The 137,446-nt window shown below is 63.2% G+C and overlaps 2 protein-coding genes across 6 annotated transcripts; one reads left to right on the top strand and one right to left on the bottom strand.

Moving 5' to 3' along the window:
• The first annotated feature begins 28,312 nt into the window (after positions 1-28,312).
• Positions 28,313-97,227, top strand: SLC12A7 (solute carrier family 12 member 7). Of its 5 annotated transcripts, XM_068535109.1 has the most exons (26): positions 53,560-53,732; positions 68,174-68,268; positions 68,547-68,669; positions 71,540-71,686; positions 72,946-73,000; positions 73,988-74,118; positions 74,351-74,592; positions 75,220-75,431; positions 75,954-76,121; positions 77,607-77,705; positions 78,278-78,335; positions 78,645-78,819; positions 79,465-79,583; positions 79,819-79,917; positions 80,234-80,353; positions 81,183-81,287; positions 81,736-81,904; positions 87,491-87,686; positions 87,917-88,086; positions 88,186-88,317; positions 88,950-89,057; positions 90,567-90,745; positions 91,332-91,346; positions 94,439-94,572; positions 95,743-95,835; positions 95,916-97,227. In XM_068535109.1, the coding sequence occupies exons 1-25, from the start codon at positions 53,609-53,611 to the stop codon at positions 95,832-95,834; spliced, it is 3,267 nt and encodes a 1,088-aa protein (XP_068391210.1). In that variant the 5' UTR covers positions 53,560-53,608; the 3' UTR covers position 95,835; positions 95,916-97,227. The 5 variants fall into 5 exon arrangements, with proteins under 5 accessions (XP_068391213.1, XP_068391212.1, XP_068391210.1 ...); XM_068535112.1 differs by lacking the exon at positions 53,560-53,732 and adding an exon at positions 28,313-28,334 and having other exon boundaries at positions 95,743-97,227; XM_068535111.1 differs by lacking the exon at positions 53,560-53,732 and adding an exon at positions 30,027-30,256 and having other exon boundaries at positions 95,743-97,227.
• A 3,559-nt stretch (positions 97,228-100,786) lies between these two features.
• On the bottom strand, positions 100,787-128,211 carry NKD2 (NKD inhibitor of WNT signaling pathway 2). The gene is made up of 10 exons (XM_068531771.1): positions 128,153-128,211; positions 128,003-128,038; positions 127,610-127,707; positions 106,355-106,415; positions 105,026-105,153; positions 104,589-104,684; positions 103,731-103,878; positions 103,013-103,097; positions 102,400-102,527; positions 100,787-102,227 (listed from the first exon to the last, which is right to left on the bottom strand). The coding sequence occupies exons 1-10, from the start codon at positions 128,175-128,177 to the stop codon at positions 101,662-101,664; spliced, it is 1,371 nt and encodes a 456-aa protein (XP_068387872.1). The 5' UTR covers positions 128,178-128,211; the 3' UTR covers positions 100,787-101,661.
• Positions 128,212-137,446: the final 9,235 nt, after the last annotated feature.

The raw sequence follows: 137,446 nt of genomic DNA, 5'->3' as shown, positions 1-137,446 counted from the left end.
GCGGCCCTCAGAGCTCAGCAGAGAGAAGTGGGAGGGGCAGGGAGGGTGCCGTGGTTGTCCAGGAGGCCTGGGGAGGGGGTGGTCCGCCTGGGAGCCCTGGGTCCACTGCACAGAGCCCTCTGACTTATTTTGTGTGGTTGGAAAAAGCAGACAAGGCATTAGCTACAGGGTCTAAAGAAGTTTTGTCAGGTCAGTAGTAATATGTGCACTTTTATATTTTTATAACTTGTGATTATAAAAGTAATACATTTTTGTAATGGAAATGTGCAATGTAATTTGGAAAATGCAGGACAAATACAAGACATGGGTAAAAGCATTCATGATTTCACCAGCCATAGATGGTTGTAAAAAGCTAATTTAGCATTTTTCTTCTGATATGTATGTGTGTATATATATACGTGCATACACACGTATGACACGTATATCCTAATATATATTCATAATCGGTATCATTTTGCATTTTCCAGTTAACATACTGTGTTTTCTCACACTATAAAACTCACACTGCCCACTAGCCCCCGTGTAGGGACATATTAGAATTTTTATTACCCATTTTTACCAGTAAAACAGGTTTACTCAGGGGCAGCAAAGAATTGCAGTCCTGGCCACGCAAGCGTGGGGAGCCGGGGCAAGTCCGGAGGACACAGGAGAGGACCTTCTTTTACAGGAAGCAGGGGAGTTGTGAGGGGCTTTTACACCCAGAGAGCCCATCGGAGGAAACAGGCTGTTCATTGGCTGAGCCGTTGCCAGGCGGGGTGAGGATCTTTCCTCCTCCTGCTGGTGACCGTGAAGTGGCACCATTTCCTGCGGGAATGCAAGGCAGTCACCTCCTGCTGGCCTCTGCACCCACTGGCTTCCCGTCTGCCTCCCTGCTGGCTCGGGCTCCCTCTGCCGGCTCCCCATCTGCGTGTCCCCCCAGCTGGGACAAGGACTTCACCGGCCTCTCCTAGGGGCTGCGTCACCTTCCACCTGCAGTGGAGGACGTCCGAGCCCTACCCTCTGCAGCCCAGAGAAATGGGCAGACGGTGGGCACAGGGGTGCCGGGGTCCCTGGCGAGAATGTGTATGGGGGTCCTCACGTCCAGCCACTTGACCCCCGGGCTTTGGGAGCAGAGGGGCGGCCTGGCCTGCCCTCCCCAGCGAGGCGTGAGCCCCCGCAGTCACGGCCCCCCTCCCCCGCTATCACTAGCTCCGGCTGCTCAGGTCAAGTTGTTTTCACGCCTGGACTCTTGATTAACCATCAACCTGAGGCAATGACTTCTCAGCGGCCTCCCAGGCCAGTACTTTTCCAAGAGGCCCTGCACCCCCACCCCCCGCCCCCCCCCCGCGCCCTGCCGCACCCAGTGTCCCTGGGGGAAAACCCTGGAGGGTGGGGCAGTCCAGGGACCCCGCCTCTGCACCTGTGGCCCCTGCGGGGGTCCCCACAGGACCCCCACATGGCACCCCAACTCCCCCAGTCCAGGTGCCTTCTCCCCAAACCTTCTGGTCCCTCAGCTCTCTTCCAGTGCCCTCCCCAGCTCACCTCAGACCAGTCCAGAGCCCTCAGGCCCCTGCATCTGCCCCTCCCCCCAAAAGTCAGCCCCCTGTCCTGCATCCCAGCTCCCCCGGATGCTCAGAGCCTTTCCTCGGGCCCCACCGGATGCGCTCAGCAGACCCAGCCCTGGGGCTGCCCACGCCACTCACCCCTCCTTACAGGGGCCCTGAGTCCCCTGGGAGTGGGGGGCAGGGCTCCTCACTTAGCACCTGGGGAGACCTGAGGCGCACAGAGATCGCACGGAGCAGGTCGGGGGGTCTGCTGTGGAGGGGCGCCCAGGGCCGCCCTGGAGGCCCCCACAGCGCCCTCTGGGCCGGAGCGCGGGTATTGGCGGCCTGGGCAGCCACACGTGAGCAAGAACCGTCATTCAGGGGGCATTTGGCTTGAGGAGCATTGCTGAGCTTCGACAGACAGGTGAGGCCCTGGTGCAGCTGCACCTCCAAACAGAGGTGCTCGGGAGGGAATGTAGTTTAGGGGGAACATTTTTATCACGAGAACAAAGTTCGAGGTTCACCCAAAAGAACAGTTTTGGAACCGTTTCTGCGTGATCCCACAGCTCTCTAGGCACCAGGGCCCGAGAGACAGTCTTCACTGGAAGCCACGTTGACCTTGGGCCAGAGTGGCTGGTTCGCGGGCTCTCCCGGTGTGGACTCTGCTGGGGTTCCCATGGCCTCTGTAACAGACGGCGCAGCCGCACAAAGGGATGGCATCCGTGGGGCTACACTCACCAGTGGGCCTTACGACGCCTCGCCAAGAGGTCACCGACAGCCTTCAACACGGTGGCACCGCCCGGGCCCACGGCCCCATCCCGAGCACATACTGCGTGCAGGCGCCACTCGGGACGGGCCACTGTGGGGCTGGGTGGCGTGGAGAGGAGCCGGGTGAGGACACCAGGGTCCCCACACTCAGAGATGACCAGGGGAGTCAGGGTCAGAGCTGGGCCGGAGAGGCGGGCTGGGGTCAGGCCCGCAGGGCAGGCTAACCACCCGAAGGCGAGAGTCATCAAGCCGGGCAGCTTGGGGGGCCCCTCGGAGCTCCTGGAGACGAGACGGTGCTGGCTGCAGGGGGGTGTGAGTGGAGAGGGCAGGGGGCCCCTGCCGGGGGGTGGCCTGGATGCGTACGCCTTGGGGACACTGGGAGGGACACAGGAGGGGGGCTGCGAAGATGCCACCCCCGAGTGCCAGCGCCTCCTGAGGTGGGGGAGGTGACCCACCGCCCCTCCACTGCCGCCCCTGGAGGACAGACCTGGGGGCTCCTGGGTGCGGACGGGCCGACCTCAGGGATGCCCATGGTTGGAAGCCAAGAGCGGCTCTGACGAGGTAACTGAAAAGAGTTAGACGGAGAAGGAGGCTCTGAGCAGATCCCAGCTCACACGGCGCGCAGTTTGCAAGAATTCGTGTACAGGAAAGTTAGTGCCTTCAGGAGAGCTGCCCGGGAAGGGAAGGAGGCGTGGAGATAAGCCCAGGCCTAGTCAGCTCGCCGGGGGCAGGGCTGGCGGGGGAGCGGCACACGGAGGTGGGCTCAGGGGCAGGCGGTCAGGCTGGACGCCAGGGTTGCGGACACCACTGAAAGCCTGAGGTGGGGGAAGGGAAGCAAACCAAGCTCTGGGGACCCTCCTGAGCGTCAGAGGGCCTCCCGGGCATGGGCCCCCCCAGAGCAGACTTGGGAAATTTGGAGGGGGTGCCGGGGAGAAGGTTCTAGAGCAGGAGGACCAGTGAGGGCTGGGCGAGGTTGAGGGTCGTGGTGAGCACAGCTGGCTGGTGGGCGCTGCGGCCGGAGAGCCCGGGGTGTCAGGAGCTGCCCTGCGCTCCCAGGGCTGCAGTGTTGGCCGGGCCGGGCTGGGGTCCGATGTGACACAGGCCCGGGTGTGGTCCTGGCTGGCAGCCGGGGTTCGGAGGGCAAGGTCACGGGGCGGGCAGTGCCTGAGTCAGCTCTGAACACGTGAGTGGCTGGCAAAAGTGTCAAGGAGCGAGGGAGCCTGACCAGAGTCTTCAGAGGAGGGACAGGTCGGAGGTCAGAGGTTGGAGGAGGGAGGAGGGACCGCACGGGCTGGGGTTTGGGAAAGGCAGGGTCAGCAGTGGCTAGGAAGCAGGGTCGACCCTCCGCCCTGAAGTCCACGGGGCCGGGAGAGGGACAGCCTCCCAGGAAAGCCCTTCCCCACCTGAGCGCTCACCTGAGCCAGGAGGGGCCCAGCTCACTCTGGGGTCCGGACGCCAGCCTCACGCTTCAGGTGGGGAAGCCAGACCCCTCCCCCCTGCCCCTCCCCGCCCTCCCCTCTGTGACTCAGTGGCAGGTGTGGCCTGCCCCCACCCCCCGGCCCTGGGACTCTGCCTGGGCAACAGCCACGCCCCGTCCCTTTGCTTCACCTTGACCCAGGGCGAGGCCCGGGCCCACCATGGACCCTCGGTCACCGTGGCTCAGACCCCGTCTCGCCGGCCGCGCCCTGCTCAGAGCGCTGGGCCTCTGCCGGCCCAAAGGGCCAGACTGGGCCGTCCAGGAGGGCCGTCCCGGGATCCGCCTGACCCCCGCCCAGCGCTCCTGTCTGAAGTGCTGACAGGACAAGCTGGTCCCCTTTGCAGGGATGGTCCCCCCCGCCCCAGCCCTCAGCATGCAAGGGAAGGTGTGCAGGGTCTTGCTGCCCCTCTCCTGCTGTCCAAGAACCCAGAGGGCCCGGAAACATGGGTCAGCGGACGCCTCTACTCTGTGGGGGTCTCCTCCCTGATGGAGGGCCCTCGGGCCCCCACCTGCCACAGTGGTCCTGCCAGGGGTACCGAGGCTCCTCCAGACCTCCCCTCTCGCCCCCTCAAGCTCCGGACTCTGTCTGGCGTCAGATCCCAGGACACGCTGACCCGTCGGAGACGCTGAGCCCTGAGCCGTGCTTTCCCAGGATGCGAGCGCGGCAGGCGCGAGGGTCCAGCTCCGACACGGCTGACGGTCTGCCCGCGGCCGGCCGGGCCCTGCGCTGAGACCCCTCGCCGGAGGGTGGAGACAATCCCCCTGGAGATGACGCCTGGCGGCCTTCTCGGTGTTTTGGACGTGGTGAGACGGCTCCGACAGAACTGCAGAAACGCAGCAACGCGGCTGCTCCTGGTACCTCCTGCCTAAGGTTAGGAAGCAGCCCCCGCCTCGGTGCCTGCCCCGCACCTTGGACCCAGCAGGTGCCTCGTCTGTAGCTGCAAGTCATCCTGCTTACCGAGGGGCTGCAGGGCTGCCTGCTCTCTGCACGGCCAGCCCACCCCGCCGGGGTGCTGACCACGGGGGGTCCTGCAGGGAGGGGAGAGCCTTCAGGACGCAGAGCACAGCCTTCCCACTTGCTGGCCGTTCACTTGCGTGGAAGGAGCAGTGGCCAGAGGGACCGTTTACACCAGTCCCTGGGCAACCGCTGCTGGTTTGGCTGACGGCCGACCTGGAAGGAAGGTGACCAGGAAATTGGCAGCCAGATGGCCTGGGAGGTGCTTTGCTGACGGACCCATCCAGACGCACAGGGGCCAGAGGATGTTTGCGCCCGTGCGTGCTCCCCAGGGGGACCCAGAGCCCAGCAGGAAGGTGGACGACACGCCGCTCTCCGTGGGTGGACAGCCTCTTACCAGCCCCTCTCCTTCCCGGAGGAGCTCAGGTCTGCGAAGCGGAGGCAGTGAGGAGGCCCGGCGCGTTGGAGGCTTGGCCTCCCCTCACCGAGGCCCCGCTGACTGCAGGGTGCCGTCCAGCACCGAGTACCCAGCAGGCCCCCTCTGTGGTCTGGAAGACGGTGGTAACGCGTCCTTGCGGGACAGGTGCGTCCACCAGCCTCCCCTGACCCAGAGGCTTTCTCACTCGCCCTCCCGTCTGCCTGAACGTTTATTCAGAGGATTCTCCTCACAGTGTTTCTGACCCCGAATCTTACTTCACAGCAAAGACTGAGGGATGGGCTCGTGCTCAGGGGGTCCCTGGGACACGTCCTGTCCCCCGGAAGCAGCTGACCCGAGGGAAAGCAGGACTGCACGCTGAAAGCCCAACGCTGGCGTGGGGCACGGCCTGGGGCTGGCGGGCTGCCCATCAGGGCTGACCTAGGGGACCTCCGTCTCCTGGGGCCATGGGGGGGGTTGGGGGGTGAGGGTCACGCCCTTGCTGCTGTCCTAGTGCCCCACTTGCAAAATGCTGGTCCCCACCCTGCAGTGGGAGGGAGCTCCCTGCAGGGACACCAGTGGGGCCGCTGCTCTGCCCGGGGCCTCTCTGGCTTCTGGGGCCTCCGAGCCACATGGCAGCTGGCTGGAGTGTGGCTCCTGGTCACCAAGGACCCCAGGGGTGGGGGAACCGTCTGCCTGCTCGGCCACTGTGACAAACACTGCAGGCTGGCGGCTGAAAGAGCAGACATCTAAAGCAGCAGACATCTATTCTCTCGGTCCTAGAGGCTAGAAGTCCGATCGCAAGGTGCCAGCCCCGCCGGCTCCTGGTGAGGCCTCTCCCTGGCTGCAGACGCCCTTGTCCCCTGTGTCCTCGCAGGGCAGAGACAGAGCTCCTGGACCTCCTCTTACAAGGACACTAGTACTGTGGGATCGGGGCCCCTCCCCATGACCGCATGGGGAGGCCCCATCTCCAAATACGGCCACACTGGAGGTCAGCCCCCAGTATACGAACTTAGGGAGGGACACAATTCAGTCCACGGCAAGGAGAGTGTCTGGAGGCGTTCTCCGAGGTGCCTCCTTGCTTCCCTGGGGAAGGTAGGGGAAAGTTTCAGCACCCGTGCAGGCGGGACTCCAAAGGGCTGAGCTGCTCAGGAATGAGAGACGTCACCGTCTGGGTCAGGACGGCACAGCTGAGCTGGGGTAGGCAGGGCCGGAAGGACCGGCGTGGAGGAAGGACGGAGCAAACCCCCACAGGCAGCCGGAGATCAGCTCCTCTGGCTCTGGCTCTCTTATTGTCCTGACCGCAGGGCTGTTTCTAATCCTTAAGCCAAGGTGGGTGCTGAGGCCGGGGTTGGGGGGGGAGGGGGGGCACGCGGAGGCGGGACTTTGGACATCCTCTCAGGAGGGGAGGGCGCCCCGTGTGCACAGTGAGGGGAGGCGGGGAATGGTGGTGGTGAAAGCATCAGCTTGGGGGGCTAAATTTGGGGAAAGAGAGTTTACAGAGGCCCAAGCGATGAGCAGGCAGGGTGGCCTGGCGGGGGGTGTCTGCGCGTTTCCCTCTTCTGAGCACTTTCCTGGGGGCTGGGGGTCTCGCTCCTAGAGAACTGCCACCGGGGCTGGGCCGCATCCACAGTGAGAGGCAGTCACTGAGCCTGGGACAGAGCGGGGCGGCTGCCTCCTCCCTGGCGGGGCCAAGTGGAGTGGGGTCCCTGGGGGAAAGGGTGGAGGGACACAGCAGAGCAGACCCTGCCCGTGGGGGGCTCCCCCAGTGCAGCCAGCTGTACCCAGAGGGAGGACCTGTGGCCCACGTGAGCAGGCCCGAGAATGGCAGGTCCTCTGCCACATGGAAGCCCCCCGCCCTCCCCCGCCGCAGGGGATGGGGTGGGCTGGCTTCCGCTCCCCTCAGGGTCACCAGCGCCCTCCTCGGTCAGCCGCCCTGGCTGGGGGCTCCTTTGGATCTGTGGCTGGAGGGGAAGAGGGTCCCCCGAAAGAGGGGGCAGTTCTCAGAGGAAGGGAGATGGTCCCAGGCCACCTGCGCTGGACCGCGAGCTCCCTCCATCGGGTGCTAAGGCAGCTGGTCCCCAGTTCCTTTCGGAGTGACATTCCCACAGTTCACTGTCAGCGTGAACATCGATGAAGCAGACAAAACTACACTTCTCTGCGCAGCCTGTCGGGCGCCAAGACCCCCTGCCCTTTAACAGCCCAGGAAGCACCAGGGTTTCGGTTAATTCCAAGCACCACCCCTGATGAATACAGCCTATTCAGGCTGCCCTGTGTCTTCACTGTGATGACCTTCCCCACCCAGGAGGGACCCAGCGATCGCCTTCCAAATCTGGATGCGGTGCTGGGATGAAGTGGGCAGCCGGGGGCAGGGGTGGGCAGAGCGTGGGCAAGAGCCCAACCTCCCTCAGTCCCAGTCGCCTCTCTCAGGTACATGGGAGTCTAGCTTAAGGCCCTGGGTGGGGGACAGGGCAGGGGGTGGGTGAGGGTCACTCCCAGACAAGTCCGTCCTGGCTGGACCAGGTCACACACTCAGGACGCGCCGCTGACAGTAATGTCTGGATCGGCCAGCAGGGGGCACAAACACTCAGAGAAACGGAGAGACACACACTGCATGCGCATGCAGAGGGACACAGGCACACACGTGCACACACAAACACACACACGCACACTAGCAGGGCCCCCGAGACTCCCCTGAAATTAAGGTTTGCAAATCAGCTGCTGAAAGCCCTACAGGTGGGAGGTGAAGGCATAATCCACGCGACCGTCCATCCCTAGCCCCCCGCTTCGTGGGACCCATGGGAGTGAAGCTATCTGGAAACGGGCGCTTACCAGGCTCCGTCTGCCCCGAGCTCACAGCCTCGAGAACAGCCACGTGGAGGCTGAGACAGTGGGCAGGAGGACCAGCCCTTCGAGGGTCACTTTGCTGCATGTTCCTTGGCCACCCTGGGACTTTCACACAACTTCTCAGTGCCGCTCCTCTGGGGAAAGAGAAAAGGCTTAGGCAGAAGTTCCAAAGTCTCATTCAAGTTGAAAACATGTTCATTCTTTAGCAAGTAGCACTGGAGATCATCCTGAAATGACATCCAGCTTCTGTCTGTCTGTCTGTCTGTCTCTCAGACCCACTGCCGGGAAGGAACTGGGGGCGCTCCAGGGGCAGGGCAGTTGCCCAGCAGAGGGAAGGGTCACAGCAGAGGGCCCTGGGAGGCAGGAGGAGGAAGGACACCCCCAAGGGCCTGAGTCAGGAGGCGGTGGGCTCTGCAGCTGCGGGGCGGGAATGGCCAGAAGACCGGTATATGGCGCCCGGCCTGGCCCAACCTCTCAGGCGGGATGGCTCAGACCCATGCGGGGTCAGCATGTGCCAGCCTGGGGGCAGTGGGCCGAGGCCCCTCCCAGGCAGGCTGAGCCCCTGACAGGTCCGCGCGCGCCCCGCACAGACAGACCCTGTGTCCCCAGGCCTGGAAGTAACGGCCTGACTTTGGATTTTAACAGTTGAGCTGAGTTGGCATTTGTGGCCGTCCCCTCCTGCAGGGCCTTGAGGCCGGTTGAGACCTGCTCCTGTCCTGGCTGCCCCTGAGGCCGGGGCGCGGCTGTGCCGGGCATCAGGGTCCACGGTCACACGGGGTCCTCCAGGCAGCCGTTTGGGCCGGTCCTCGGTCTGTGGCCCGTGGCCTCCCGCACATGCCTGCAGGCTCCTTCCCACGCTGGGCGCTCCCTGCTCTCAGGGGCGGGACATCGGGGCCTCTGCCACGCAGGCCCTGCGGGCCGTTTCTGCTCTGGGCTCACTCTGCCTGGAATTTGCCTGAGATCAGCGCCAGCGCCCATGCAGGCCCGTGAGAACCCCGGGAGCCGCCTCAGTCGGTGGCTGGGGAGGCCCTGCTGCCCCCGCCCTCATTCTGAGAGGCCCCAGCTCCTGGGTGGGGCTCCAGGGCAGATCCGCCAGTGCCTCCCTCTCCATGCCCCCCCACCCCAAAGCAAAGGCCCTCCCACTCTGTGTCTGGGCAGGGCCCAGGCTGGGGGGCAGTTGGAAGGGGCCGGTGGGCCCTGCAGTAGCACTCAGGACCAGGAGGCGGCGGTGGGTGGTGGTGAGCAGGAGGGGCCCTGGCCCCGGGGCGGGGGGAGGGGGGAATGGGGAAGCTGGGCAGGGGCTCTGGGCACAGGCGGGGGCGGGGCTGACAGTAGCGGGACACTCCCTTCACTCTGAGAAACTTGGGGTGCATGTAGCCATCTACTTTAATACATATGTGAGACACTGAAGATGCAGACAGTGGCCAGACCAGCCGTGAAAGCAGAGCTCGGCCCCGCGGCCTGCGGCGGCCACCCTGGAAGCCACCCACCACCTACGACGAGCCCAACATCCCTGATTCTACTGTCTCCAGCTCAGGACCAACCACAGGGGGCCAGGCGCTCCCCTCACCAACCTCATGGGACGCCCCCTTCCAGCCCCACCCCCCGGCCTACCTGGGGCCGCAGCCCCCGTCAGGGCACCTGCACCCCTTCTCTGCTGGGACGCTCTCCCCCACCGCCCGCCTGGGAGTGACGTGGCAGGGCCAACCCTCTGCCCCGCGAGCTCGGAGGGCAAGCCACCCACTGTCTGCTGGGTGGTCTTCACTTGAGTCCACGGTCGGCCTCGTGCCACTTGGAAGGTGACCCTGCTGACGGGGGCTCTGGGCTCACACAGGTTTTCTCGTCCCTGGGGAGGTCTGTTCCCTCCGCACAGAGGAATGGTCTCCAGGGAAAGGCCGGTGGAAGCTGATCCGCGGAGAGGGGCTTCCGGGGCCCCCCGTCCTCTGCAGACGCGGTCCTGCCAGGGGTCCAGCTGGGTGGACCTCAAGGAGCGGGCCTCCCTCCCAGCCCCGCAGGAGCCCCCCCTCACTCGGCTGGCTCTGCAGCCCTGGAACTGGGTGAGGGTTACCTGGCGCCAAAGCACTCCTCCCTTCGTGCTTTCAATGCCTTCTTCTCTAAGTCTCTGCCCACCCAGGCTGCTTCGAGGGCCGCGGGTGGGGCTCGGAGTCATGGTCGCCGGCTGGATGCACCTCCATCATGCATTTTTGCCACCCGGGTGACATCCTTGGCATCTGGCCTCAGCCTTCCGAGTTTGCACCTCTGCTCCTGTGCCCGTGGGCTGGCCTCCAGGTCCGTGACGGCCGCCAAGCTCACCAAGAGTCCCTCGGGGGTGGGGGACACAAGTGGCCGCCCTGGCCTCCCAGACCCTCAGGCAGGGCCATTTGGGGGACCACAGCGTCTCACCCACACGCGCGTGGGCTTCTGGTCGGTGCTGGCCTCCTCGCCCCCCCTCCTGCAACCCCAGTGCTCACGGGCCCCTCGACGTGACAGTCACAGCACAGAGCATCCCCCCCGCCCCGAAGAAGCTGAGCCCGTCTCCCGAGAGCGTCCGAAGCGTCTGCGAAGTCTGCTGCCCGCCTGACATTGGAGGGCAGGCGTCAGCTCCTGAGGGACAGACAGACCGTGGCCGCTGACAAGCTGGTGGGCGCGGGGAGCCAGGTGGACAGCCGCAGCATGCAGTGGACTGTGGGTGCATCGGCAACAAGCGTGGGTGACAGTGAGGCCAGGGGACCCCACCAGCCCTGGGTGTGCAGGGAGCAGGGGAGGTGGCCTCAGTGGGTGATGGACTGGGGCCAGACGCCAGCAGGGATAGGGGGACAGGAGTGCCGGGGCCCTGGCCATGGTGATGAGATGGCCGCCCATGCTGCAGGGACCCCCATGGAGCCCCCGGGGGACAGGACATGCTGGTGCCCGCTCAGCCTCGCCTACCTGCTCTATCAGCCTTGAGAACACAGGGCACGGGGGGCCCTGCCTTCCTTGAGTCTCTCCTGGTCAGCAAGCCCTTCCAAGCCCTCTGGCCCTGGCCTCCTGAGCATGCCCCCCGCCCCGACACCGCCCAGGGCAGCACCCCAGTGAGCTCCAGGGCTGAGTTCTAGCCCGGGGTCCGGCAGGCATCTCGCACCCAGCAGCTCAGCCCTGCACCTCCCCCGGCTTTCGAAGGCCCTGGCCCCCTCGGAGGCTTTCCAGAACAAAGCAGGAGCCAGCCCAGGCCACGCGCGAAGACGGCGCTCCTGCCTGCGGGGGCCTCGCCCGTCACACAGCCGTGAGGACCTCCGTCCTCCACCCATGGCGTTGGGCGGGGATGCCTGGCCGCCTGTCGGAGAGTGAGTCCTCCTGAGAACCAGGAACCACCGTCCGGCAAACCTGCGGCCCCATCTCGCAACGGTGACCCCTGCCCCACGAGACCAAGGGAACCACACCAGCCAGCTGGTCTGTGCCGGGTCGGCTGGCCAGGGCCCCGGCCAGGCCGCAGGGTGGGGTGCCAGGGCTCCGCCGGCTGGTGAAGCCACGTGGAAACTGGGGGTTACTTTCAGGCACCTCCTCTGCCCACACAGGCTCTGCTCTCCCGCTGACGCCCGCCGTTCTGTCCCCGAGGCTGTGACTTTCCCTTAAAGCTCCGTGCAGCTGACTCTGTCTTGGGCGTCTCCCCTCTCCGGAACCTTCCGGAGGGTCAGCTGGCTCTTCTCAAAGGCCCTTTAAAATTGAAACACACTCTACCTTCAACCATTTAGTCTCTGCTTTTGTCAACATCCCACACGGCTCAGAAAAGATTTCAAAGAAGAAAGAAGATTTCAAAGAACACTTCTTCTCAGGTGGCTTCCAAAGAGTTACCCACCAGGGCCCCCGAGTTCATAGAAACGTCCCAGGGGGCCAGCGGAAGTCTCCATCCACGGCCAAGTGGGAGCGTCTACAGCTGCCATGCCACGTCCACAGGGATGGCCTGGGACACTTGAAATGGCTGGTGGCTTTTATAGCCCTCTCTGTTCCCAGATGGATTCGAGGTGACAAACAGATACACACCAGATACAATTTAAAGATTGGGGCAGAACATGACAGAAGGCCAACTATTTTGAACACAGTATGATTTTAGTTCTTATTTCTGTTTCAAATGTGACCTAGTTCCCTTAAGTTTAAAAAATCAGCGAACGTAAAGCCACATTCACAAAAGTGTCATTTATCTACCAATGATGTCACCAGAAAATGCACCCACGGTGAGTTAATGAGCAGCAGGCCTCAGAGAGGCTCCGAAGTGGCCCGTCCCCCGTAGGGTGGTCTTTCAGGCGCGCCGCCTGGCCCCCTCCTGCCCAGCTGCGCCCCGCGGTTGCAGGCTCCGGCTGACCTCAGTGGTCACGGTGCCGGGACCCTTGATGGGATGACAGGCGTGGCTCTGTAACCTCACAACCACCCGGTGCTCTAGAATTTGGAGGAAGCTGGGCACCTGCTGCCTCTGGCCGGTGCGGATTTAGGCCCAGGAGGCCTGGCTCTGGAGCGCCTGCCGCAGGCGCTGTGTGCTGGAATGGCTGCTTGATGAGTGGACGGAGGGATGGGTGGGAGAAGCAGGCTGAGAGCACCGGCTGTGTTCTGTCTCAGACCTTCTCCAGGAGCAGGCTGGCCGTGGCGTGGGGACACTCTGAGGCTCAGACCGTCCATCTGCGGGCAGCGCCCAGGCCACCCAGCGTGGGAGGCGGAGCCACCGGCGTCTGAAGTCCCTTGAGGCTTGAGGATCACAGGCTCCAAAGCACCACGTGACCCCCAAGCTATGGGAGGCGCCCCGGGGAGGCTCAGGGCCAGGGTCACCCCGGGTCCCCCTCACTCCAGCGGGCTGAGACGCCCAGCCCAGGAAACCTGACCTCCCAAGGGACCGAGGGGCTGGAGGAGCCCAAGGGATCCAGTCACCATGCTGGGCCAGGCGGTGGGTCAGGTGGCCCAAGTTTCCGTGTCTGCACATCCAAAGTGGGGCAGGTCTTGTTGCAGGGAGGGGCCCACAGCCGAGGGCTGACCCGGAGACCTGGGAGCAACGTGGCCGCGGTGGACTGGGGTTTCCGGAGGGGGAGGCCAAACAGGCCCACCAGGGGGGTTCTGAGCACCCTGACCCTGGGGTCCCCCGAGACCGATCCTAGAGCCAGGACAGGCCCAGTTGAGGCTGACCGGACCCTGCGGCTGAATGAACCCAGGTAGGGACCAGGGCCATCTCCCATTGTACTGGTCGCAGAGTAGCAAGCAGGCGGACCCCACACCCAGGCATGGGGCCCCACATACCCCTACCCCACAGCTCACTGGCCAGACCCTCATCACCTAAACCAGCAAAAGCAAGGGGGTGGGGCTATAGAGATGGGCTCAGAGCCCCGGCACCTGCTGGAGTCCTTCCAGAGGGGCGGGTGCCTGGGCAAACCCGGGCTTCCCCAGCAGGGCAGAGTGATGGGAGGGGACGGCCGTGGAGACGGAGGGCAAGGAGGCCGCCCCACTGCCACAACCTGCCCCTCCTGTGTGGTCTCCCCACCCCCGGATTTGGCTCCCATCAAGCCCCGCTCAGTGACAACGCCAGCAGCCTCAGGGCCAGCCCAGCACCCCTTGGACCAGTCCTGGCATCTCCCCCAACACACCTGGGCCACGGTCCTCCTCTTGTGCGCCCGGCTCCTTACCTTTCTCTCCCTCCCTGTTCTCATCTAAACTCCTCGAGGGCGGTCACACTACCCTCCCTCAGCACACGATTCAAGGCAGAGATGTGGAACTTAAGCCAAACAACCATGAGGGTCCAGGGCAAACAACAGCCATTTTGACACTTTCCAGAAGAAAAGAAGAATGAAAATTAACATTTACTGAGTGCCAATTGCACTATAAGGGGGAGTTCCAGGCATTTATTCTTGCATCCATCATCCCTCCACCCACCATCCATCTACCATCTATCCCTCCATCCATCCACCATCCATCATCCATCACCCATCATCCACCCATCTACCGTCCATCATCCATCCATCCACCCATCCACCGTCCATCATCCGTCCTTCCATCCTTCATCCCTCGCTCCATCCATCCATCCATCATCCATCCACCCCTTCACCCCACCACCCATCATCCCTGCATCCGCTCATCCCTCCATTCATCCACTATCCATCCACTCATCATTCCACATTAGTTTCTGAATGTCAGAGGCACTGCACACCATCCTGGGTGCTGGAGCAAAGCAGGAAATAATACAGAAGTGTCTACGGGGAGAACCAAGGGCCATAGGCAGCTGTGTCGTCCGAGAGGGGTGTGGTGGGCTGGTGGGTACCATCCAGTGGGCACTGGGATGGTGCAGAGCCTAAGGAGGACATTCTAAAAGTCGGGAGGGTGAAACCGAAAGAAAACCACCTCCCCCGTGGGTTGTCATACGGACCCTGGGGGGCACCTGCTGTGGCCCTGCATGTACGGGGTCCACCTCTGCTTACCCAGAAAGGCTGGGGCACCCCTTCTTGGCACAATGAGGACCCTCCAGCCAGGAATCATCTTTCAGAGGCGGGGGGGGGGGGGCGGCTTTCCTGACCCCTCCTGAGGCCCCCATCAACCCCTCAGTCTTTAGCATGAACCACTTCCAGTTGGTGTCAGAGCCCAGCACCCTCCATCACACCCACACCCCAGCCTCACCCCTAACCCCCTCACTGCACCCCTCCCTTGGGCTCCTGATGGCCAGCCACAGAGGGCTGGGCTGGGCAGCTGGGACAGAAAGCGGCCCCTGTGCTCCAGGGCCCAGGGGAGTGTCCCAAACTCCAGGGCTGGGATGGGGTGGCCGCTGTGGGTCTCTGTGCTCCCTGCTGAGGGGAAGGGAGTGCTGAGGCTGGATGGGCTGCTCAGCAGATGCCCCTGCCCGGGGCTGGGGACACCAAGCCCCCCCAAGTAGGGGCTTTGCGTCCTGCAGCCGGCAGGGCCCCCATTTCCCGAGGGCAGTGCCGTCCCCATAACACACCCAACCCTGAACCCGTCCCCCTCCAGGAAATGTCTCAGAGCTGCTAACGGGGGGCCAAGCCTTCCACCGAACCACAGGCAGCAGTGGGCCCAATGGGTGCTTCATCTTCTGCAGACAAGGTGGGCGTGGCCCTCGCAGCCTGGAGCCCTAAAGGAAGCCTGTCTCCATCTGAAACCAAAACCGGGAGGCGTGAGGGAGTGACGGTGACGCGTCCGCCTTGGGGGAGCGGGTCTTCCTCACAACAGCACACTCGACAGCTTGGGACACGCAAACCCCGGCTCTGAGCCCAGAGCGTCACACGACACTCTACGGAGCTAGGACACACCAGGCGGCCTGACATCTCACCTGGTCCTGGCGGCCTGTACGGTGACCCCGTTCACTGGAAGCTCGCTGCGCGTGCAGTTAATTCCCAGGACCTGAGTCACCTCACCCTCGAGCCAGCCCTGAGGAGGAGGCCTCACTGTTATCCCCCCTCGTGAGCCGGGAAGCCAAGGCTTAGAGAGCGCACGCGCTCCTTAGCTGCTGCCCAAAACTACGACTGTCACCTTCCCTCACGCGTCGCCGTCTGCTGGCTCATCTGGCCGTGGCGCCAGGCTGCAGGTGCGTCCAGAAATGCTCCCGGCTCTCCTCCTCCAGGGCCAGCGGGCCGGCCAGGCATGTTCCCGTCATGGTGACACCGGGAAACAAACCAGCCTGGCCAACACAGCACCACTGGGGCAGGAAGCCCCCCGCCGTGAGGGGCCGTCATCCGAAAGCTCCCAGGGAGCCCGTGACAGAGCGGGATGGAAATCAGCCACTCCGGCCACAGAGCGGGCAGGACAGTGGGGGGACCCAGCCCAGACTGGCCGCCTGGCTCTGCCTGGAGCACCAGGGCACCTCGGCCCGCAGTTCCAGGCAGCCCTGAAGGAGCCCCTCCTGGCGTCCTGTCCAGAGCAAACGGGAGCGTCCCCTTGCGGCCTGAGGAGGGAGGCGGGTGCCCCATCGGGAGCCGCACTGCGCGGTCCCTTACCCGTGTCGGTCCCTTACCCGTGTCGGGCTGGGCCCCCTGCCAGGCCCAGGAAGGCCACGCCCCCTCAGGCCCTCGCAGGGTTGCAGAACGAGAGCCTCAGGCTGGAGCAGGGCCCAGCGCGCGCCTTCCTTCCCGCTCACATGGGGGCTGCGCGTGACCCGCCTGGCAGGGGCCTCGGTCCTGGATGGGGAGACCCTGCCTTGGGCCGGTGGGGGGCCTGGCACGTGAGGCCTGGACGTCACGCCTGTGCCCCCAGCCCCTCCTGGCGGTCGCTGCCTGCCCCACTCACTTGACTTTTTTAACTTGCAGACTTTATTTTTTAGAGCAGTTTTAGGGTTACAGACAAATTTGTTGGAAAGGACAGAGGCTGCAGCTCCCCACCGGGATTTCGGAGCGTCGTCCGTTAGTTCATTACACTTGACAGCCGACCTTGACTCGTTATTGGTGCGGCTGTCATAATGCAATCTTCACTCCTTTGTGAACTTGCCTGAGCGTTCAGGAGAGCAGGAGAGGCTCCCAGATCTGGGCTCAGAAGGCAGGACGGAGGGGCCGCTGTGCGGACGGGGGCGGTGGGAGGACCCGCGGCCTCGCTGCCCGCCCCCAGGGCCTGGGCCCCAGCATGCGGGGCGCGCGATAGAAAGACGGCCGAGGAGCAGAGAGAACGCCCACTTCAGGGGACCCAGCAGCAGAGCAGGAGGACCGGGTGCCCCGTCCTCTCCCCGCCCTCACGGGCGGACCGCGTGCCCCACAGAGGTGGGTGGGTCCGGTCTGAGCCCCGGGAAGCTCTGCCTTCAGCCGGTGTGAGAGAGCATCAGGCTTGTGTCCACAGAGGGAGGGGCCTGGGCCTGTTAAATGAAAGGGTCACTCGCAGGTGAGACCCTCTGACGACTGGGTTTTGTTCCCGACGACACAGGTGGGCTGGACCGCGTGGCGCTCGGGGCCGAGCCAGGGCGGGGCGGGCGTCGGGTCAAGCCGCGTGCCTCCGCAGGGTCAGACCCCCGCAGTAAAGAGCTGCAGGGAGCTGCCTGCGACGGCCCAGCTCCCGCGGGGGCGCCGGGTCCACGCACAGAGCCCCGGCCGCGAGGCCTCCTCGCCGCCACCACGGGGGGACCGGCCCGGGGCTTGCGACCGCAGGGCTCAGACCCTGGACGCGGGGCCTGGGCCCCAGCAGCCTCCGCGGCCCCGTCTGACCTCACGGCTGCCTGTGGGGTCAGGTGCAGGTCCACGCTGAAGGCTTCCCACACCCCAGACTCGCGCTGCCTGGGGGGCTCGGGGCTGCTCCTGGGCCCGGGCGGCAGGTCTGCTGTCAGCCTCCAGGCGGCTGGGGCCCCAGCAGGCGCCAGCTCACAGGGCCTTCCCCCTCGTGTTTAACAGGCACTGTCACAGGTGAAACAAAATCGAAAGCCGGGGTTGCTGGTGAGATGACCAGAGACACGTGGGCGGAGGTCGTCTGAGCCCCAGACCTCAGAAGCCGCCACCCACCCCGCCCGCCCTCCAAGCGGCGTCTCCTGGGGAGGCTCAGCCCGAGCTCCAGCCGGCCCCTGCCGTGCCCACGGGCTGCCCGGGGGCTAAGGGGGCTGGCCTCACACACCGAGGGGCGATCCCCCCCCCGACGGCGCTGTACACCCCTCGCCTCCTCTCTCCCCGTCCCCGTCCTCTCTTCACCTCCGAAGGAAAGTCAGCCCCACGAGGGACCAGAGGGGTCCCAAGGCCCAAGCACGCCCTGTGCTGTACAGGCTAGGAGGGCATCGGTCACGCAGGGCCCGCCCGGCTCAGGGGACAGCGGGAGGGCCAGCAGGCCCTGCCCCTCCCCGTCTGTCTCTCTCTGTCTCTGTCTCTCCATCTGTTTCCCTCCTCGGTGTCTGTGTCTGTCTCTTCCTCCTCTGTCCCGCCCCTGGGGTCCAACCTCTGCTCACTTCCCGACTCTCTGCCCGGGAGACTGCTCCTGGGGTGGGGGAGATGTTACCTGGGGACACTCACCTTCTTGAGGTCCTCACAGGACCTGCTGACGGTGGGGGTCGGGGTGCGGTGCAGCCTCCAGGTTTGTGACGAGCCCCCCAGGGTCTCCCAGCAGGCGGAGTGAGGTAGCGGAGCCCAGACCCCTGGAGTAGCTGCTCAGACCTCTGACCGTGGGCCTCCCTAAGCTGCCTGGAGGAGCTCCCTGGACACGGAATGAAGCCCCGAGGCACCCCGTGTGTGTGCGTGTGTGCGTGTGCACGCACACGCGTGTAGTGGGGTAGTCCTCCCTGGGAGGCTGACAGAGGGCCCTGGGCTGTCCGCACCCGCTAGAGACAGTCCTGCCGTCACCCGAGCTGTCGGCTCCTCTGCTCTGGTCACAGCGGTCCGGGACAGCCCAGGACAGCCACTGCCATCAGAGGGGTCTGTGCGGTCCGAGCCCCTGGAGTGACCGCCAGGTGGTCAGGCCAGCAGCAGGGGCAGAGGGGGCTCCTGTTCGGACGACTGATGGCACACTGACCCTCATGGACGCCCAGAGCCCCTCCACATACACGCACGCAGTCCCACGCAGACGTGCCTGCCGCTCACCATCTTCTGTGCACAAACGACTCTGAAGCTGTGTGTTTTGGGTCCCCCTGAAGAGCCCGTGCTTTGCCATGACTGCAGCCTGGAGGCCTGGCTTCTGGAAGTTAGACTGTGTGCGTACAAGTGCTTCCCTAAGATGCTTTTACGGCCAGGATGGGCACTTCTAATGTCTGCTTTGCAATTTTCCATTTCCATTTTCCTGCTGGTCCCATTCCTCAGAACCTGGGGAACTCCGCCGGGAAATGGTGAATCGTACTGCCCATACGTTAGACCTCAGTTAGTAAATCAATGAATACACACAGACATAAAAAACAAATTTTTAAAATTAGAGGCTATAAACTTGTTGTTAGCTGATGAGATTAAAATTATAATTATAGTTTACGTATAAAACAGTGACATTGAGAGGATGTCCAGAAAAGATAAACCTCAGCGATGAGGCCAAAGCTATTTTCAGAGGAAAATTCTAGTCTTCAGTGTTCTCTTTATTTGCCAAGACACAATGCAGATCAGGTTTCTTAAACTGAGTATTCAGACCAAGACGGTAGAAGGAAAGTGTGCAAAGGCAGAGGTGATGAGAACGGCAGCAGGATGTCGTGCACTGGAGGAGGGGCAGGCAGGGTGATGGCCAGTTGGTCCCATCTGTACATGCTCCATCCCCGGTCACTCCGCCCTCCAGCCTTCACCTCTCCACTCACCATGCACAAGAGAACTTCCGTGGACCAGGCTGCATTTCTCTGTTTTGAACATTTTAAAGAAGAAACAGATATTTTCCATCTCCCCTCTCTCGCTGCTGTAGAGCCGGGATCTGGAGCCACGTGGGCTTCCACGGGTCAGGTCCCAGCCACGCCACAGGACAGGCAGGACCCACCCACATGGTGCCGAGGACCTGGGGGATGCAGTGAGCCCGTTCGCCTGAGGTTCACTAGCCGAGGTCGGCATGGCCTGAGTCTTCCGGATTTCCAGCCACGCACTGAAGGACTGGGTGGGCGGAGAGGGAGCCTGGCTGGACCAAGCAACTTTGGGCGTCGTGGACGGAAGTCTGGGGATGCAGGCTGTCCTCGGGCAGAGGCCGGGAGGGCCCCTCACCTGATGCGCCCTGGACAGAGGGAAGAGAAGGCAGCTTCGTTCCAGGCCTCCACAGTCCAGCCCGTCCAGGACGCCTCCGGTCTTAGGGGTGGTGTCTCGGGGCTGAGCGGAGCTCAGTGGTCCTTTCCCGGATCGGGGGGCTTCTGATGACTGGTGATGACCACCAGTGCTCTTCCCATTTCAGTTCTGCCCAGACAAGGAACTCTAGCGAGCATGTTATTTATTTCCCTGGAATTTCTAGAAAATTCCAAAACAAGGACAAAAGGGGGGAAGAAAACAGAAGAGGTAAAAGCAATGAAGAAAGACAAAGCTATCATTCTTTACAGGTAAAAAGATTCCCAGCAAAATCACAGAGGAAACTAGAAAAACAAGTGAATAATAGACTTTAGAGCTCTGGGAGATAGCAGGCTACAAAATAAATACACAACTGCCAATAATGTTTGTCTTGTTTCTGTTTTTATTAATAGATTTCAGCATAGTTGCAAGATCCATTACAGTAGCAACAAAAAATGTGAACACATATGACTTAAATTTATGAGAAAGATGTGTAGAACCTGGGTAGAAAGGTTAGACACCATGAAGACAGTTCTCAGCAAATTTATTTTTAGACTGAATGCCTTTTCAACCAAAACATGAAGGTACTTGGGGGAAAACTTTCCACAATGATTCAAACATTCATGTTGGGGGAAAAAGAAAAAATCAATGGGCAAAAATGGCCTAGAAAATATTGATGAATGGGGTGGGGGAGGGGCAGGACCGCCATCCCCGTGAATCACGGAAAACCTGGGATCTGTGGAGGCCCCCCTCCTGCCAGGAGGGCTCCAGAGCACCCAGAAGAGCCCAAGAAGGTTGTGCAGGAATGAGATGGGGGTGGCCAGGTGTACCTGCAGTTGGGAGAGCTTGGGGCCTGGTCATCCCCTCTGCTGCCATGTGAATGGGTACAAGAAAGGAGGCGTCACCGTCCACTGCCCTCGGTCTCTCCTCCTGTGCTCCAGCTGCCTCTAACCCTAACCTCTCATCCTTCCTTGTTAGCAGAGCCCCAAACATTGGCAGGTACATGTCCCAGTCTTCCTAATGGGCAGCTGTGGCCACATGACTACGTTCCGGATAACGGGTTAAGCAAAGGTGCTGTGTGCGACTTCTGGGTCATGCTCTTGGGAAGGGTGCTAGTTGCCCTTCCACTGTTTCCTCCCCCCATTGCTGGAATACAAATGTGATGGCTGGACCAGGAGCAGCCATCATGGATCATGAGGTGAGTGAGTAGAAGCCATACACAGCTGACCACCGACCTCCTTCAAGTCATTGCTTGAATGTCACCTCCTCCTGGTGCCACCCCAGACACCCCATTTAAAATTTCATCCCCCAGACCCCTTCTTTGTTTGCCTCTTAATCAGAGCTCTTATCGCTGCCTCTCCTCTAGAATGCAGGCTTCAAAGAAGCAGGGATTCCTGCCTCCTTACGGCACTGCTAGGCACCAATACATATTCGCTGAATGAATGAATGAATGAATGAATGAATGAATTGCTACCAGGTACGTGTGAGGTGGTGGTAGACTAACCTGAGACGTGGAGGGAAAGCAAACTGGAGCACCCCTGGGGCCTCCTGCAGGCGTCCGCGAGCAGAGGGGCTGGTTCCCGCCCGGGGCCTTCCTGGCTCCCCAGCCCCACCTCCGCCCTCCCGGGGGCTTCTACCAGGTAGAATTCTGAGGGAGGCCATCGGCCTGACTTCCTGGGACTGAATGGCTGGGCCCTGGTGGCCAAGAGGCCAGAGGCGGGGGGTGGAAATGCCCACCAAATGTCCAGGGCTCCCTCCCTCGGGACCCTCCCCGTGGGAGGCCTCCACCCTCACTCACCCCTGGAATCTTTGGTCCTGGCCTTCAGTGGGCATCCTCAGTGGTCCCCAGGCCACTGCCTGGCGCTGGGGTGGTCAACCTTCCCAGACCAAAGCCAGATCTCCTGCATCCCTGACCTGTCCCTCCCCAGACCAGGCCCTGGCGCGCTGAGCCCTGGCGCCTGGGGTGGGGTCTCCAAGGTCTTGTAAGGAGACCCCGAGGCTGCGCTCTTCTGAAGGGACCATTGTGGCTCCCAGATCAAGGTTTCCGTGTCTCACGGCGGGCAGGGGACCTCGGCGAAGGTGGGCACCGCCTCCGCCCGCTGCCCGACGGCTTTCCCTGGTGCCCTCGCCCCCGCCGCGCTCCCTGCTGCCCCGCCCGGCCCCCGGCGCCCCCAGGGCCCACACCGCCCCCGCCCACTCCCGGGTCCCTGACGGCTCAGGGTCCATCCGGCCTCCTCCCGCGGCGCCCGCCCGGCCCCGCCCCCCACCCGGGGCCCCGCCCGCGTCCCCGCCCGCGTCCCCGCCCGCGTCCCCGCAGGCTTCGCCGCGCCCGGACCCGGAGGCTGGGGCTGGCGCTGGGGCCACCATGTCCCAGCGCTTCGTGGTGACCCCTGCGGCGGGCGGGGCGGGGCACGCGGGGCCCAGACCCGGGGGCGGCGGCAGCCGGAGCTCCAGCTCCTGCCGGGGGCCTGACTCGCACCCCGCAGCCTCCCCGGAGCCGCCGGCGATGGACGCGCTGCCCATCCTGCGCTACAGCCGCGAGCCGAGCCGCTACGGTAGGTGCGGGCGGTCCCCTCAGGGCGCGGCGTCCTCCGCGTCGGGCGTCGGGTGGGTGTCAGGCGGTGGCCGGTGGTCGGGCGGCAGGGCTGCCCAGGCGCTGGCCTTGGGGTCGCCGCGGGTCGCTGCGTGGTGTCGAGCTGGGGTCCACCTGGTGTTGATCTGTACCGCACGTCCTCCGCGCTCTCCCTGGGGACCTTGGCGTTAACGGCCCCCATCAGCGGTCTCCCTGTCGTGGGGCTTGGACAGGAATTTGAGTCCTGGGCCATTGTCTGCGAGGACTGGCTGGTGACAGCCCCTGGCGCCCTCTGACCTCATTGCTCCTGGAGCTCAGGGTCCAGGCCAAGTCACATTCCGGTGTGTGTGGGGAGGGGGCTTGGAGACCACCGAGGAAATGGCCGGTTCCTCCTGTCTGGTCGATGTGCTTGTGTGACTGCACAGCCCTCCCGTCAGCCCCTCGCTGTGTCCTTCCCCGGTGCCCCCACCCCTGCCTTTAATCACTGAACTTCTACCTGCGACTCACCTTCGGTCCCCGAACCCTGAGGAGGGTGATGGGCGTGGGGCACATGCCTCCATCCGATCTGCTCTGAGCTCTAGGTCAGGGCGGACTGGACACTTGTCACCGCCGCTGGTTCTCAGGTCACCCTCTTGGCCCCGGGAGCCATTTCTTGGGCTCCAGGAGGGGTGCGTGTGGCACCTGATGAGTGAGCTGTGGTCTCAACCCTGGAACCGCAGTGGACCCTCCCCACGGCACCCCTCAAACAGCCGCCACGGAGGGCGCGCCCCAGACGGGCTGGGCTGTCCCACTCCGGCGGACCCAGGCGCCCTGTGAGCGGGGCAGCGTGAGTCAGAGCCGTGCGTTACTTCTGGGGTGCCTGCGGCATGTGGTCTGTGCTGAGGGAAGTAAGTGCCTCGACAAAGGGAGCGCGAGTCCCGGCGAGAGTGGCCGGCAGCCGTGAGAGGCGCCAGGTCTCCTGGACCCTGAGGGGGCCGGTCCAGGCTCCCCCAGGACCCCAGCCTGGGCTTACTGGCCCCCCACCCTCCTCCCCACAGGAGCCAGGACCTCCGCGGGCCGCAGCCTCGCCTCTTGGCTGGACTCCCGGCGGGCACCGCCCTGCTTGGGGCTGCTCTCCCCCCCAGCAGGGCCTGGGTCAGGCCGACCCTCCAGGCCCTCCTCGCACGTCATTGCCCTTTCTGGCCCCGCTGCTTTGCCCGTCCTCGGTGCCCAGTGCCCTGGCCTGAGCCCCCGGGGACGCCCTCCGCCGGGCTCTTGCTGTCTTCATCCTCACGCTGACGTGTAAGGAGGGCATCACCCCGAGTCCTTGACGTTGCAGGTGGGAGAAAGGGGAGCCCCCCACCCTAGGACTCCCCCCACACCCACACACCTCTTCTCCTGGGGCGGCTGTCGGAGCTCAGGCTTCCCTCCCCCCTGCCCCTCCCTCCCCTGCTCACGCTCAGGGCTGGGGGACCCAGGCAGGGTCTGGGCCACCCCACCCGCTCCCCGGTCCGGCCCTCGGGTGTGGAAACTGTGCTGAGCCCGCGGCCACTGCCCGGCTGCCCGGCCAAGGACAGCTGGGCTCCAGTGCTGCAGGAGTTACAGGGCACAGTGCCAGCCGAGGACCAATCAAGTGATTTTCTGTCGTTCCCACTCTGTGAGAACAAAGGACCTATTATTTGACGCTGCTATTAAGACAACGTGGGCTAAGTTTAAAAAAGCGAATGCGGGTTGTTGGCACACCTTGGGCCAGAGCCCGGAAGTGGAGTGGAGGCACCTGTCCTGAACTGCCCTTCACCTGCAGGTGTGTGATGGGTGACGGGGCGGGGGGTTTCTCACCCTCGGGAGACACGCAGCCCCTCGGCGCGCAGGCTGAGGCTGTGTCAGTAGCCCTCCCCGGCCTCTTGGCCTCTCACGACCCGGAGGGGGCCTCCAGCCGGTCTGGTCACCGACTCGGCCGAGCGCGCAGGGCTGGAGGGGGGTGGGCAGGTGAGGTGACCGCACAGCCTCACCCCAGGAGCGGCCCAGCCTCGGGGGATGAGCAGTGTCACGAATGGTCTGGGAGGACCTGGGAGCAAGTGTGGGGAACCCGTCCGCCCCCTTCCCGGGGAAGGGGTGCTGGGCAGAGATGCCAGTGCAGTTCCTTCTGTGGGATCGACAGGGGTTCCAGATCCCCCTCCCTTCTCCCATGTGCCCCCACCCGGAGGGCCACACCTCCCAGAGGTCAGCTTGGCTCCCCAGGAGCCAGATTCCCCTCGGCCACCTCCATGTCTGTGTGGCCGGGGGCAGGCCGCACCTGAAACAGACTCTGAGTGGAAGGCTCTGGAAGCGAGGGCCGAGGCCCCGCGCTATGGCTCAGAGCCAGTGGACAGCAGCGCGCCTCTTCCTGGGGGCCGTCTGGGCGGGGGTCTCCGCCTGGGCTGAGCGGGTCTGCGGGAGGCTGTCTGCGCCGCACTGGCCAAGGGGACACGAGGACCAGCAAGCCTGTCCCTCTGGGTGGCAGGCGCTGAGGCACCCGGTCTGGTCAGGCGCCGCCCTCGCCCGTCAGCCCACAGCTGCCCAGGGAGGAGGGCGGTGTGGACGCAGCAGGCCCTCCGCCAGGGCTCCCAGCAGCGTCCGCGGCGTGGGCACGGGTCTTAGGAGCCTCTGTCCTGCCTGGTCCGGACCCCACGTCCCAGTCCTGACGTCAGCGGGGCAGGTCTGCAGGCCTGGGGGCGGTGGTGGACAGGGCCTAAGGCTGAGAGGCTCCAGGGAGCTCAGCCGCCGCCTCCTCACCCTCTGTGGGCCTGCCCTGCGTCTGGGCTCTTGGAGAGGTGGGGTGGGGGGGTTGCTGGCCAGGGGCCCTCCACCCCGGCGTCTCCCCGCCCCCATCCTGCCCTGGTACAGGCCGGTTTCCACCGGGTCGGATTTGGGTTGGCCCCTCTGGTCCTTCTGAAGCCGGGGCTGTTATGCTGGTGGGGCCGGAGTCCTGCAGACCCGCAGGGTTATGCCTGGAGGGCTGGAGTGCAGGCCTCTCGCTCTGAACTGGTGGGAGTGTGCTTCGTGGTGTCTTTGTGTGTCTGTGTGTGTCTGTGTGTACGTACTGTCTGTGTGTCTTTATGTGTGTCCTTGTGTGTGTGTGTGTGTTTGGCTGTTCGTTGATCAGGGGGTGAAGAGTTGACCCCTGAGCCTTGGGAACTGCTCCGGCTGGAGAACAACTGAGGACCTGACGCCTCCAGCGCAGGGGCCCAAACTTGGAGGGTAAAGCTCCTTCATGAGTTGGGACCCGGGAGACCCGGTGACATGAAGGGGACGAGGCCCAGAGCCGACCTCAGGCTCCGCCCGCTGTCCCCCCTCTGCCAGGCGCCAGAAGGGAGGCCCTGGCCCCGACGCTTCTGTCCGTGGGGAGCTGCTGCCCTGTCACCCTCTGTGACGGGCCCTGTGCCGGGCGTGGACCCGGGGAGAGCCCACCTCCCGCCCTGACGGTGCGTGTGTGCCTTCACACGGCTGCACGTGTGGGTCACGCCTTCATCCAGGGCGTCGGTCGTAGTCTCTGCTCGAGGTGCGTTTCAGGGACGCGTCCTGTTTCTCTGGCTGCGTCGGAGCTTCCCTTCGGGAGCGAGGCTTGTGAGCTGCTGCCGGGAGCCGTCTGGGCGGTGGCGGCCCAGCCCCGCCAGGCACGCTCCATCCCCTGTGGCTTCAGTGTTTCCGGGAGCGTGGCCGCGTTAATGTGTAAGCGCCGACGCCCAGGGGCAGCGCTGCCCGGAGCAGAAGCAGGGCTCGCGGGCTTGTGGCTCAGCGGCTGAAGGGCTCCCACCCAGGGATCCCTACCGTGGCTTAAACCACCCCAAGGTGCGCCCCTCGCTTCTCTTCTTGGCTACCCAACGTTCAGCTCAGGTCTCTTCCGGGGAGGAGGGGGTGAGGCGTCATGGGTTTTGAGGCACCGGCTCCCTTTACGCATCAAACTTTTCTTTAAATAGAAGCTTTAACACCCAAATGAGAGAGTCAGGGCCCAGTGTCACAGGCAGCGGGGCAGGGCCTCGGCCCCTGACGCCTGGGTGAGCCTGGCTCCCAGCATCCACACTGCCCGTCCTGCACGTGGCCAGTGCACACCGGAAACAAACACGAGGGTGTCGTGTTCGGGCGGCTACCGCAACGTCCTTCACCCACCGGAGGCTGCGAGGACAGGCCAGCTCCACAGAGGGGGGCCCCTGCAGCTACCCCGCTGCCAGGACTGCCTTCCTGCTGCCCTGCTGCCCTGTGCTACCCGCCTGGCCCCAGCTGCCCTGCCCTCGCCTCCTCCCACCCGGCCTCTGTCCCCATGAGCAGGGCTGTGCCTGCAAACATGGGCTCAGGCTGGCGTTCTGGATGTGTGTCCACAGTGCTGGCTACCGGACCAATATGTTGGGGGTGGGGGGTGGACGGTAAAAAGGTAACTACAAACACAGGGTTGAAAAATGCAACTGTCAAAAGACAGCCCACACTTGGGAGGAAACATTTGTAACTCACGTGTCTGATAAGGGATTAGTATCCAGAATATATAAAGAGCTCCCACAACTCAACAACAACAAATCCAACTGGTTAGAAAATGGGCAAAGGTCTCGAATAGACGTTTCTCCACAGAAGACATATGAATGGCCAGTAAGCATGTGGAGAGATGCTCGACATCACTGGTCACCAGGGAAACACAAAGGAAAACCACAACCAGATACCACTTTTTACCCATTTGAATGGCTGTTATAAAAAAATAGAAAATAGCAAGCGTTGCCGAGGATGTGGAGAAATAGCAACGCTTGTGCGCTGCGGATGGGAATAGAAGATGCTGCAGCCCCTGTGGAGAACAATTTGGCGATTCCTCCAAAAATTAAACATAGGATTTCCACCTGACTTAGAGGCTCCACTCCTGGGGATGCACCCAAAGGAACTGAAAGCGGGGGCTTGGACAGACACCTGTACACCGTGTTCACAGCAGCCCTGTGGAAACAGCCCAGGTGTCTGTCGATGGATGCGTGCGTGCATCCACAGAATGCGGTCTCTACGTGCGGTGGGATGTGGTTCAGCCTTAAACAGGAGGGACATTCTGACGCCTGCTACAACACGGGTGAAACTTGAGGACATTATTCTCAGTGAAATAAGCCAGACTCAAAAGGACAAATCCTGTAGGCTTTTGCATAGGTGAGGTCCCCCGAGCAGCCAAATCCGTAGAGCCAGAGAGTAGGATGGTGGGGGCCGGGGGCTGGGGCAGAGGGAGCGGGAGTCAGTGTTTAATGAGGACAGAGGGTCTGTTTGGGAAGATGAGAAAGTTCTAGAGATGATGGTGGTGATGGTTGCACGACCACGTGAATGTACTTACTGCCGCTGAGCAGTGTGCTTTTAAATGGCTGAAAATGTTGTTTTATGCCATATATATTTTACCACAATACAAAAAAATACCCAAAAAATGCAAACAGGAGAGAAGGGCTGGGCTGAGAGGACAACTAAATTCTCCCCCAGGCCCTGTTCCTCCCACAGAACCCTGGTCTCTTGTCTTCCGGGAGAGGCCAGATTGATTAAATCAATTCACACCATGCAGGCTCTCCCAGGAGTGGTCCTTTTTAATCTAAGTAACTCTCTGCAGGGTGCGAGTTCAGGCCTCTTACCAGCGTGTGTTTGTCCAGGGACCTTCCTGTTTCAAGTGACCTCCTGTGTGGCCCTTCCTGGTCCTGGCAGGGGAGGGGGGCAGCAGGTCAGGACGACCCGGGCCACACTGCCACCCCTGACCGGCTCCCCGTGGGCCTCGGTCACCCAGCGGGAACGGGAGGGCGTCCCATCAGGCGCCTCCCCCCACCCACCCCGGATGCCCGGGGCTCTCTGCAGACTGGCCCCCGTTAGCTCCAGGGCCGCCCTCAGCAGGCGGCACAGACCGGAGTCCCTCCTCCCTCTCCCGCTGGCTGCTCCCAACCACAGACAGGGCCGGCGGCCAGATCTCCGGTCAAAGGAAGGGCGGGTGCTGGGTGCTGGGGGCTCTGGGGCTCTTGGCCTCTGGGTCCTTTCTCACGGCCTCAGCTGTTGTCGGTCCTCTGCTCCGCGACGGGGAGGCACTGCTGCCCGCTCGGGGTGCAGGGAACCTCCCCGCTCAGAGTCGGCCTGGGGGGCTCCGGTCCCAGCTTCGTGCCCTGGAGGGGCCTGTGCGCCACACACGAGGTGAGACCCAGCAGGCGGGCGGTGCCCTGGGTTGACTTGTGTGCTGTCTTGACCACGGGCAGGGAGCGTGCATGCGTGCGCACGTGTGTCTGTGTGCTCCTGTGTCTCTGTGTGCACGAGTGTCCGTGTGTGCACGTGTGTGTGTGGCGGCGAGGCCCCTGCGAGGGGCTCAGAGCCCATTGGTCCAGGCAGCCTTCCCCTCCCGCCATCCAGCCGCCCTCCATGGGGCTGGCCGGTCCTTTCGGGCGGCCTCTGAGGGAGGCAGGTGTGTGGCGCCGGCCTCCCTGCCTCCCTGCCTGCAGCTCAGGGAGCCGGCAGGGCCCTCGGGTGGGAGAGTGGGGCGGGACCCCAGAAGAGGCGGGGGGTTTCACACTCCACACGGCTCAGAGCACCTGCAGCTTTTTTGGGGAGGGACGCTTGGGGCGTTCCGGAGCTCTGTGGGCGGGCTCACCTCCGGGGCTGTGGGGACGGCCGCCTTCCAGGGGGGCTGCGGGGGTGCTGGAGGCTCCTGGGGCAGGCGGGTCACACACCAGGCCTCCCTCGGGGGAACTGGCGTCTCCTGATGCACAGGACCGCACCCTCCTCGGCCCCTGCTGGCCTCCCCCTGCGCTCAGGACCCGGCACCCACGCTGCGGTGGGGACAGGTGGGTAAAGTCTGTTTTCTTCTCTGGTTGTCCAGCTGCGTTTGTCTGCCCTGAGCTCCACACACGCTGCCCAGAGAGCGGGGGCCCCCAGGAGAGTGGGGGGGTGTGGAGGGATGGGCCCCGTGGGGTGGCACCACATGGCCAGTGGTCCGGGGCGGGTCAGCGGGCAGCTCACTGCCAGGTTTTCTGGGCAGTAAGTTCAGCCTGGGGGAGGGGGGCAGAGAGAGAGACAGAGACAGAGAGATGCAGACGGAGAAGGAGGGGGTTGGGGAGAAGGGGGGAGGGGAGGGAGGGGGGAGAGCACGCCTTCCTCCTCCGTTAGGAAGGTCACTGGGGTTTGCAGCCCTGGGCCGCTCCGGCCCGTGGAGCGTGTAGGGACCGGTCAGTCCAGGTCTGTGTGGGGTGGCCCCGTCCACCGGGAGGGTGGCCGGCCCCGCAGGGCCCAGAGGCTGAGCAGCGTGACTGTGGCCGAGTGTGGCTGGGGTGAGGCTCAGCCCCGAGGCCCCGGGACCACGACAGAGGCCGTGCCCAGCTCCCGGGTCTGCAGGGCGTGGCCGTCGCTCCAGGTAGTGACCACAGCCCTTGACCCCCGAGAGCTTCCGACTCACCTCACAGGATGGGACTTGGGTCTCCGAGTTACAGTGACTTCGACACAGTGAACGTTCATTTTTCTCTCACCGCGTGGCGCGGGAGGGCATGCTGGCATGCATTCATTCGTTCATTCCTGTGAGCCCTGTACCCTGGGCGGAGGTGTCCTACAGAACGTCTGTGCTGTCCCTACGGCGGCCATTGGCCACAGGTGCCCGTTGACCGCTTGAAATGCGGCCAGTGCAACCCAGGAGCTGGATTTAACTTTTTAAATGTTTAATTAATTTAAATTTAAGCTTAACTGACCACGTGTGCTTAGCGGCTGCTGAGTCGGACAGCCCAGGAGCTGGGCACACAGCAAAGGAGAAAACAGAAGCCCAGGGCCTCGGGGCTTCCGTCCAGGAGATGACAGGTGGTGGACCAGGGGCAGCTGTGACACCGTGACATCGTGACACTGTGATGCTGTGACACCGTGACGACTGTGCTGCAGACTGGCTTGCGTCCCCAACGTTCTTCTATCGGAGCCCTGACCCGCAGGACCTCAGAATGTGACTGTCTTTGGAGACGGGCCTTTAAACAGGCAATTAAGGTAGATGAGGTCACTAGAGTGGCCCTCGTCGCACCTGTCCCTACAAGAAGAGGAGCTCAGGACACAGACACACACAGACGGACGACCACGTGAGGACACAGGTGCTTGTTGCAGCCTCCGTCCCCGTCAGGCGGGCCCCTCTCGGCTCAGCCTCCTCGCCGACCCTGCTCTGTGCCCTCGGCTCTGCTCTGCCCTGAGCCCCCAGCCGGCCCCCGCCCCCCGCCGGCCACCTGAGCCCTCCCCCGGGCCGGGCTCCTGTTCTTGTTGCCTGGAAACCCGAGCGCTCCTTCCCCCTGGATTAGACTGAGCAGAGCAGGCGGTACCGCGCTCACGAGCAAAGGCCGTGCCGGGCACACTGGGCAGCCGCTGAGCCCTCGTCCCCTGTTACCAGAGGCCACCTCCCTGGGGGGGAGGGTGAAGCCGGCAGGTGAGGCCAGCGGCCCACCCCCATCCCGCCCACCTGTGTCCGCTGGCCGGGGGTGTTGGTGCGCCGAGGGGACCAGACACAGATGTGCCCCGTGTCCAGAGAGCGGTCAGCGTTTGCCCCCGGGACCTCAGGTCCCTGTGGTGGCCTGCAGGGCGCGGGCACCTGCTGCACTGCACGCCCTCCGCGGGGTCCCGACCTTCACACCTGCGGCTCCTCGCCGCCCTGCCGGGTTTCGCCGTCCGACGCGCGTAGTGCCTGCAGGCCCTCACGGCCGCCCCTGACAGAGAGCAGTGTTGCCACGGGCCTGCTGAGGGGGGCTGCCTCGGGGCGCCGACCGCTGCAGGGAAGCCCCGATCACCTCGGGCTGAAACGCTGGGCCGGAGGGGTCTGTGCCCGCCGCCTACGATGAACTGAGACGAGGATGCGCCGGGGGCCGCGGCGCGTCTGTGGCCAGAGGTCTTAGCTGCGCACTTACTGGGCCTGGTGGCCGGAGGCGTGGGCATTCGGGGGGTCCTGGAAACGCGCTTTAGGGGCAGATTGTGAGGGCCTCAGAACGTGGGGGGCTGGGACGACGGGGAGGGGCGCTCATGGAGGCACGTAAGACAAGCAGACGCGCGGTGGGGGACTCAGGTCGCAGATGCGGAGCCTGGCTGCCCAGGGGTCCAGCGAGGCCTCTCCGCCCGTCTGGGACCACGTGTCAGAGCAGCCTTGTCTGCTGGGCGGGCCAGGCCTCACTGTCCCAAGTCTCTGCCGGGCCGTGCCCCCCACGGGGGCGGCCGGGGGCTAAGGGTGCTGCCTTCTGCGTTGCCCACCCTGCGTGCACAGCCCTCGGCCCCTGCTCTGGGCGTGTGTTTGGGGCCCGGTTCTGAGGCTATTAGTGGGCCGAATGGTGGTCCCAAAAGATGTGTCCTTGCCCTGACCCCTGGTACCTGTGATGGGACCTTACCGGGAAAAGGGTCTTTGCAGGTGTGCTTAAGGGTCTGGAGATGAGGTCATCCTGGGTTACCCGAGGGCCCTGAATCCGAGACACGTGTCCTTAAGAGACACAGAGGGGAAGAGACAGGCCCCCAGAAGAGAGGCCACGTGAAGACGGGGGCAGAGGCTGGAGGGACGCGGCCACGAGCCCAGGACCGCCTGGAGCCTCAGAAGCTGGGCGAGGCCGGAAGGACCCTCCCCCAGAGCCTCTGGAGGGCGCGGCCGGCGACACCTCGCCATCACACTTCCAGCCCCAGAGCCGGGAGCGGACGTTTCTGAGTTAAGCCACCGGCTCGTGGTTCCGGGTCACAGCAGCTGCAGGACCCTCACGCGGGCTCTCAGTGGTGCCAACGGGGGCCAGGTGGGTTTGCCTGAAGGTGTCTCGAGCTCCCTGGGCCCTGGGGAGGGGGTGGGTGCAGAGGAGACGAGGCACAACGCCTGCGCCTGCCTTGCCAGACTTGCGAGGGCGTCCCCGTCGTGTGGCATCGTTGTGGCCGCCATCCAGGGGTCTTGCGTGTGCTGCTGCTCTGGGCACCTGGTTTGGCCTGGGGGCAGCACCACCGTCTGCATCCACAGAGCTGGAGGGGGAGCCAGGGGCAGCAGGGCCCAGCCTGGACCCGCAGCCCGTCCTGGAGCGCCCACCCTGCAGCCCAGGAGCCCTGCACGTCCTCCCCGAGAACCACGGACCCGCCTTCTCTAGGGCTTACAGGGCTTCCTGAGGTGGCCCCAGTGTTACCCCAAAACTGGGTCCGCCTCTTGGTGGGTGTTGAGCCAAAAGGCACAACCAAGCCAGAGAGCGGGAGAGGAAGGATGTGTTACTGCTTGCGGCAAGGAAGGAGAACGCCCGGGATCTTCCCCAGAGCAGCGTCTCCCCGAAAAGCAAGATTGGGGGAGGTTTAAGTGAACGGTACACGCATATCCAGGAAGGGGCTTGAGCAGAGGAGAGGTCAGCACAGAATTGGGACAGGTGGACGGAGTCCGAGCTTTAGGTGACTGCAGTCGGGAGGGTCAGCGTCATCACTCTGTCCTCCCCCTGGGCGGGGGCCTTAGTTCCTGCAGGACCACTCAGAGACCGGAGCAGATTGTGGCGTACGTCCCTCGAGGAGCAACTAGGGATGAACTGAACTGTTGTTTCCTGAACTCTTGTTCTTGACTGCTTTTCCTTTGTTCCTACGTTCCTTCACTTCCCTAAAGATCACTGATTACCGAGACCTGCCCAAGGGCAGGCACTGTGGCCAGGCTTCAGTGACAAAGTCGCTTAGGCCAAAAAACGGCTTCTCTGATGTCAAGGAAGCCGTGCCTGGTTCTCTGTCTTCAGGGACCCCCACACTGTCTGCTTACACCAGGAGGAGGGGGCTGGACCCTGCTCCCAAGCGGCCCTGGAACCAGTGGGAGGGGATCGTTGTGTCCTGGAGCCGGTGGGCTGGATGGTGAGAGAGCGAGACTGAGGGGTGACCCGAGGAGCTCACAGAGGCTGCGACCTGGCGAGTGGCGGAGCGCCACCCCCGAACCAGTGCCCTTCAGCCTCGCCACCCCCAGTGCCACTTGGTGATCGACAGCCTTCAAAGCAGCCCTGCAGGAGGGACCCCCACCAACTCCCCGTGACCAAAGCCCCCTCCCACGCAGACCCTCGTTCAGACCCAGGGGTCCATCCCCAGCACCTCGGCTGAGCGCCCCTCACGGTGTCCACGGGGACATGGCACCGAGCACAGGCCATGAGCGTTCTCGCATCAGCTGCTGCGTTTGCAGGGACAAAGTTGTCCCCTTGAATTCAGCGGGGCCATGTCCATCCCTGGGCCGCCTGTGTCCTGTCACCGCGGGCCCTCCTGTCACCGCGGTGACCGCGGGCTGCGTGAAGTTGGCTCACATTTGGCAACAGACTCGCTTTGCCCGGAAGCTGGTCGTGACCCAGAACCTGTGGGGCGAGTGTCTAACCCGCTCGCTGCTGGGGCAGCACGGGGGCGGCTCCAGGGTTGCCAGTGATGATGTCAGGAGCAGATGGGACGACAGTCCTGGGGATGCGGGCGGCGCCTGCCCCAGGCTGAGGCCACCGCAGCGGCCTCGGGTGCGGAGCGCATGCGTGTGAGGAGCTGGGGAAGGACCCGCAGGGGCCGTCTGCCCAAGCAGGGAGGTGGTGCATGGGTGGCCGTGGGTGCCTCGTTCTCACTCACTTTCATTTGAAGGCAAAGGGTGCTCGCGGGGCTTGCTGATGGCAGTTCCACCACGTGCGGTGGTGCCGACTGGCGCCTCTCGTGGGTGACGGGCTGCTTGCGGGCGAGCCCTCCTCACCGGAAGGCCCTCGAATCGGTGCAACCCCCCAGAGGGAGCGGCCCCGCCGCCAGCAGCTTCCAGTCCTCGGAGGGGCCCTGCGTTGTCCAGGTAAAGCCTGGTTGACCCCGGGGGGCACCTTCACTGGCTTCAGAGGCCGGGAGGGTGTGGGGCCCGGCAGAGGCCACTGAAGGCCCGAGGGGGCCGGGCAGGACTGGGTGACCCGAGCACAGGGGCTGAGGGTGGCAGGAGGACCTCGGGCTGGCTGAGGCCCCAGAGCCGCCCAGCACCGTGGGGTTGCCCCGTGGAGAACAGCGCCGTGGCTTCTCCCCGGAGCGGCGTCTGCCCGGCTTTGTAAGCTTCAGCCTGGTGATTATCCCCAGCCTGAAGGCAGGTCGCGAAGTGGGGGTGGGAAACGTCCCTGGTCTCGGAAACGGGGCCGGGGGGATGGATTGCCTACCGTGTGCGGGGCGCTGATCTGGCTGCCGGGGGCACGGCTCAGATGTCGGTGCCCGGCCCTCTCCCCGCTCCGTCCTGACTGTGGGTCCCAATGGTGCTCTGGAGTGAGAAGGGGGCCTCGGCTGCAAGGGCCACTTCCAGGAAGATGTGCCCTAGGCTGCCGAGTGCAAAGGCCCTGGGGCAGTGCCGGCTCCAGGACGGGGCTGCGGATCTGAGTGAAGACCTCCTGCTGAGCTTGTGGGGTGAGGGGGTCGGCCCCGCCAATCACTTGTTTGGCAGAAAATCCCAGGCGGGCAAGGGGGGAGAGCGTCCCAGCCAAGAGGGGGACAGGTGCCCTGACAGGGGCCGTGGCCCAGGGAGGCCGAGGGGGCTAGAAGGGGGCGTCCCACGAGGTTGGTGAGGGGAGCGCTGACCCTCTGTGGTTGGTCCTGAGCTGGCAGGAGACAACGCTGACTGGTCCTGACCATCGGGGCCCATCGCTGCTGAGGCTGCGGTGTGGCTTCTGGGCTGGCGGCTGCAGAGGCCGTGGGCCAAGGAACCGTGGTCACCTGTGGTCTGGCTGCTGTGCACTCGGTGTCTCCGGGGCAGGTGACGGGGCTGCGTGCGGAGCGGGACTCGAATGTTTCAGTTGTTGGCACGTTTTTAGGTTTCCAGCGGGGAACACGTGGCCCCGCCTGTGTGGGGTGGACAGCCCTGCAGTAGAGGTAGAGTGAGCTCAAGGGGGGACCCAGGGGAGATGGAACCTCGTGATGACCAGGGGAGCGTTGCCAGCCGGGCGGTGGGGCTCACCGAGAGGCACTTAGTCCAGAGCAAAGTCCCTGCAGCTGCAGGCACCCGGGTGTGACTTGAAGGGTGAGGCCTGGGCCTGGGGACGCGGGTATCAGCCTCCGCGGCAGACCCGCCAAACAGCAACGGGAGGGAGCCAGGCTGGCCGCCAGCTTGGAGAATTCGCACCCCCCAACCCGTGAGCTGGCCAGGAGGCCCATGTCGACCGCTTTCTCTTTCACCCTCTGGGCCTTGATCGCCTGTCTCCCAGGTCCCTGGCCTCCTTGCGATTGGAGGGTGCGATTCTGTTCCGAGGAAAAGTCCCCACGGATGCTGAGTCATGAGTCACCCGCGGCGTAAGCGGCAGAACAGCTCGGTCCCCAGACAGGCCCCTGGGAGGGTGTGAGGAGCTGCTTTCACCCGGCCGGGCACGGTCACAGCCCCGGCCACAGCTGAGGTCACGGCCGCGGTCACAGCCACGGCCACGGCCGCGGTCACAGCCACACAGCCAGGCCCTCGGCGTCTCGGGGAGGCCTGCGGGTCTGGAGAGGGATTCTTCCTTTTCCCCTGCGGGTTCGTCGAGGTGGTGGAAACACACCCCAGACACAGGTGCCCTTTGCCCTCGTCCTCCCTCCAGCCCTGGGGCTGGGCAGGGCGGGCACTGGAGGCCGTCCAGCTCTGCCGGTGCCCATTCTGTTGTCCAGACCCCGCTGTTCCTCTCTCCAGGCCCCCCTCCCGGCCGCCCCCGGCTCACCGCTGCCCCAGGGGTCCCACACCTGCCCCAGGGGCACAGCCCCACACCCTGATGTCCAGCTGTGACGCTTGGCCTGCCTTCCCCACCCCCTCAGGGACCCACTCTTCTCCTGGCCCTGGGCAGCAGTGCGCATCCAGCCGGGGCCAGGAGGGACGCCTGCGGTGAGCGGGAGACCAGGCCAGTGCTGGCACTCCTGTTGAGCACATTCACATTGTTGTGCAGCCATCACCACCATCCTCTCCAGAACTTTCTCATCTTCCTAAACCGATACTGTGCACCCGTTAAACACTAACTCCCCCTCCCCCTCCCCCTCCCCCGGCCCCTGGCCCCACCATCCTCCTCCTGTCTCCAGGAATCTGACTCCTCTGGGTCCCTTACGTGAGTGGAATCCTACAGGATTTGTCCTTTTGTGACTGGTGTATCTCACTGAGCATAATGTCCTCAGGGTCCATCCATGTTGGAGCCTGTGTCGGAATTTCCTTCCTTTTTAAGGCTGAATAATGTTCCATTGTATGAATGGACCACCTTGTGTTTATCCTTCATCTGCTGATGGACACTTGGGCTACTTCCCCCTCTTGGCTATTGTGAATATGCTGCTGTGAACATGCGTGGACATACATCTCCTTGAGACCCTGCTTTCAGTTCTTTGGGATCGGTACCCAGGAGTGGAATTGCTGGGCCACACGGTAGCTCTCTGTTTAATTTTTGGAGGAACCTCCATTCTGTTTTCCACGGCGGCTGCACCATTTTATGTTCCCTCCAAGAGTGTGCAAGGGCTCCCATTTCTCAACATCCTCGCCTGTTAGTCTGTTTGCTTGATAATAGCCACCCTAACGGGCGTTGAGGTTTTCTAACACGCTGGGAACGTGTGCTGCCCCAGATCAGGGAGCTGGGGCTGCCTGGGGACCAGCGCTGTGGTTGGCTCAGAGCAGCGGCACCCGCACGTTCGGCTGGCTCTGGCGGGCTGTCCCGAGAACAGCCGCGGTGCCCGGCCGAGCCGCTCTCCCTGCTGCGCACGCGCACCTGAAGTGGGGGGGGAAGGGCGACTGCCTCCGCCTGCCTGTCACGTGGTCGCTGCCTCGCGGTCTGGACTTAGCTCGGCTCACCTGGGGTACCCGGGGAGGTGACTAGAGTGGCAGCCGAGCCCCCAGTCTCTGACTTCTTTGAGGCTCCACCAAAGAGGAAGCCTGACAGTCCAATCGGAAGCAGGAGCCTCTCCAGGAGGCCCTTCTAGCCTCCTGCCCGCCCCCGCTCTCTGGGGGATGCCACTGTGTAGACACTGGTCAGCGATGACCCCCGGCGCAGCGGGGACTTCCTGCCTGTGCTCTGCTCCCAGGAGGCACTTACTGGTCCGCCCCCGACCCCGCCCCCCTCCCCGGCTGCAAGGTCCTGTTCCCTACGAAAGAGATGAAAATACGCCCCTAACTGCTGGACTCCTCTGGCCTAATCGTCCGCCCAGGGGGCCTGCGGGCCAAGTCCTCAGGCCATTGGAGAATCTTCCACTCAGGTCTGAAGACCTCGAGGCCAAGGCCACCACACCTCAAGGGCAGGGCCAGCTTTGTCCATCTGCACCTCCACCCTCACCCGGGCAGGGCGGGCAGGACCAGCCCGTGGCACGGGCACCGTTATGTTCAAGCTCCAGATACGCACAAATAATTCTTAGGGCGAGCAACGTGTGGGACACACGTACCAAAAAAACAGTATTGACTGGAAAACTGAATTTGACCGAGTGCCCTGCGTTTACCGGCAACCACCATCGGTGCCCTGTGACCGTGGACGTCGTCCTAGAGCGATTCAGAGAGGGCTGCAGCCACCCCTGACCCCGCCTCCCCAGGAGACCCTCCGAGACCCGCAGGTTGGTCAGGCCCGGTGCGCATGAGGCCCGGGTGCGCCCTGCGCGAGCGGACTCTCTGTGTCTCCCAGTTCCGTGCAGCTCCTGCGCTCAAGCCCCGCCGGCGTCACAGCCAAATGCTCAGAGGCTCCTCCTCCAGATGCCAGACCCCGGGCCGGGGAGCCTGACCTGGGGCTGGGAGCTCTCACTCCTGTGGGAGCACCTCTGCGGCGTAATTATTCTCCAGTTTGCAGGTCCCCCCGCCCCGGGGTATGGGATCTGGTCATATCGCTAGTGCGCCGTTCCCGCCGTCTCGCTGGGTTTCTTCCTTATGCCCTTGGGTGTGGAGTATCGTTTTGAGTAGACCCAGTCTTCTTTACTGACGTTGTTCAGCGGTCAGTTGTGATTTTGGCGTGCTCGCAGCTCGGGTCCTTCCGCTGCACCGTCTTGTCTCTGACCCTAGAGTGATTTTAGGACATGGTGGTGCCCCCAGGCCCTGGCGGGAAGGAGGCTGGGACCTCGCTTAGCCGGAGGGGCCTGAACGGGCGGAGGAGCCACGCAGGGGAGGGGGCGTCGGGACAACCTCAGGGAGTGGGGAGACGCCCGAGGGGTAGTCCGGAGAGTGGACCGCGTCTCCGGGAAGAGAAGGGAAAGAGGAGAAATCAGGTCGGCGCAGCAGGCTGAGTGGACGGTGCCGGCACACCATTCGTCCCTAAATCTTCACCGTCGCTCTTGGGAAGCTGCGCCCAGGTGCCCGCCCGTGTGCCCAGGAGGCCTGGCTGCGGCTCGGGGCCGGAGTCCGGCCAGGGCTCAGCTCGGCTGCCATCCGCCCAGAGTGGACGTGGCGCTGAGGGTGGCGGCCCCAGGCGGCACCTGGTTACGGGCGAGGACGGCGAGGTGAGAGAGGGCAGGGACGGTCCCCGACCCGGAGCAGGAGCGGAGACCCTAGGCTGGCCGCCTCTGCTGTCCTCAGGGCCTAGGGTGACCACTGACGAGCGGGTTGGCCATCTGGGGCTGTGTGTGTCCCGAGGCTGGCGAGAGGGGTCGTGAGTTTCCAGAACCTTCCACGTGTGGAGCCGACACTGGCCTCCTCCTCAGCCCTGCAGCAGGGCTCCAGCGCTGAGGGCGGCGTCCAGGCCCTGGGCATGCAGGTGACCGTCGGGCGGGTAACGGGACAGCCGGTAAGGGTCGGGGAGGACCGCGTGGATGGGGGCTCCGAGTCACACCTGGTCCTGCTGCCCCAGCCTGTTTCCGTGGGAGCTGCCTTGTCCTCGGGTCTCCCTGGGCCGCTGTCCTCCATGCCAGGCCCTGCTGGTCACCCCTGTCTCCTCTCAGATCCTGCCAGGAGGCCGGGGGTCTGGGGAGGAGTTCCAGAAGGCCGCAGTCCCACCTCCTGTCCTTACTTACTCCTGGGCCCTCCCCTTCCTGCCGACCCCCCAGCTCATCTCAGGGTGTCTCCCCCCGCCACCCCGGCTCCCAGACCACCCTCCCTGGACAGATGCCTTCCAGGCCCCTGGCCCCCGCCATCTGGCTCCCTGGCCTGCACTCCTCAGACTGGCCTGGGGGTTCCCCTTGGTGAGAGGAAGCAGTGACCAGGGCCCTTCTGAGCTCCGCCTCCCCCATGCCAGGCTGGGCCGTGTCCCCTCCCGGCCCCCTCCCCTGTCGCCCCTGGTGGCCCTCGTCCTCTGCCTCCCCCCGTCCCCAGGCGTCCTGGAAGCCCAGGGTTCTCTACTGGTGCCCGTCCAGGTGTGTCCGAGGCTGCAGGTCCAGGGACAGGCGGAAGCCTCTCCCCTTCTTCCTGCTGTCGACGCGAGGGCACCGGGCAGAAGTCTGGGCAGGTTTGGGGGGGTGGGAGCCCTGAGCCGAGCCCCTCCCTCCCTCACTTCCCGCCAACCTCCGCTATCCTGCCCCTTGAAGTTTCCCCTGACGCCACAGAGGTCCCTCGGACTGGCGCTCACTGAGGAGGGGGCACCTCCTCGCGGCCAGCCTCCCCCGGGGGCCCCGCGGGTCTCCTGGCGGGAGCAAGTGCCGTGGCCTCTGGAGGGTTCTGGAGCTGCCAAAGCTGGCCACCTTGATGGGGCAGCAGAAGGTCACCAGACTAGACGTGTGTAGACCAAACAGGTGCAATTTTCGGTGATTTTCACTCTATTTTCTGAACCACATCGAGAAATAAAGTCATGGAGGTAACATCAAAGGCTTCCTGGGCTTTTTAACTTTCCTTTTCAGGGGAAAATAGCATCGGGTGCCCTGGACTGCCCTGGCGTGGACGTCCCTCCCACGTGGGCTGACCCGCCTGCAGGCTCGTGGCCCAGGAGTCGGGTGACAGGGAGCAGCACAGATTCCCAGCCTCTGACGACAGCCAGACGTCTTTTCCTTCTGAATCACCTGGTTTCGGGGCAGAGGAATAATGCAGCGCCGTGGAAGCGGGGCTGTCTGGCATTTGTGAATGTAATCCCAGCCGGGATCTTTTATTTCCTTCCAATTTAATCATGTCACTTACACCCCACCAGAGTCAGGCTGTAACTTTCCCCCAAGACAATGACTCCTGGGCGCTCTCATGTTTATTCTGTGGCAGTTTTGGAGGCCCTGGCCCGGCCCTGGATCGAGGCCAGTGGCGTTTGGGGTGGAGGCGGCCAATGCCAGCGGGCACCTGGAGGCCACCCCCTCCCCACCGCTGGGGACCCTGGAGGTGAATCCATAATGTCTTCTTACCATCCGTATCAAATTCTTAAAACTACTGCAACAAATGATACAAACTGGTAGCGTAAAGCAATACAAATGTGCCCTCGCGCAGTCTGGAAGCTGCGAGTCCTAAATCAAGGTGTGCGCTCCCTCCAGAGGCTCCGGGAGGACCTTTCCCACCTGGTCCAGCTCCCAGGGCTCCAGGTGTCTCTGGCTTGTGGCTGCATCTCTCTGCCCTCTGCCTCTGTTGACGCTTGACCTCCTGCCCTGTATCTCTCCTCTGGTGTCTTCACATCTCTCTTACAGCCACCAGTTGTGCTGGATTAGGGCCACCCTAACCCCTACCACCTAACCTTAACTCACTTGCCTCTTCAATGACCCTATTCCCAATATGGCCAAGTTCACAGATGTTGGGTATTAGGGCATCAGCGCATCTTTGGGGGACCCAGTTGGACCCACCACACTGCCTTTGTCATTTTCGCAGGCTCTGCTGTGCTGACCACCTTTTCTCACACGTTTTGCTAGGCTGTATTTTCATTATCATTTAATTCAAAATATTATCTGCCTTCAACTGTGGCTTCTTCTCCAGCACATGGGTTTCTTGGAATGAGCTGCTGAGCTGCAGGCACCTGGGGGTCCCCATTACTTCTCAGGCTGATTTTCTGCACGTGTCTCTGGGGTCCAAGATGCGGCTCTATTATTTCACTCTTTGAAATCAGTTGAGATTTGCTCTATGGTGCAGACCGTGATCCGTTTTGCTTACTGTTTTAGTGAATTTGGGGAGAATGGGGGTCTGCGGTTGGTGGGTGCGTGTTCTGGAATCTGTCAGTTAGGTCAGTCTTGTTACCTGCGTGGTTCAAATCTTTATCTCTACAGCTTTGGGATTTTTTTTGGTCCACTTGTCCCATCGTTAGAGAGGCATCTCAGGCTCTCTGTCGGAGTGAAGTGTCTCCTCGTTTCCTCTGTCACCCTGCCGTGTGGGGCTCTGTCACGAGTGCAGGGGTCGGGGGCTCCCCTCCCAGTGGGCCTCCCTCCACCGCCTTCTTTGGTGTCAAGTATGTATTTTTTACTCCTGTGCTGTCTCCCGTTAGCTGGTCAGTCACACGTCCTCCTGTTCTTGGTGGTGTTGCTTGTTCGGGGAAATTAGCACTTTCCACACAGCCCAGGAACCCAGGACTCCCCCCACCTCTTGGGTGCCATTGCTTGTGTTTAACCCACCGATGTATTTAAGGTTTTGCGCGTTTAAACACTGACCCCATGGCCGTTGCTGGCTTCTGCGGTCCACGTTCTGGCCCATTTCCCTATGTCCTTATGCTTCGGTTATTCTGTGTTTTCTGTGCTTCTGTTGAGAACCTTATTCTAGCTGCCTTCAGCTTGGGAAGAACTTTCTGAGGTTTTGCTTGTCTGGAGATGTCTTTATTTTGCCTTCCTTTTTTCAAATTGAAGTATAGTTGATTTACAATGTTGTGTTAGTTTCAGGTGTACAGCTCACCCACATGTGAACACACACATACACACATATATATTTTCTTTTTCAGATTCTTTTCCCTTGTGGGTTATTACAAAATACTGAGTATAGTTCTCTGTGCTATACAGTAGGTCTTTGTCGTTTATCTATTTGATATATAGTAGTGAGTACATGTTAAATCCCAAACTCCAAATTTATCCCTCTCCCCGCTTCCCCTTTGGTAACCATAAGTTTGTTTTCTATGTCTGGGGGTCTGTTTCTGCTTTGTAAATAAGTTCATTTGTATCTTTTTTTTTAGATTCCACATATAAGCAATATCATATGATATTTTTCTTTCTCTGACTTACTTCAGTTAGTATGACAATCTCTAGGTCCATCCATGTTGCTGCAAATGGCATTATTTCACTCTTTTTTATGGCTGGGTAGTATTCCATTGTGTATATGTGCCACATCTCCTTTATCCACTCCTCTGTCGATGGACACTTAGGCTGCTTCCATGTCCTGGCCATTGTAATTAGTGCTGCAGTGAACATCGGGGTGCAGGCATCTTTCCTTCTCAACTACCGCATTTGCTGGCGTGGGCACCTGGCGGGCAGCCGCTTTCCCTGGGCACCTTAAACACTCTTCCTGTCCCCTCTGGCCTCGTCCCTCCTCTGACTGCCTCCCAAGCTGAAGTTGCACGTCTTTTCTGGTTCTGCTTTTTTGACGTGCATCCCCTTTCCCCTCGGGAGCCAAGTGTAGCTGTCAGACGGTCTCATCCCTGATGTTATTTTTCCTCTGTGCTCAGCACTCCTTTGTATCACACAGTTTGGCCCCTGGACTTTGTCTCTGGGAGGATCGTGCTCTTGCATTGGGCACAGGTTGACTTGGCGGATTCTGAGTGACCTTGGCCTTCAGTGGCAATCAGAGCTTATTTTTAAAACGTATTTTTAACTCATTGCCCTGAGAAAATAGAAATTAGTGGCTTGCAGCATTTACACACAAAAAGCTGTTCTCTGTAAATGCAGGATGTAAGTTATTCTTACTAGCGCAGCCCTCTCTGCTCTCACAGATTCAAGCCAAATATTTAAGGTTTAAATGAGGTAAACTGAGAGATAGTTATCTAACTCAGAAACTGTTAATCAAACATACTTGCCTTCTCCATGTCCTGGCTACTGTAAATAGTGCTGCAATGAACATTGTGGTACATGTCTCTTTTTGAATTATGGTTTTCTCAGGGCATAGGCCCAGTAGTAGGATTGCTGGGTCATATGGTAATTCTATTTTTAGTTTTTTGAGGAACCTCCATGCTGTTCTCCATAGTGGCTGTATCAATTTACATTCCCACCGACAGTGCAAGAGGGTTCCCTTTTCTCCACACCCTCTCCAGCATTTGTTTGTAGATTTTTTGATGGTGGCCATTCTGACCAGCGTGAGGTGATCCCTCATTGTAGTTTTGATTTGCATTTCTCTAATAATTAGTGATGTTGAGCATCTTTTCATGTGCCTCTTGACCTTCTGTATGTCTTCCTTGGTGAAATGTCTATTTAGGTCTTCCGCCCATTTTTTAACTGGATTGTTTGTTTTTTTGGTATTGAGCTCCATGAGCTGTTTGTATATTTTGGAGATTAATCCTATGTCTGTTGTTTCATTTGCAAATATTTTCTCCCATTCTGAGGGTTGTCTTTTTGTCTTGTTTATGGTTTCCTTTGCTGTCCATCGACAGATGAATGGATAAAGAAGATGTGGCACATATATACAAGGGAATATTACTCAGCCATAAAAAGAAACTAAATTGAGTTATTTGTAGTGAGGTGGATGGACCTAGAGACTGTCAATACAGAGTGAAGTAAGTCAGAAAGAGAAAAACAAATACTGTATGCTAATGCATGTATATGGAATCTAAAAAAAAAAAAAAGAATGGACTGATGAACCTAGTTGCAGGGCAGGAATAAACAGGTAGACATAGACAATGGACTTGAAGACAGTGGGTGGGAGGGGAAGCAGAGGCGAAGTGAGAGTAGCATTGACATGTATACACTACTGAATGTAAAATAGCTAGCTGGTGGGAAGCAGCCGCATAGCACAGGGAGATCAGCTCAGTGCTTTGTGACCACCTAGAGGGGTGGGATAGGGAGGGTGGGAAGGAGACGCAAGAGGGAGGGGATATGGGGACATGTGTATGCATATGGCCGATTTGCTTTGTTGTGCAACAGAAACTAACACAGTATTGTGAAGCAATTATACTCCAACAAAGATCTATTTTAAAAAAAAAGACACACTTCCCTTCTCTCTCTCTCTTCATGGAGCAGAAGAAAGCCAAGAAAAGCAGGTGGGTTTGGTTCAGTTTGCCAAGCATATTTGAAGTTTAAAGCCTGGGGTGGCGGCTCAGCCTGCTTGGGAAACGTTTGGCAGAATCGGCTGCAGCCAGGTCTGTGTGTCCGCGGCCCCCAGACACGCACACGTGCGTCCCTCAGAGGTTCCTGTGCGGAGGTCTCAGCCCAGAGCCATGCGGGGCCCCAGCCTGTGGGCGGCAGGTCCTCTCCCTGGGCCTCAGGACCGTTGGTGTGACCTTGGGACAGGTCCCGGTCACTTTATCTGTGCTGTGGGTAATAATAGGATAGAAATCACTGCCCTGGGCACTGGAGGGTGACCTGCTTATCTCTGGGCTTCAGCAGCTGTTTAATTTAAAAGATTGTAAAGTATTTTTGTCTCAGTGAGTCTGGCACATGCCACCAAATGTAGCAGGTCAGTGAGTCTGGCGCATGCCACCAAATGTGGCAGGTCCAGGGAGGCATCCAATAGAGGGGCAGCCCTTCCCCTCCAGCCATGGAGATGCCGCCTGTCTCCTCCCGGGGCCGGGGAGGCATGTGTGTGCACCTCTGTGTGATTCCTTACACAAAGGAGAACATAGTTCAGATGCTCGTGTTTCTTACTTAGATACATACCCCGGACAGTGTTCCCCACCACTCTATGCAGGGGAAAGCATGCACTAAAGCAGATAGTCAAGAGGTGGAAGCAACCCAGGTGTCCATCGATGGATGATGGACAAACACAATGTGGTCCATTCAGACCATGGACTACGCTTCCGCCTTCAGAGGAAGGACATTCGGACGCAAGCTGCAATGGGAAGAACCGTGAGGGCTCTGCTGAGCTGGCCGGGAAGGGACGGGCACCGTGCCTGTCCCCTGTGTAAGGACCAGGGGGAATCAGGTCCAGAGAGACGGAGACCAGGGTGGCGGGCCCCTGGGGCCGGGGAGGGGGCGGGGAGCTAGGGTTTAATGAGTTTCGGTTTTGCAAGATGATGAAAAAGTCCCAGAGATGGAGGCGGTGATGGCCGCACACCCACGTGGTGAAAGGTGGAACCGAGGCACAGAGCTTATGTGAGTGAGCACGGATCTGAATCTGGCAGAGTGTGAGGGCCCCACCCGCTAGGAATGGGGGGCTTTTGTGGAGACAGCGGGGCGACTTGATGGGCCTCAGCCTGGGTGTGGCTCCTTGGGGAGCCCCCTCTCCGGGACGGTGGCTCTGTGTGACGGGGGCTCTCGCGCTTGCTGCTCTGACTCTGGCTGGGCTTCTGTTTGACGCTTAGGCCACCAGGGCACCAGAGTCACCCCACGTAGTGGCCTCCGGGATTAATTATGGTTGCCAGTGTGAGTGTTCCTGATGCCACTGGGCTGTCACTCAATTACAGTTAAAATGGTTAACTTTATGTTATGGGTATTTTACCGCAATTAAACAAAATCCATTTTTTTGGAAAGGGAAAGAAAAGCTGAAAGGAGTAGACGGTTTGATGCGTTTCTGGGCCTGCTGTTAAAGGCAGGCCTGGCAGCAGCCGTGGCCTGGGCCACAGCCCAAGGTCCCCGCTGACCTAGGGTGACGCTTGGCGGGTTCGAGGCTGCACCCCAAAACCTCAGCTGGTCCTTACCAGGCCTGCGAGGGGGTCAGAGGTGGACGCTGTGTCTGCCCGGTGACGGACTCCAGGCTGACCCAGTGACCCAGTGGCCCTCCCCCATGGGGGCTTGGGGAGAGGGGAGCCACGTGGCTGCCGTTCCTGAGAGACAGAGTAGGGACGCTGGGACCAGAGGAGCCAGGACGGCGCAGCCCCACCCCGGCCACAGGGCTGTAGTGCCCGACGCTCAGCCTTCCTGAGACCCCTCAGGAGCTTGTAGGAGTGGGGCGTGAGGCGGGGGCCCCGCCCAGGACTGCCGCGGGGACCCAGAGGGTGTCCCCCGCTGAGCACGGTGAGCCCAGAAAGGGTGGGAAATAACAGAGGCTGCGGCTGGGCTGGGGTGGCAGGGGTCTCACCTCTGAGACAGCACCTGGCCTGCTTCCTGGCCCACCAGGCAGGGAAGTCCCCTGAGGAGGCTTAGAGGCCCTACTCAGCTGCCCCGGGGTTGGGAGTCTGGGGCTCAGACCCCCAGGTGACCAGCGACATGCCTTGAGCAGACGCTGGCCAGAGGAAGGCAGACGTCCTCCCAGCCCGCGTCTTCCGTTTTCCCCGTCCACACAGCGCTCAGCGCAGCCGGCGGCCTCCTGTGCGGCCCCCATGCCACAGCCCGTCCAGGGAGATGCCTGCAGTCTGCTCCCCTCGGGCCTGGGCCCCAAGCTGGCACCACAGGGCCTCCCCATGCCGCTGCCCCCTCCATCCGCCTGCTGCCCGGGGCCTCCTTCCCCCAGGGACCACTCCTCGTGCCCTGTGCTTGGTCCACCTCCGTCCTCCAGCCTGGGGACTCGCCTCCCAGACCAGATGGACCTGCTGGTTCGCGCTGTGTGTCCAGCCTCGGCTGCAGTGCTGGGGGATGGAGCGTTGAGCTGATGAGGGAACTGGTCAGTGAAGGAGCCCACGCTTCCCCCAGAGCCTTGTGACCCCCACCCTCTCACGGCCCCCGTCAGGGACACCACTGCCCCGGCCCCTCCCAGGCTGCGTGTGCATGTAGCTGTCCTTCCCTAGGAGAGCTTGCACTGGCTCCCGAGGACACCCGTGGATGTGCGGCAGGGTTCACCCCTCGGGGCCAGGCGAGGTCCCGACGACAGCGGGCTCACGTCCAGGAAAGGCACAGCCCCGTCCCAGCCCCCATAGGCTGTGTGACATCTAGCAAGTCACACAGCCTCTCTGGGCCCCACAGAACGAGTGTCTTTATTGTGCCCGCGGTTGGTTGTCTTTTTTCTTTCTCCGTGATTAGTTGAGGTCACCTGCACGAAGACTCAGAGCAGCCCCTGACTCAATGAGTATCAGGGAAAAGCCCTGCTGGGGGCTTGTGGGCCCTTGGGGCCTGGACGCCGGCCTCCACCCTCCCCAGGAGGCTGTGAGCTACTTGAGGGGAACAGGCGTCATGCTCTGACTGTTTTGGTGAACTCAGCGCCCGCCCCCATCAGGGCCTCCTGCCGGCTGGGCTAAGCAGACCGTTGTCTGGGGACCGAGGCACCTCTGATGGGGGTGTGCCAGCCAGACGGGGCTCCGATGCCGGGCAGACGGCTTTGTGATTTAACAGGTGTTTGCTGGCTGCTCTTTCCTTGTTGACAGAAGGTCGGGACAGAAGCTGCCAGGAAGATGAGGGATGCGGACCTGCCGTGATTCAGGGGTGCGGTGACAGCACTCCAGGGGGGTGGCAGCCGCGTTCTTCCCTGCGAGTTGCAGACGGGGCTGGATGCCACGGGTCGGTTTGAGCCTGATTCTGACTCAGAACACCCCTCGGAGCCCTTCTGTCTTTCTCCTGTGAGGGATGCACCCACCATGCCACGCCCTGAGCGTTCTGTGCCCAGGGATGCCCGCGCAGCCCCATCCAGGTCAGAGCGGGGCCCAGTCTGCACTCCAGACGCGCCTGCCTGCCTGCCTGGGAGCTGCCATTCTGGCACCTGTCCATGCGCTGGTCTTCCTGCCCTGGAGCGCCTGGTGGGCAGGGTGGTGCGGCCTCCTCTCGTCCCAAGGCCGCGCGCATCCCACCCGATGCACACGCCCTCCCGTTTGCCCGTCGCTGTTGATGGACATGTGCGTTGTTCACAGCCGGGCCGACCCGATGGTGCTGCTGGGACCGTCCTGGGGTGTCTCTGGTGCACACACGTTGCTGGGTGGTGACGGAGCCGGTTTTACATGCCCGGCGTGTCAGGAAGTCCCCACGTCCTGCCCTGGCCCGCACCGGGCCTTCCTGCGGTGGTGGGTGGACCCCGTCCCTGGAGGGGCTGCCTCACCTCCACTGTGGAGTCCACGCCCCCCCTTCTTTTCTCAGTGGTCCTTATACAGTCCGGACAGGCCTGGGTCGGTAACACGGCTGGCAGCTGCCTTGGGCTCTGGGGCCACTTTCCTGCCCCTGATGGCGTCCCTGAGGAGCAGTGGCTGATGCTGCTGAAGACCACGTCGCTTCCTTTCATGGAGCGTTCCAGGCCACGAAGGAGTCCCCAGCCATCACTTCTGTGTACTTCTGTGTTCACGAAGGAGTCCCCAGCCATCACCTTTGTGTACTTCTGTGTTCACGAAGGAGTCCCCAGCCATCACCTTTGTGTACTTCTGTGTTCACGAAGGAGTCCCCAGCCATCACCTTTGTGTACTTCTGTGTTTCGCAGCCCTGACTTCAGGCTGTGCTCCTGCAGGCCTCGGGCCTCCCCGATGGCCTCACGGGATGGCCAGCCCAGGGGCCGCCCCACAGGGAGCCGTGGGAGCCAGCCAGGTGGCCAGGCTCCCTGCAGCCCCAGAGAGACGCACGGCACTCTGAGGGGTGAAAGGGGAGCCTGGCCACCACATCAGCAGAAAGGGCCCACGTCGACCCCAGTGCCACGTGGTGGAACCTGACGGCTTTCAGTGGGACCGCAAGGCTGGGAACCACCTGCACGTGTGCCAGGCTGGCGTGGACAGGATTTTGGAGGGAAGACAGAGCAGCAGAGGGGAGCCATTGGGCCTGAAGGGAGGTCAGAAGCATTAGAGCCTGAAGCTGGATGCTCCCGCCCCCCCAGCCCCTGCCCCGTCCTGGCACAGGAAGCCGGGGCCGGCCCATCCTGCCCATCCTGGAAGTCCCTGGGGAAGTCCAGAGGGGGTGGCTGTGTCCCTTCCCTGCACCCTGAGATGTGGCCTCCTGGGGAAGGGTGGGAGGACCCCTGCCAGCGCCCTGAGCCATCTCGGGCCTGGGGGTGTGTGGCAGGGGAGCCCAGGGGGCTGGGGGCTGGCGCGGAGATGGCAGGGTGGGTGAGATGCGCGGCCTGGACCCCTGATGCCCTGAGAGTCCCGGCTGTTCCTGAGGCTGGGACTGGCTGCTGGCGCCCTGGCGCACTTGACCATGGGTGAGACGGGCAGCGTGGTAGCTGTACGTGGGCAGGAGTGGACGGGAGACAGTTTCACACGCGCGCATTGCCAAGCAGAGGCATGCGCCTGCTCCCAGCGTTTCCGTGGAGCTGACGGCCCTCGGGGGTTCTGGGGAGCACCGTGGGGTGCTGGCGAGGGCCCTGGGCATCTGGGCTCCGGCTGTGGCCCCCAGGACAGGGTTGGGGAAGGCGGCGGCGGTGACCGTGGGTCTGGCCTTTGCATCCCCGGATCCCAGTTGCTTGAAAAACGCTGTGCTGTCAGTGGTGCTTCCTTCAGCATCCCTGGTGAGACTTAAAATGTCCTGCGAATCAGAGAACGAATTCTTGAAGCTCGCCTAGAAGGCCTTCGCCTCCAGCACGTATGGTCTCAGGTGAGGAGGAGCATTTGTACTTTCCCAGGTTGAATTTTCACATGCCAGACTTTGGTTGCACAAAAACGGGTCAGGGCCCTCCTTGCTGGACCAGGTATAAAATGCGGCTGCACCCTCTTCCGGACCGTCCAGCAGGCGGGAAGGTCCGCCGTGCTCTTCTCTGACAATGGGGAGCCATCACTTCCTTTCTTCGAGAATTAAAACAATAGGGGCTCTGAGCACCGAGGCTGTGGGGTTCCCGGGAGCTGGGCCTGCCTCTCTCCCTGCCCCGCCCACGACTGATCGGACCCCGACTCTCTTCCCTGTAAACCAGGCCGAGGCTCGCCAGCTGCCCGGCCGCACCGGGAAGAACCCCCAGAAATGGTCGGCGTCTTCGGGGTTTCAGCTCAGTTCATTCTGAGTGCCGTTGTCTGGGGTCAACCTGTAGCCGGCGACTCACCCAAGTCCTCTCTGGCCTGTCCTGGGCCGTGTCCCACCTCCTCCCAGACCCGCTCTCTCTTTCCTGGTGGGAAGACCCCAGTCTCCGGCAGGAGACTCCCCGAGACCAGTCATGCCCAGAGCGGCCTTCTTTGGCCCTGGCTGGTGATCGAGTTTGTCCGGTTGTCTGAACATTCCACGGGGTGACTGCCGAGAGTCCTGCTGGGTCTGGCCGGGTCGGCTCGCTGTTTCGCTTAGCTTGGTCTGCTCTCCTTCCCTGCGGTTTTTGGAAAGCTCTTTGCAAAATCCTCAGGTTACAGGGAAAGGTTTCTCAGGGTGGGGGCTTCTCTCTTTTGTCAAGGGGCTCTGGGTCCTCCTGGTGGAACTCGGGCAGGAACCGGCTTCCCAGAGCTGTGCCCCCCAACCCCTACCCCCCCACCCCACCCATCCCCCACGCCCATCCCCCATCCCCTACCCCACCCCATCCCCATCCCCCAACCCCCAACCCCTACCCACCCATCCCCCCACCCCACCCCCCTACCCCCATCCCCCATCCCCCACCCATCCCCCTACCCCACCCCCATCCCCCCATCCCCCTACCCCACCCCACCCCATCCCCCATCCCCCATCCGCCTACCTCACCTCTATGAGGTGCCCCAGACGGCCCGGTGGGGTCTCCCAGAGGGTGGGCCTTACAACTGGATCCCTGCCCTCTAGTGCTCAGGCCCTGTGCCTTCTGACCTGTGTATTCTTTTAACGTCACTTCCTTTTCTCCGCCCAGCAAGGTCTCTGGGGGGGAGGGGCGTTTGCTGGTGGGGGTCCCACCTGCACGTCTTCAGATGCCACCAGACAGGGACTTTTCGGGGAGGTGCTGCCCGCTCCTGTGTGTGCACCCCGATCCCGGAGGCGGAGGGGCAGGGTGGGCGAGCCTGGGGCATCCTGGCACCAAGAGTGGGCCACCCAGCCACCAGGCACATGATGTCCTGAGCTGGAGACAGGCAGAGCGGGGCCAGCTGGTGGCAGGAGGACATGGAGGGTGTGGAGACCGAGTTTCAAGATATGGCTGCGTGTCACTTAGAAACAAGGAACTTCTGTTTGTTTGTTTTGTTTTAATTGAAGTCCAGTTGATTTACAAACTTGTGTGAACTTCAGGTGTACAGCAAAGTGATTCAGTTACACATATCTATATTCTTTTTCAGATTCTTTTCCATTAAAGTTTATTACAAGATATTGAGTATATTTCCTTGTGCTATACAGTAGGTCCTTGTCATTTATCTATTTTACGTGTAGTGAAACAAGGAACTTTATTTACCTAGAATTAAAAATTATTTTATTTTGAAAAATTCCAAACCTACAGAAAAGCACAAGAATAGTGCGAGAACCCACACTCACCCCAGTGATGTCCTTGACATCTGCCCTTGCCGTCCCGTCCACCCCTTCAGCCCTTTCACCTGCTGAGGGCTGGGTTTCGTTTGCTTCTCAGGTGACAATGACGTGATTCAGGAGCCAGGCCATTGTTATGCAGAACCCAGAGCCAGTTAGGTCCTGGGTAGGCGGCCTGGCCGCAGGGCCGCAGGGCTTCTGCGTGGGTGGGCCTTGGGTAAGCACAGCCAGAGCCCGGGGTGGGGGGCCTGGACTTGGGGCCACAGAGGGGGTCACAGTGGGGAGCTGGATGCAGGGTCACCTACAAAGGCTTCTGCAAGCTCAGCGCTGACTGCCACCGCAAGTTACTGCCACCTGTGGGGGGCAGTGGGGGTTGAGGTTTCATCGGCAGAGCCCCGAGGGCAGGGGGGCTGCCAGCCTCCCCACAGACCAGGGGTCTCAGCTCCGTCCAGCTGTGTTGGTGACCACGGGAGCGCATCAGCAAGTCCAGCCCCTTCGTTTTACAGATGAGGAGACCGAGGCCAGAGGCCAGGGGTCGTCGGCAGGGGCTGGGAGGGCATCTCCTTTCCTGTTCAGAGCCTGTGTTTGGTCCTCCAACTTCGCCGCCCAAGGTTCAGCTGCAGCCTCATCTTTCCGGGCTGGGCCTTGCTGTCCGGGAGGGTGTGCGGGGCCGGGTCGCGTGCGCAGAGGGCCCCACGTCCAGGGAAGAGGCCACAGCCCCGCTCTGAGCCACCGCATGGGGGGCAGACACGGGGTCCTTGTGGGTGACGTCAGGGAGAGGGTCTGTGCTCCGCCACCCCCTTCAGCGCCACATCCATCGCGTTGCCGGGCGACACTCCCATCTTCCCCAGGGAGCTGGTCCCTCCCCGGAAGGACATCTGGAAACGCTCCTGTCCTTTGGGGGCAGCCCTTTCCCCACCTTCCACACTGCTGACCTGGAGAGCCGCTGACGCCACCCAGCACCATCGCAGCCCTGATCTCTGCTGTCTGACACTGCTGCCCCTTCCACGGGCCTGCAGATCTCCCCTCGGCCCAGGGTGGTCTGTGACCATGGCCCAGGCCAAGGGCACCCCCGCCTCAGGAGGCTGGTGCTGCTGCTGCTGGGTGGGGCTGTTGACAGGGGAGCATTCACGGGGGTCCCAGGCCCTCCTTCTGCCAGGAGCCCGGGACAGAGGTGGGAGCCTGGGCCACCCTGCCTGCTTCTCTTGTCTTCTCTTGGAAGTGGCTTTTCGGATTTTGGTTTTCTGTGCGTTGGTTGTTGACGAGAACACAGTGCAGGGGAATGCGGATCCCTTCGATCCCTGCCCAGAGATATGCGTGGCCTCCCCTGCCTTCAGGCCCATAGAAACTCACATGCACTTTCAAACAGGATCAGAGTGTCTGATTATTCTGCTGCAGTATGTCGTGACCATTTTTGCCCACACCGCCTATATTTATGCCTTATTTTTGTAAAACTGTTTTGGGGTGATTCATTGCACCTAAATGCTACAACTTTTTGGGCTAATTTCTCTTTGATGGACGTTTGGACACAGATTTCCTATGTCTTTAAGAAACTACCAGGTGATGGCAGGTTACAAGGCAGGTGGCATCCTGGTGAGTGCCTAGCTCGGGTCTGGAGTCCCACCTTGTGCCTTCCCTGATCTGGCCTGCAAGCTTCCCTTCCCCGGGGGCCTCCCCAGACAGAACCTAGTGGGGTGGGGGCAGGGGAGGTCTCCCCCGAGCCGGCAGGGATGGGCCTGGGGTCCCCGGTGGGCGGGGTCCTGTCGCAGAGCCCTGGTGACTTGTGGCTACACGGTTGTGTCCGTTGTGGACCGGGCGCCCTGCTAACCGTGGCTCCCTTCAGCTGGAAGCGCTTCCCTAAACGAAGCGCTCGGTGAGCCTCAGTCAGGCAAGGGGGAGGGGAGACCAGACCTCAGGCGGGGTGGACAGTCCCACTCTCGGGGTGAGGGGGACAGTGAGGGCGGAGGGGGGTACAGTTGCGGGCAGGGGGATGGCCATAAGGGCGGGCGCAAGGGGGACAGACCGGCCAGAGGCCTGCTTGGGGCAGTGGGGGAGCGGGCCGTGCAGGAACCGAAAGTCAGCTGCTGTGGGCGGGGCGGCACTGGGGGTCTGGGGGCGCGGGCAGCGCCCGGGCGCAGGCTGGGGGAGCGTCCTCAGCGGAAGCAGCCCCGCCCCGGCCCATGGAGCGCAAACTTTTCCAGGGCTCGCGGGGAAAGCCAGGTGCGGTCACGTGGGGCGGGGCGGGGCGGGGCGGGGGTGGACCGCGCTGACCCCGCCCCTGCGCCCTAGTCCGGCCTCGTCGGCGGGAGCGGGCGGAGCTGCGCCGGGGCGTTCGGAGTGGCCGGGGCGCGCGGAGTGGCCGGAGCGCCAGGCGAGCCATGCCCACCAACTTCACCGTGGTGCCTGTGGAGGCGCGGGCGGACGGCGGCCAGGACGAGGGTCCCGAACAGACCGAGGCGCCGGGCCCCCCCGAGGGCGGTGAGCCCAACTGCCCGAGCCCGGGTGAGGGCGGCCGCACCTGCCCGCGGGACAAAGGCGGAGGCCGGGCTGCGCGGGGCTGGCGGCCGGGGGGAAGGAGAGGGGAGGGGAGGGGAGGGAGGGGAGGAGGGGGCGGCCCTGGAGGGAGGGGGTGGGAGGCCGCGGCGGAGGGGGTGGCACGGGTGGCAGGGAGGGGAGGGCGACCCGGACCGGGATGTCGCCCGAGGAAGGGGTGTGGGGCTGCTCTCCGCTCCTCCTCCCCGATTCCCGGCCCGCGCCTTCCTCTCACTCCGCACTAGTTTCCACCGCTTTGCCTGCTTCTGTGGTTCCCGTCTCACCGCCCCCCACTCCTGCCTGACAAGCCCCCTATCCCAGCTTAGTGGTGGAGGCACTGGGCAAGGGTTTCAGGGGCGGTGGGCCCTCCTCTGCTGCGCCCCCATGGTCCCCCCCCCCCCCCCCGGGGCCTAGGAAGCACCTTTCTCCCACTTGGGGTGGGCCCCTGGGGAGGTGTGAGATGCCCTGGGTAGCTATGGAGACCGAGGAGGGGCTCTTCCTCCGAGAGTTCCCAGGCCCGGTGACCCGGTGGAGTCCCCACCCGTGGTAAGGCTCCTGGGGCAGGAGCGCCTGGCTCCTTCCTTCCCAGCCACCTCTGCTTTGCTCGTCTCCGCTCTTGCGCGGTGGGGTAAAGGGCCGCCAGTCACATAAGCCCGGGTGACCCGGGACAGGCCCACGCTCTGTGGGGTCTTGAGCAGGAAGGAGTGCAGGTCCCTGCCGGGGCGGAGGAGGGGAGCTGTACTCAGGCTGAGGGTCCTCCTTGCCCATTTCGCTTCTGGAATCAGGTCTCTGGCACTTTCACTTTCTCTTGGTGCGGGGGCATCCCCAGGCCTGTTCCTCCATTATCTGGGCTCTAGGCCCGGGCTTCTCTGCAGCTGATAGGTTGGTCACCCTGAGTCCGCTGCTTCATCTGGGGCTCAGCGCCCCTCTAGAAATGGAGGGTCACTCTGCAGCGTTGGGGAAGAGGTGTCCTGCTCCAGGCAGGAAAGAGGGCGAGGTCAGTGGAGGCCACAGGTCCTGGCGCCTGGAGGCCGGGCACCCCTTGGGGGCAGCACGCTGTCCTAGTGGGCAGGGGCGGGTCGGCAGGGTCCCGCCCCGTCCCTCGGGTGCCCGCCAGCTTTCCTCTGCACGTGGGTGTGGGTGTGGGACTGGGCACGGCTGCCGACGGCTTGGAGGCTGAAACCAGGCCGGACTTGAAGGCAGAGTCCGTAAGCCCAGCCTTTCTCTCACTGCGGCTCTGACTAGCGCATCCCGGTGTGGCCTTTCTGGGTGAGCGGCGTTTCACTGGCCACCAGGAGCCATCGTGTCCTCGGGGACCCTCAGCCTTTCCGGGTGTGCGGCCCCCTGCCTGCTGGCTCCTTCTCGGACGGGCCTCGGTGGCTCTCTGTAAGCTAGGTGCCCCTGGGCCTGCGCTCAGGGCTGCCAGGAGGGCCGTGGTGTCGCCTGCCCGGCTGACCTCGAGCCCCCAGCCCGCCCTCAGTCCAAGGCTCTTGCTTTCTCAGCCGTAATCCCACTTCATTCCCTCTCCCGGCTCGTCTAGAACCCCCTTTGCCTGTGTGCTCTCAGAGGCAGGAGCACAGGCAAATGCTAAGTGTGGGCGTCCTGCGTGCTTTTCAACAAACCCTCTAGGGTCTGAGCTGCACCTGTGACGCTTAGATGAGTTGGCACAGAACTTCACCCTGGGAACCCCGTGTTCTTCACTCGTTCTCATGTTCCCTTAGAGGGACAGCCGCAGAAGACCTTGGGGAACTGGGCGGGGCCCCCTATGGGGTCACAGGCAGGCGTGCTGTTGCCTTTCGGGGTCTGCTCGGCTAGGTTCTGAGTTTTAACGCAAGCCGTCAGACCAGTCGGTGCCCAGAGAGGCCCTGTGATGGGCACCGCGTCGCCAGAGTGACGGGGGAGCCTGGGAAGCAGCCTCACACGCTGCTCAGTGGTGGGACAGTCCTGCAGGAGCCGGAACCGCTGGCTGGAGCCCCTTTGAAGACCCGCATGCGGGGCCCTTGCCCTGTGGTCCAGCTTGTGGCCACACCTGCTCGTCGCAGAGTCACTGAAGTTCCTTCCTGACTCTGTGGCTGGCCTTTGAACCTCCAGGGGGGCACCTGGCTTTCTGGGTGGGCCTCCCGGTGGTGCTGGTGAAGCAGGTTTGGGGATACCCTCCCGAGATGTACCTGGGGCTGTCGTGGAAATAGGGAGCGTGGGACGCCAGGGCGAGGGTGGGAGGGAGGTGAGGAGGGGCCAGCGCTCACGTCTGCAGGCCCACCTGGCTGACCCAGAGCTTGCTGGGACCAGCCTTGGTTGTGCCCGGCCTGAGGCTGAGGGCCTAGTCGGTGAGCCTGTGACACGGGGCGGCCGCCTGGGCTTCCTCTGGTCCCTGCGTCCAGGCTGGGCCTGCCGGGGAGCCCTGTTGTCAGCCTGTGAAGCCGGGGCCCGTTTCCTGGCTGTCGGAGGCTCTGGGCCTTCATCAGGGTGCGGTGGCCGATACCAAGTGTTGACCTTGAACTGCCCCTGCTGTTTTGACCTTGGCTGTGTCCGGTCGGCAGGCCCACAGTTGGTGCTTTAGAGCCGGGAAGGTGGCCTGCGGGCGGTGAGGTGGGGGTGTCCACGTGCACCCCCAGAGGGGTGGCGCCGACCCCACTGCCCTCCACCGCAGGGCCCGTGGGCTGGGCCCTGGAGGTCCACTGTCCCTGCCGGTCTCCTGCCCGTTCCTCCCCGGGAGCTGCCCTCAGCTCCGCTGGGGCTTCCTCTTCCTTTCTTGTTCCTCTTTTTGGATTCCTTTCCCGTGATTTCATGCTCTGCCGCTCAGGTCATGTGGGTCACGCGGGGGTCTGCTCTTGCCCCCTGTGAAGGGGACCCGCGCCCCCAGCCACTGACCCAGGCAGCTCTGGGAGCGTCACCTTTGTCCTGCGGGGCTCGGGGTCACAGGGAGCAGGCTGTGTGCCGATGCGTGTGCCCGCTGCCCTCGAGGGGCTGCTGCCGCTGGGGTGGCCAGAGCACAAGGCCGGGGCCCTGGGCGTTGGGACGTGAGCGCGGCCGGAGAGTGGGCCCAAGACAAAGCCTTGAGGTTCTGTCCTGCTGGGCCGAGGCCGCGGAGCATTGCTCCGTCACTGGGTCCAGGAAGGAAGGGATGCGTCATGCTGGCGCGGGGGACGTCTGAGCAGGAAGGGCAGGCGGTGCAGGCTGTCCGAAGGGCTGACCCCTGAAAATCGGTTGAACCTCATCCACTGAGGGAAGAGTGGACGGTGCTGTGTGTCTCCCGGTCCCCAGGGGCCCCAGGGGGAGAAGGGGTCCTCCGTTCTCCAGCAGCGCACAGGGCATCACCAACCAGCGGGCCCCTCTAAGTGCTGGAGCAGCAGGGAATTCCACTGCCCCCCAGCCCCCAAGAGGCGCCGGGCAGAGAGGCAGTTAATGCCCCAGGACGCTCGGCGCGGTGGCGCCTCCACATGCAAGCCCTGCTGGCCTCTGGGGCCCTCTCCTTGCCTAGCAGAGAGCCCAGCCAAGCCCACGGCTCCCCTCTGCCAGGGGCCGCCCAGGACACACACACCGGGCAGTCCTCCCGCCACCCCCAGACACACGCGCACGCACACACACACACAACAGGACAGCCCCACCCCAGCCGGCTCCGTGCCGCCCTTCTGTGGAATCCCCCTGGGCCAGCTCAGCACCCCATGGCGTCAGACCCTGACTCATTGCCCCGAGGCGCCTGTCTCAGGCCGGGCTCACCCCATCCCATCCCGGGGGCTGCATTTGAGGGAGCTGAATTTCTGGGGACAGGCTGCTGCTGGTCCTTGTTACCATCGGACAGCCTGCATCCCGCCGGTCCCCTCGTGCGGCCAGGCCCAACACAACCCAGGGACAGCCTTGGGCCTGAGTGCCCACGTCACTGGAGGTGGCGACACAAGCAGAGGGTCTGTCTGCAGGGCCTGCCACTCCGCTCTTGAGGCCACAGCCACCTTATGAACGGAGGCAGGTGGGTTCACCTGGGCAGAGCAGCTCCCCGTGACAGGGCCCCCACCGCACAGAGAGCGTGCAGCTCAGAGGCCCTCCTGGCTGGGCGGTCACACGGCCAGGGCATCAGAACCAGACGGCCCCGCAGCCCATGGTCTCCGCGTGGACCCCGTTATTTTCAAATAATTGATCCCACATGTCCCCTGCTTGGAGGTGGGCAGCGGGCTTACTCTCCGCTTGGTTGGGGGGGGGGATTCTCGCGGGGTCGTTGGGGGGTGGGGTGTGCCTAGAGAGGGTGAGGGGCCTTGTGTGGGCCCAGAGCCAGTCAGGGCCAAGGTCACCCAGGGTCTTGATTTCCTGCAGCTCAGGGCATCACGGACCGAGCAGGGGGCAGCCAGGATGGCCAGAGGCGTCTGCCAGGTCGGAGCCAGTAGGCGAGGGGGCTGCCCTCACTTGCCTGCCCCCGGGGAACCGGGCCGTGGAGGGAGGCTCTGCCCAGCAGGCCTGCGGCCACGGCCCTGAGCAGACCTGAGCAGGTCCTGGCACCTGACCGGGTGGCTGCTGGGTTGGCCCGGGCTCCTGCCCTGGGCGATGGGTGGCCTTGGGCCAGGGGTTCCTTCCCAGGGCCAGTGTCCTTGGGGCACAGCAGCGGGACTGTGGTTGGGCTCGGGGCGGAAATTGGAGGCACAGGCGGGTGGGAGGACGGTGCCGCTGGCTGGTCTCTGGGGGTCTCCCGTTCCCCCCTGAAGGGCCGCGCGTTGCTGGGCACGTGAGGCTGGAGGGCAGAGGCTGCCGTTTGGCCTAAGTGTTAACTGCCGTGCGCGCAGCCAGGTGCTTTTGGGGGCGCCCCTCTCGTAGTCAACTTTGCAGCAGTGCTGCTTGCGGGGAGCAGGCGTGTGCAAGCCGCTCTGGGAGCGTGAGGCCGGCCAGCGTGGCGGTCTGGGGCTGTCCGGGCTCCCTTCTGGGGGACCCTGGGGCAGTGCCGCCCGGCACACAGAGCAGAGCACAAAGGGTTACACCTTTCCTTTATGAGAAAGAGGGAACTCCCTCTTCAGAGCAGAGGTCTGGTCTGTGCAGATAAGCCTGCAGCTTCAGCAGGGCCAGCCGAAGAATGAGGCGCCCTGGCCCCCGGATCCATGGCCGCTCCTCCATCTGTGGTCCCTGGCGCCATGTCGGCCCTGGAGCCCCGTGCCGGGAGCGCTGGTGAGGGGCCCCGTCCAGGTGCCCCTGTGGCTGGGGGGTGGGGGTTTGCGGGGCCGTGCTCCTGGCCGGGAAGGGGGTGAACTGTCGGTGCCAGGTCTTGCCTGGGGCCTTGTGCGTCTGCGTGGCCTCGCTGCCCGCGCCTCTGGCAAGGCCCTGGGGCCCTGGCCTGGGTTTGTTTCCTCTTTCTTTCCTCGGGTGGTTTCTCCTTGAGAACACAATCGGGGAGGAGGTGGAAATTCTGTTTCTGAGCTTCGCGAGGCTTGGGTGGGCCCTGTGACCAGCTGCGAGTTTCCCGGGCTCAGGGTTGCTCTCGGGCAGAATCCCTGGCTCCATGTGCCCGTGGCGCTGGGGTCTCTGCTGGGTGTTGGGCTCCTGGGCCTGCGTTTACTGCTCGCAGTGAGAACTGCTTCCCGTCTGCCCAGCCTGCAGCCGGCCTGCAGCTGAGCCTGTCTGGGCGTCCGCGTGGTCAGCATGTGCCTGTGGCCTGGCGCCGTCTGCGAGGCGGGGGCACCCCACGAGTCCATGTGAGCGGGACGTCCCCCCAGGGAGATGGGGAGGCCTCGTGCGGGCCCCGCACCGTCCTGGGGGTTCTCCTTGTGCCCGTCTCCCTCTCCTGGAGCTGGCCTGTCCCAGAGGCGGCCGTGTCCTGGGCCCCGTCTGGTCACAGCGCCCACGGGTCAGGCCTGGGTTCTCAGGGAGGCTCTCGGGATGGTCACTGGGGAGGGATCATGTGGAGCCGAAATCAGAGTAGAGAAGCGCCAGATGGTTCTTGGGTTTCCTCTTCCCTCGGATGGAGGGTCTTGACCACAGCCAGACAGGAGCCTGAGTCGGTAACGGGAGCCGCCCCGGGAGGCTGGTGGGACTCCTGGCCGCCCACCTCCCGCCTTTGCCCCCGGCTGGGCCGGCCCTGCCGTCCTGAGCCCCTCCCCCCACCCCCAGGCTGGGGTCACGACCGCCAGTCCCCGAGGAGGGAGAGGTCGCATCAGCGGCAGACACCGGGGGGTGGCGGGGAGCCGGGTCCCCGAGCCCACCAGAGGCCCGCGCTGCCCAGGAGGGAGCACGTCCAGCCTGGGAGGGCAGGTCCTTTGGACGGACGGGAAGTCCCTGAAACACTTACTTTTCTGGAGAAGCAGCTCGCAGAGCTGTGGTCCCCAGCTGTGCCCCGTGTGCCTATGTGTGCCTGCACACGTGTGTTAACGTGTGTGTCTGGCTGGTTCCTCTGTGTTTGTGCCTCTTAGTAGCCGAGAATCCCGGTACTTTCCTTGTTGTCTCGACTGTGCGAGCGTCAGGTTTAAGGAGAAGGTGCCAGAGGTGGTGTCTTTGGCCCGACTGCTGGGCCGAGGCCCTGGGTTGGAGCAGTGAACGCCGGGGCGGTGGCCGTGGCCTTGGTCCGGGTTGAAGGGCGGCTGTGTCCCTCCAGTGCCCCGAGCCTTCCTGAGTCCTTGTCTGTGAGCGCCCCGGTCCTCGGTGTCGCCCAGGAGAACCCTCACCTCGGGCTGCGGGGTGGTGGGGGCAGGGGGCACACCTGGGCCAGGGAGGCTCTTTCCCCTCGGCTGCACTGCCTGCTGCTGGTTTCGGCTTGGACCTGGTGTCACGGGGGGCGCTGGGGGCAGGGTGCTCCCAGAAGTGAGGGCTGTGTCGTTTCAGGAAGGCCTCGCAGAGGTGCTGTGACCCGGCCCTGCCCACCTCTCCAAGCGGATACCCGCCCCGCCAGGTGCTGGGTTCCAGGTGCCAGGCGCAAGTGCACAGCGGGTAGGGTAGGAGCCGGCCTGCCGCCACCCGCGTGCCCGTGGTCCGTGGGCCTGGACGGTGTTGCTTCTGGCCCCAGGCAGCGGGGTTTGTGCTTGGTGGGCGCAGCTGGGGGCCGGGCGCACAGGGTCACCTGGCGAGGCCCTTGGGAAGTAGCATCTCTGGGCGTCTGGGCCTCCAGCCGGCAAGGTGCCCCCGCAGGCCACGCGTGAGGGTCGGGCAGGGGCCCTTGGAGGTCCGAGGGGCAGGGGCGCATCCACCTCTTGCCCTCTCGGCTCTTGCCTGTGGGCAGGCGCTTCTCGCTCTAGAGGCCTGGGTGGGGGGCCAGGCAGCCCTCCGGGAGAGGACGCTGGGAGGTGCCCCGGCAAGGGGCCGCGTCCAGCTGGCCAGGCTGTGGGTGGCTTCTGTCCTGTCAGTGTTTCCTCTGTCTTCGCCAGAGAACGGGTTTCTGTTTTAGCCAGAAACTTGCTGTGAAAGCACGGGAGTTCTCGGCCTCAAGCATTTCCTTTTTTTCTAGCTTGAACGCAGAACAGTTTCTTCTCAGGCTGTGCCCCTCGGGGAGTCCGCTGGCCCAGGTGGCCAGGCCGCTGGATTTCAGATCCAGCATTGATCCTGGCTGCATAGCATGGAGGGCAGGGGGCAAAGGCCAGAGAGCATTAGTTAACCCTGAGGGTCGTGGAACCTAAAAACTCCGTTCCAGCGCTGAACCCCTTGGAAGAGGATCCAGCCTCGGGGGCCGGCCAGTCGGACGCGCTGTTAGGTTGGCAGGTGGGACTGTCCTGCTGGAGGTGGCCCCGCGGCCCCAGGGGAGGACTGCGGGCCGCCCACTGCCCGTGCCTCGGTGCCGGCCCGGCCCGGCCCAGCGGACCCTCGGGAACGCCCCTGGCTCTGAGCTTCAGAGGTCACGCTCCGCTCCTCCCCTGGGAGCTCTTCCGGAAGAGAAAGAGACGGTGGTAGAAATCCCAAACACCGGCCGGGGGGGGGGGGGGGGTGGGCGGGGCGGGTGTGGGGTTGGGGGGGGAGGAGAGTGCTGGTGCACTGGGAGGGGGAGGGCTTGTGCGAAGAGGCTGCAGCGGGGCAGGCGGAGGCTGTGACCGCAGACGGAGGACGCTGCACTCGGGACCCTCAGCGGGGATGGGGCTCTGACCCGGTATCCACAGCAGACCACTGGGCCAGGGCCTGCCGGGCTCCGCTTTGCGCCTGCCTCTCTGGCCTGGGCCGTCCTCTCCCGCCCCAAAGGCCCTGCTGCCCTGCTGCGTTCGCTTCTCTCCTGGTGGCTTCCTGTTCCTGCCCCCTCATCCAGAGCACCGGGTCCCACGCTGTCCCTGGTGACCACCACGTTTACTCAGGTCCGGGTTAAGTTTGCATTTCGTGGAGCCGGAAACCGGGCATCAACACGGCTGTGGGAGAAGCAGGTCGAGGACGGGTGGGAAGAGCAGAGGCCGCCTCGGCGGGGGCCGTGTGTCTCCGAGGGCCGGGCGCGCGGGCTGGTAGAGGCTGCTGTGCTCTGAGCCGCGTCAGGCCTGCACCGGACTGGGAGGGTCCGCTTGGAGGTGTGGCCGGCGCTTGCGGGCGCGGGGGCTTCTCAGGACGCCCGTGATGACACAAGTCACACGGCCTCATGAAAAGCTTGCTGCTGTCTCCCCTCACGGGGAGGCGGAGGGATGCCCTGCCTGCTTCGCCCCTTCCTGGCCGCGGTTGCTCCCCGAGCCTTGGGCTCTCACTGCCAGGCACCCGCTGTCCCGCCTGTTTCTGGGAGGGCTCCTCGGTGGTCTTGGGCCGAGGCTGGTCTGCAGCTCTGGGTCCTGGGCCTGGTCCGGTCCGGCCTTGCTGGCCGGTCATCCTGGGAGCCCCGGCCAGGATGCCGCCCCGACCTCTGGGGGCGGTGGGCTTGGTGTGCCGTGTTCAGATGGTGCTGCAGGTTACTAGAACTTTCTTTAGAAGCTGGAGGGAGACCAGCAGGTGGGTGGACACTAAGGTCTGCGTGGGCCGCACTGGGAGTCACCCCTGAAGCGCTGGCTTCCTCGGGCCTGGTGGGCGCGGGGGGCTCCAGGAGCACGGGAGGGGCTTTAAACAGGCCACGCCTAGGCTGTGACGGTGCCTCAGAGCTTCCTAGTTTTTGTGATCTGGACAGTTCTGAGGGGTGCTGGCCAGGTGTGTTGCAGGTGCCCTCGACTGGCATCCGTCTGATGGTTTTCTCGCGGCTCGGCGAGTTGTGGGTTTAACGGGAGGCCCCGGAGGGAGCGTGAATTCTCACCGGCACGCAAGGTGCCACCGTCACCGGGGCTCAGCACTGGGGTATCCGTCAGGTTCTGCCGTGAAGCCCCTCTTTTCCGCTTTCCGTACTTCATCTGTGGGAAACGAGTCATCAGGTGCCGCAACCCTTCCCCAGCCTTTAGAATGAGTGGATCCTGGCTTTGTGGGCGCCTCCTTTTCAGCCAGCGCCCAGGTACCGCTCTGTCCTCCTACTCAGCCTGCCCCGACTTGGGGGGCAGGGGGATGGAGGGGTTGCCCGCACTGTAGGGGGAGCCGGTAAATATACATTTTAAAGCCTTAAAAAGGTTAGTTATAGCACATGGCTGCTGTGTCCTAGAAAAGCAAAACTCGGGTGTGAGTGGACGTCGGCAGTCCAGAGCTGCTGGTGCAGCCAGAGGCCAAGGGGCCTGCGCTCGGGCCATGTGATGCCTGCCCACAGCTCCCGGGGTGTTTGAACTCACCAGCTGTGAGCGGGGTGGGGGGGTCACCTGTCCCAGGCTCCAGACTCTCTGACGGGCAGCTCTGCGCGCATACAGGCGCCCGCCCTCCTGATACCGGTGTGTGGGGCGGTGCTGTGGGCGTGTCCTGCGTGTTCGTCAGCTGTTTCTGTGCGGCCCCCCCAGTTCCCTCCTGTCCCCTCGGGTCCCGGGCACTTTCGGCCCTTCTTTCCTGGTGCTGCGTCCACAGCGTGGCCGTTCTCGGGCGTCCGCAGCACGTGGGCACCCCTGCCAGTTGGACGTGTCCCGGCCACGGTGTCCCGTGGTGAGGAGTGTGATGAGATTCTGAGCCTTGTTGGTTCCGCGTGGGTTTACTGGCCGAAGGATCCTTGTTTTAAAACCGAATCAGCCCCCTTCCTCGGTGACGAGAGGGGTGAGTCACGTGCGAGGTGGCTGGGCTCTGAGGGACCTCCCGGCCTGGCAGGGCCTCCCCGCCCACTGCGCCCCCCCGACTGGACGCTAGGGGTCCAGGGGTCCCGGGCTTGCGGGGGCTGTGACCTTGGACCACGTCAGGCTGTGATCTCTGCGCGGTGAGCCCCACTGGCGGCCCCTGCCGCGTGAAACGAGCAGGCCTAAAGCCCCGTCTGTGCGCGAGGCGGGGAGCCAGCTCTGGTGGGGGTGGGGTGGTGTTAATCGCGTGGCCTCCAGGCCGTTTCTGTGACTACACATCTGACGGCCAAGACCGGCCCGTCCGTTAGAGCAGGTGAACGAGGCCCCAAGCACTCCTGCCCGGAGACAGCAGGTGTGGGTCCTGCCCTCCCGGCCGGCGTGGCCCAGGACACCTGACCGTCGGGGGGACCCCTCCCACACGGCCTGGCAGCCACCGCTGCGCAGCGAGGGCGCCCGGTGACCTCGGGGGACCCACCTCAGGAGGACGGAGGCGGCGGGGCCGGTGAGGCGGGCCCTGCGCCCCGGGATCCTCCCTGCTCGGGCTTGTCCTGGGTCCTCATTGTCGTGAACAAGCAGAGTCCGCAGTGGACGCAAGCCCGGGTGAGGGGCCTCATCCCCGAAACATGGGGGGAGGGTCTCAGCCAGAGGAGGACCCCTGCCCTCCAGAGCCGCGACCGGGCCTGGCAGGGTCGTGCCGGGTGCCATCAGAGTCCCGGTGGAGGCAGGAGGGGTGTCCACCCAGAGCCTGAGGCCTTCAGAGCCCCCAGCGTGTACCAAGGGCTCAGGCCCCGGCGGGGTGTGTACCAGTTTCCTTTGTGAAGACTTGAGTTGTAACCTGCTCCTCCCTTGAAAAATAAAAACTGGGATTTGAGTGTTCTCCAGCGCTGAAGGCAATTATGGGGATTTTAGGGCTCACCCGGGTAGCTTGTGATGGTTTTGCATCTTGTGGGATGGGATCGCAGGTGTGTCCCTCAGGTAGAAGCGTTTGATTTTTAACCAAGCGTCTCGGCTCCAGCAGGTCGAGGAGGAGATGGCTGCCCGAGGCTCCTACGTGAGCCTCTTCTTTCCGCTGGGTGCCCCAGCGCTTCAGAAAGCTTGCTCGAGGGCTGCCTTCTCAGAAATGAAGGGAAACGTGTTCTCGTTAAAGGATTAGCGATTAAGACGCTGGTTTACGACGGATAAGGAGACTCACTGTTGGCCGTAACCTCTGGTGTGGGCGGTGCAGCCCCCAAACCAGGGGGGTCAGGGGGGTGGGGGGGGACTTACGGAGATGCTGGGGCGTGTGCTGTTCCTCCTATGCGTTTTGTGTGCGTTCCCCCGTTCTCTGTGCTCGCTCTGTGTGTTCATTCTGGTTATAAGCAGCGAGATGGAAGACCAGAGCCTCACAGCCTGACAGCCCAGTCCTGGCCGTCCCCGGGCTCCTGTGCACACGTGCCCAGCACACGTGTCCCCACGGGGCGGGCCATCCTGGCCTTTGTGGGGCGTTCACGGCACCGTTTCCCACTACCCGGTCTCCGCGGTCGTCCTGTGTGTAAATAAGCCGCTAACGTCCACCTGCCTCGAATCAGTTGATCCTGCTGGTCTCCCCGGGCCCCCTCGCCCAGGCACTTCTCGCCCACTTGCTCCTTTCCAATCCTCAGTTCCGGGCCACCCCCGTCACGGCGGATGGGCCAGCTGCCTCAGCTCCTGTTTGAGGTCGTGGTCTCACTTTCCCAGCCACCGGGAGCATCAGATGCTCCAAGAAAGATGTCGTCTCTGTGGATGGAACGCAGTTGCAGGTGCCCATCCGCCCCGTGCCCGGTGGGCATTCAGACAGACCCTCCAGAGCCCCCTGGACCAGGCTGTGCTTCCCGGGCGGGGGCGGCAGGGGCACCTGGGCAGCTGGGCCTGAGCTGAGTGGAGGCTCTGTCCATGGTGGCCGCCTCTCTCTGGACGAGAAACACGAGACCCGGGAACCACGAATTTGTCCAAGGGTGGGGCAGAGGGAGAACCCAACACCCCTCCCGGGGTGGCCGGCACCCTGGCCTGCGTGGCTGAAGCCTGTTGACCGGGACAGGGCCGGCCTGCGTGTCCTCCAGAGTCTGGTCTGCAGAGAGCTCTTCGCAGCTTCCGTTTACGCCAGAAACCCAGTCAGAAACGCTTGTGTCTCGTTACCAGAAGCAGGATTGTCACCACCAGAAAAATGCAGTCATTATTCCCAGGAAGAGGACGCTGAGCAGGAGCCCGCCTGAGGCCGGAAGGAGGGAGAGAGGCCGGCGCTCTCCTGGAGACACCTGCGGAGCCGGGGGAGGGCGCTCAGGAGTGATTCCTCGTCTAATTGGATGTGGTGGTATTTTTTAAGCTTTGTTTTGACCCAGCTTCAGAACTCTGACTTCAGAAAACTTTCAAGGGCACAGGATCACGCGTCATCTGCCTGAGCATTGGTCCCACCTGCCTTATGCCTCCCCCCACCCTGCTCCCCCTTTTTCACACGTTCCTTCCTGATTTGCTGAGAACAGGCAGCGGGTGCGATGCCCTTTGTGTGTTTCCTAAAACAAGCACATTTTCTCTCATGATCCCTGTAGTACGGTCACCAAAATCAGGACGTTTTCATTGACTGAAGTCTTATTCAGATTTCACCATCAGCCCAATAACGTCCTTTATGGAAAGAATCGGGTTGCTTCCATCTTCTTCCTCTTTCCAGAATGTTCCGGAGCTGGCCCGTGTCCTCCGAGGCCTCTGAAGAGGGCCAGTCCCTCCTTTGGTTTGCTTCAAGCTCCTCGTGCTGGAATCCGGGGACCCAAGCAGTCATGTCCTCTCCTGGGTGTTGGTCAGCCTGTGACCCTCGTGTTCACCTTGACCCTTGGTTCAGTGGGTGGTCGGCTCTTCCTGGCACTGCCCCTGCCCCATGGTGCTGAGCAGGTGGCTCGTGGGGCCATGGTGGGGGGGCAGTCCTTGCCCCATCCCCTCCAGGTGTTGCCCCTGGTCCCGGCATCTGCTGGTGGTTCCTGCACCAAGCGGTTCCCCAGCCACTGGCTTCCTCGGGCCTTCTGCTGCCCCCGAGCTGGTCACTGGGGCTCGGCAGTGAGGGACACAGGGTCCGTCCGGCAGGAGGGCAGGGCTCTGCCTGCCATGCGGCTTCCGCGGGCCGGACCCTGGGAACCTTCCGGGGAGGGGTCTGGGAGGCCTTGGTAGATGGGCGTGGAGCTGAGTGGGGTCTGTGGATTTCGGGGGACTGGACAGCTGAGTGGGGGGTGAGGGGCGATGCCTGGACCCTGGCGGCTCCCGAATTTGTGTCCGTTGTGAGGGGCAGGCGCGTAAGTTCACGGGGGATGGACTGTGGGCCCCCTTCCCTGTGCGTCTGGGCTTTGGTTTCCTTCTGGGGCTTTGGGGGATTCCATCAGGAAGTCGGGTGTCACCCCTGATGGGACCTGGTGAGCAGGTGATTCCCTGCTAAGGTCATGCTCAGGGTTGGCCCAGGGCCCCTGGGGGCCTGCAAAAAGCCAGTTTGGAGCGCCTTTTCCTGGTGTCCTCACTCGGTCCTTCTGATACAGGGTCACATCACCTGTGGAAGGCCTGTGGGTGGGGCTGACGTGCAGGTGGGCCCAGGTAGGGGTGCCGGTGTCTCCGAGCTCACCCCATGTCCCTGCTGGCGGCTTCTGGGATGGCATTGCTCCTGATCCGGTGGGATGGGGCAGGGCTGGGAATCAGAGCGATGCCATCAGGGTTTTTCTCTCTGCTTTGAATTGGGAGCACGTGGTAAGGCTCACGTTTCAGGATCTGGGAGGAGCTCCCAGGGTGAGTCGCGGCTGACCCTTCGCTCCTCTGCGGCCTGGCCACGCCCAGGACCTTGATACACTCTAGCTGGGGACGGCGGGTCAGGGCTTCCTGACAGAAACAGCCGTGGAGACAGCAGGGCCGCGATGGGCCACCTGCCGGCCGTGCGCCTACGTGTAGGCTCCCTCCGTGACACTCCCCGTGGGGACTGTGCTCTGAGCTAATGGGGTCACCGGTGAGGCCGCCGTAATCCACCGGGATTGGGGGAATTGGAAACCTGAAGCTGCTGTTGGAACAAGGCAGCGAACCTCTGCGCCACCTGGTACAAGTGCCGGTCCCCACCCCCTCCCCGCCGTGGATGGTCACAGGCCAGCCTGTCCGGAGCTGCTGGTCTTGAGCTGTTTGTCCTGTGGGACCCAAAAGGGCCGGGGTGGGACTTGAGGTTCCTGGACCCAGCGCCACCTTTGGCGTTCTCTCCACCTGGTCCCTCGCCCCCCGACAGATAACTTAGAAAAGTCCGAGGCACGCAGAGAAGCGCCTGGGGGGGCCCCCTCCTCCAGCTCCCTCGTGGCCGCCTTTAATTCCTTTCACATCTGACCGAGCCCTTCCCCACAGGAGATGGAAACCCCGGGGAAAGCAGCCCGTTCATCGGCAGCGTGGAGGTGGGCGGAGAGACAGCCTTCGAAAGGAAGAGCATGGCGCTCTTCGAGGCAGGTGACCCCCACCCACTCTCCCCTTCAGAGCGGAGGCGGTGGCGCCCGTGGGAGCAGACCCCAGCCTCACGGTGCCCTGAGGTCCGGGCAGAGGCCTCGGGGAGCCCCGCAGAGGGGCTGGGTCTGGGCCGTCCGGGGAGCCCCGGGGCCCTGAGCCCTGACCGTTGGCCCGCTGGGCACGTGGAGCGGGAGCCCTGCTGGGGGGTCGGGCTGGTCGGTCTGGGGCGTCTCGGGGTGGGGGGGGGTCACTGACTCCACCTCTCGGCCCCAAACAGGAGGAGATGGACAGTAATCCCATGGTGTCCTCGCTGCTCAACAAGCTGGCCAACTACACCAACCTGAGCCAGGGCGCGGCGGAGCACGAGGAGGCCGAGGACAGCCGGCGGCGCCAGGCCAAGGTGCCCTGCGCGAGGGCCTCCCCTCCCTCCCGGATCCCCCGGACCCAACCCCCCCAGATCCCCCGGACCCTCCCCCCCGGATCCCCCGGGCCCTCCCCCCCCCCGGATCCCCCGGGCCCTCCCCCACCAGGATCCCCCGGGCCCTCCCCCACCAGGATCCCCCGGGCCCTCCCCCACCAGGATCCCCCGGGCCCTCCCCCACCAGGATCCCCCGGACCCTCCCCCACCAGGATCCTCCAGACCCTCCCCCCCGCCCCCCGCTTCGTTTCTCAGTCACGGGACTTGTCCCACTGCCACCTTCCTGGGAGCCTTATTTCTGAGGGTTTGTCTCTGGGGGCCCCCTCCTAAGATGAGCCCAGCCCTCTGAGGATTCTGTGCAGAGACCTCGGGGAGGGTCTGTAAGCCCAGCCTGCGGAGCTGCGCGCAGCGCCTAGGACAGATCGGGACCCGGGCAGGCAGCTCCTGGCCTCTGTCCCCAGGGGACCCGGGACCCGGTGCCAGAGGCTGACGCAGGCCACCCGTGACCCTCAGCATAACCGTTGTGTGGCCAGGTGGGCGGGTTTGGCAGGATGACCCGGCCGCCCCACCCCCGAGCACGGCTCCCCGGGGGACGGTGGCAGCGGCCCTTGTTGTCCCTCTGACCAAGGGGCACAGAGATGGGGGGTCGGTCCCCCAAAAGTGCCTTCTCCGGGGTCTGGACGCCTCTAGTATCTTGGGCCTCGTAGCCGGTCAGGTTGACCCTTCAAAGCTGCCTTTTATGGGAGTGCTGGGGGCCCCGTCACGGCCTTTCAGGACAACTCAGGGTCATCTCGCCGCTGCACAGGGACAGGGGCCGGGCCTGAGGCTGGGCCAGGCGGCTGGGGGCCCCGCACCCGTGAGACTGGAGGGTTTGCTTTTGGTGTTTCACGGTCCATGAGGCCAAAGGCAGTGGCCGGAGCTGCTCTCAGCTTGTGTTGACCTCCTCATCCTTCACCGTCCTGCGTCCGGGGTCAGGAACCCTCACGCTTTCATCATCCACAAACAGGACACAGGTCTGCGGGGGGCGGGCTGCCCCAGACGCTGGCGCTCGGCCCAGGCGTGACAAGCCAGCCGCACGGTGCTGTTCAGGCCTCAGGCCGAGTCTGCCCGAGGCTTCCGACCCACCTCCACGCTCCCCGGGCGCCCCCTTGGGTTACTTCCCCGGGGTCTCTGCTCCGTGCCAGCCCCATGCCAGCTCTCTCGGTGCGGGCGTTCCTGTGTGTCGACCTTTCATTCTCACGCTGAGAAGCCCCCCGGCTTCCTTTGAGGGGGTCTGTCCTTCGGCCCAGCGAGCGGGCTGGGCCACATCTCCCCAGCCTCCACGGGATGCCTCGTTTCAGGCAGCCTGGCCCCTTTCACAGGAAATGTTTTCAAAGCAGATCTTTCCAGCTTTTTTTCCTTTTATTCACCTAAGTTTAAGCAGCTTCCCCCATTAAACATCCTCTTGTCTTTTTAGCCAGGTGTCCTCAAATCCCGACTGTGTCGCCTGACGCTGATGTCACGCTGGCCGGCGGGCAGGGCGGGCTGGCCCCCGGCCTTGTCCCCGAGCTCTCCTCCGGGCAGGTTTGCTCGGCTGTAGTCTGTCTGGGGTTACGGAAGGCGTTTCTGTCAGGCACCCTCCTGCAGTTACCCCACAGCGGGGCGACCCTCTCCCAGGCCGCCTCTGGTCGGCTGTGCTGCGGGGCCTTCCGGAAGGGGGTGACTCACAGGTGGCACGTCCTCTCTGAACTCTCGCTGGGTCCCCTCCCCTCGCTGGCCACTTCCTCCAGGTGGGTCAAGACACGGCAGATTTCTGTCTGGACTTGGTGCTTCTGCGCCCTTTGTAGCTTAGGGAATGGTGGCCGGTCCCTAACCCTTCCTTCCGGCCTCTCATTTCCCCTCACTTCGTGGTCTCCTGAGGACCTGGGCTGCAGTCGCTTCGGACAGAGCCCAGATCAGCTTGCTCCCCGTCTTTTCTCTAACTTCCCCCCCTTCCCGCTGTGCCCCTGATGGAGGAGGGGGCCGAGCCCCTCTCTCCCCTCTCTGCCCCGGGGCAGTGACGTGGTTTTGCCCCCACCCACTTACTCCTGGGCAGTGAGGGTGTTGCCAAAATCTTGGCCTCTGTACACCAGTGCTGAATAGAAATACGGAGGCAGAGTTTTGGAGGAAAGAGAAAGAATGGCTTTATTTCTTTGCCAGGCAAAGAGGGAACACAGCAGGCTAGCGCCTCAGAAACCGTGCCCACCCTGCAGGGGGTAGTGAGGAGTCTTATAGTGGTCAAGGAGCAGGGCGTGGCCAGCTCGTGGACAGTTCTCGGATTGGTTGGCATCAAGGTGAAGTTTCAAGCATCGTCAGCCTTCTGGTTTCAGCCGGTCTGGGGTCTGTGTGCTTGTGGTCAGCAGGTTCCGTCTGGTGGCTGTCTGCTTCCTGCAGAAACAACTTAGGAAGGTGTGTCAGGCCTTTACCTGTATGTTTCAGGGAACTGGGAGTTCGTGATTGTGCGATGCGGCAGAATTATAGTCTGAATTATTACCAGTTCCCCAGGCCAACAGCTATTCTCTGTTTCTACTGATACATCCTCACATTCCCAATCGTTCACTCTTGAGTCAGCATTTTACTTCCAAAGACAGGGACGCAGGGGCTTGCACACAGTTTCAGGGGGTCCTGCTCTGGGTTCTCTCCAAGCCCTGGCCTCGCTTCAGCTGTTTTCCACGTAACTGAAGCTGTGGCCTCTGCTGGGCTTCCTTTGTCTTCCTGCCCCCTGACCTCTTCACAGTGTCTGGGACCCACGTTGTGGACTCAGCTCCCGACGGGGGCAGGGGGGCTCTGGGGGAGGCGCTGCCGGCCCTGGAACCTGCTCCGCTCTCTTCCAGAGCCCCCGCATGGGCACCTTCATCGGCGTCTACCTGCCCTGCCTGCAGAACATCCTGGGCGTCATCCTCTTCCTGCGCCTGACGTGGATCGTGGGGGCGGCCGGCGTCCTGGAGTCCTTCCTCATCGTGTCCGTGTGCTGCACCTGCGTGAGTGGGGCGGGGGCGGCTGGACGTCAGGGCTTTCCATGGTCCCCGGCCCCAAGGGCACCCCTCACCTGCGCTGGTGTGAGCGCAGGTCAGCACCTGGCTGCTGACGGGCCGGGGGGAGTCTCGTGGGCCCACCTCCGCAGAAGCCAGGAGTCAGCGTCCCCTGGCGGCCACCACTCACGGCCATCCCGTCCTGCATTTAGGCCAGGTCCCCTGCCCACTGGCGACACGTTCAGCCCTGCACCCGGCTCACCAGGCCCTCCTCCACATGGCCTCCGCACCCACGTCCCCATCTGCCTTAGCGGCCCAGGAGCCTTTTCTTGCGACAGCTTGTCGTGCCTGGTTCAGCCCCTCAGTGGCCCTCAGCACCTGCCCCCCTGCCTCCCTCCTCACCTTTCTCCACTGCTGTTACGAGGAGGGTGATTCAGCTGCTCTCACCCCCCTCAAGTGCCACCTGCCTGAAAGAATCAAACGATGCAGATGAGCCAGGGTTCCCTCGACCCCAGTCCGCCACCCTGCCTGTCCCCCAGCCGCGTCCCCCGGCCGCCCCGGGCCTCCCCTGTGTCACGGCCTTCCCGGTCCTGTGGTGTCGTGCTTAAAGGTTGTGCTTGAAGGTTCTTGCTGTTCTGCATGTGCTGCTTTCACTTAATGAGCCTGGAAGTATCTTTGGAGTAATCACCCCGCCCCCCCCCCCCCCCCCCGCAATAAAAACCGATGAAAAGCAGGATACAGAGCAGGGCCTTCGTTAAGCTAGAAATGTCCCTGGCAGGAAGCAGTCAGGTGGTCACTGAGGCTGCACGCTTGCCGGGGGCTGTTTCTTCCCATCCTCGGGTTGTGAAGTAATTGCTCCCCAACCCACAGGTGTGGCCGCTTTCCTGAGCAGCGGGTGAGGAGGCCCGCCCTGGACAGGCTCTGGCAGTCCTCCAGCCCCGTGGGGTGGGTGGCCCGGGGGGCACCTAGGTGGGGGCCTACAGGGGGGTCCCCCTGCATCCCATCAGGAAGTGGGCGCCCACTGGAAGCAGGAGGTGGTCCTGAGTCGGGTGTTTCCTGGGGGGCTCACAGGAGCTCAGCTTTGGGGGTTAAGTGGGAGAGAGCAGGGCTGTGGTCCTAAGCGTTCTGGCGCCCGGTTACTCAGCAGCCCTCTGAGGTCAGGAGCTGGGAGTCGGCAGGCGGGCGCTGCCCCAGGCCTGGTGCCGTCCGCCTCCCGGGGTGGCTCTTGCAAATGCTCTTTCTTCTAAAAGGCCCCCGTCTTTCTGCAGACGATGCTGACCGCAATCTCCATGAGTGCGATCGCGACCAATGGCGTGGTCCCAGGTAAGGGTGCCGTGGGGAGCTGGGAATGGCGGGGAGTGACCAGCGGGCTCTGCTGTGGACGGTGGTGCACGTGCCACATCGTGTGACGTTCACCCTTCACCCCGGGCGGCCTCAGGGGCGGCAGAAGGCGGGTCCCAGTGCGGACACGCCCTCACCCGCCTGCAGCACGGATCCCCACACCTGGAGGGGCGGACATCCCCGCGGCGTGGCCAGGCCCTTCCCTTCCAGAGGCCCCGTCGGCAGTGACCCTGCCGTTGGGCAGCGGAACTCGTGCGGCTCCCGGCCCCCACCTGCACGTGACCCTTCCCCCGGCGTGCCCCCCCCCCCACCGAGGGCACAGTGCGGCTTTTCTAAGGCCAGGGTGGGGTGCCCCCCTGCGGCTCGTCCCCCAGAGCCTGCCCATGCACTTGGGATCCCTGAGAAATTGGGGTTCTCCTCAGGGGGAATCTACGTAAATGCCTCCAGGGATTTTCTTGTCACGTCTACGCTGTCCACTGCTTGCTCTTCAGGAGGGGGCTGCACCCTGAGATGTCCTCCAGGTGCCCAGTGTCACGCATGGTCCCTGGTCAGTGTCCCAGTGGGGTCTCAGCCGACCGACAGGACGACCAGGGACGGGCTGGCGAGGCCGTGGGTGTCACTGTATCCGTGGGTGTGACACACAAAGGATGACTAAAGAGCCCTTGGTTTTTTAAACCTTCTTGGGCGAAAGTTGAGTCGAGGTTTCGGGTGTGATGTCAGCCGCAGACTTTCTACGGGCACGGCCGTCGGGGTCCAGGCCCCTGACTGTGGCTCGACCTCGACCTCATTTAGTCACGGCTTCCAAAGACAGCCGCCAGCGGGGGGAGGGTGCCTGCGGACGCAGGCGCGTGTCCCGCCCTTGCGGCCAGGCTCCCCGTTGCGTGGACGAGCCCGTCTGCCCCGGGAGGTCTGTGTTCACGGTCAGCGGCAGGTCCGTAACCCGCTGCCTCCCATCTGGCGTATTTGCAGCGGGCGGTTCCTACTACATGATATCGCGGTCTCTGGGGCCGGAGTTCGGGGGGGCCGTGGGCCTCTGCTTCTACCTGGGCACCACGTTCGCGGGGGCCATGTACATTTTGGGGACCATTGAGATTTTTTTGGTAAGTGCTATGTCTCGGGCGGGTTCCCTTGTCCAGGCCGCAGACATGCGGCCTAAGGGTCTGTCCCAGGGGCGTCTGCTGGTGTGGAGGCTCACAGGGAAGGGGGAGCCCAGCGCCGAGCCCCCCAGAGAGGGCCCTTTGGGAGGCGCAGGGGCGCGCCTGGCCCCGCGCTCCCGTGTGGTCGTCTTGGGGAGGGGCGGGTGGCCCTTCTTGACCTCGCTTTGCCCTGCAGACCTACATCTCCCCCAGCGCGGCCATCGTGCAGGCTGAGGGGGCGGGCGGCGAGGCCACGGCCATGCTGCACAACATGCGCATATACGGGACCTGCACGCTGGCCCTCATGGTCATGGTGGTCTTCGTGGGCGTCAAGTACGTCAACAAGCTGGCCCTGGTGTTCCTGGCCTGCGTTGTGCTGTCCATCCTTGCCATCTACGCCGGCGTCATCAAGACCGCCTTCGACCCACCTGACATCCCGTGAGTCCTCCACCAGCCTCCGGGCCGGCTTCCTGGCCCAGTCTGCGGCTCGGGCCTTAACCACTGACCACGTTGGCCGGGCTGGGGGTGGCGCCCTGTGTCCGCAGACGTCCCCACTCTGGCCGGGTCGAGGATGAGCGGGTCGCGGTGCTCTCGTGGCCGTGCTGTCTGCAAGGACAGGACGGGCCTGGTGACATCCAGCAGCGCCGAGCTTCTCCCAGCTGTGGCCCTGTCCTCACGGAAGCCCCTGAGCAGGGTCTTCTCTTGTCCCCTTTCGGGTGAGGGTCGCGGAAAGGGGTAGCCCCGGGTCACAGAGCGAGCGCGCGAGCCCCCGTGCGGCCCCACCGGGCTGGGCCAGGAGGAGCCGGGGGCGGGGGGCGGCCGCTATGCACACGTGGACGCGCCATGCGGGCCACTCACTGCGCATCAGGTGCCCTAGAGCGGAGGGCGGCAGGACAGACCGGGGCCCGGTGCTGCCGGAACACTGCTGCGGGCCGGTCCCTCATGCGAATGCTCTTGTCACCCTGAGTGGAGGGGGTCTGAAGCCCCGCACGAGGGACCGGCGAACTCCACTTGGTTACGGAGAGGAGCAGTGGGTGAGGCGTCTCACCACCTGCTCCCGCCCAGGATCTGTCTGCTGGGGAACCGCACGCTGTCCCGACGCAGCTTCGACGTCTGTGCCAAAGTCCACGCTGCCGACAACGGCTCAGCGGCCACTGCGCTCTGGGGCCTCTTCTGCAACGGCTCCACGGCCAGCACCTCCTGCGACCCGTACTTTGCCCAGAACAACGTCACGGAGATCCAGGGCATCCCCGGTGTGGTTAGCGGCGCCCTCCTGGGTGAGCGTCCGGCGGGTCTGCTGGGGCCGGGCCTTCCGAGCTTAGTCCCTTGGGTCCTGTCCTTCTGCCCAGCCTGTGGCCACCTCACCCCATCCCCGGCTGCTGGCCCACTGGGGTCCCTCTGGGCTGATTCTCCCCAGAGCCGTAGACGCCAGGTGAATTGTGCAGGCAGCAGGTCAGGGCTTCAAAGTTGGTCCTTTATCTTTAGAATTGCAAAGCGGCAGGCACGGGGGACTAGGATGTTGATAAGGGAAGTAATTAATGGGTGGGGGGTCCCTCAGGCAGCTCGTCAGGGGTAGATTGTTGTACAAGGTAAGTTTTTTCATCAAACTTGACTTAAGGACCAAAACCTTTCACTCAGAGATTAGGAGAGAATAGTTTTCTTAGAGGTCAACTTCTCCTAGTCAGTCGTCCTTGTCCTGGTGTGAAGTTGGAGTCTGGGGTGGGGATGGTCACCCGATGGCGATGGCGGAGCCCTGATGGCAGGTGTGGAGTCTCATGGCCCGCCTGTTCCCCCCACAGATAACCTGTGGAGCGCGTACGCAGACAAGGGGGTGTTTGTGGAGAAGAAGGGCGTGCCCTCAGTGCCCGTGCCGGAGGAGAGCAGAGCCGGCGGGCTGCCCTACGTGCTCACTGACATCATGACCTACTTCACCATGCTGGTCGGCATCTACTTCCCCTCCGTGACCGGTGAGGCCTTGGCGCTCCCGGCGGGTCCGGGCCCCCTCAGCTCTAACACACCCACCCCACCCCCTCTTTCTTCTCCTTTTGGCTCAGAGATGAGCTTAAGGGTCTCCGTTCCCCATATGTCTGAGCGGGGAGCTCAGGAGCTTTTGGCGTCAAGGAGCTTGTCCGTGTTCTTGTGAGAGGCCCAGGTTATTCGGAGTGGCCCTGCGACCTTGGCCCTTAGCAGTGGACCCGAGGGCCGTCAGAGGCCGGGAACGGCAGCGTCCGTGTCCTTACAAGAGAGTCTGCTGACCTCCCGCAGGGCCCTGGTGCACAGTCCCCCACACGTGCACACGCACACGCTGGTCCGCACGCTCACACACGCACCCATGGGCGCACACCTGCTCCTGGGTGCCCCTCAGCCTGGCCCAGCACAGTGGAGCCCCGGCCCCCCCGGCTGGCGCTGGCCGACCGAGGGGCCCAGGGCCATCCTCGTGCCTGTCCTTCCTGCTCCTGGCCCCCACTCAGGCCTGTCCGCACGCTCCGGGAGGCTGGCCTGCCAGGGGCTGCTCCCCCCGCTCCGAATTTCACCTCCGCCTTCCCTGAGGCCTGGAGCTGGGGGAGGTAGCCTCCCCACGAAGGTGGGGTCACGGTGCCACTTGGACGGGCGTGGGGGGGTGTGGATCCGGCCCCTGGGGGGTCTTTCTCCTGTACTCCTGTCCCCCCGCTGTCAGTGATCAGGGCGGGGAGACCTCCTCTGTGGACGTGGGTCTTTCCACGCCCCGTGGCATGCCCATGGGCTCTGTGCTGGCGTGTCAGGCCACGCCTGAGGTAGGGTCACAGGTGTCGAACGAACCTGCCACCACCTGGATTTTCTTTGATCCCAGTAGGAATCACTTAACACTTCATGTGGCAAATGGAGTGACCGGTGCGGGGTGGGGGGCGGCGGCGGAGGCGGTGGCCAGTCACCGCGTGGGAAGGAGGAGGGCTCAGGCCAGCGGGGTGTCTGCTGAGGCTGAGCTACGCTCTGACCCAGGCCTGGCCCCGGAAGTGAGTCAGCATTTGGCTTCACTCTCCAGGGAGTTTCTCACTCCCGGCCACGGGGATCAACCAAGATCACAGTGGGGATGAGGTCGGAGCGGATGCACACGGAGGCCAGGTCTGGTTTTGACGTCCGTGGCGGGTGTCTGGGGTGAGCCGTGCCCTAGTCTCCACCGTGACTTCGTTCACAGCTGGGCTGGCTGTCCCCATGGAGAGCGTGGGGGACATTTGGGCACCTGCCCACGTGTCCTGCAGCAGCCTACCCAAGATGTGAAGAGAGGTCCAGCCTGGCTCTGTGAGGCCCGACGTGCAGGCTGGGGGTCTCTCCTTTGCGTCGTGAGGAAGTCCCAGGCCCGTTCTGACTCTGCCCCAGATGGGCCAGGGTGGGCGGGCAAGTGGGCAGGTGGGTGGCATCTCCTAGGTGCCATCAGTCCCTGTGACCCATGAGTTCTCCCTCCATCTCCGTAGGCATCATGGCGGGCTCTAACCGGTCCGGGGACCTCAAGGACGCCCAGAAGTCCATCCCCACTGGAACCATTCTGGCCATCGTGACCACGTCTTTCATTTGTATCCTTGGGGGGGGTCGAACGTGGGGGCCAGGTGCTGAGGGCGGGACGGCTCTGTGCCCTTCTCCACTCACTGCCGGGCCCTCTGTGCCTCCGGGCGGGCCTCCCTGCCTTGGGCAGTTCTGGCCACACATTCGTTCTCAGAGGGGGCTGGGCTGGCGTTGACCTGACTTAGGAAAATAAACAGAGACTCCTGGACGCCAGCCTAGGTTGGTGGTAGAACGTGGCTTTGTCCGAGAACAACCGCGTGTAGTAACCACACTGTGACATGTGACGTGTTACTAACATGTAGCCACGTGTGTGCTCATGTCACGGTCTTGTCAGGTGGGCTCACTGGCTTTGCGGTGCCAGTGGAGCCTTTCTCACTGAGCTCATCCCTTTCCAGCCGGCGAGGTCTCCAGCCCGGTACCTGTGGTGGTCAACCTGCAGGCCAGGCCCTTCGTGACTGACCTGAGGTCCGCATAGCAAGGAAACGGCACGGGGCCCAGGGCGGGGTGGGCAGGGTGTGGGGTCGGTCCAGGGCTGGCTTCAGCTACTGCATCATGCCCACCGTGTCCTTGACCCAAGCCGCAGACCTTTCCTGCATTGTGCTTTTTGGGGCTTGCATCGAAGGTGTGATCTTACGAGATAAGTACGTTTCATTTATGGCTTCTGGGAACTTCTGGGGCCAGGGCTGGTTTTCTCGAAGGTGATTTTAGCTTTGAGATTGAGAATCCCAGGATTTCTAGCTTTGTGTGTATCAGGTGGCCCTGTGGCCCGCGTGTTGGAGTCTGACCTGTGCATCGTCTCCTACTCAAGCCTGGAGCTGGGGTCCCGCACAGTGACCTCAGACCCTGGTAGAGCTGGGGTGCAGGGGCTCCTGGGAGAGGCCGTTCCCACTCAGCAGGTGGGAGAAGGTTTCAGTCTTCCGCCCGTGTCTGAAAGCTCGCCGCCCCTCCAGGTTCGGGGAGGCCCTGCAGGGGAACCTCGTCATTGGCATGCTGGCCTGGCCGTCCCCCTGGGTCATCGTCATTGGCTCCTTCTTCTCCACCTGTGGGGCTGGCCTGCAGAGCCTGACGGGGGCCCCACGCCTGCTGCAGGCCATCGCCCGGGACGGCATCGTCCCTTTCCTTCAGGTGAGCCCGCTCCTGAGAGCAGGGAATCCCCCGGAAGGAGCGCGGCAGGAGGGGCCAGAGATCCTGCCCCCGGAGCGTGGCCTTTACGGTTGAAGACGGTGGGACCCACCTCAGTCCCCGCTTCCAGACTGGCAGCCCACCCCGAGGCCTGCATTTCTTGTCCTGCCCTGTGTCTGCCACGTGTCCTGACTTTCCCTTCCCAGGACTACCGCGCGGGAGGAAGGCTGGTGGGAAAGCCTCCTCCCGAGCCCTGCCCTCCCGCAGGGCTGTGCTCGAGGACCCAGGGCCTGCAGCAGGGCCCTCACAGAACTCTCCCAGCGGGTGTGTGCCGTGGGGAGAGCCCCGTCCAGTGCTCGAGGGTCTCGCCCCCTGGCCTGCGCTCGATGAGGGCGTCTGGGGTCTGACGGTACCTGGGCCGCTGTCTGCCCTCTGGGTGTCGGGTTTGCTTCCTGGACGTGGCTGGGTGAGGTCCAGGCCACATCGTGAAAAGTCCATTTCTGCTTCTGCCGCAACTCTGAGACCTCTTTTGGGTTGGACCCGACTAGCTTGGCTTCTCGCCCGAACATGAGCTTTTTTTCCTGCGTCCTCCCCCCCGCCGCGGCCACCCCCCCGCGGCCCCCAGCCCACCTGCCTTTCTCTTGGCAGGTGTTTGGCCACGGGAAGGCCAACGGGGAGCCCACATGGGCCCTGCTGCTCACGGCCGTCATCTGCGAGACTGGCATCCTCATTGCCTCTCTGGATGGTGTGGCCCCCATCCTCTCCATGTGAGTGCCGCTGGCCCCCTTGGCAGTCACCCTGGGGATGTGAGGCCCCTGCTCAGGGGACGGCAGACGGGAGGGCGTAGGGCAGAGCAGGGGGCCAGGCGGTGGATGACGGGGCAGGCGGACCCCACGGGAGGGGACCGCGATGTGGGCAAGGGGGCTCCCGGGGGAGGTGGCAGCGGCTCAGGCAGCTCTGCGGGACCTGGCCCGCCCCTCACGCCGCTGTTCGTGTCCCCAGGTTTTTCCTCATGTGCTACATGTTCGTGAACCTGGCCTGCGCCCTGCAGACCCTGTTGCGCACGCCCAACTGGCGCCCGCGCTTCAAGTATTACCACTGGTGAGCGGCCATGGGGAGCCCGGTCCCCTCCCTTCTCTGGGGCACGCGGTGCACCTTGGGGGCCAGCTGCCACCTGGGTCCCTGGCTGTCCTTCGTGGGGCCAGCCCGGTCTCCGAGCCGGGTCTCTTGTGGGCGCCTCGGGGCCGTTTCAGCCCTTGGGATGGTCCGGGTGCAGGAGCCGGCCACGGCATCCTTGCTGTGCTCCGGATGAAACCAAAGCAAGGGTTTCTGCTGGGCTCCAAGGCAGCTGCTCAGGTGCCGGTCTGGGGGTCCGGGCGGTGAGGTGTGGGCCCCCTCTGAGCTACCTGTCCCCCAGGACCCTCTCCTTCCTGGGCATGAGCCTGTGCTTCGCCCTGATGTTCATCTGCTCCTGGTACTACGCCCTCTGCGCCATGCTCATTGCCGGCTGCATCTACAAGTACATCGAGTACCGTGGGTGAGCTGCCGCTGGCCCCTCTCCCGGGCTGGGTGCTCGGGGACCTCTAGCAGCCGAGGGGTCAAAGCCCATCCTTCCTGCTGGGGGCTGCATGGGTTTCTGCCTGTGAGCTCCTAACAGGTGGATAACCACGTTTGCTCTTTCTAATTGATTCCACGTTTGTTACGATGTTTCATTAGGTTTATCTATGTGTATCTATGTGTAAGTATACTGTACTTTTTTAGCAGTGCTGTTTGTAAGCTTTGAAATTTATTTAACGATAGCACTGATGTGCAGTGGATTTTCAGAAATAGGCATTTCTGAAAGGTACACTGTAAAAAACCGAAACGGTGGGCAGGTTAAGTGCATCTCAGAGCCCCTGGTCCATCACTGGGGCATTTCCTCTGGACGCCCTGGCCCCCTCCAGAGGGTGAGGCCCTGGGGAGGTGGGACCTAGGGGGGCTTCTCAGGGCACGGGGGGTGGGAGGGCCTCCAGGGACACTGCCTGAAGTCCCTTCCCAGCTCTTGCAGGGTGGCTTGGAAGGAGGGTCTGGGGGCCGTGACCGCTCCTGCTGGGGAGCCGGGCCACGGCCTGTGAGTCAGAGATCCCTCCCCGCGCCCTCTCCTTCCTCTGCCCCATCGATGGCCCCGACTCGGAGATCCTACGTGGGTGCCAGTGCCGTCTCCACCCTCCCCGTCCCACCAGGTGCCCCTCGCCATGTCCTGCTGCTTCCTACTCCCGCCCGTTCTCGGAAGCCCCCTCCTCTGTCACAGAAGTGCTGAGAGGCCCTGAGTGGCCACCTGGGTGTGCTGTGGGTGGGGCCTCACCACTGCCCCCCCCGTCCCGCAGGGCCGAGAAGGAGTGGGGCGACGGCATCCGGGGGCTGTCGCTGAACGCCGCCCGCTACGCCCTGCTGCATGTGGAGCATGGCCCCCTCCACACCAAGAACTGGAGGTGAGTGTCCGCATGCCCTCTGACCCCACGGATGCCCGTTCCTAAAAGCAGGCTGCAGAGAGAAGACGGTACCCACCCACCCCCGTCAGGAGACGGTTGTCAAGGAAGCTTTTAGCACCTTAGTCCCTGTACGTCAGCCTGGGCTGGTCAGCTCGGGTCCGATCGCCCGGGGGAGATGCATCGGGGGTGGAGGGGGAGGGGAGGGAGGCGAGCTGACCCATTGGGGGGCCTGCCGTGGCTGGAGGGCGTTTGACAGTCTTCCCGCCTCTGGGAGGAGGGTGGGGAGGCTGGCCCTGCAGAACCCGAGTTTTGTCTGCGCCGAGAGCCCGCTGCCCAGCGGGGAGCCTGGGGCGCGTGGCCCGGGAGGGGTCTCACCCAGCTCGCCTGCGGGGAGGGTGGTGGCGAGTTGCCGTGGTAACAGCTCCCCGCCCCCCCGCGCCCCCGGCAGGCCGCAGGTGCTGGTGATGCTGAACCTGGACGCGGAGCAGCACGTGAAGCACCCCCGCCTGCTGTCCTTCACCTCGCAGCTCAAGGCCGGCAAGGGCCTGACCATCGTGGGCTCCGTGCTAGAGGGGACCTTCCTGGACAAGCACGTGGAGGCCCGGCGGGCCGAGGAGGTGGGCCAGGCGCCAGGGAGGGGGTGAAGGGGCTGCGCCGGGTTCGAGCCGTAGTGTTTCCACCTGTGCGCCCGACCACCGTCCTGTGTGTCGTGCTGCGTCCTGTCTCCAACTGGACGGCAGTTTTTGAGTTTGAAACGAGCAGGAGGGAGACCCGCGGAGGAGAGTCTGACGTGCGCGGCCCCAAGACCACAGACGGCGGTGGTGCTCGGGGCCGTCGAGAGCAACCTCGGGGCGGGCCTCCCGACGGGCGGGCCCAGCGCCCGGGGCGTCTCGTCTGCTCCCACGACGGGGCCTGTGCTGCCGGGTCTGCCTGTCCAGAGGCTCCACGGACCAGGCAGGGGACAGCGGGTCAAGGGCACCCAGGCCAGGCCTCCGTCATCCTGACTCGGACGCTCAGCTGGTGCCACCGCGACCTCTGATCTCGGTCCGGGGCAGCCCCCATGCCTGAGCTTCAAACCCCGTCTCATGGGCAGTTTCAAGCATATGTAGCAACAGTAGATGGTACCGCATGGCCGTCCCAGCGTGGCCCACGTCCTGTCACCTTGCCTGCCCGCCCCACCCCGGGAGTGTCGACACCGGTCCACCACTCACTGTCTTTTCACCCCAGACCCCGCGTGTCTGTCTCTGAAACAGGAGGCGATTCTCACAGCAGCCCCACCACGCCCGTCCACAGGCCGCGTCCAGCCTGCCTGCTCTCCACCCCGGCTGTTGGGCTCGGGCGGCTTCCCGTCTGGCTGGGGCATCTGAGTCTTACTCTCGAGTGGGTCCTTCGTCAGCCGTCCCCACGTCTGGGTTGGCCGCTGTGCCCGGGCATCTGGGTCAGCCCTGCTGTCCAGGTGTCTGTAAACCGGGCTGCGCCCAGAGTTCTCCGGAGCACGCGGGGGAGGCACGGCTGCTTGGAGGGGGTCGTGGCCTGTGTAGCCCGAGGCATCGACACCCGCTTCCTTGGTTGGCTGGACAGCCGGCCCCCGGGGACCCGCCCTGGCAGCCAGCGGCTCTGGTGCAGCTCGTTCAGGGGACTTGCTGTGTCCTCTTCCTCATCTTTCCAGAGGCACCAGCCGTTTTCTCAGCATCGTCGTGACCCAGGGGTTTCACGGGGTAGTTGTTGGTGTTGGCTGTGGGTGTAGACGCCGAGGTTGTGGCTGCGATCCTAGGTGTAGATGCCGGGGTCATGGCCGTGACCCTGGGTGTAGATGCCAGGGTTTTGGTTGTGAGCCATGGTTGTAGATGCCAGGGTTGTCTGAGAATTGTATCCTCCCTGTCTGGTATTCCAGTTTCATTCATTCTTGGACTCCTTTTCCCCTGCCCAACCGTTAGGGGGTAGAGTTCCCTGAGTGACCTCACACATCTTCCTTGGTGACCTTGGCCATCTGTGAGCCATGGGTGTAGACACCAGGGTTGTGGCCGTGATCCTGGGTTTAGACACGGGGGTTACGTCTGTGACCCTGGGTGTAGACGCTGGGGTTACGTCTGTGATCCTGGGTTTAGACACTGGGGTTACGTCTGTGACCCGGGGTGTAGACCCTGGGGTCGTGGCCGTGACCCCGGGTGTAGACCCTGGGGTGGCGGCCGTGACCCCGGGTGGAGACCATGGGGTGGCGGCCGTGACCCCGGGTGTAGACCCTGGGGTCGTGGCCGTGACCCCGGGTGGAGACCCTGGGGTGGTGGCCGTGACCCCGGGTGTAGACGCCGGGGTCGTGGCCGTGATGTCAGTGTAGACACCAGGGCCATGGCCGTGACCCCGGGTGTAGACCCTGGGGTCGCGGCCGTGACCCCGGGTGTAGACCCTGGGGTCGCGGCCGTGACCCCGGGTGTAGACCCTGGGGTCGTGGCCGTGACCCCGGGTGGAGACCCTGGGGTGGTGGCCGTGACCCCGGGTGGAGACCCTGGGGTCGTGGCCGTGACCCCGGGTGTAGACCCTGGGGTCGTGGCCGTGATGTCAGTGTAGACACCAGGGCCATGGCTGTGACCCCCGGGTGTAGACCCTGGGGTCGTGGCCGTGACCCCGGGTGTAGACCCTGGGGTGGTGGCCGTGACCCCGGGTGGAGACCCTGGGGTCGTGGCCGTGACCCCGGGTGTAGACCCTGGGGTCGTGGCCGTGATGTCAGTGTAGACACCAGGGCCATGGCTGTGACCCCCGGGTGTAGACCCTGGGGTCGTGGCCGTGACCCCGGGTGTAGACGCCAGGGTCGTGGCCGTGACCCCGGGTGTAGACCCTGGGGTCGTGGCCGTGACCCCGGGTGGAGACCCTGGGGTCGTGGCCGTGACCCCGGGTGTAGACCCTGGGGTCGTGGCCGTGACCCCGGGTGGAGACCCTGGGGTCGTGGCCGTGACCCCGGGTGGAGACGCCGGGGTCGTGGCCGTGACCCCGGGTGCAGACGTGGTGTGTCCTCCTCGCTGGTGGGCAGCCTCCTTGTGCTGGTGCCTCGACAGCTCCCGGCGTCCGTGTGAAGAAGCTCCAGACCCACGTCCGCGGCCGGGAAGGTCCCTGTTCTCGCGTGCAACATGGCGCAGGCGCTGACGGAGTGCCTTCCCTCTCTTACACTCGCAGGTCCTTTTGTCCTCCCAGCGTCTCTGGGGACGGGCAGGGGGCAGAGCGGGGCTGGGGAGGTGGGCTCCAGCACTGAGTAGGGGGTCTAAGGCTGCGGGCCCCTGCCCGAAATGGCACCGACGCGGCTGGACTCACAGCCCTTCTTCCAGACACTAACATCATCACCTGATACGTGTCCGTTTGGACTTTTCTCCTGTTGGTTGTTTTTAAACAGACGATCCTGCCGAAATGCCACTTAACGCACTTGTTTTGCTTTGAACTGTTGCTTTTCCAGTCGGGCGGGCGCTTGTTTTGTTTAGGACAGCTGCACAGTGTTTGTTTCGTGGAGGTGCTCTGAGCTTTATTCCGTGAAATTGCTGTCCTGGGGATGGAGGTGGCTCCCACCGCTTTGGTGTCAGGAAGTGTGGTGCAAGCAGCACGTAGATGTGTCGCCGTCCGCGGGGGATTGCTCCTAGGATGGATTCTTGGAGTTAGAGCCTCCCTCCCTGGTGCCGTGCCCCTGAGGCTCCGAGCCAGGTTCCAGTTCTGGTCTGCCTGGTAGTTTACGTGAAGGCCGGTCCGTGTGGCCAGTGGGGAACAGGGGGACCTCAGGCCTCTCTCTGCCGTCTCTTACCGGGAGGGCTGTGTCCCGTTGCTGCCGTGGGAAAAGGAAGGCACAGCTGGGTTTCGCCCCACATGTCCGGCACGGATGGCGCTCAGAGCCCAGTGTGTTCCCGAGGGGAGGGGCTGGGTGGAGGCGCTCACGGGGTCTCAGAGGGTGCGGACCCCAGGGGTGCTGCAGTCGGGTGCAGCCAGTTTTGCTGTGCAGCCCACAGCATCTCACCCGCTGGAGGGGCGCTGGGCGCCCACCCGGCTTTGTAGGTCGAAGACTGGGCAGTGCACTTGGACCTGCCTCGATTTTTTCAGCGTCTGTCCCGCCCGCGGAAGCAGAGGCCTCGTGAGGGAAGGGCCCTGTCGGTTCCTGCTGGGTTAGGGGGATTGAGCAGCTCACGTCCGACGGTTCAGCAGCTGAGACGTGCTGGCCGGGACGTGGGAAAGGCTGTGCTCCCCTTCCCGGGAGCGTGAACGAGGCTGGTCTTCGGCGGGGCAGGGAAGGGCTCGCACGTTGACTTTGGGTCCCACGGGGCGTGGTCCTCAGGGCCCCAGGAGCTGGGTGTGGAGGTGGTGCCCGAGGCCCTGGAGGTACCGCTGGGCTGTCCCTCAAAGTTCCCGCGAGGCCAGGGTAGTGGGGGCCCCGAAACCTCACAAGGCAGTGAAGTGGGCTTCCCAGCAGTGGGACAGAAGAACCACAAAACCCCGCTGTGTCTCCTTGAAGCCGTAGCATCAGGTCAGCATTTCCACCAGTGACCTGAGAAGCTGTTGGTCTCAAAGCTGGAATGCGTGGCCTTTAAGCCCCTTTTGAGTGACTGTCCTGATGGGGCCGAGCCCCTGGCCTCTGGTCTCCAGGAAGTGTGTGTCCAGGGAGCCCTGAACTGCACTGCAGCTGCACCAAGGCGGCCCTGGGTCACATCCAAGCACCTGTTTGGACTCTTCCTTCTTGAGCCAGCAGCCCTTCGACGTGGTGGCTCAAGTCCGGGTGGTCGAGGGGGGACGTGGCTCCAACCCTTCACATGAGGTCCTGGGGCGTCCGTCACAAGTACCGGCAACAGGGGCTTAGAACAACCAAGATTCACTCTGTCTCAGCTCTGAGGCGAAAAGTCACACGTCGAGGTGCCCCAGGGCCAAGCTCCCTCCTGAGCTCCAGGCGAGGGTCCTTCCTGCCTCGTCCAGCTCCCGGGGCTCCAGGTGTCCCTGGGCTCCTGGCCACGTCCCTTCAGTCTCCACCTCTATCTTTACATGGCTCCTCTGTGTCTGTCTTCTCTCCTGTCCCTGACATTGGATTTGGGGCCACCTGGATAATCCAGGATGGTTTCACGTCAAGACCCTTAACTTAATTACATCAGCAAAGACATTTTTCCAGTAAGGCCACATTCACAGGTTCTCAGGATTAGGAAGTGGGTGTATCTTTGGGGGGCCACCGTCAATTAACCCACTGTGGTCTGTCCTCTGGCCCCCAAAATGCACACCTGCCTGATGTGCAAAGTACGTTTATCTCATCACTGCATCCTCCCAAGTCTCAACCCCTTACAATGTCAACTAAGTGCAGAATCTCGTGTAAGTGCCAGCAGCTCAAGGTCCCAAATCTCGTCTTCTAAATCACCTGACTCAGGTGGGGGTGAGATTCTGAGTGGAGGCCATCCCGGGGGCAGGATCCCTCTGCCCACAGCCTGCGCGACTCGGAGACAAACAGTCCGCGTTCCAAAGTGCACTGCGGGACCTGCACGGGGGACGCGTCCCAGCCGGGGAGACACAGATTGGAGGAGCCGGGGGGTTTGGACTCCAGCAGGGCAGTTCCATGTGGTGTCGGGCCGGCAGTGCTTCCCTGTGGCTTGAGGCCCCACCCCCAAGCCAGGCCACCGAGGGCCAGTCGGCATGGCCGGCAGAGGACCCGCTGCATAGGTGGCGCTACCTCGACAGAAGGCCTGCCGTGGTCACGGTGTGCCGGGCTGCGCTGTGACATGGAGCTGCCCCAGTCGGGTGCCTGGCATGTGGCTGTGGGAGCAGCCCTGCACCCGCCGGGCATTTCACTCCCGCACCACCGCCTTCTGGGAAAAGCTTTTCGGTTTGACGCGTCCTGACCAAGGTTCCCACAAGCCAGGAGTGAGGGCCAGGGTGTCCCTGTGCAGTACGGGGTGGTCTGTGACCCCGCAGGTCCCAGCGTGCCCGCAGCAGTGACCTTCACCCCCACTGTCCTGTGGGCACGCACACGCGCGTGTACTCGTGCTTGTGTGCACACGCAGGCAGTGCCGAAGGGCACCGGGCCCGGCCTCGACTCCAGGTACCAAGGGGCGCCCCCTGAGCCTCTGGCCTCTGCGCGTGAGGCTGTGAGTCTGCGTGGGGCCTGTCCGGCCCCTTGTGGTAGGTGGGTGTGTGCTGGCGCCTGCTGCCCCCGCCCGCCCCTCACCCCAAACCCGGCCCGCCTGTGTCTGCAGAACATCCGGGCCCTGATGGGCACCGAGAAGGCCAAGGGCTTCTGCCAGCTGGTGGTGTCGTCCAGCCTTCGGGACGGCATGTCCCACCTGATCCAGTCGGCCGGCCTGGGGGGCATGAAGCACAACACCGTGCTCATGGCCTGGCCCGAGGCCTGGAAGCGGGAGGACAGTCCCTTCTCCTGGAAGAACTTTGTTGGTGGGTCGGGCCGTTTGGAAGCCTTGCGACGGGAGCCCCTTCCCCTGGTCTTGCCCCTGTTTGGCGGTTCCCGCGGGCGCCCCGGCTGGGCCGCAGAGTGATGGGGGGCAAGGGCTGTGCCCCGCAAGGGGCTTCGTGGGGACCCCGGGCTCCCCTGCCCCCGTCCCGCTGGTGAGTCCAGGCTGCTTGGTTCTGCTGGGTGGGCCTGTGACCCCGTGACCTCTCCACAGACACCGTCCGTGACACCACGGCGGCGCAGCAGGCCCTGCTGGTGGCCAAGAACGTGGATCTGTTTCCGCAAAACCAGGAGCGCTTCAGCGACGGGTACATCGACGTGTGGTGGATCGTGCATGACGGGGGCCTGCTTATGCTGCTCCCCTTCCTGCTGCGGCAGCACAAGGTGGGGGCGGGGTCACGTGGGGGCGGGGTCATGGGGGTCACGGGGGAGGGGGGTGGACAGCGGGCAGGAATGACCGCCCCCCCGCCCCCCGCCCCCTAGGTGTGGAGGAGGTGCCAGATGCGCATCTTCACGGTGGCCCAGGTGCACGACAACAGCATCCAGATGAAGAAGGACTTGCAGACATTCCTGTACCACCTCCGGATCAGCGCCGAGGTGGAGGTGGTGGAGATGGTGAGCGAGCGCGGGCACCGGGCGGACACAGCTCTGATCTGCAGGGTCCCCACGGCCCTTACAGCCCAGGGCCAGCCTGCTTGGCCTGTCCACGACATCCTTCTCTGTCCTCTGGCTGTGACGGCATCTCGGGTTCCTTCCTTCCTTTTCCGTGACCTCGACAGCTTCGAGGAGGGTCAGGCGACTTGTCGTGAGTCCCTCAGTTTAGGTTTGCCTGACGCTTTTCTCGTGGCTGGGCTGGGTCACGGGCTCATGGGAGGGGGACCCGGCTGGACCGAGCCTGACCACGGGACTGGCCACCTCCCGGGGGATCTGAGCTCCAGGGCCAGCGGGAGGGTCACGGTCGGTCCTGTGGGGCGCGTGTGGGCCGGCCTGTGTCCGGAGCCCACGGTTGTGGTGCCTCCTCCTCGTGGGTGTCTCGTGTGTCAGTGAACGTGGGTCCCGGGGCGGGTGGAGGGCGTTCAGTCATGACCTGCACGCTCACACATAGGGGTGGGGACGCCGGGGCCGGGGCTGTGAGCCCCAGAGGGTGGCCCGGGGGCCCCCAGGCGCCCAGCACACTCGCTGGGGGACGGGGGGCGAATGGTGATCAGTGTGTGCTCGCGTCTGCTTCCGTGCTTCGGGACCTGTAGGTCGAGAACGACATCTCGGCCTTCACCTACGAGCGGACGCTGGTGATGGAGCAGAGATCCCAGATGCTGAAGCAGATGCAGCTGTCCAAGACAGAGCAGGAGCGGGAGGTGCGTGGGGCCACACGGGGGTCCTGCTGGGCCCCTGCACAGAGCGGGGTGTGTCCACCTGCGCCGCACTGGCCTGTCCTTTCCTGGGCCCCGCGTGACTGTCAGGACAGGGTCCTTGAGGCCTCCTCGAGCTTTTGTCCCCACACCTGGTTTTGTGAACAGCCGGTGGCGTGGCTTCTGCCCCCACCTCCCCTCGCCACGTGGCTCGAGGTCATGCCCTCACAGGCCTCCGGGGTCAGGGCCCGTGTCTGCCCGGCCGTCCTGCTGGTGCACAGCCCCGCCTCTCTTACATCATATCCTGACCGGCCACCTCCTCCTGTCCCTCCATCCTCAAACCAGCAGCCGCCAACTCGTTACACCCCTCCCAGCCTTGTCCCAGCTCACGTGTCTCCACGGCCCTGCACGGCCTGACCCTGTCCCTGCCTGAGTGACCTTCGCTCTCGCCACACAGGCTGCTGCGGTTTCCTGGGGGCCCCGACCCCTCACCCCACAGGCCTCCTCCCGCTCCTTCTGGCTGTCGTCAGTGCCTTCTTTGCACACAGCTCCCCGGGCACCTTGTGTGACATGGGAGCTCCTTCCCCCTGCACCTGCCCTTCCCCAGACTCCATGGCACTGACAGCCCCGCCCCAAGGACATGGGCTCCCTGACAGCCCCTCTGCTGTTGATGAGTGAGAGGGTGGATGGATGGGTGAGGGGAAGGATGGATGGATGGATGGAAGGAAGGATGGACGGATGGAAGGAAGGATGTATGGATGGATGGATGGATGGGTGGGTGGGTGGGTGGATGGATGGATCGATGGAAGGAAGGATGGATAGATGGATGGATGGACGGATGGATAGAAGGAAGGATGGACGGATGGAAGGAAGGATGAACGGATGGAAGGAAGGATGGATGGATGGATGGAAGGATGGATAGATGGAAGGATGAATGGATGGATGGATGGGGTGGGTGAGGGAAAGGATGGATGGATGGATGGATGGATAGAAGGAAGGATGGACGGATGGAAGGAAGGATGAACGGATGGAAGGAAGGATGGATGGATGGATGGAAGGATGGATAGATGGAAGGATGAATGGATGGATGGATGGGGTGGGTGAGGGAAAGGATGGATGGACAGACGGATGAATGGACAGATGGATCGATGGAAGGATGAGCCAGTGAACGGGCGGATGGGCAGGTCAAGGCAGAGCCTGTGTGTGCGGCGCTGTGTCCAGTGCAGAGACGTGCACGTCAACATCTCCTGTCACCAAGTCTGGAAAGGTCCTTTCTCAGGGGCTTTCAGAGCTGGGACAGGAGGAGACAGAAATGTAGCGATGGGTTTGGTCTGGAGCCCAGGAGGAGGGGCCTGGCCAGGTGGGGCTGGGAGGGCCGGCCCAGACGTCCCCAGGCCCCGTGGGTTGTGCTCTGTCTCGGGGCCGGCCGGCTTCTGTCCCTGTGCACGTCCCCTCCCCGGGGGGTGGGTTCCTGCTGTCACGGTGCGGCTGCTGAGTGTCCTGCTGTCCCACCAGGCGCAGCTAATCCACGACAGGAACACCATCTCCCACTCGGCCATGGCCGCCAGGACCCAGGCCCCGTCCACGCTGGACAAGGTGCAGATGACCTGGACGAAGGAGAAGCTGGTCGCCGAGAAGCACCGGAATAAGGACGCCAGCGTGTCCGGGTTCAGGGATCTCTTCAGCCTGAAGCCGTGAGTGTCCACCTGCACCAGCCCGCAGCCACGAGGGGCCCCTTTGCCGCCATGCGGAGCGGCAGGCACATCCAGCCTCTTGAGAGGGCGGAGCCGGCCCAGGGCCGCAGTCTCCTTCCAGGGCCAGTTAGCGGGGACGTGGGTGGTGAGTTGGCGGCGATGCCACCGTCAGTGTTCCTGGTGGGTGTCCCAGCACCTAGAGGTCAGGCTTGAACCCCCATGGTGACCTCCAGGCTGCCCGTCGGGCCAGGGCCCATCCCCCTCCTTGGCTCTTGGCTGTGGTGTTGAGCTGAGGGCCCCCAGGGCTGGCACAGGTGCCAGTTGGTGGCGTGGCTGGACCTGGGGAGGGGTCCCGAGTGGGAGACTAGGACAGTATCTCCCGGGTCTTCGGTGGCGGAGCAGAGCTCTGGAGCCCTGAGTCATCGGCAGGGCCTGGGGGGCCCGAGGGGGCCTGAGGGGTCAGTCCGCTTGAGGAGGACCGCAGTCAGCTGAGAAAGGGCAGCCTGGGGTGAGCCCAGTAGTTGTGCAAAGCGTGTGTGGTGTTTCCTCTTAAAGTAACGTGCTCTCTGTTTTCTCTTCCATGTAGAGAATGGGGAAACCTGTAAGTCACTCCCTTTACGCGGGACCTCGTAGACGTGGTTGCCTGGCATGCGCTGCACGCACAGCCCCCGTGAACCGCGTGTGCATGTCCGAGTGTGTGCACAGCCCTGTGTGTGTGCAGGGCCCCATGTGTGGGTGTGCCCGTGAGTACATGTGTGTGCACAGTCCCGTGTGTGTGCAGAGCCCTGTGTGTGTGCACGCCCCAGTGTGCGTGCATGGCCTTGTGTGTGCATGTGTCCATGCATACGTGCTCAGCCCTGTGTGCGGGTGTGCCCGTGTACGTGTGTGTGCCGAGTTCTGTGTGTGCATGCACGTCCCAGTGTGTGTGCTCAGCCAGGTGTGTACGCATGTCCGTGTATGTGTGCCTCGGCCGTGTGCGCATGTCTGTGTGTGTGTGCGTGTCCATGTATACGTGCCTGGGCCGTGTGTACGTGTCCGGGTGTGTGTGCATGTCCTTGTATATGTGTCTGGCCCGTGTGTGCGTGTCCGTGTATATGTGCCTGGGCCACGTGCGCGTGTCCGTGTGCAGGTGGCGCTCGCCCACTGTGGCTTTCAGTAATTTCCTGTTTAGTTTGCTCACTCCGTTCGGAGCGGCTCAGGGCACACACCCGAAATCCCTTCTCTGGGTAGCGCGTGAGGACTGAGGTTGGAGGACAGTTGGTCCCGAGCGGCTCTACAGCGGAGCAGAGCGTGTGCTGTGCCTGTAGCTGGTAGCGATCGTTCACCCACATCCCTTGGGGCTGGGGGTTCGGACCTCATCTCAGCTCGTCCAGGACGGCGTTTTCTCCCGTCTGCCCGGCACCGGGTGCCTTTTTGCCCTTTTTTGCCCCATAGGAAGCTGCCACCTTTAGTCTCGTGAGAAGGGATGTGGATGAACCTCTGCATGGCCGGCCCCTGAAGGCTTAGGGCCAGGGCTCCAGGGCCCGCCTGGGGTTGCTGTCTCTCTGTGCTTCTGTCCACCCCTGGTTCCCCCATGATTTTCGGGCTGTTTTTCCTCCCGTGGGAGCCCGGCCAGCGTGCTCCGTGGAGCCTTAGGACTTGGGGTGCACTTCCTGTTCCAGCCCCTAAACCCGAGTGCATCACACACTGAGGGAGCAAAACGTGCAGATGAGTCGGGAAACGCTGGGCCGAGTACTGCACCTCCTGCCGTGTTTTCACGACCTTGAAGTGCCCTACGAGTACAGCCTCCTAATTAAAAAGACAAAAACAAGCCCGTGGACACAGGAGTGCGTGTCCTCCCCCCAAAAGGCGCGGTGAGCCGTGGGCCCGTGCCCCGCGTGCGCCTGGCAGGGGTCAGCAGGATGCGAGCAGGGGACGGGACCTCACTCCCGTCTGGCTTCTCCTCGGGGTGGGCTGGAGGGGCTCCCGGAAGGTTGGAGGTCGGCCCACAGGTGGCACGTGCCCAACTAAAGGTCGCCGCGGTGGGCGCCCTGCGGGGGGCTCGCTGGCCCCCAGGCGTGTGGGCGCCTCTGTCTCGCCGGCCGCCTCCATGTCTCCGTCAGGAGCCAAGGGCCTGGGTTTCCAGCTTTGCCCCCACGGAGACTTCCTCCGCCCCGGGCGGCCCCCGCCCCACGTGCAGTTCCCAGCCTCAGAGGACCCCGTGAGGGAAGCCCTTCTCCAGGCTCAGCAATGGCCACGTGTTTCCATTTGGTGGCCACGTGTTTCCATTTGGTGGCCTCGTGGCCGGTTGTGGAGGCAGTGCAGGTTTCCGTTAACTTCCTGGACACATGGGCTGCCCAGCCCCACGTCCGCACCTCTCTCGCCTCCACGGGGCCTGTCATCTTGCAGCTGTGGGTCTGTGCAGACCCACACTCCTGATTTTAAGATTATATGTGTTTTCAGACTGTTAACCCTGAGAGGCCCTTCAGTGTCACACACGCATTCCTGGGATCGCCTTGTCCCCAAACGCACTGGTAATTGGGGTCCATCCTGGCAACTGATTCACGGTTCTTGTAACGAAAGACCCCCAACTGCTGTGGACAGAGACCCAACCTGTAATTTTACCAGATAAAATTGGAGAGAGGAAAGCAAGGGCTCCATCTCCCTGTTTCCCTCCTGGTAATTGGAGGCTGTAATTGGACTTATTTGGCTTAAGGGTTGCATTGATCAAAGGTTGTGGCCCGGAATGCATCCTGGGGGCCTTTCCCTGACCCCTTCTGTTGCGGCCTCTGTGTGTATGTCTGCCCGTCTGCCCGTCCCTCTCACGTCCGAGGCACGGGTGACCTTTGAGCTACGTATCCTGTGTGCGGCCCCAGAGTTGGCGGTGGTGCTGGAGCGCCCAGCGCAGAGGGGGTGCTGGTGCAGTGAGGCGGGTTTTCCCAGCGGGGGGGTCTGCCGCCTGCTTCTTGGAACCCAGCTCACTGGGGAGGGACCTGGGGAGGGGGGAGGGCAAGCACGCAGGCGCCTGAGCGCCTGGTGTCCCCAGTCTTGCTTCCCCGGGGATCCTCCCTTGGGGGCCGCTGCCAGGCCTGGTTGCCCGGGACCCTTCGGGAACCACGGGTGCACAGTGGATGGTCCGCCCGCTTCGAGGAGTGTGGGGACCGGGCAGGCAGTGAGCGTACGGGCACGGGGTCCGGGTCACCAAGGGCGGGGCTCTCGTCCTTCAGCCGTCGGCCGGCTGGACGAAGAGCCGGGGGTGGGCCTCATGGCGGCCGCACTCTCGGCCGGAATCTCCGGCTCTGTTCCAGGACCTCGGGCCTCCGGAGCGGGTGGAGGGCTGGGCCCTTCCTCGCTCAGCCTCTCTGCAGCCCCCTGGACCCCAGCCTGCGTTGGAAGGAGCGAGGGGCAGCGTTTAGGGCAGGCTCAGCTGCAGGGCAGGGTCTCCGCGGGAGACGCTCCGTGACCTAGAGGTGCACGCTGTGCCGTCGAAGGGGCTGCTCCCGCCCGAGGGGCAGTGCTTGGGAGCAGAAGCTGATTCGCCCGGCTGTCATCTTGGCCTCCGCGTGGAATCGCCGTGCCGGGGGTTCTCCGGGTGGCGGGTCTGATCTGTTTTCACCCGCCCTTTCGGACGGAAGTGGAGCGGGCAGGGTGGGGCCTGAGCCCGGCACCCAGGACCTCGGCTGGAGGTGCCGAGTGACCGTCTTCCTCCCACAGGGACCAGTCCAACGTCCGGAGGATGCACACGGCCGTGAAGCTCAATGGCGTTGTCCTTGACAAGTCCCAGGATGCCCAGCTGGTCCTGCTGAACATGCCGGGCCCCCCCAGAAACCGGCAGGGGGACGAGAACTGTATCCTTTCCCAGACGCTGTCCCCATGTCGGGGCACCGCTGCCGCGGCAGGGTAACACCTCTCTCCTCTCCTGCTCAGTGGAGACGCCCGGGGCAGGGATCGGGAGCCGCGGGGCCCTCGACGTCGGGTGGGGGGTCAGCCAGCCCAGGTGGCCCAGAGCAGAGCCGCTTCGCCATGGGCCGCCCGCGGGGCCGTGGGCAGGCGGATGCAGAGGCTGTGAGCCGGCGGCTCCTGCCAGCTGCCTGGTCCCCACGTGGCCGGCAGGGGGCCGGGAGCCAGCGGGCGAGTGTGCGTCTCCTCCCCACGTTTTAGCTGCTGGGGCCCCAGGGCAGCCGGGCGGGGGAGCCCCAGGAGTCGCCCCTGCTTGACTCGGGCGTGAGCACTGGGGCCGAGGGGGCAGTGTGGCCACGTGACTGAGGAGGTGGCCTTCCCGGGGCCTCCGTGGGGATCACAGTGGCCCCCTGGGTCAGGGTGGCGAGTGAGGAGCACGTGGGCTCAGAGACCGAACACCCGGCTGGGGGGGGGTCGCCGCATCACCGACCCCGACCCCTCCTGCTGCAGCTCCGGCTCTGGGTCCTCGTCAGCGCTGGGCTCTGAGCTCCCGCCCGGCGGGTCCCTTCCCGCCCGTCTCTAGGACGTGGCAGAGCAGTGGCTCCACCCCCAAGCCCTTCCCGGCACCAGGTACCCTGAAGCCCCCCGCCGGGTGGAGCCCTCGTGGGCCAGCTGCGGGGCGGGCCAGCTGCGGGGCGCGGGGCTGTCGTCCTGGCCTCTGGGTCACAGGTCGGCCCCCCGGGGGCGGGAGGAGGTGGGAGGAGGTAAGCAGCCTTGTTCCCGGGTTTTAAGCCTCAGGCTGACCACACGCTTCAGGAGTCTGTGCCTCGTGCTGACCGGGACTCCCCAGCCTATCCAGGGTCTTGGCGAGTGGACAGGTCCCTCCTTGGCAGGGTCAGTGCCCCTCTTTCCCTCACACTGGTCCCTCCTCCCCTACCCCCCACCCCGAGTCTCCTCCCCTGAAGGCCCCGGATCCCGGCCTTCCCTGTCCCGTCCTCGCCTCTTTCTCCAGCCGAGCCCTAACCGGACGTGGGCTCTTGGGTGGTCAAGGCGCTCCGTTCACCCTTGCAGCCACGCACCTGGAGGGGTTGGCTTTGTCCTTGACTCGGTGCCCCCAGACATGGAGTTCCTCGAGGTCCTGACCGAGGGGCTGAACAGAGCCCTCCTGGTTAGGGGCAGCGGCCGGGAGGTGGTCACCATCTACTCCTAACGTCCGGCCGCTCGGGGCTGTGCCCGGCGGGTGTGCGGATGGCGCCGCGATGCCTGCCGACCAGCACCTGCATGCCTCCAGGGGCTCTCCTGTCCGGGCCAAGAGCCGGCACCTGACTCAAGATTTCCTCGCGGCCGAGGGAGGCGCGAAGCCCTCGTGCCGCCCTTCCCCCCACCCGCCCCGGCGAGGCTGGCCATGACCTGCGACATGGCCGGCCGTCTCATGGTGACAGAGGAGGTGGGAAGCCCCTTGGATTCTAGAATCGATTTCCCTGGGTTGGATCTTTGGGCTGTCGTGCAGTTACGGTCACTCAGATCCCCTCCACCCCAGGGTGCCTGCGAGAAGCCCACAGACAGGTTGATCCTCTGCAGCTGAGGGCTCCGTGCAGGCCCTTCAGGCGGCCGGGGCTCAGGCACCGGGTCTTCCCAGCTGGGCGTCCGCCTGCGTTTACGCTCCGGGAACCAGCAGGCAGCAGCGGGGGAGCCTTCGGGGCTGGGAGCGCCACACGCTCGAGCATCTGACGTGCACCCGCCCCTGTGATCTCAGTTTCCACACTTCATGCTGGAGAAAGGGGACGAGGCTGCAGCCGCGGGAGGGCCTGTGGCGTCAGCCGTCACGGCACCCGGCTGTCAGCTGAGCCTGTGTGTCCCCTCCCACCGGCACCGACGGTCCCAGCTGTGTTTAGGGCGCTGACAGGTGGTCCCAGCCACATGGAGGGCGCTGACGGGTGGTCCCAGCGACATCGAGGGCGCTGACACGATACCTTCCAATGATCCTGGACTGTTTGCACTTTACACGCGTGATCACGTCCACTGTATGTTGTCGCAGGAGTTTGTGCCTCACTTTCCCGATGGCTTATTTATTTATTTAAACACCTGGGGGAGTTTGAGTGATAAAAGTTGAACCATAAGGAGATAGCCTCTGTGAAAGGGGCTCCAAACAGACCAGCCATTGGCTTTCTCTGGCTTCCGTGGGCTCCCAAGGGAATCGGCCTGGTGCATGGATTTCAGGTCAGGCAGGGGCTAAGCGTGTGCTTCCAGACGCTTCTGAGGGGTGGCCGGGCAGCATTCGGCGGCCACAGCATGTGCCAAATGCCACAGCTGGGCTGGGGAGTGGGGGGTCTTGGTTCAGTGCTGAGTTAGGCAGTGAAACCCCCCACCTCGGTGGCTTCCAGACCCCTCGCGCATCTGGGGAGGGGCCGCCAGTCCCTGTCCTAAGTCACGTGACCCCAGCTCACGTGGAAAGGAGGTGCCTGGGCCTTCCGCCTGCCTCCTGCTGTGTCTGTCTACACTGGGCATCCTTTCCATACTGTCAACTGTGTAACCGTAACTGCAGCCATTTTAAAGTTGACTTCATGTTTTCCTTTTTTAGGCTCTTTGTATGATTTTGTTAGTAGAAGAATAAAATTGTATAAAATCTGAGTATGTTGAAGAATCTCCTGTGACTCGTTCAGCATAGAAAGTAAACATTTGGGGATGCTCCCCTCCCCCTCTTTTCGTGGAGGAGTTTATTTCAGGTCTGATCAGCCAAAGCACACTCAGATGGCAAAAGAATCATTGTGTGAATTGGTTGAAAGAAGTAAAACCCAAACGAGAACAACCAAAGCTGCTGTCAGCAGGGAGCTGTCCCGTGTCCCCCCATGGTGGTGGGTGTGCAGCACAGCAGTGAAATCCTGCTGCCGGCTGAGATGACTCCACCTGTCATCTCTATCAGGGTGGAGTCGGCAGAGAATCTGTCACGAGGGGCCCTGTGTGTCCTGACACGGGCTCGTGGCGAGACAGCCCTTCCTGCCTGCGAGGATGTAGGCGTGGCCGCAGAAAGGAGACTGACGAGTGTTGCCTGGACGTAGAGAAACCGTGGGGACAGAGTTGCGGCTCCTAAATGTGTTAAACCAGGAGACCCAGCAGCTCCACTCCTGGACGTAAAAGCCAGGAGAAACGGATGCCCGGGCAGCCGTGAAAGCGCCTGTTCCAGCACTCACGGCTGCCCCGCTGCGGAGCAGCCACGTACCTGTCAGCTGATGCACGTGGGCGAGCACAGCGTGTGCACGTCTGACGGTGTGTGACTCGGTCCTGAGGCGGACGAAGTGCTGACGCTGCCACAAGGTGAGCCCCGAGAGCATTCTGCCGCGAGAAAGATGCCGGGCACGACCGTCAGGTTCCCGTTACATGTCCAGAGTGGGCAGAGCCAGAGACGGACCGGCTGACGGTACACACGGGGGCGGGGGTGGAGAGTGGGAGCCCGTGGCGGGCACGGGGTCTCTGTTTAGGGCGAAGAGAAGTGTTCTAAGGAGGTGGTGAATCCTCAGCCTCCCCGGCCGCTGCCCCCGTTGGCTGCCTCCCCGGTGTCCCTGGCAACCTCTGACCCCTGCTCCCTCCCAGCGCCCCCCTTGTGCTGCCCCCTCGCCGTGGACGCCAGCAGCGGCTCTCACCCCGGCCGCCCAGCTGTGTCTCCGACCTGCTGTTTGCAGAGTCTGGGGAGGCACGGAGCGGTCGAGGCCCTCCCCGCGGTGCACGTGGACCCTCAGCCTGGAGCCGCCTGGGGTCGCCTTGGGGATGCAGCCCCGCCGGACTCAGCGCCAGGCGCTTCGGAGGGCGAGGAGGCAGCTGGGGCTGCGGGCTCGTCCATGGTTGGCTCCCCCCTGGGGCAGCGACCCCCCAGCCACCCCCAGCCCTGACGGAGGCGCCGTGGGTGTGTGTACGGTGGGAGCATGTAGCTCGCGAAGCCTGTGGGAGTCCCCGTGTCCCACTTCTTGGACAATGGCCATTGGCGGGCACTGCCCCCCTGGTCCTTCCAGGCTCAGACTGGGCGGCGGCCGTCCTGTGTCTGGTGGTGGCAGGCGGCGTCCACTCACTCCCTCACTCCCTCACTCACCCTCCGTGCTCGCTGGGCTCCCGTGAAGAGCCTGGGCCCAGGACAAGCTGTGGGTGCCCCAGGAGCAGACGGGAACGGGCCCCGCAGGCAGCAGGCACAGGCGAGGCCGGCCCGGCACGCAGCGTTGGGGCACGGGGCTCATCTCAGGTGCAGAGAAGCATGAGGGCTGCAGGCAGAAGTGAGGGAATGAGGCGGAGAGTGGCCTTGGGAGCAGGAGTGGGGTCTGGGGTGGGGCCCCTGGCAGGCTGTCTCCTCCCACATCCCACACCAGGTGCCACAAGTGCAGAGACATAACTGACCACGTCGTGTCTGTGCTCAGAGGGACACGGAGGAGAGAGACGCCCGGGCTCGGGGGCAGGCAGGGACCAGTGGCCCGTGTGGTGTGGCACCAGGAAGCCGGGCTGCTCGCTCTCTGGATTCGCCTTTGGGCCGAGCAGACAGGGACCGCACGCACAAGCGGAGCGGCCGAGAGCACGGGCCCGGGAAGGGGGCGAGAGGGAGGCCGGTGTGCGGACGTGGGACCAGGAGCCAAGCTGACAGCCCTGCGATCAGCTGAGGACCAGAGGCCACGCCCCCGAGTGTCGCGAAGACCTTCGCTCACTCGTACCAGGTTTATCGGGCAACACGCTCTCCGGGAGGGCCTTCTTAGGAAGGAAGACACAGGTTGGGCCAGTTTCGGGATCGTCCAGTAGCCAAATCTACACTTAACAACGAATAAGTAACGAGGCGCTTTGCTTCTGTTACAGAAGGCATCTCTCTGCACTTGACCAGTCACCATGCAGCTTTCCTGGTGGACCCGGCGCTGGGGCCTCTGGCTCCTCCCTGCCCCACCCCCCCCGCCCAGGCCCAGCGGGCAGGAGCTGCCCCCAAAGCAGGCTGGACACAGCTCCGCTGACCCCGCCCACCTCTGTCTCACAGCCTTTCTTCCAGGAGGGCATCTGCTTCCCCTGGCCCATGTGGTCCCGGGGCCCCGCCCCAGGTCAAGCCGCTGCATCCACGGGAGACAAGCTGTTCTCCACGTGTGGACGTTTAGTTAACGTGTCCGCGGCCGCCCGGGGCCCTTTGTGTGCTCGTAAGTCATCTTCCTCGTCGCTGCTCTCAAACGGCTCTCTGTCCCTTTCAGCCGCCCTGCACCCACACTGGCGGCAGGGAGGGTGGGCCTCTCTCCTCCACGGATCCACAGGCAGCAGACACACACACTCAGCTTCTGGTCCGTTTGATGGCATTTCACTTACATTTTGTCTTTAAAACCGGCGTCTGGACTCGGGCTGACGTTGAGGCCTCAGCACACTCCCGGTCGGCCAGCGAGCTCCGCCTGAGGGCGGTGTGGGCGGTGGCAGGGCTGGACGGGTCTGCTGGGACTGAAAGTCCCCTCATGGGGGACCGGGTGCAGGAGCTCTGCACACAGAGGAAGGGACCGGGGTCGGGGCCAACATTTGGTGCCGAGGGGCAGGTGACATGGAGCTGGGTTCACGACAACAGAATGGAACGTGGACTCGTCCACGCGGGGCCACACCCGGCCGCTGGCCTCTGGGCCACCCGGGCCCGGCCTGCGTCTGCTCCTGAGATCCCCGGAGCCCTGAGACGCGGGACGCCTGCTCCTCCCTGAGCACGCGGGGTGCAGCTCACAGAGACGCCAGCCACTGGGAAGCCCAGAGGGGTTTTTAAAGCAGCCACGAGCACGGCATCTAGAAGCGGGGAGGAGGAGATGGAGGCGAGGTGCATCCACAAAGAGCCAGCGTCTCCACATAAGCCTCGGCCCACGCAGCCCCAGACAGAGGTGTGAAGTGTGCCCATAGCATGAACCCAATTTTAGGCTTAGGGGTTTTTTTATTTTGCCTTTTTAGAGCAGTAAAGTGGGGGAAGAGTTACGCATAAATGTGGAGCTCTGTGTGCCTGCGTGTGCGTTAATTTTACTTCTACAAACGTACAAACAGCGACGGACATGCTCTCTCCGAGCACCGTGGGCCCGTCCCAGCTGAGCGGCCAGCTGTCTGCACTCGTGGCCACACGCTGGTGCAGGGGGACAGACCGATTCGACTGAAAACTCACTTTAGAACAAGGTGTGACATGTTACAAAATGCACGTATTTTTATTATGACTGGGGAAGAACTCAATCACAGGTCAACCACCAATTTGCTTTATCCTTAAAAACAGTGCCAAGGAGGCAAATACAAAACCAGCTGCACAAATTCACAAGTTGCTCATCTCAGACGGAGCAGCGGCACGTCCTGCCTCAGGGGGATCCGCGGGCCGAGGTTCCAGGACACCCAGACTTCCTGCTCGCCTGCAGCCCTCTTCCCAGCCTCCCAAAGGGAATCGCGCTTTTCCAAAGCTGAAGCTGTGTCTGGCACTCAATGGTTTATGCCCGCCTCCTGTCCAGCTGCCCGTGTGTGTGTCTCGGGGGCGCCCACACTTCCCTGGCCCCGCTGGCCACCTCTGTGTCCTCTGAGGATGCTGGTGGCACCGCCTGTGGCCCTGCCTGGCCGCCCCTCCTCTTGGCTTTCACCTCCGCCTTTCTGGACTCCGGCCGCTCCCCTGGCCCCCCGCGTGGCCACCCTTCTCCCCCGTGATCCGTGCCGGCCTCGCACGCTGGAACTCGCCACCGCACACGTGGCCCCGAGCAGCGACTGCCCCGAGCCGCCCCTCCCGGCTTCAGCATGGACGAGCCACAGGAGCCACAAAGCCCCCGGCCACCCGGGGCCGGTGACCAGCCTCGCGCCCCCTGCTGCACAGGAGACGCACCCAGCGGGGCTCCGAGAGGAGAACACGCCGAGGCCGTCCAAGCAGAGTCCCTTCGAGCCCGCGGGCCTCGCTGTGGCATCGTGACAGAAGCAGGTGCAGGTGGCTAAGCGTACAAGTGTGTTCAGGATGACACAGGAAGCTTCGGTGGGGGGGGGGGGTGCCGCGGCGTGAGAGGCTTCTCCGCGTGGGTCCCCGGCGCGTCGGGCCGCTAGGCCGGGTGGTGGTGGTGGTGGTGGTGGTGGTGGTGCTCGTGGTGGTGGTGGTGCTCGTGGCGCTGGACCGCCGGCACCGCGTAGGCCTCACCCGGCAGCGCGGGGGGCAGCTCCCGCACCGCCTCGTGCTCCAGCGCCGCGGGCTGGCCCGGCGCGGCCTTGAGCGGCGAGTGGCCCTCCCGGCCCCTCTGCCGGCACCGCCTGTGGCCGTAGGGTGGGGGCAGGGACTGCGGGACATGGTGACCGTCCTGGGGCGGGGCCTGGGCTTGGGGGGCCGGCGGGTGGAAGCTGAAGGCTCTCCCGGGCCTGCCCCCGCCGGGGGCCCCAGGCGGCCGCCCCGAGCCCTGCGGGGACCTCAAAAATGGCCTCTCCGGCCCCTTCGGCCGGGGCTGCAGGTCCAGGGCCCGGGGCACGGGCTCAGCGGCCAGCAGGGCGGGCTCAGCCAGCCCCAGGCAGCGGCGATGGTGTGCGGCGTGCGCGTCCGACTCCTGGGAGCGGGACCGGCCCTGCGGGTGCGCGGCCCTGGCCGGGGGCTCCTGCCTGGCCTGCGCCGGGGGGGACCCTGCAGACACGGCACCCGTGAGACCCTTGGCGGGGCCTGGGACATCCCACCCGGACCCAGTCCTGCCCGCACACCTGAAGGGCCCACTCTGGGACTCGGGGCCCCAGCTGGGTCGCCGCAGGGACCCGGCGCCCTCAGGCCTGGCGCCAGGGGCCCGGTCTCCAGGACCCACCTGGTCCGAACTTAGACGCGTAGTTCTCGATTCCCGCCAGGTCCAGGTAGTGGTTTCTCCGCTCCGTGTTCTCGTCCACGCAGTACGGCCCCCGCTCAGAGCAGGGGTGGGGGTCGGCGGTGGGCCTCCTGGTGCAGCATGGGGGGCAGGGTTTGCTCTGCCGTGCTCTGAACAGCACGCCCGCCCAGAAAGGGTGGGTGCTAGGACAAGCAGGGGCCAAGGGGACCCCAGGACCACGGTCCCACCCAGTGTCCTCCACTGTCTTTGCGTCACCTAGGACGCCGGCTAGGGCTCCGTGGCTGCTGCCCCAGTGAGTGGAGCCATAGGGTACGGGAGCAGCTGGGCTGAGGGTCTGGAGGCCGAACCCCTGCTGCCCTTCAAGGCCCACGGTCTCTCAGACGACGCTGGAAGCGCCCAGCTCCAGCCCGAGTGCCGGCCACCCACCCAATGGCAGGGAGTGACCGGGGCTCCCTGGCCACATCCAGGCCTTTGTGCCCAGGTGCCCATCCTGGAGGGCCACCCCAAGGGGACAGCCCCGGAGGCCTGTGGGACGCAGGAGTGTGGCTGGGCCACTCGCGTCTGAGGAGGGCAGAGCTGGACGCCAGCCCCTCACCTGATATGCGTGGACAGCCTCTTGTCGGCCACCCTGGGGTCCTCGGGGAGCTCCGCCTCCATCCTGCATCCAGTGGGCTCCCGGTCTGAAAGAGGCAGGTGGGCACTCGTTCACTCACCCACTCGTTCACTCATTCATTCACTAATTCACTCATTCAATCACCCACTCGTTCACTCATTCATTCGCTCATTCACTCATTCATTCAATCACCCACTCGTTCATTCATTCGCTCATTCACTCATTCAATCACCCACTCGTTCATTCATTCGCTCATTCACTCATTCATTCAATCACCCACTCGTTCACTCATTCATTTGCTCATTCACTCATTCATTCATTCAATCACCCACTCGTTCACTCATTCATTCGCTCACTCACTCACTCACTCATTCACCCACTCGTTCGCTCACTCATTTACTCACTCAAGCACCCACGCACTCATTCCTTCACTGAACAAGCAGCTTTGAGCCCTCGCCGGGTGCCAGGCCCCGCTTTCCACATTCAGGAGGCCATAGAGACTTTTTCTGTGATGGGGGCACTGAACAGTAGACACAGTTAACACCCCCCGGCAGGGTGAGTGAGAGCTCTGGGGAGATGCAGTACGGGGGCAGGGGGTGCAGGAAGCCTGCCTGCAAGGAGGGGTGGGCTGACGTTTAAAGCAGGGTCTTCAGGGCACCTGAGCAGGGAGCTGCTGCAGCCCAGGAGCCCAGGCCCTCACCCTGGCCGGCGGGGGGACCTTCCTTCCTCTTGCTGGAGGGCTCAGGGCTGACAGTCAGCTTCACTCGGAGGGTCTTGCTGCTGCCCGAGGAGTGGTTGACCGAGGCATCGACAACCTCGTAGATGGTGTGCATCAGACTGGACATGTCCTGAGGGCGGGCATGGACGTCATGGACACAGGAAGACCGGGGGGAGGACCGCCCAACCCACACTGCCTGCTGCCGCCTCCAGGCTGCCTGCCTGATTGATTCACTCGGCATCCCAGCAGAGCCCAGCTAAAGGAGACAGCTTATCTGAGACGCCTTTCCTCAGTCCTGTGAATGCACCACGCGGCCTGAGCCAGCAGCCCTGCTGGAATCACATCTTTCCGACCTTTTAAATTTCAAACCGAATCTATGTTCAAAAGACTTAGCAATCGGATAAACTATCAAATTTTGCTTTTAACTCAAACACACTTATTTCAGTCATCCTATGTGTCTGCTTCCTTTCAAGAGGCACTTTGCCCCTCCTGGACGCACAAGCCAGCAGAGCGCCGGGGGCATGCCTGGGGCCCTCACCGCCCTGCGGAGGGGAGGGGCTGCTGGCCGGGGCAGAGACAGGCGTGCAGGGCTCTGCCAGGAACCGCACAGACAGCAGCCGGTCACAGGAGCGGACGCGGACTCCAGCCGGCTCTGTCGGTGACCCGGGTCCTGCGGTGGCTCCCCTCCCGCCCCCCGCAAGCCTGTCCTATGAAGGGTGCCAGCCTCTCCTGCCACCCTGGAGGGGGCTCAGCCTGTCCCAGCGTGGAGGCGCGGGCATGGTTGCCTGTCTGCTGCCAGCGCCCCTCCAGGGGCCGTCTGACGCAGACACAGCGTGTCACCTCTCGGGTGGCCTTGCCACTGTTGTCGAAGCCGTAGAGCGTGAACGTCCACTCCTGCCGGTTGTCCTCCTCCATGGAGACGTCACACTGGAGCGCCTGCAGGGGTGCACGGGGACAGGCAGGGCCATCCTCACCCTCGTGCCGGGACCCCGACCCCCGCCCTGCCCTCCAGGAAACGGGCCCCTCCCTCCCGGGCGGCCGGGGAGGTGAGAGGTCGGTAGGGTCGACTGCTGGGTCATTTCCGTGGCGCTGGGGAAGTGCCTCGAATTACTTGGGGCCACACTGGCCAGCTCTGGCCGAGTGCACGGCGACAGCTCCACCCAGCAGAGCCTGCCGCGTGGAGCTGCAGGGCGCAGGGACCCCATGTCAGCGCAGTACGCGTCCCCCCCCCCGGGCGCCTGGCCGCCTGCAGGAGCGGGAGCAGGGCAAAGACCTACGTCCACGTTCAGGCGCCGCCTGCCCGGGCCGCGGGGGCCCTCGCGGCTCGCTGCCCTTTCTCCATCGTCTGTGCCGAAGAGCTGTCCCGGGCCCTCTCGGCCCTCGGCCTTCTCCGGCAGCAGGGCCACTGCAGGGACGAGAGGGGTGGCGCGGGTCCGTCTCCCCTGGCCTGGCCCGGGGGCTGACGCGGGGCTGGGGAGGGGGTGTGGCCCCGGGGCCACCGAGTCCTCGCCGGGCCTGAGACCCTCTCCAGACGGGTCTGGGCTGAGGGCCTGGGCTTCCGGAACACGCGGCATCGAGGGACCTAAGCGGAGGCCAGGGCGGCCCTCCCCGGGGTGAGCCGTGGCCGGACGCGCGCTCCTGCCTCTGCCTGCCTGGCTGCAATGTCTTCGAAGCTTGGGGCGGGGAGAGGGTGCCCTGCAGGCCCACAGGCAGGCGGCCCGGCCCGAGGGGCCTCCAGGAGGGTTGCTGCACTCGCTGTCTGGCTTCCCCTCCCCAGCGACACGGTCCGGTTTCCCAACAGCCCGCGACTCCAGAGCCTGGGAAGCTGCCTGTGCGCCGGGCAGCCCCCTCCCCAACCTCTGACGGATAAGGAACGCTCTGGTCTCCGGGCTCACTCACTCCCCAGGACAGGAGCCGGGTGTGTCTGGGAGACACGCAGCTGCCAGGAGACACCCGGGGCCCGAGCTGCTGACCAGGGCTCGCGGAGCCCCTCCGAAAGCAGCCCTGCCGGTCGGCCTCCCCGTCCACGTAACGCTGAGAACACTCACCCGGAACCTGACCCTCGGACAAGCCCGGTGGTCACCTGTCACACTCCGCAGGTGGACCCGCTCCACGCAGATGCACACGTGTGGCGGTGACTAGGGCGGTCATGCTTCACACGCAGACCATTTTGGACAGCCTTACACTAATGCGGCACATCACACCCACGGGTGACCCGTGGATGCACCGAAACGCCCGTGTGCGGAACCTGTCCTCCGGCCCACGGGCTCGCGGGTCTCCAGGGACGTGGACGGGCAGAGGCCCTGAGATTCGCCTTTTGCTTCTCCAACCCCCAGACCGAAGTCCGTGTCGTCTCCATGTGACGGAGCCCACGTGAGATGTGTTTCTAAGCACATCTAAGAACAATTTGCTTTTAAGACTGGGGAACCCGGCTTGCACCTGCCAATGGCCACCGGTGGGGACCCGCGACCAGCCAGGGCTGGCCTGGGTGTGGTGGGATAGGTTGGGGAGCGTGGGGCGTGGGTGGTCCCCATCGTCAGGGTGTCCTGGGGGCAGGTGCCTGGGGTACGGTGTGGTGTCAGTGAGGTCTGGAGAGCAGGACTTACCCTCTAGAGGACACGGGTCGTCCCGGAAAGGTCCTTCCTTGGGGTCCCCGCCAGGCAGCTCCTGCAGGGAGAAAGGACAGGGCAGACTGTGTGCACCCCAACACGAGCTCCGGGTACCGGAACCGGACCCCACCTCCTGGGGCGTCAAGAGTTCTTGGTCTAGAAATACCAACCTCTCCACACTCACTAAGCCTCAGATTTTTGAAAGTAAAACACACGCACATCCCTGGATGTTGTCTGGTTCCACGAGAAGCGTCTCCAGGACGAGACATGGTGCCCGTGAGAGTGCCAGGGCTTCAACAGGAGCCCCGCACAAGGGACGTGGCCTTTGCCCGAGGGCACAGCCACAGTGAGAACAAAGCTCCGGCCTGGCCTTTGCTGCGAGAGGTGGGCACAGACCAGAACCCTGGGCTGCGGACAGGAGAAGCCACCTGTCCTCTGCTCCCTGGCCCGCATGCAGCATCTCCCGTCACAGCCGGGCAAGAACCCGAGTGACCTGCCCGCGAAACACCCACGAACCCAGGGGCCGGGCTGCAGGGGGACGGCATCTCCTCCAGGGCAGCCAGGCCGAGGGCACAGACAGAAGCCCCCCGGCTTCCACAGCCGATCCCAAGACCAGTTACGGAAAAATGGGACAAGACTTCCAACGTATCCAAAGGGTGTTTCAGCCAGGAAGCTACAGAACAGAAGTTCACGTGGCCCGTGGAGACAGCCCACAAAAGTCAGAGTACAGAGACGGGAAGACGGGCGACATGGCCAGGGGAGCTGCCTCAGACCCTGGCTCCATCTAGTGTCCCAGTGGCGGGTCACGCGGCGCTACCCCCAGGGACCCGGGCGTTTCCCCCGGTGACTCTTAGGCCCCAAGGCTCTATCACACCTCCTGACGCAGCATCTCCAGATCACTTGGGGCCCCTCATCTCTCCCAGGGGCTCAGGCCCAGGCTGGAGACAACTCGGCAGGAGGCCCAGTGGGGTTGCCCCGCCAGGTCACCTGACACCCCACATGCTCGGGGTCCCACGGGGGATGGTGGAGGGTTCCGACCGCTGCCCCTCAGGCTGCGGGCAGTGGCGGGGGACCAGCCCTGACCTGTCCACAAACAGGCCTGATGTCATCTCCGCGTGGCAGTATCATTGGGTCAGATTGTCCCGCTGCCGCCTTGTCACGCAGACAGACTGGGGGTGGGAAGCATTGTCACCACGCCGGTGCCTCGGAGGGCGCTGATCAGGCCCGGCCGGGAGGGACCTCGTGCAGGACCAACTGGGCGGCAGGGAGATGGGGCCGCGCTCTCAGGAGCGGGGGCCTCCTGGCGGCATCCTCGCCCTGGCCGGTGACTGCAGGAGCCTCTGCCGGCCCGAGGTGCCCTGGTCACCACCAGAACAGCAGAAGGCCCGGTGCCGGCTCGGCCCACGTGGCTGTGACACTGGTCCCTGCTCTCAGGTTCCCCATCTAGGGGCCTGACGCCACCAGCCAGACCCAGCCCCTCACGCCAGGCCCACCAGTGCCCTCGGGATGGCCATGTCCATCGGCAGGAGGGGAGGGGACAAGGGCCATCCTCAAACACAGCTCTGCATCTCTAGCTTGTTCTTTCTGAGAGCAAACAAAACAAAAACCACGAAAAATACCTAGAATGCTTTTACCCAGATTTTCAAACTGATTATTTTGAAGAAGGCCTTGATGAAAAACACAAACCACAAACACGCCCTAAGATACTTGGGTCCATGGGAACGAGGAGACAAACGCACACCTCCTATTCTGGGCATGCGCTGCCCTGGGTGAATTCAGTGAGGACCGGCCCGGATGTCCCGCTCTGCGTGGGGAAGGGAACCCCCCCCACCCAGGCCCCGGGGTCTCCCCAGGAACGCGGGTGCAGCAGGGTGGGGCCCAGGGACACAGCGTGGGCTCCTCTGGGTGAGATGCTGGCTGTGCTGGGGCCCCTACGCACGTGACGTCAGGGAACCTGGCCTGGGGCTCTGACGGCCGTGGGCGCCACAAGAGCACCTGGACGGTGCAGGGACCATCGCTGCCCAGACGGAGCCTCGAGGAAGATGTGGGGTGGAGCTGGTGTCGCTGGGCCCAGGAAGGAGGGGGACCCCTGCCATCTGTCTCCAGAGCCCCTACAGGTGCCCCTGGCATCTTCCTCTCTACTAATCCCCTGCCCTAACCCCCTCCAGGTCACAGCCTTCAGAATAAGGCTGCTTCCATAGTTCTCTCAGCACGCCAGGTGGGCAGTGAACTTGTTTTAATAAGAAATAAAGACACCCGATTATTAAGACGCCACTCCCTCCGCCACCCAGCCTGCTGGCATCGAAAGCACCCGCTTCGCCTCGCTCCAAGAGTCCTTGGGGTCCTGTGAACGCCCTGCACACGCAGCGCCCGGGCTCACAAGGTCCTCTCCCGCCCAAAGACAGGGCTGAGCTCTCTCCCGGGTGGACGTTAAGATAACTTCCAGTCACTTCTAAAAACCTGATTTTTGGTTAAATTTTTTTCTGTAAAATCAAAATAAGCCATGCAGCTGAGGTCCCAGGCATTTGTGGGGAGCAGCGGTTAGCTCCCAGACCAGGTGCCAGAGGCTTGCGGGTCAGCTGGCAACAGAGCACAGCATTTCTTGCTAGAAGGGCCAGTCTCGGGGTGAAATGGCTGAGGCCCCGAGACCCACTTCTGGGAAAGGGCTGGTGGCTGGCCCGGAGGACTCGGCCACCAGGAGCCAGAGCGACAGGCAGGAAGCCAGGGTTTCCACATCGCTCGCCTGGCTCGGCTGAGAGGTCAAAGGGAAAACAAGACCCACCCAGGCCCTCTACGTGTGAGCTTAAAAAAGTTGGAAGTTCAAAAATTCACCCCATTTTTTTGTTTTAAAATAATTTGAGCACTTGCTTTTGGCGTATTGTGTTGGTTACAGAGAAGATGATAAATGCTTTGGGCTGGGGGAGGGTCAAGACAGACATGGTCTGCACAGACCCTTGGTTGGACCCTGAGATGTTCCCCTACGATCGCAAACACAGTAAGGACACAACGGGCCAGGACGGTACCTAATCAGCCACGGATACGACAGCCGTCATGACCTCCTTCCCTAGTATAGCTGGACGTTCAGAACATTTGAAGGAATGTTCATCCACGTACACCCCGATGTTAGAACACGCAGTGTTTAAGACCTGAGTCAACAACAACCTCTGTGATGCAGAGCAATCAAGGGAAAGAAAGAGCGTTGCAGGGAAAGTAACCGTGCTCCCTGTGACTGGTGATTTCAAATCCGTCCTGGTTACACAAAAATGCCCTTTAATCTTCACTGCTTTGGCTCAATAGAAGGGCCAAGAGCTTTAACTGCAACGTATAAAACCTCCCGCAGGGCTGCTGACCAGATGTGCGGCCACTCCCCGCAGGGTGACCTCCTAAGTGGCCCGAAAACCGGGGCCCTCGAGCACGACCGGGGTGCAGACAGACGCCCCATCTCTGATGGCCCCGCTCAAGGGCCCCGCCTCCGCCGCAGCGCCTTCCCCAGGGCGGTCCAGCCCCACCCCTCCTGGGATGCCCCTCCCATGCTGGCGTGCACCCCCTTTGCTCTGAGCCCCGGCTGCAGACCCTCCCCAGCATCAACCTCCCCCCTCGCTCCCCTTTGCCCCCCCAGAGGAGCCCCAGCCTCCTGCATACAGAACCCTCCAACCTCACCTCGCTTTCCAGTCTGGCCCCCGCCTTCCCGCTTCCCCGCCTGCCCGGATGGTCCTTGGCACCAACCACCTCCTGACTCTCCTGGTGACGGGCTCCATCCCCATGCGGCCCCGGGACCCCCATGTCAGCCAGCAGGGCCTGCGAGATCGCCATGCTCTACGATCCACGTGGGGCCTGAGCTCCTGCTGACCCCCTGCGGCACCCGGCAGGGGCAGCTCCCCCCTCGCTCCTGCAGCATCTGCGTTCACTCTCCGGCATCCGCCGGGCCCTCCTTTTGCCAGGCGCTCTGCTGGCCCCCTGGGACGGCACCAGGGCCCACGTATCCTGATGCTTTATTCTCCCTGTCCTTCTTTGGACGTCAACGTCAGGTGGCCGCGGCCTTCGCTGCAGGGTCCCCATGGTCCCATCCCTGCCCCTCTCACCCGCAGGGGCTCTCGGGGGAGCCCACCAGGCCCATGGGCCACGGCCCCCAGAGGCCACGTACCCTGCTGTGCCTCTGTCCTGAGCTCAGACTCCCGAGGACGTCTGCTCCATGAGCCACGGCACAAAACTGAATTCCTGGTCCTTCCCAGCAAGCGGCCCTTGGCCTGGTCAGGTCCTGCTGAAAGGCCCAGGACGGCCCATCTGCCCAGGTGAGGCCTACAGGCACAGAGGTGTTGGGACATACCACCTAAAAGCTCAGACCCTGGCCTCCCGTGAAAAGCCAAGAGGTCTAGCCGCACATTCCCATGGCCAGGGTGCCCCCTCCATCCACCAGAGCTGTTGACGCTGGGCCGTCCACCCCTCGTGCGAGCCTGGTTGAGGGGCAGGAGATGGGCTCCTGTTTAAGGCCACGTGGATGTGGGGATGTCTGGGTGATTGGAAAGGAGAAACCTTTGGTGACGTAAACGATCATCTCCTGAACACCGTCCGCTTTCCAAATGTCAACATTCACATATCCCTTCAAAATTCAGTGCCTCTGCAACCTTAGGAAACATGTTCCCGGGTTTTCGGGGCCGCCCGTTTTCCTTGGAAACCCCACACGCTTGACGGAGCAGAGGCTCTCCGCCCCCCGACTCCCGGAAAGATCCCTGAGGGAAACGGTGCGGCTGGAGTTTCTGCTCTTCCCACGGAGCCGTGAACCGGGCGGGGCGTGTGAAAAGATGGCCTTTATAAACCTGCTTCCTCATCGGCCTGTTAAAGGGTCTGGTTAGCAACTGCTCCTGACAAACATGCTGGGCATCCTGGAAGGATCTTACAGACCACTGCAAACTTGAGACCCCAGGGGGACCTCCTGGTAGATCCTGCAGCCCAGCTCCCCGGCCGCTCGGGCCCGGTCGCCCCTTCCTGTGGCCGCCCACCTGCATGGGAGCCTGCTTCCCTGCAGAGGCAGCCGTGAGGGGTGCCCGGCCTCCACCAGGCTGCTTGGCTCCTGAACCCGGGTCCACCCGGGGTCCTGGCGTGGACGCGGGTCTGTGGCGAGTCCTCTGCAGCTGACAAGCCTTGGGGTGGGCGGGGGCTCACATCCCGGCCTTCCGCCACCACCCCCCGCAGATGCTGCCGGGAAAACTCAAGGCCCTTCCAGGCAGCAGCCCTTGGGGTTAGTTCAGGCCTTGTTTTGCTCCAGGAAGGGCAGGCATCTCCTCTTTTCCAAACAGATAAACCTGCACTGTGTTTCCTTCAAAAATCCAGGTTGATTCAACCCAGATTCTTCACCAGGGCTTAGTGCGGGGGTCTGCGGGATTTGGGCTTCAACAAACAGGAGCTGTCAAGGGTCACAGGGCCTGGAGGACAGTGTGTCAGTGTCCTGGGGCAGCCGTAACAAATGGCCACCAGCTGGGTGGCTTAAAACAAAGAAACGTATCCTTTCCCAGTTCTGGGGCCAGAAGTCAGAAACCACGGTGTGGCAGGGAGCTCCCCCGGAGGCCCCAGCGAGGGTCCCTCCTGCTTCTCCCAGCTCCTGGGGGCCCCAGGGTTCATGGCCGCATCCCGCCAACCTCTGCTCTGTGGCCACGCGGCCTCTCCTGGGTGCATCTTCCATTCTGGGTCAGCCCCCCGCCCCCCGCCTTCCTCTTACAGAGATACACCTGGTGGCAGTTTGGGCCACCAGGACCATCTCTCATCTCTAGATCCTGCGTTTAATGACATCTGCAGAGACCCGTTCTCCATATAAGGTAACAGTCGTGGGCTCTGGGACGAGAACGAGCCCAGCACCGTCCGGAAGCCGAAAGGCGGTTGAGAACCCTGAACCGGCCGCCGACCGTGCGGCCTCGGCTGTCCTCCCAGTGACGCGAGGCCGGGGTGCAGAGTGACTGCCCACGCACGCGCTCACAGGGCCTTCTCCTGAAACGGGGGACAGATAGGGAAGCACACTGGCCAGAAACCCAGCTGCGACCAGGCCCCTCCTCCGGCCGCAGGGGTGGGGAGACCGCAGCCCTGCTCCAAAGCCAGGGTCACAGCGCAGACCGCGAGGGCAGACTGGGAGCCGCGTCTGCTCCCACAGTGGATTCTTTAGACTCCGAGGAGGCCCCAGGCCTGAGTTTCTGAGAACTAGTTTTCCCCAGAGGACGGAAAACTAGCTCTGTGTGTTGAGTCCAATTTCCTTTCTGTGCAGGATCCAAGGACACGCTGCTGTCTCAAGAATCCAGAGGGTCCCCCTGGGAGAGCCGGGCTGCATGCACCCACCCCCAGGAACTGCCCTGGCCCCACCGCTGATCTTGGAACAGTAAAAATATGGGGTTATCCTCTCAGAGGAGTTTGCAGCCCCCTTGCAGCTCAGGAGCTAAAGCCCACAGAGCATCTTGGGGTCTGGAAATACAGCCCCATGGGATTAAGTTCAAGGCTGCTTCTGAGAGCCTGGACTGGGTGAATTCCGGAGTCCCGAGATGAGATGTCTGCAGGCGGGGGCAGGAGGGGGGCCCAGTGTGGATGGGAGCCCAAGCAGGGGGAAGAGAAGAACACAGGAAGTCAGAGAGAGGAGGAGAGATGGGGGAGGGGAAAGAAGAGGGGGAGGGGGAGGGAGAGGGGGGGAGGGCTCCCCTGGGGGAGCACCGGGAGGGGTGTGGGGGGGAGGAGGACCTAGCACGCCAGCTGGGGGCATCCTCCAGAGCGAATGGCTCCTGGTAGAACAGACCCTTGGTGCTCCCCAGCTCCCTCAGGGGAGGGTGGCCTCAACGCCAGGAGGATGCTTGGGGTCCGGGGCCTGCGGCGCCCACGCCCAGGGTCACAGGTACTATCGTGAAGGTGCTGTTCACCACGCGTTCCCACCTGTTCGGAAGCCAGATGGATCGCGCCTGCTGCGCCCATCACCCCAGCACACCTCTCCCAGGGGCGCAGAGCACCTCTCTGGCCACACCCCCTGGCTGCCCCTGGGCTCTGCTCACACCAGCCCCCCTCGCGGGCTGTCGGCCGTCGTGGAATGTTGATCAGTCCAGCAGGGCTTCTGGTCATCAGAGGCAGATCCAGGCCTTACCTCCCCGCCCTGGACAGGTGACGCCTGGGCAGGTAAAGCAGGTAGCTCCGAAGCGGCACGTGGGGAGGGCCTTGGGGACGGCTGGAAGGGGCCGTCGGAACCACCCTGATTCCGGCTCTGCGGTCAGCACAGCCAGGGAACTAGCTCCCCAGAGGCCACGTGGGCGGCAGCTCCACCCGCGGTTACTCCTGCAAACGACAGCCCCGGGTGCCGGGCTGCCCGCTGGGGACCAGGATGGGGACCCGGGCGTGGCAGAGGGTGGAGATGCGGGGCCGGAGTGAGCACCCCAGTCAGCCAGGGGCTCGCGGGGCTCAGGGAGGAGGCCGGGGTCCTCAGGGGACGTGCCCAGCGGGCTTGTGCTACTTCAGTGCCCAAGGTGACCAAGGCTACTTCGGGTCAGTTTGGGAGGAGCCTGGGGCCGGGCAAGGGGCGGGGGTGATGGGACATCTAGGCAAGGGCGACCTGGACCAAGTGGGGGGGCCGGAGAGGAAGCTGGGCTCCTGCTCGGGGCTCTCAGGACGCCGGATGCGGCGGGATTGGTGTGGGGTGAGGTGGGCAGGCCTGGGCTCACCATGCACTGGACAGAACTGGGCCACGCGGGAGAAGGCAAAGGCAGGGCTCAAGAAACCCCAAGAGCTGCGGCACTGGGGAGAGACGCCCCGGAGTCAAAGGTCAGGGGTGCAGCAGAGTGGACGGGGAAGGAGGTGGGGTGGGGCAGCGGGAGGAGGGGGGACGGTGGCCTCAGGCGGGAGAGAACGGAGGGCAGAGGGGGTCTGCCCACGCCGCTGCCTGAAGGCCTGGTGGGCACACAGCTCAGAAACACCCGCAAGGGAGACCGAGGCAGCCTGGGCAGAACTGACTGGAAGGTGCCGGGCCAGCGCGTCTGTCTGGAAACGCCAGGTGGTGGGAGTCTCGGCTTCAGCGGCGGAACAGTTTCAGGTGTAACGACGCAGTTCTGGGGCTTAATAATTCCTACTCAGGTGCAGCGACGCCACGAGGGTCTCCACTCGAGGGGCCACGGCGGCTGTGGCTGTGAGCTCCTGATTTCAAAGCGAAAGTTAAGGACAGCGAGGCCTCGGGGGAGGGGCGGTGCGGGGCTTGCCCGCAACCACAGAGGCCTTCAGCGTCTTGCTTTCCAAGTTACGACCGCACTTCAGGAGCCGAGGGGCATTTCTAGATTTGCCCATCGGTGCCCCTGTGTTAGCGCCGCTTAACCAGGCTGGGAAATAACCGAATTTGGAACTGAAGGTCTAGAAGCTCAGTCGTTTGAGGACCAAAGGGTCTCCTAAAATAAACGCCTACAGACCTCACGTGCCAGCACAGGCCGTAACCTGCTTCCTGGGTGAGGCCACCCTGCCCCACCGGAGCATGGCTGGCACGCGCGCGGCAGGAAGGCCTGAAAACACGCACCACGGGGGACTCAGCCCAGGAGCTGGCCCACAGCCCATGGCTGTGAATAAGCTACAGGGGGGCGGGAGGGGCACCCAGGCCACCTGCTGGGGAAATAACTCCACCCTAAGACATGTGCAAGGAAAACATAATAAGAGGAGGGTCAGTGAGAAGCTATATATATATATATATACACGCACACACACCTCCTACATATGTATACACATGTATACACGTGCGTGTACACACATATACATATGCATGAAAACACATATACATGCGCGTGTACATACACACACATGCACACGTACCTCCACATATATATATATATACACAGGCACACACATGCCCACACACACCCACACACATAATCTCTACCCCAGATAATTGAGAAGTGGCCATAAAATACGCCAAAAATGTCTTCAGTGATTTCAATTCTCAGCACCCTGGAATTGTGTTTTTTGTTTAACACTAAATCATTCTGCAACAAATCTGCAGACCGAATTTTCTCCCTGTCGTGCCTGCTCCTGTTTCCGTCTTCAGAGCTAACAACGAGTAACTTCACAGAACACGGAAGATCGCGGGCGATCATCCTTCCAGCACCTACAGCTGCCCTCCAAGCTTCCTGGCCACAGAGGTCACGACACGCAACATACCAACAAGACCCTCGTCCCCCACATGCCTGAACCGCCGTGCCCTCCACCGCTCCCGTTCAGACGAGGTTTAATGCCCCCGGGTTTGAGCTGCAGACCCAGATTCACCTTCCCCTATCTGACTTCTTCCTCTGAAAAAACCACTGGACTCTTCGTCTCTTTCATTCATATTAAAGCCTCATGTTTCCTATTTCAAAGGAAGGTCAGCTCCAAAGTGGAAGAGAACCCCATGCATTTGTGTTTTTAGTTTAGAAGGCCCCACGTGTCCACGAGTGACGTCAGTGCCCACAGCAGAGAGAAACAGGCTGGAGACGCTAAAGGTTTATACCTGGTCGCGGCTCCGGAGCCCGAGGGCCGGGCACTCTGAGGAGAGCCATCAGGGTTTTCCTCTCTTTGGCAGCACCTGTGTGGCGTCAGGTGGAAACACCGCCTCGTGGCTCTGAGGCTGCTTCCGGCCCCCATGCGTCAGAGCGGACGGAGCCCAGCGCCCCCTCCCCAATTCTACACACAGGAACCTAGACCCACCCTTCAAGCAATGGGGTTGAGACCCCACCCGTGAAAGACAGAAAGTGTTTTGAGGAGACCTGCACTTGCCTTGTCTAACCCTTTTGCCCTCCTTCACCCACTCCTCCCACCCTCACCCCCAGCCCCGGCAATCAGCACTCTCGTCTCTGTACATGTGAGTTTGGTTTATACACATATTTGCATGTTTCTGGTCCTCATACAAGAGAGATCATACGGCGTTCGTCTTTCTCTGCCTGACTTACTTCACTTGGCATAATGCTCTCAAGGTCCATCCATGTTTTGGGCAAGATTTTTTTCTTTATTGCCGAATAATACTCCATTGTATAGATACATCACATCTTCTTTATCCATTCATCCATCAACGGACATTTAGGTGGCTTCCGTGTCTTGGCTATCGTGAATAGTGCTGCAGTGAACGTGGGGCTGCATATTATCTTTTTGGGTTAGTGTTTTTGCTTTCTTTGGATACATACCCAGGAATGGGATTGCTGGATCATGTGGTAGTTCTATTTTTAACTTCTTGAGGAATCCCCATACTGTTCTCCACAGGGGCTGCACCAATTTTCATTCCCACCAGCAGTGCACGAGGGTTCCCTTTTCTCCACACCTTCGTCAACACTTGTTATCTCGTCTTTTTGATGATGGCCATCCTGACAGGTGGGAGGTGGCACCTCGTGGTTTTGATCTGCATTTCCCTGATGATTAGCGCCACTGAGCACCTTTTCGTGTGCCTGTTGACCATCTGCATTTCCTCCTTTGAAAAGCCTCTTTGTTAAACGATGATGATCTCGTCTCAGAAGCGTCGCCAGGCCCAGGGCAGCCTCGTGGTTTGGGAAAGTCTGGGGAGCATGGGAAGAACCCCGAGTGCAGGAGACCCGCTCCTGCCTCACAGCCCTTCTCCAGGTTTTCCTTAAGAAGCCTCGAAGGAGGCGCAGGTGTCCCGGGCTCATGGGTGGGCATGGGGTCCTCCACCCCAGGGCACTGCAGTCCCCCTGGAGGGGCTGTCCCCACCACGTAGACACCCCAGCACCCTCTGCTCACCCTTTACAGTCACCTGGGATCTCCGTGTGACTCAGAAAAACCCAGACGAACACCAGCTGCAGACGCAGGGTGCGCTGTCCCACGGAGGAGCCCTGAGCCTGCTGCCCGGGCAGCCCGGGAGGGTTCCGTGTACTCAATAGCCGTGGACGCTGATGCCAGTGGAGTCTGGACCCCAGACTTTCTCTTCCAAGGTATCCTTTCACTGTCCTCCTTCCTCACCCACAAACTCCAGCACCTCTGACTCCGTGGGTATGTTTACATGAGGGTGTGGGAAGAGCCGTGACACAGACGATCAGCTGCACGGCCACGCCTGCCCGTGTTTTCTCCCGTGGGCCCTTCAGCAGCTCCACCGTGGATTATAAAGCAGGGCCCTCGGCAGTGTCCCCGCCAATTTAATTTGTGGTGTGAGATGGATTCCTCACCGCTTCTGCTGCTCTGCTGACACCCCTTTGGGGAGAGGGTTCTGTGGGTTGGAAGCAGACCGTGGTGTATCATCTGGATCTGGGACCACCAAGGACGGCCTTCACCCTTCTCACGGCCCCAGCGAGGGACGGAGGGGAGTCAATGTTCCTGAACTTAAGTTTATCCTCCTTTCCGAGCCAAGGTGTGTGTCTCCGATGGTCCTCTCCCCTATTTGTGTGTTTGTACATTTAGGTGCATTACATGCTCGCCAAACAAAAACTACTGAACCCCTGGTGCTAATGATCTGCTTTGCTTTCTTGCATCTAAAAGGATTCCGGCCAATTTTAAAACCCAAACCTCCAGCATGGTCAAAAATGAGCAGGGATTTGCCTATGCCTGCAGACACTGGCCATTGACGGTTCCTTGAAATACATGAGACCCGCCAAGCTCGCTGGGGCTCTGCACTTTCCAAACTGCAGCTGCAGGGGGAGGGGCCCCGGGGCTTAGCGGACATCAAATGGAGCTTTCTGGAGCTGTGCTGTCCACGTGGCAGCCACAGCCACATGTGGCTCCTTACATTTAAATTTATGAATGAAACCACATTAGAAATCCAGCTCTCCTGTCACTCGCCACACTCCGGCCACCAGCGTGGCCGGCAGTGACCGCTGTGGGTGGCGTGGATACAGAACACATCCAGCACCGGTCGGGAGCACCCAAATCCCACCCCCACCCACAGGTGGAGACGTGGTGATTGGCCGAGGTCACAGAGGTCGCCAGCTGGACTCTGGCCCCCCAGCGGGGCTTCCCCAGCCCGGGACCCTTGGGACCTTAGTGACCCAGCTCCGGCTGGCCGGTGTTGGGAAGATGACTCAGTCGGGCAGGTAGGAGGGCAGGGGTCTGAAACAGGCAAGGCGGACAGTCCTGGTGGGCAGCCTGAGGCCCCCCGGACAGGCCAGACGTCCACGGCAGGGCCCGGGCCAAGGAGTGAGCAAAAATCCCAGGGGCCAGCACAACACGTGAAACACGGCAGAGTGGACAAGGGGGTGGCCGGGAGGCAGGCGGGAGTCAGTCGGCACAGGCTCCGAGGGCCAGCAGGCGGCTCTGGGCGGAGGAACGTGCCTACCTGGCCGCGTGTGGACACTTGGCCGGCGCAGAGGCCCAGCAGGCGGCCCACATGGGCAGTTCTCGACTCCAGGCCAACCGGGGGGCTGGCAGATCTGCTGAGCGATGGGGGTGCCAGAGACCGAGGGCCCGGGGACCACGGGGCTGTCCCAAGCAGGCCAGGCTGTGGACGCAGGCCCAGGGGTACATTGGGAGTTCTGTCCAGGCTGTGGGGAGTGGACGTCCCAGCGGCAGCCGGACAGGCGCTCCCGGGCCGGGGAGAGGCCAACGGAGACGTTTGACCTGTAGCTGCCAAAGGGCCAGAGGGGCGCGTGCCGAGGAGGGAAGGGCGCCAGGCCGCGAGCCCTGGACACAGAAACCAGGTGCCCAGGACGGGCCTGCAGGCCACGAGGTGCAGGGCCTCTTCCCAACCAGCTCGTGGAAAGAAACTGCCGGAATCCCTTTCGCACCCAAGTGGAAATCCGCGGCGTTAGACTACATTCTCACGGGCCTGGAGCCCCCAGAAGCTGGAAGAGGCAGGGAGGACCCCCCCGCAGGGCCTCCAGAGGGAGCGCAGCCCTGGGACAGCTCAGTGTCAGAGGTCCGACCTCTAGAACGGTGAGAGAGTAAACGTCTGTCATTTTAGGCCGGCCAGTTGGTGGCACTTTGTCACGGCCACCCCAGGAGACCAACGAAGGGAGCCCAAGGCTGCTGTTTCACATAACTATTTTAAAATATTTAACTTTAAGGCATCCCCAATGTGTGCTTTTAGCCATCAAAGACCTAGAAAAGATCCACGGTGAAATGCCCCAGTGCCTGCTGACCACAGGTAAGATCACGGGTCCAGCTTCCCTCAGGAAGAATTCCCAACGCCTCCCGGTGGGGTCTGGGGTCTGCCCAACCCTCACCTGAGGATCCAGGGACCCCAGGGCAGTGGGCCGGCACCTCGTGGGTTTAGGGTGTACACGTGGGCATCTGCAACCCCCCAGACAGGGACGGCCCCATCTTCCTGGGGGAGAAAGATCTGAGCAGATGGCCCTCAGGCCACAAGGATGCAACGTGCCCCAGGATGTCAGGGTGCACTGGCCTCTGGATGGGGTCGCCAACCTCCTACAGCCCAAAGAAGGGGGGGAGGGCGGGGAGGGGGAAAGGGGAGACGGGAGGGGGGAGGGGGGCTTCCCTTCTCTTCTGAGAAGAGATTGGAGGGGGTGAGACTGGGAGCTGCAGACACACCCCCACGGGCAAGGCTTAGACCCGTGGGTTGTGAGGGCCCGGTCCTCCTAGAGATTCTTTGCCTTCTGATCGCAGGGAAAGGAAATTAGTGCTCAGAGAGGGAGGTGCGTTTCAAGGGTTTCTTCTCCAGAGAACAGAGGAGGCTCTTTTACAAAAGCTGTTAAAGGGAGGCCGTGGAACCAGCGTAGAAATATCCACCCTCTCCCAAGCACAGCAACCGGAGGATTACAGACCTCAGCTCTGGAGGCAGGAACCAGAAAGGCAGGCATGCGGTCCCCTCCCCCAGAAGCCCTCCCAGGGGGACCCGGGGCTGCAGGGGACCCTGGCCCGGAGCAGCAACGCCCGTGCAGCTCCCAGCTGGGGTGCAAAGGCGGCCGCCGCACGGGGGCGGAGGAGCGTTCGGTCAGCGTGGCCACGGGAGCCGCCCCTGTGCGAGGCCCAGGCCCCCCTCGGGCCTCTCTCCCCCAGGAGACCCCGCCCCGGAGATGCACCAGCTCAGGGACTCAAGCCGCCGGCCTGGTTGGGACGGCAGAGCCCAGAAAGCTGGCTGAGTGTCGGCTGTCAGAGCAGCGGCGGGGCCTGCACGGGGTGGACGTGGAGGGTGGACATGCAGGGGACAGAGCCGGTCCTGAGCCGAGGAAAGCCTCACAGCCCATCAGGGCCGCACTGCACCCCAATTCCCGAGAAGGTGACCATGTGCGGAGGTGGGGTCACTGCAGAGGCCCTCTGGCAAGATGAGGTCACCGGGGCGGACCCTGATCCCACAGCCTGTGTCCTGATGAAGAGACCGTCACATCTCAGGGGGGTGACCCTGGGAGGACACGGAAGGGGCGGTGCCTCCAGGCAGGGGAGTGAGGCCCTGGTGGGAAGTGGCCTGTGGACACCTGGACCCTCCACCTCCAGGACGGAGACAAGCAGTCCGTCGTTTAAGCCGCCCCGTCCGTCCGCCTGTCCGTCTGTCCATGGGGCTTTGTTATGGCTGCCCCAGGAAACCCACACTCGGCCCATCACCGAGGCCACCTCTCCCTGTGAGGGCCGGGCACCCTCCTCCTCTCCCACCAGCCAGGGTTCCTGCTGCAATGCTGTCAGCCCCTCGCTCCACACACGTAATTGTCCAGAAGGCACCTTGCTGGGTAGAAAGGGCAGCAGGCGCCCGGGCCCCGTGGAGAGAGAGCAGGCCTGCCGTGCACTCCTGGGGGCTGGTCACCGACCCGGCGGCCCTGCGGTGACCCGCACGCCAGGCCTGCTTCCGGCCGCGGCATCCTCCTCAAGAGCTTCCATTCGACACAGGCTTTTTCTTCCAAACCCAGCGACTGTCTGATGCAGGGTCAACCTGGGAGAGGCTCCACTTCACGCCCAGGAGGGGCCGAGGCCCGGGGGCAGCGACGTGCAGCAACCCAGCAGGCGGCTTCCCTTGAATCCCAGCGCAGGACAAACTCAGGAGATGGGCCGTGCCTGGCCGGGCCCGAACCGCTGCTCCGAAGCCGAGCCTCCGCTCCGGGGACCGGGAACTGGGGACGGCAGCCACAGGCCTGCCCTCTTCAGGGAGAAGGAGAGGAAGGGGCCACCGTGACCCCCCGCCTGCCAGGCCCGCCTGGAGCACCCAGCCTCTCGGGGTCTGCTGACCTGCGGGCGCAGCTCACAGGGCCCTGGGGTGAAAGCCAGGAAGCTCGGGCCCGTCACGCTTACTGCCCATGGGTGGGCTGCCATCCACCACCGCCCCTGCGGGCAGTGAGGACGGAGACCGGCCCTGCGGCACTAGCGCCCGCTCCCGTTCTGCTCTCCACACGTCCCTCGCTTCACCTCTCCTCGTAGGACCCAAGCGGAGGCGTGTGGCCTCCGAGCCACGGAGCACAGGCTGTGGCCCAGAGACTTGAGAGCAAGTGACCGGCGGGCAGCACCAGGCCCAGAGCGGGGTCTGCGTGGCCATGAGGCCACCACGCAGGCCGCCTCCCGCGAACAAGGGGAGAGAGGACGGCTTTGCGGGGTGGGGGGAGCCGCCCCCATTTCAAAAGGGCCACATCACGGGGCTCCCGGTCGTTACCTGTGGGCAGTATTTCTTTGACAGCCTCGCTGGGGCTGCCTGGGTGGCTGCCCCCGGCCATATGGTGGGAGTGAGAACAGGGGACGTGCGTGGCCTCGGTGTCTCACCTCCAGAGAAAGCGACGGCCTAACCCAGCGGTCCCCAACCTTTCTGGCCTCAGGGGCTGCTGGGCGGAAGACAATTTTTCCACGGACGGGGGGTGGGGGTGGCTCAGGCGGTAGCGCGAGCGACGGGGGGGCGACGGGGGGTGGGGGAGGGCTCAGGCGGTAGCGCGAGCGACGGGGGGCGACAGGGGGTGGGGGAGGGCTCAGGCGGTAGCGCGAGCGACGGGGGGCGACTGGGGGTGGGGGTGGCTCAGGCGGTAGCGCGAGCGACGGGGGGCGACGGAGGGCGGCAGGTGAAGCTTCGCTGGCTCGCCCGCTGCTCCCTTCCTGCTGTGCAGCCCGGTTCCGCGGCCTGGGGGCTGGGGACCCCTGACCTAACTCCTGACCCCCAGAGAGGCGGGTCAGAGGGGCGGGGCAGCCCCGTCCACCTCCTCCCCACCCAGGGAGGGTCTGCGGACTGGCTCAGCCACGGCCGTGCTGCCCTGCCGGCAAGCTCTGGTCGAGCACTGGCCGCCCAGGTGACGGCGGCTGAAGAAGAACAGGTGCTGCCAACAAGGGAGATGAAACTAAAATATAGATCTTGTCGGTCACTTTGTTGCTCAAATGAGAGACTAGTCTGTTTCGGCACACACGGTGGGGTCTCAGTGCCCAGGAAGATCGCTCCAGAGGCCAGGAGTCGTGTGTGCACGGCGGGGTCACAGTGCCCAGGAAGATCGCTCCGGAGGCCAGGAGTCGTGCGTGCACGGCGGGGTCACAGTGCCCAGGAAGATCGCTCCGGAGGCCAGGAGCCGTGCGTGCACGGCGGGGTCTCAGTGCCCAGGAAGTTCGCTCCGGAGGCCAGGAGCCGTGTGTGCACGGCGGGGTCTCAGTGCCCAGGACAGAACCTACTCACTGACACTCATCGCCCTAAGCTCACCTCGAACCCCAGTGTCAGGGCTACAAGGACCCGGCTCACTCCTCACCAGGGCTCTGAGTCGGTCGCGCAGCACTGCTGGGCCAGGGGCTGGGGCCACACCGACACTCTGGATTACCACTGCATCTGGGTCTGTGCTCACACCCCCTTTAAAAGCTGGCAGTTTGGCCAGACAGCTACCAGGGCTGAGGGCTGACTTCTGAAGACTGCGAACTGGCATGGATTTTTAAAGAAAAGATAACAGGCAAGACTTCAACAAAACCCCTCTAGGTCATTCACTTAACTACTTCTCCACAGAGGAAAATGAAGGCAAGATAAGGGACAGGTGCTACTTGGATGTGGCACCAGGTTCTCCCACGGTGGCCAGTCACGTCCTGAGCAGAGCAGGGTGACAGCAGGTCTCTTCTTCTACTTCTGCAAAGTTGATGTTTCCGCCCACCCAGCAGCCAACTGGGCTGCTCCAGGCCCCCCGCAGTCCTGCAGGCCCCTCCTCTCAGCACAGTGACCCCGAGCAGGGGCGCTCCATGAACTTCCCCGTCCTCTGCCCGAGCACCACCCCTGGTCTGCACGTGGGGCTTCTCTGCGGCTGCCCCCAAGGGCACACGTTGAGAGTGGTGGCTCAGTGTCACGTGCCAACGTGTCCCCAGGGCAGGCAGAAGCTGGGGGTTTCTCAAGAGACCAGCATCCCGAGGGCGGTGTCTCCGTCCACCACTGTCCTGCCCTGGGGCACAGCCTCTGCCCGCCTCTGGCCCTGCCACGGCTAACTCCACCCACCACCCGGGCCCTGAGGTCGGGGCGCCGGCCGCAGCCTCGCCAGGTCCACATCCCAGAGTCCTTGCCACCCATACGAGGATGCCAGAGCACGTGCGAGGCAGGCCCACGCTCTGCCCTCACGCCCGCCCTGGGCACCTGGTTGGGGCGGGTGCCACGTGCATGGCGTCTGGCCCGCCCGCGTGCCCTCAGCGCCTCCTGGTCGTCAGATGCCATTGGCTGCAGGCCCACAAACGACCCCAACCTCCTGCACCCCCCGACCCCGGGGACAGCCAGGTGGGCACGGTGGCTCCCCCTCCCCACCGGAAGGCCCGCCTGCAGACAGCACCCACCCAGGTTTCCAGGTGAGGAAGAGGCAAACGTTGGCCACTCGCGCCCGGACACACTCAGAGCAGCTGGCTCCCTCCTGGGGTCCTCAGGCCACCCCGTCTCCCCCGCCCCCTCCAGGCATTTCCCACAAAGCGGCCTTGCGGTTCCAGGGTCCCCAGCCCAGCGGCTCCTCAGAGGTGGATCAGTCAGGACCACCTGGCTCATCCGTAGGCCAAGCGGGGTCCAGGGAGGCCATCTGAAGTTCTGGAAGCTTGGGCGGGGTGAGGGACACTGACACCGCCCGACCTTGGGGGGATTCCCTGCCGACCTGTGAGGTCTGGGCCCTCGGGCCTGTGGTTGCTGCCCCCAAATCCACAGGAGCCCCCAGGCTTGCGTGCGCACCTGTGCTGGCCTCACACACGGCCAGGCCACATCCAAGGGCAGAAACAGGGCCCTGGGTGCGCAGCGGGCCCCTGAGAGAAAGCCAAGCCCCCCTGGCTGGTCCTGGAGTGGTGCCCAGACACCCCACACAGGCCAGGACTCCACAGATCACGCGTCCCCAGAGCGCGGGTCACGGAAGGCCAGGGGTCAGCCTGTGGAGCTGCACGGTGGCTTCGGCGCCACCACCTGTCCTGCTGGAAGCCACCCAGGCCACTCCTTCCCCGTGGCTGCGGCCCGACAGCTGAGGAGGAGCCCTGGCATCCACAGGACAGGACACAGCCCCGTAACGTGTGGTTTACGCCGCACACCACGGCTCCACGGTGACTGGCGACGGGGGCGGGGGACAGGGGGGCATCCAGAAGCCACGGGGCGCCTCCCACACCTCTGGAGCCGGCTGGAATTCCCTTTCTTGGGCTTACTCAATAGACATCTGTGTTTGAGTCACAACAAAGTTTCAGTTGTTAGTGGTGATTCTTGTCTTCTGGACTCTTCCCGCCCCGCAGGGAGCATGGAGAAATCAGACGGGCAGATGGCGAGTGAGCGCGTGCCCGGGAGGGGCAGCCGTATCCCCACAGGGCCTCGCCCTGGCCTCCGCCGGCCCCACCTTTGGAACAGCATGGTCAGGCGCTGACGCTGTGACCGTCGTCTCTCCTCCCGACTGTAACGCACGTGCAGCCTCAGTCACCCCCTGCTGCATCCTCTGTGCCGCTCTTGCCAATGTCCCGCGTCACCGGCCGGCAGCTGCACAACCCCAGGCCCCTGGGGCCCCTTGGCAATGAAGCGAGGCAGCGTCTCTCAGAATCAATGAGGAGGACCACTCTAGATCGTGAAGCGGGCATCTATCTGCCCGAAAACACTCACAGTTATCGGAGACCTTATTAGACGTGCACTAGGTAGGCACCAGGAGCCAGCATGACTCACTAATTAGTGGGCAAAATCAACCTCATTTCCTTTATTTTGGGGGGGGCGATGGTGAGTGAGGGCAGGTGAGAGTTAGATGGTGGGCATGCACTTAATTTCCACGAGGTCATTTGGGACAATTCTTGTGGCAACACGGCGCACCAGGACTGACCTGCGTGGAAGCACAGGAGGGCGGCCTTCAGAAAAGGAGGACGTGTCCCCTCGCTGACCCCAGCCAGGTGTCCTGGGGGCACTGCACAGTCAGGCTGGCCTTCCTTGGGACGTCGCCCGGAAGGGCAGGGACGGTGACGGGGCTCCGGACACCACACAAGGGGAAGGACCGGAAACAGGCGGAACGTAGGACCTGACACCCCAATGTCCCCCGACAGAGCAACTTCCGGGCAGAGGCAGGAGTGGAGGTGCCGGCGAGGGGGGTCAGCGGTGCGGCAGCCAGACACCTGAGCACCTGGGCCGGGGGGTCTAAACTCCCAGCATGGCTCACAGCCCCGTGGCCAAACGAGGAAAAGATGGGAAAAGGCGAGGAAAGAGAAAATGCATTACATTTAAAGGCCCATCCCTTATTCTGAGATTTTTTCTTTCTGCGTCGTGGTGTCATGAAATGAGGCTGTCGCATGACATTCAGGCTGCGGCAACAACACACCACAGACCAGTGGCTTATAAACAACAGAAATTCATCGTTCACGGTCCTGGAGGCTGGACGTCCAAGACCGAGGGGCCGGCAGACCTGGCCTTCTGCCTGTAACGCCGCGCGGTGCTCTGGGGCTCTCATGTGGGCACTGATCCCATCGTGAGGACTCTGCCCTCAGGGCCGAATCACCCCCAAAAGGCCATCCTCTGCATCTATCACACGGGGGACTAGGTTTCAACACATGAATTCTGGGGGGGACACAAACATTCAGACCACAGCTGAGAACAAAATAACAAGGGAACAACCCAAGCCAAACCCCACACTGTTCTTTCAAGAACGTCCCGAGAGCATGGAGTCCATTGGCCTAAGAAACCATCGTAACCTGGCACTATAGCCCGCGGCCACAGCGGAAGCATTCTGTTTTCCGTCTCCGTAGCCCGCAGCCCGGGACGAACACCGCCTGCGTGTGGGACCTGCTCTGCTGTATTGTCCGCGTCCTGAGCTAACGACGGCCCCGCCCGAGAGCTCCAAGGCCCACCGTGCCCACGCCCAGGAGAACGCCCCCGGGCGGGTGGCTGGCAGGACAGGGTTAGGTGGTGGACATGCCCTCGACCACTCTGGATTACCTGCCGCCCCCTACACACAGGAGGACCAAGCGGGAAGGAAACACCATCCCGTTACCAACACCCACCTGCCCAGGCAAACAGAATCAGCCCAAAGAAGGGACAGAGACCAGCTGGGGCGGTCCCTGGTACCGAGGAGCAAATGTCCATGCAACCTTACTATGACGTACCCAGCAAATACTGTAAAATGGAGTTCCTACCTCCACAGGTATGGGAGTAAAATTTCACCCCCAGAAAGCAGGAAGCATAACTCTAGTGTGTGTATGATTTCAGGGCGTATCTGGGCCCCTTCTCAGGACGAGGCCACACAAGTGTTTACAAATACACTCAGAACTTTCCATTTATCAACCGGCCAGAAAAGCGTCTTTCCAAAAGGAGAGCTGACGTGCCCGTGAGCTGCTGCACTCTGTCTGCAGGGGGCTCTGAGGGGAGCAAGCCGTGCTCGAGGAGGGGGTCTCAGTCGCCTGGCATGGCCACCTACCCAACTCCAGTCCACACTAATGCCCGCGACCGTCCACCGGCCTCTTTCTCCTCCCTGGCGAACGTGCGCAGTCTGGTTTGCCCAAGGCCCCTCTGGTGCCCCAGGCCTGGATGGAACACCTTCCAAATCCACTCTCAGGGGCGCTGGGTCCTGAGTGGGACCCCTGCAGCCCCTGACAGCACCTGCAGCCCGGGTGGCCCTGGCTGTCCCTCTGAAGCCTGGCTTTCCCGTGAGCATCCCCGCAGGCCAGCGGTCACCCACACGGCAGATGGGCAGCACGGAGGCCTTCAACTCTGGCCGCCACTGCTGTGCGCAACGCTGAGCCCAAAGCAGGTCATTCCCCAGCCCTGCCCCCACTCCTCCAGCCTGGGAGAGTGAGGCCTCGCGCCACATCCCCCCTCCCGCAGAGGGAGGGGCCGCCTGGCCCAGCCCGAGTCACTCTCGCTGGGCCGTCGGGGCCCTCGCCTTCTCTGCCCTGGGGTCCTGGGTCCGGGTCAGAGGGCACAACGCTGCTACTCAGGTCCCCTGGCCCCAGCGGGGCCGCCGGGCCCACCACGCCTACCTGCTTGTCCCTTGTGCCGTGCTCCACGCAGCCCCGCCGCTCCGCCTCCTCCGTGCCTCTGCGGCCACCCAGGTACGCAGACACCACGAAGCTGTCCCCTGCGGCCCCGTGGGCGGACGCGCGGGAAACGGGGCACCGAGGAGGGAAGGAGACGCCCGGTAAGCCCGCGGGAGCTGCGCCTGGACGACGCCCCGCCGCCCGGCGCGCCCACCCCTCGCCGCCGGGGTCGCGGTCTGGGGCGGGGAAACCTGTGCGCTCCCGGAGGCCCCAAGGCCAGGTTCCCCGCCTTCCCCCGCCCCCCAGGCCTCGAAGGCAGAAAGCGCGTCGCGCTCTGTGCTCGGGTCCCAGCCCCGGTGGCAGTCGCGCGCCCCGGCCGCCGCCCCGCGCGCTCACCTTCGGGGCTCTCTCTCCGCTTGAAGGCTGCAGCGGCTGCGGCGCGGCCGGAGGGCGCGGGGAGAGGGAAGGGACAGTGAGTGGCCGGCGCCCGCCCGCCCGCCGGCCCGCCGGCCCGCCGGCCCGCCTGCCCGCCGCCCCGCATCTCACCGTGCTTGGACTGGAATTTCCCCATGTCGTCCCCGGCCCGCCCGCCCGCGCGCGCTCCCGGAGCCGAGCCCCGGTGCCGGGCTGGGGTCCGGTGCGGGGTCCGGTGTCCGCGGGGGCCGCAGGGACCCGGCGACCGGGTTCCGGTCAGCCGCGGGGAGCGGGGGCGGCGGCGGCCGCGGCTGCGGCTGCGGCGCGGCTCCCTCTGAGCGCGCGCCCCCGTGCCCGGCCTTTAACCGCGGCCCCCGCAGCGCCCCTCGCGGCCGCCGCCCGCAGCGCACCGGCCCCCGGGACTCCCGCCCGCCTCCCGCTGGGGCGGGAGCCAAACCAGGGGCGTAGGCGGGTGGCGCCAGCCGGCGACGAGGACCCGGGGCAGGCGGCCTCTTAGGGTGTCGAGGGTGCAGTGGACCTCGCGGTTCTGCGCGGGGCCCTTGGGGGACAGCTCCCCACCCTACCTCTCACCCCGTGTCCCCGCATCCCCCATTCTAGAGGCGCCCGAGAGACCCTTCCACTTGCAGGAGAGGACCCTGGGGCACCACCCAGGACTTTAGAGGCAACCTGCTTCCCTGTCTGGTGGTAGCCTGGGTCTTGGAGAGACCGTGGGGGGATCCGAGTGGACAGGAGGCCACTGGGGAGGGTCCTTTGGAGGGACAGGAGGCGGAGGAGTCGTCTCTGGGAAAAGCCAACTGCAGGTCCTGGCCTGGCTGGTGGGGACCCGCTGGCCTCTTTCTGCCTCGGGTTCATCAAGGACAGGGAAGGACTGGGGTGGGGCCCCAGGGCTGCTTTCGCCCTGCACCCTATACCCTTGGCCTTGGCTGGACTCCTGGGCAGTGGGCAGGGGGTCTCCTGCGCTTGGCCCCCTCCACGTCGCCCAGCCCCTGGGCGCTCTCCCTGATCTTCCCCTGCAACCCCTGCCCTGCATCGGCCCCTACCCGCTTGCCTTCGGAGACTGCCCTGCCTCACCTCCTGCTTGGGCCCCCGCTTGCCTCTCCCCTCGATTCAGCTGAACCCCCCGAACACCCGCGAAGCACCTGAATCTCCTGCAGCGGCCTCAGCTCAGCAGGTGCCTGTCACTCTGTGTCACTGCCGTATCTCCAGTCTCCGTGGTGACCCCACATAGCCCAGGCTGGCACCAAGCCCTGGAGGTGGGCTGTCGTGGGTGGCTGAGGTCGCCCCTCAATGGAGCTGGGCCTCCCCAGCTCGCCGCTGCAGCCCTCACAGCTGCCCGGCCCCCAGCGCTCACCCCCGCATAACACGCATTGACGAGCTACTGTCCGGCAGCCCGGGGGCGGTTCACACGCACCATCTGGTCCAGGTTTCGGGCTGTGTGGTTTCTGGTGCTGGCGTCGCCCCGTTTTACAGCGGCCCACAGTGCCCCGTGGTGCCCGCCGGCACACAGCTGGTCAGCGACAGGATGGGAGGCTGAAGTGGGGTGCTGTTCCTGACCCGGGCCGACCCTCAGCCTGGAGCCAAGCTGCACTCGGGGGCTGTGCACACAGGCGTGAACAGTGCTGCAGGCAGCCTGGCCCTTGAGCCGCTCCCTTCGCCCCATCTAAAGGCCCGGCCGCAGAGTGGGCCACTCTGTGCAAGCAGACGTCCCCAGCCCTGGGGGACAGGTCTCCGCCGGACCTGCAGGCGGCCCAGGCTCTGACCCTGCTGACGGCCGCCTTCCACGGGGCACCCGGCTCCAGGCCGGGGTCTGAGCCTCTCTCAGCAGCGCTCCAGGCTCTTCCAGCCCTCCCTCTCTGTCTCCACCATCCATACGGCCTTTGACCCCAACTGAGAATATAATGGCTCGTCATCTTGTGGTTTCATGTGTCTCGTTAACGTTTTTGTGACAACAATAATGATAATGCTATTGTGCATTATGCCAAGTGACCGCTTGGGGATTGCAGCCTTTCCAAAGGCATCGTGTTTATGTCCACGTGAGGCGGCAGCTCAGGGATGGGCGTGTGATGCCGTGTGCGGATCCGCTCCTGGATGGGGCTGTGCGTGACACCTGCGTGCTCATGGGTGCAGCGGCTGCAAAGCGGGACTCCCCATGCTCCACGGAGGGGTGCTGGCTGGGAGCCCGGCCTGGTGGGGTGGCAGAGACCACTGAGCCTCATTCTTTCTGGCAGAGGCTCTGGTTCTCGTTCCGTGCAGATGTCACGAGGTCTGGAGAAGGCCCAGAGGGAGAGCGAGGGTCCTGGGAAGGCGGGTGGCATGAGGCTGGGGCTGCCTGGTGCCTGTCCTCACGGCTGCCTTGTCACACAGCGCGAGGCAGTGGGACCGTAAAGCAGAGACCTCACGCCCGTTCCACCTGACCTGGGCTCGCTGGCGACTGTTTTCTTTAAATTCATTCTTGAGCTGTATTGAGATCTAGTTCACATGCCCCACAGTTCATGCGCGTGACACGTACAACTCCTGATTCTCAGTATTTTCATAGACGTGCGCAACTGTCGCTGGCAATCGCAGAGCGTCTTTGCCTACCTCAGAGAGAAACTCCACTACCCGCTGTCTTCCCACCACCCCCAGGGAGCCGCACGACCTGTGTTTGTTCTCCATGGGTTGCCCTGTTTTGGACCTTTCATGTGAAGGGAATCACGTGACGTGTGGCCTTGTGTCGGCTTCCTTCACTCAGCATAACGTGTCCAGGGTTCATCCGCGTTGTAGCAGGTCAGTGCTTCATTCCTCTTCGTGCCTGAGTGGCATTCCGTGGCGTGGATGGACCCCGTGTTGTTGGTCTGTTCAGCTGCTGGCGGACACCTGGCTCGTTTCTTCTCTCAGGCAGCTGTGGATGTGCACGCACAAGCCTGTGGACAGGTTTCCAGTTCTCTTGGGCTCGCACCTGGGTCACGTGGGGCCTCTGTTTGGCGTCGAGAGGAACGACCCCACTGAGGCCCAGGTGTTCTCGATGTGGACGCCCGCCTCACAGCCTGCCGGCCGTGTGGGAGGCTCCGCCCCTTGCCGTCCTGTGACGTTTGGCTCTGGCTGTCCTGGTGGGTGAGACGTGGTGTCTCACATGGTTTTGGTTTGCGTTTCCCTGATGAGTGACGATGTCAGCACCTTTTCATGTGCTTCTCGTCCGTTTGCATATCTTCCTTGGAGAAATGTCTATTAAGTCTTTGTCCTTTTTATCGTTGAGTTGTAAAAGTTCTTTACATATTGTGGTTGCAAGTTCCTTATCAGATATAGGATCTGCAAATATTTTTTTCCATCCTGTGGGTTGTCTTTTCACTTTCTTAATGGTGTCCTTTTAATTTTGATATTTCCAGTGTATCCATTTCATCTTTTGTTGATCGTGCTTTTGGTGGCATACCTCCAATTTCTCTGAGTCTTCATTTTTGACTTTCTGCCCACGTGGCTGCAGCCAGGGGGCAGGGCACAGCCGGTCATCCTGGGAAGTCCCTCAAGCTTATTGGTGCCGGGAATTCTCAACTGCAAGAAACTCAACTCAGACTCTGAACCCCAAAGAAGGTCACGAGCCAGAGCCACGGACGAGCAGAGGTGGGGCTTGCCTGGGCACTGGAGACAGGGGACTCAGCCAGCGGGACACTCTGGGGCCTCGCTGCCCGAAGACCCTGGGCTCCCCCGGTGCGTGTAGACATGGCCACGGCAGCTCCAGCAGCCCCGCTCACGCCGAAAAACAGGAAGAAGCAAGGACGGTCCCACCAGCTCTGGCTGGGAAGATCCCAAGAAGGGGCCTGTGTGCAGTGGCCGTCAGCCTGCTCAACATCCAGCCCTGTGCTTGGGGGGTGGGGGGGGTGATGGCAGAAGGGGGCGGGGCGGGACTGACACAGACCACGGCTGTCACCTCACAGAGCCCCGGCTGAGTGTGGGTCCCGGCCAGGACAGAGGCAATGCGGTGCCCCGCCCGCCCTCTATGAAATCCTGAATCATCTTTGGCTTGGCCGGCCAGAAGTGCTGTCTGTTTGCAATGTCCTGTGTCCTCCACTTGGTCCTGTTCTGGGTGGAGAGTGGCCCATGGCTTCCCAGCCTCACCCAGCAAGGCTGCCAGGTGTTTTGGGTGCAAAAACAGGGCGTGGATTGAAGTTTCCAGAGAATGGCCACTGTCCCCCCACCCCCCTTGCTACCGCAGTGCCCTCAGCTGGACAAGCAGATCGTTGACAGAAGAGCAGACAGCAGACTGGGCTCCAGGCCCCCTCTGCCCTCAGGCCCAGGTCCCAGCAGACCCTTCCCAGCGAGGCCCAGGCAGCAGCTAGGATGGGCTGGGCCTGGCCACAGGCTATGCTTTGCTCGTGGCTCCTGCGTCCTGGTCACTCGCTGTCTGGTGCCACCATCACCTCAGCTGGCGACCCCCACCTGCTCCTCGGAAAGGCCCCCAGGGCTCCTGTTCCCACCTGTAAAAGCTACTCCGCCCGACTCCATGTGGTCCCTCCTGAGCCTCAGACCAAACGTCTGCCGACTCCGGGGATGAGCACAGGCTCCCTTCTCACCTGGGTCCCTTGTCTGGGGGCGCTGACCTCAGAGATGCCGGAAGGGCCCTCCGGCCCGGGACACCGTGCTTCCCAACCGGGCGAGGCTGCGGCCGCGCCCCTACGGGGCACTCAGCGCCCTCCCCCTGCCGCAGGAGGGACACGAGCCCCGCTCTGCCCGCTCCCTGGGCTCAGGGTGGCATCTGGGTGCCTTGAGGGGCAGGAAGGGCCCGCAGCCCTCCGCAGCTCAGCTTCCTGGCCTGGCTGTCAGTGCCCACGGGCGCCTCCCACGCGGGTGGGTCCTGTGCGTGTCCCTCGTCGTCCACACAGGGCCAAGGGTGTCCTGAGTGTCCGGCAAGCCCCCAGGCTCAAGGGGGGCTGGGAGGTGAGGGGAGCCCCTGCTCCCATATTTCGGGGTGCACTCGCCGCTTGAGCTCAGGAAGGAGGGTCTGCAGCGCCGGCTTGGAAAATGCAGGCGTCCGTCCAGCTCTTGGGCTCACCAGCCCAGACCGGGCACATTGGCCTTCGGAGGCCCTTTTCTCCATAAAAAACACTGAAAATTCTATCTTCTAACTGTGCCCGCCCCTGTCCTGTTGGCATTGCTTCCTCAGCCTCCCCACCAAAGGGCTGAGTCCTGGCCAGCTCAGTGACCAAGCCCACGGGGCTGAGGCTGTGCCCACCATCTGGGCCCCAGGCCACCAGGCCCTTCAGCAGAAGCGGGTTCAGGCTGCCTTCCTTCCATCTTCGGGCTACCCGTGGAGCCCCACACCCCGTGCCGTCCCCCAGCCGGGCTCCTGGTCCTGCAGGCTGCCGCGGGCTCCCGGCCAAGCCTGGGCTCCCGAGAAAGGCCACCTGCCTGCTGACCTTGGCTCCGCCCAGCTGGAGGGCACAGATGCAGGAAAGGCAAGTCCTTCTCTGCTCACAATGATGTAGCAATCACTTTAGTTCTCAGGAGGAACCTCCAAGTTAAGAATCTGCAGAGGGCTCTTTGCTGAGGCACACTTAGGATCTCAGGCCGAGCGCACACACTTGGCAACAGCGCTGGGAGCCTGACCAGCGCCACCGCGCACAGCTGAACGGAGCGCCTGCCACAGCACAGACACCATCGACGCGAAAAAGTGCACCCCATCTCAAGAGGGACGCAGACAAGAAGCCCTGATGGCGGTCGAGGGGTGGAGCTCTGACCCAGAGCCAGCTCACGGATTCCGCCCCAGGCCCCAGACGGAGCTCACATGCGCTGGCGCCAGGGGAGGGGCCGGATCCCTGGGGGACAGGGCACGGGCACCCCGAGCTGAACCCAGACCTCTCACGCCCACTTTCCACCGGACCCCCAGTCCCCCACCCTGCCGGCAATCCCCGCTCAACGGTGGCCCTGGGACGCCGTGGCTGCCAGCCACTGGCACCTGCTGGACCCTTCCCCGCTCTGACCGTCCCTCCCAGGTAGGGCCAAGCCTAGCTGGGATCCCTGCAGGATGCGCCACCAGCTCCAGGGCCCAGCAGAGCTGCTGGCTTGCGCGTTCTTGAGACTCAGGCCTGGAGCCGCTGTGACCGTGCACAGTGCAATGTGGCCGTGCCCTCTTTGTTAGTCTGGTCGGCAGGGGTGTGCTTGGTCACCGTCCTTGTCCTGGACCTTCTCTGGGGCGGCCTCTCCTTGTTGTCCACTGGTTCAGCGGGCATCGTGTTTGCGTTGGTGCTATCGCTATGATGTGACCCCTGTGGGGTTGCCGTCCGTTCTTCCCGCAAGTCTCAGACCAGTGTGGTTTGCGTGTGGCCCCCTCACGTGGCACCGACTGGTGTGTCCTCACCACAGTCCGTGTGTGGGACGCCATCCACCTTCTGCCTTCAGGGCGGACACTCTGCCTGGGCCCCCCGTGCCTCCGAGGCCCCTTCCCCTCTGCTGAGCTCTGTCCCTCTGAGCGCCCTGGTCCCCCGGGGGTGGGCGGTCTGGGCGGGGACACTTGCAGTGTCCTGTCCTCTGCCGGTGGAGAACCGGGGTGGACCAGGAGCTGAGAGCAGCCCAGGCTCACTCAGAGGCAGCCTTGCCCGCGTCTTGAGCCCCCTTCCAGGCACGGCGCCTTCGGGACAGTTCCACTGTTGGTAGAAATCAGTTCTCAGCACTTTCAAAGGGCAGGGCTGTGCCGAAGCCGCGTCTCTAGTCATAAATCTGCGTCCGCACGATCGCATCAGGACCCAGGCGTGTCTCTGAGATGAGGAGACGTGTCTGGAGGTGGGGTGAGCCCGAGGGGGCATGCTCGGCCGCTGTCCTCCCCACGTCCCTCACCCAGCGCATCCGCGGGCAGGTAACGGGGAGAGTTTCCGTTGAGAAGAGCTGAAGGCGATGAGGAGGCCGGATCCAGACCACTTTCAGCTCGGCTGGGGGATTTCCTGCTCTGAAAATGCGTCGCAGCCCTGGGGGGCCTGTGTTCCCAGGATGCCCTGCACGTGGCCTTCGTTGACTGCTGTGAGGGGCTGGGTTGATGGGGGTGGGCCCGTGCGCACAGCGGCCCTACCCCAGCTCAGGATCTGGGACGTTCCTTCCCACCCAAGGGGTCCCCACCTCCCACGCTGCGGGGCTCGGGGTCACACGCCTGCGTTCCTTTGGGGCCGGGGGAGGGGGTGGTGCGTGGGGTTTCGTGGCTGCTGGGGGACACTCCCCTCCAGTGTGTTTAGTGGACGATCTTGAAAACCTGCTTCGACTTCTGGGGAGCACAGTTTGTGGGCCCTACACCTACCCCGAGCCTTCGCCTGGGTGCTGGGACCCCCACCAGGACCCACGTCCATGGACAGGGGCCCACACCCAGCTGGCGGGGGGCAGTGCTGGCCCAGACACCCCGCGCCCCGAGGGAGGCCCGAGCACAGACGTGCAGGAAGCTCACAGGAGCCTCGAGGGGCAGACGGGGCAGAGCTCAACCTGGGAGGAAGCGCCCCTCAGGCCAGGCTTCTGCTGGGCGTCCCCTTTGCTAAATGAAAATACTTTCCGTCTGACCATGTTAGTAAAGGCTTGAGTCTGTGTGCTGTGATGTGCTTAGCAGTCCTGTAAGGACCCCCAGGACCGGCCACCCCACAGGACGCAGGACGGAGGGCCTGGCCCCTTCCCGGGCAGAAGCACTCAGTTGGGTGGCAGCCGCGAGCTTGCGGGGGCCCCGCTCTGCCGCAGCCGCCCGGGACCTTCCCGGGGAAGCGGCCCGGGAGCCTCCTGCTTATCGTCCTGTGGCGGCTCCAGGTGCCCGGGTCATTCATTTAGGGAACTCGGGCCTCTGTCGATAAGCACCCTCACCTGCTGGGTCCTGAAAGCGCCTCCGGCCCAAAGCAGGAGGCCCGGCGAGCGCGGCGAGGTCTCGGTCTCTGACCCTCAGACCTCCGATCTCCTCTGTTGTCAGCACCGAGTGGGACTGACTCAAGTTATTGCAAATAGAGCCACACTGAATGTTTTCCTCCAGAAAGGATAACACATGTAACTCTGAGGGAGAGGAGAGGACCCGGAGCACATGGAGGTGCGGTTCCCACCGCGGATACCCAGTGCATTTGAATCAGCAGAGCTGGGCAGAGCTGGCTATTTCCATTCAAGCCAGGTGGCCGTGACGTGGAGGGTGAAAGTTTTTCCAGTACGGGATGGCCGGCCCCCCGGGGAGCCAGGCAGGAGCAGGGCCCAGAGCCACGCAGGGTCCCGGCAGTGCCCGAGGGCCAGCGCGTTGGCAGCAGCACCTGGGGTTTCTGAGATCTGCCCGTGTGGATCCAAAAGCTTCATAATATTCACAATATACGTCATACACATTTATGAGAATTGTTTTTTTGTAAAAAGAAAAGGTCCTTACTTTTTCTCAATATAAAAGTTCTGGCTGATCATTATAGAAAATTTAGAAAATGTAGACATTAAATATGAAGAAGGAAATAAAACTGTCCCCAGTGCCGCCTCCCTGAGATAACCGCTTCATTATCCAGAGTTTTGTTTCTGCTCATTTTACCGAAAACTGTTTCGTGGTCACTTTCTTGTACACCTGAATAGTCTTTAAAAGCACAATTTACACTTCTGCCTGGTGCTCCATGGCACAACCATAGGACAGGCATCACTGGTTCCCTCCTGTCATGATTACAGGTGACACCGTCACACCTGGCCTCCGTCACAAATCATGGTCTCTGTTCTAACTGTCCCCTGAACTGCCTGGCAGAGGTATGGAACCGCTCTTACTTGTGATGTCTAGAGGTACATTGCTTTTCAAAAGCCCTCACCAGTTTATACTTCCACCTATAGGCAAGCCCATCACATTCCAAAACGATGATAAACTGAAAAATGAAGTTTTATTTTTGTTTCAGTATTTCTTTCTTTGGCTGTGATCAAGGTTGGCCTCTGTATTAATGTTTACCGTTACATTTCCATTGCTATTATGGTATTATTTTTATTGATGGGTAAGAGCTTTTTGTATATGAAGGATATGTTTGCCCCATCATTTTGTTGCAAACATTCACCCAGTTTGCTCTTAGACTTGTTTTTTTTGTTTGTTTTTGTTTTTTTTTAACATCTTTATTGGAATTGAATTGCTTTACAATGGTGCGTTAGTTCTGCTTTATAACAAAGAGAATCAGCTATACATATACGTATATCCCCATATCTGCTCCCTCTTGCATCTCCCTCCCACCCTCCCTATCCCACCCCTCTAGGTGGTCGCAAAGCACCGAGCTGATCTCCCTGTGCTATGCGGCTGCTTCCCACTAGCTATCTATTTTACATTTGGTAGTGTATACATGTCCATGCCACTCTCTCACTTCGTCCCAGCTTACCCTTCCCCCTCCCCGTGTCCTCAAGTCCATTCTCTACATCTGCGTCTTTATTCCTGTCCTGCCCCTAGGTTCTTTGGAACCTTTTTTTTTTTTTTAGATT

The sequence above is a fragment of the Eschrichtius robustus genome, chromosome 2, assembly GCF_028021215.1.
Source record: "Eschrichtius robustus isolate mEscRob2 chromosome 2, mEscRob2.pri, whole genome shotgun sequence".
NCBI lineage: Eukaryota > Metazoa > Chordata > Mammalia > Artiodactyla > Eschrichtiidae > Eschrichtius > Eschrichtius robustus.
The sequence above is the reverse complement of the archived record's forward strand: the minus strand, read 5'-3'. Positions and strand labels throughout refer to the sequence as shown.

What these genes read in the sequence shown, in the direction of transcription:
- NKD2 (XM_068531771.1), bottom strand. Translation starts at nt 128,177, where the DNA reads ATGGGGAAATTCCAGTCCAAGCACG. An exon ending in ACGGCACAAGGGACAAGCAG is followed by an intron (nt 106,416 to 127,609) that starts GTAGGCGTGGTG and finishes TTCTCCCTGCAG; the next exon opens with GAGCTGCCTGGCGGGGACCC. An exon ending in CGCGTCTAAGTTCGGACCAG is followed by an intron (nt 102,228 to 102,399) that starts GTGGGTCCTGGA and finishes CCGTGTCTGCAG; the next exon opens with GGTCCCCCCCGGCGCAGGCC.
- SLC12A7 (XM_068535109.1), top strand. Translation starts at nt 53,609, where the DNA reads ATGCCCACCAACTTCACCGTGGTGCCTGTGGAGGCGCGGGCGGACGGC. An exon ending in GGTTAGCGGCGCCCTCCTGG is followed by an intron (nt 75,432 to 75,953) that starts GTGAGCGTCCGG and finishes TTCCCCCCACAG; the next exon opens with ATAACCTGTGGAGCGCGTAC. An exon ending in CCGGCAGGGGGACGAGAACT is followed by an intron (nt 94,573 to 95,742) that starts GTATCCTTTCCC and finishes CGGTGCCCCCAG; the next exon opens with ACATGGAGTTCCTCGAGGTC.